Source organism: Chenopodium quinoa, unplaced genomic scaffold (assembly GCF_001683475.1).
Source record: "Chenopodium quinoa cultivar QQ74 unplaced genomic scaffold, ASM168347v1, whole genome shotgun sequence".
NCBI lineage: Eukaryota > Viridiplantae > Streptophyta > Magnoliopsida > Caryophyllales > Amaranthaceae > Chenopodium > Chenopodium quinoa.
This window is the reverse complement of record NW_018745448.1, coordinates 9,971,851-10,116,029: the sequence shown is the minus strand read 5'-3', so window position 1 is coordinate 10,116,029 and position 144,179 is coordinate 9,971,851. Positions and strand designations below refer to the sequence as shown.

The 144,179-nt window shown below is 35.1% G+C and overlaps 8 protein-coding genes and 2 long non-coding RNA genes across 19 annotated transcripts; 3 read left to right on the top strand and 7 right to left on the bottom strand.

Annotated features, from left to right (window-relative positions):
• Positions 1–6,524: 6,524 nt before the first annotated feature.
• On the bottom strand, positions 6,525–15,031 carry LOC110713550 (cyclin-D1-1-like). Of its 2 annotated transcripts, none has more exons than XM_021892000.1 (6): positions 14,557–15,031; positions 12,231–12,317; positions 8,924–9,022; positions 8,577–8,778; positions 8,316–8,449; positions 6,525–7,840 (listed from the first exon to the last, which is right to left on the bottom strand). In XM_021892000.1, exons 1-6 carry the CDS (start codon positions 14,866–14,868, stop codon positions 7,607–7,609), a joined length of 1,068 nt encoding a protein of 355 aa, XP_021747692.1. In that variant the 5' UTR covers positions 14,869–15,031; the 3' UTR covers positions 6,525–7,606. The 2 variants fall into 2 exon arrangements, with proteins under 2 accessions (XP_021747692.1, XP_021747693.1); XM_021892001.1 differs by having other exon boundaries at positions 8,316–8,446; positions 14,557–15,029.
• Positions 15,032–34,955: 19,924 nt separating this feature from the next.
• Positions 34,956–43,311, top strand: LOC110713860. 2 transcript variants are annotated; one of them, XM_021892299.1, is made up of 11 exons: positions 34,970–35,491; positions 35,613–35,802; positions 36,992–37,150; positions 37,268–37,351; positions 40,508–40,576; positions 40,829–40,921; positions 41,007–41,150; positions 41,971–42,078; positions 42,700–42,751; positions 42,830–42,846; positions 42,974–43,311. In XM_021892299.1, the coding sequence occupies exons 2-11, from the start codon at positions 35,710–35,712 to the stop codon at positions 43,004–43,006; spliced, it is 852 nt and encodes a 283-aa protein (XP_021747991.1). In that variant the 5' UTR covers positions 34,970–35,491; positions 35,613–35,709; the 3' UTR covers positions 43,007–43,311. The 2 variants fall into 2 exon arrangements, with proteins under 2 accessions (XP_021747990.1, XP_021747991.1); XM_021892298.1 differs by having other exon boundaries at positions 34,956–35,802.
• A 1,134-nt stretch (positions 43,312–44,445) lies between these two features.
• On the bottom strand, positions 44,446–45,147 carry LOC110713786. Its single transcript, XM_021892229.1, has one exon. The coding sequence runs from the start codon at positions 45,145–45,147 to the stop codon at positions 44,446–44,448; it is 702 nt and encodes a 233-aa protein (XP_021747921.1).
• Positions 45,148–54,748: 9,601 nt separating this feature from the next.
• On the top strand, positions 54,749–57,504 carry LOC110713861 (uncharacterized protein YuxK-like). Its single transcript, XM_021892300.1, has 3 exons — positions 54,749–55,115; positions 56,120–56,287; positions 57,033–57,504. Exons 1-3 carry the CDS (start codon positions 54,821–54,823, stop codon positions 57,254–57,256), a joined length of 687 nt encoding a protein of 228 aa, XP_021747992.1. The 5' UTR covers positions 54,749–54,820; the 3' UTR covers positions 57,257–57,504.
• A 264-nt stretch (positions 57,505–57,768) lies between these two features.
• LOC110713814 (protein PLASTID REDOX INSENSITIVE 2-like) lies at positions 57,769–65,607 on the bottom strand. 2 transcript variants are annotated; one of them, XM_021892254.1, is made up of 3 exons: positions 65,264–65,607; positions 65,081–65,176; positions 57,769–58,176 (listed from the first exon to the last, which is right to left on the bottom strand). In XM_021892254.1, the coding sequence occupies exons 1-3, from the start codon at positions 65,519–65,521 to the stop codon at positions 57,982–57,984; spliced, it is 549 nt and encodes a 182-aa protein (XP_021747946.1). In that variant the 5' UTR covers positions 65,522–65,607; the 3' UTR covers positions 57,769–57,981. The 2 variants fall into 2 exon arrangements, with proteins under 2 accessions (XP_021747946.1, XP_021747947.1); XM_021892255.1 differs by having other exon boundaries at positions 65,276–65,600.
• Positions 65,608–65,899: 292 nt separating this feature from the next.
• Positions 65,900–83,490, bottom strand: LOC110713687 (DNA polymerase lambda-like). Its single transcript, XM_021892144.1, has 14 exons — positions 83,234–83,490; positions 82,968–83,105; positions 81,425–81,814; positions 81,015–81,090; positions 80,791–80,921; positions 80,168–80,230; positions 69,030–69,209; positions 68,868–68,921; positions 67,918–68,006; positions 67,578–67,668; positions 67,279–67,359; positions 66,986–67,053; positions 66,661–66,745; positions 65,900–66,564 (listed from the first exon to the last, which is right to left on the bottom strand). The coding sequence occupies exons 1-14, from the start codon at positions 83,342–83,344 to the stop codon at positions 66,466–66,468; spliced, it is 1,656 nt and encodes a 551-aa protein (XP_021747836.1). The 5' UTR covers positions 83,345–83,490; the 3' UTR covers positions 65,900–66,465.
• A 16,046-nt stretch (positions 83,491–99,536) lies between these two features.
• LOC110713852 lies at positions 99,537–110,179 on the bottom strand. Of its 5 annotated transcripts, XR_002510081.1 has the most exons (10): positions 109,795–110,177; positions 107,536–108,388; positions 107,385–107,468; positions 101,450–102,213; positions 100,834–101,025; positions 100,642–100,733; positions 100,413–100,545; positions 100,210–100,316; positions 100,022–100,094; positions 99,537–99,935 (listed from the first exon to the last, which is right to left on the bottom strand). It is a non-coding gene; the product is annotated as an uncharacterized LOC110713852 (long non-coding RNA). The 5 variants fall into 5 exon arrangements; XR_002510084.1 differs by having other exon boundaries at positions 100,834–100,939; positions 107,385–108,388; positions 109,795–110,179; XR_002510080.1 differs by having other exon boundaries at positions 107,385–108,388.
• Positions 110,180–114,586: 4,407 nt separating this feature from the next.
• On the bottom strand, positions 114,587–117,482 carry LOC110713664. The gene is made up of 3 exons (XR_002510024.1): positions 116,977–117,482; positions 115,361–115,906; positions 114,587–115,268 (listed from the first exon to the last, which is right to left on the bottom strand). It is a non-coding gene; the product is annotated as an uncharacterized LOC110713664 (long non-coding RNA).
• Positions 117,483–125,977: 8,495 nt separating this feature from the next.
• Positions 125,978–135,379, top strand: LOC110713617 (DEAD-box ATP-dependent RNA helicase 22-like). 3 transcript variants are annotated; one of them, XM_021892070.1, is made up of 9 exons: positions 125,978–126,604; positions 128,244–128,531; positions 128,779–128,901; positions 128,993–129,429; positions 129,657–129,984; positions 131,462–131,614; positions 132,534–132,585; positions 132,933–133,009; positions 134,627–135,379. In XM_021892070.1, the coding sequence occupies exons 1-8, from the start codon at positions 126,290–126,292 to the stop codon at positions 132,977–132,979; spliced, it is 1,743 nt and encodes a 580-aa protein (XP_021747762.1). In that variant the 5' UTR covers positions 125,978–126,289; the 3' UTR covers positions 132,980–133,009; positions 134,627–135,379. The 3 variants fall into 3 exon arrangements, with proteins under 3 accessions (XP_021747762.1, XP_021747761.1, XP_021747760.1); XM_021892069.1 differs by having other exon boundaries at positions 134,619–135,379; XM_021892068.1 differs by lacking the exon at positions 134,627–135,379 and having other exon boundaries at positions 125,979–126,604; positions 132,933–133,121.
• Positions 135,380–137,930: 2,551 nt separating this feature from the next.
• Positions 137,931–141,211, bottom strand: LOC110713811 (UDP-glycosyltransferase 74B1-like). Its single transcript, XM_021892251.1, is given in 3 exon segments — positions 137,931–138,803; positions 140,448–140,657; positions 140,659–141,211. Coding segments are annotated over 3 exon segments (1,425 nt in total). The 5' UTR covers positions 141,106–141,211; the 3' UTR covers positions 137,931–138,035.
• Positions 141,212–144,179: the final 2,968 nt, after the last annotated feature.

Sequence of the window (144,179 nt, the reverse complement as noted above, 5' to 3'; positions counted from 1 at the left end):
TTTTATAAACCCGCTTATTCATCATTAAAAAATTTTGACTTAATTAATTTATTTGATAAAAGAGGGCAAAAAAGAATTTTGGGGGACAAAATGATAAATATCATATATAATTGGTCCGCTAACCGTGGTTATATCGATGCTTTTTACGCAAAATTTTTAATTAAGGGTGTAAGAGGTTTGGCTGAACTAGTGTCATTTTTTGATAGACGAATAATTGATGGAATTCCGAATGGTTTTGGTGTTACAAGCTTTTTTCTAGGCGAGAGTATCAAATATGTAGGGGGCGGGCGAATCTCATCTTATCTTTTTTGGTATTTTTTTTATGTATCAATTTTATTTCTTTTTTTGCAAATATTCAATTTTCTTTTTAGTTTTATCATTGCATAATCTAGTTTTTTTATCGAGTACATCTATATAAAAAAGTCCTTTGTCTAGAACTGTAATTCTATTAGCAAATTCATTGCTTAAGTTGTTTTTTTTGTTCGTTCGTATAAATCCAATAATTGTATAGTTCATCATCATATAAGAATGTTTCTGTTGTAGCCAAAGAAATCTTTCTTTTTATCATTTCCCAGAAAATGGATAAACTAGGTGGATATGTAAAAGAAATTCTTTGTTTTCCATCATTTTGACATGTATAAAAAAAATATTGTGACATTTCATTTCTTACCGCATTTTCAAACCGATTGCTTTTTATATATCGCGTTGGACGATTCCAACGTTTATAGTCGAAAAGAAGAAAAAGAAGGGGTTTTTGAAACCAGAATAGGTTTTATTTTCTTCTTTAAGTATTTCGAACTTCGAAATATCTTGATTCCCAGAATAAGAAGTTGGGCTATTTTTATAGCATGCTTCTTTTAAGTGCAAGTGAAATTCATCCTTTGTTTTGTCCTTTCCATTCACTCGGATCTTTCCCATTTCATCCATTTTGATTTTGTCCGGATCCTTCTTTTCTTCCGAAAAAAGGGAAGGAGAAGGATCTTCTTCGGTGAATCCCTCTTCTTCCTGTTTAGTCTCCTTCGTTTCGGAAGTTTTTTCTATTTCTACATCTGTTTCTTCCTCACTTTCTTTCGTTTCTGGAGTTTCGTTCAGTTTCTTAGTAAAAATAGGTGACGACATTCTGCCTAAATAGTAGACACAGGTAATAAAGAAGAGAATACTAAAGATTCGAGCCATAGAATTTCTCAATTCTGACACAAGGTACTTATTAGATCTAATAGAATTATTTTGCTGTATCCAGACTAATACCAATCCAACCCATTTCATGAATAAAATGTGACCAATTAACCAACCAACAAAACTACTTGTTACAAATAGCATCTTGTTGTTGCATCGAAACATATAAATGTTGACTAATCGGGCTAACATTGAACTTGGTAAAATGAAATAGTTGAATAATTGAAAAATGAGATTATTCAGGAATACACATTGAATGTTGAGATTACGCATTGAATTTCTTCTAGTCGATCCATAATCAAAAAAGTGTTTGTGATTGTTCCAGAAGAAATGAAACAAAAGATAGGGTAGAGCTAGGACAATTATTGTATGAGGTCTACCCAATGCTAGATGCAGGGGCGTATAATAGATCGATATGAACATCATGAGCTGTCCCATAATAAAACCAGTTGTTATGGAAAATTCTATATATAGCCCTAAGGGCTACATATAAGCATTTAATTTACTCTTGAAAATTGTTTAAATTTAGAAAATCATGACATAAAAATAAAGAAATATAAAATAAAGAAATAATAATCTACTTTTAAATCTTTATTTTATTGTGGGAACCACATTATAAAAAATTGATGTGAACAACAAAACTATAAATTACTGAAAGAGTTGCTACAAAGAAGTAATATTCCATTGCAGTATTGAGTCTTTGTCATCATAGATTACAATTTTGTCTCTGCAACACTTTTTTGCCAATTCAGTGGTCCTCGAATAGTCAAATTAATTTTGAAATAAAAATAAAAAAAAACTTAGAATTTGTGGAAATATATACTAGGTAGTACAGACTACAGACTGCATAGTATTAGTGTTTAAAGAACGAATAAGACTAAAGAGTAGTGATATATGCAACCTTGCTTCTTTCGAACAATGCTATAAGTTCCAATATTTATGACAAAAATATGCATCAATCAATGTATCATATATAATTGATGATTACTTATGTCATTATTTTTTTTTTTTTATATATATGTAGCATTGTAGCTTACAACTGCATTTGTTATTTTCCAAAATTAAATTTCAAGCATTATTTTTTCTTCGTCAACTAGCTCTTATGTGCCACAACAATTGCATCACTTTGATTAGACATAAAACACATGCATGCTTGTCATTGTAAAATTTAGACTATTAAGTGTTAATATCTTACAAAATCAATTACTTAATTTGTACAAAAAAAAAAATTAAAAAAAAATGGTTTTGGGTATACATTGAATCCATCACCATCTTACAAACTACAATAACATTTTATTTTATTTCTTCTTAGTATTAGCAAAATAAATCCTACTCGTAGTAAGATATATAAGTGGTGTATAAATAGTGCAAATAATTAAAACTAATACGAGTTATATTATGAGGGAGAGTACTGGCTCGCAACTCGTATATGTTAGTATTATTAAATTGATTTATGTACTACAAAAGTAGCTAATTAAGAATTATAACTTTACAAGTATGATTTACTAATTAGTAGTTACTATGTATCTTGTGACATAAAAATTGCACAAAAAAAATAAAATAAAATAAAATAAAATTATTGTGACATAAAAGAGACGAATATTTGATGATATCTTTGATTACTAAGGATGCGAGATACCAGATTGCAAGGAGGATATCAAAAGCAAAATGATTTTATTGTTTAACGAACTTTTAACTTGATCCACTCACAAACCTGAAAAAGATTTTTGTACTAACACCAAATGGTGATTGCAAAGTTAACTATTCTAGCTTATAAAATGGTATTTTCTTTCACTTTTTTTCCAATGTGGAACAAGTCACGTGTTAATCTTCAACATGTACCTATAAAAGAATTCCATATTCCTTAGATCCATACGTACATACCCAAATTGCAATCCGTAATTGAGGACTTATTTGGTTGGACTTCCAGAGTTAAGGTGGAACGGAGTTATTAGGGCTCATTCAATCTATTTTATTATTTGATTATTAAGCTTTTAGCTATACAATTTTGATACAACAAGAGCTCTAATTTCCTCCCAACTTTAGACTAGTATGAAGTTTCTTTCACAGTAAGATGTAATAAAAACCATTTTAACAATAAATCAAACAACTTTAGACTAGTATGAAGTTTAGAACACATATTTCCCTAATATGATATTCCATACAAATCAAATTCAATTTATTAACAAACCAAACCACCCCGAGACTGTTTGTACCTTTAGTTTGTCCCTATTTAGTTTTTATATATTATCCGATTTAGTTTGGTTTATTTGATTTATGATGACTTGCACTTTTTCTAAGAAACTTGGGTCTTTGCTCTATTATGTTGTTATCTCAAATTTTATAGTTAAAAAGGAAACATATAGGGACCAATATAAGTGTTGCCATTAAATCGTTACAGAAATGAAGATCTATATACACCTTAATTACTTTAAATCAAATAATAATATCGAAAATGAACAACTCAAAAGTGAATGTTCCATATAAACCATCTAATTCCCAAACAAAAATGATACTGCTAATTGATTAATAATGTAATTAAAATGAAGGGTAGGGCTGGCCAAATCTGACACTCGATCTCCATATATATAGGGGAGGGATCCGGTGAGAATAGGTCCATATGTGAGAATTCATATATGTGTGTGTATACATAAAGGTTTAGCATTTAATCATGAAATTCTCAAAGATGATCTGGATCTTATTTTAAAAATTCCAAAACATCCATCTAACATATCCTCATATAGAAAATTTGGGTTTGATATCAGTTTATTGGTTAGTCTATTCTGTACACCCCGGTATACCATACACCCGCATTATTTCCTCATTAAATTTTGTTATTTTATAAATGAGCAAAAATTAATGAGCAAATTACCCGGATATACGGTACACCTGAGTGTATTTAACAAATTCTAGTTTTATTGAATCGAATCAACTGAAACATAGATCAAGTTAACTAGATTGAAAAGATGAAGTAGGACCCTTTATCATCCCTTGATTATCGTCGAATTTTGCATGCATTATTTGACGCTCCTTTTTTTTAAAAAAAAATACTAATTTTATTTGTCACTTAGCTTGGTATAATTATTGATAATAATATGAAATAGGAAGTTTCATGTAAAGTTGTAACACATTTATGTCTCTCAAACTATTGACAAGTTAAAAAGATATACCACTTGATCGTAAGATTACTAATAGATGGATGATATGATATTATATAACAAAATATATCTATAATTGTTCGTTGCATTGCTTGGACATTAACGATGTACGGCATTACATTGGCTTGGTCTATTATATTGTTGCTGGCTGGTAGGTGTATTATCAATATGCTAGCTAGCTTAGCTTCATGGTGCATTGGTTGCCTTGCTTCCTAGGGCATCTAAATTGTGGCTATTGGTTAATGTGGTACGTTGTTGTTCTGGCTTCGCCAAGCGAACATATAACGCTCTTCTATCTTATAGCTCGAATTCACGCATACATTCATGTACTTTGTCACTGGTGATGTAACGGTGTGGCGGCCCCTAGTAGTCTAGTACATAGCTTAAAAATAAAGGGATAAAAAAATATACTTCCTCCGTTTTATAATCTAGTGAAACTGGAAAAAAAATCTTATTTGGTATTGCATGTTTCCATAATTACGTTCGTGAATGTTTTGAATCCTTAAAAATAAAGGGATAAAAAATATCGTACTAATGATATATGATATATGCCCTAGATTTAATTTACATCTTTAGTCAACCAATTGTTAATATTTTGTTAATTGCACCATTTTTCTCTTTAAAAACATAGCTTTAAAATCTTTGACTAAGGGTCTGTTCACATTTACTTAATTTCAGTCCAGTTCAATTCATTTCAGCTCTAATCAGTTCAATTCAGCTCCCAAATTCCCTCTCTCATAAAATATTCATTTCAGCTCAATTCAGTTCAGTTCAATAAATGTGATCAGGCCCTAAAATGTAAAATGATATATACCAAGTATAAATTAAAGTCAATCTGATCTATATTTTATTAAAATTATCCCAACAATAAAACAATTAACTTTTTACCAAGTATAATATTTACCAATTTACAATTATTGAATGTCATTATTTTTTATTTATTTCAGGTCAATGCTTGAGAGTAGAGGGGGGAGGTAAAGGAATCCCCCTACTCCTAGGTATTTTGTAGTTGATGGGGCTCGAACTCGTGACCTCAAAGTTACAAGGTGAGTTCTCCACCAACTCCACCAAACTTTACTTGGTAATTTAATATTTTAATTGAAACTCTCGATTATAACACTAGATAAAAGGTGTATGTATTATTGTCTTGTAGTCTGAATTATGGAGTACTTTTTCAAAAGACATTTAATGATTTGAGAAGGGGGATGGAGGTCATGCACCAAAACCTAACTAACAATCCAAATTGGACTATGTTCAATCCGTTAGTCACCTCTCCAATAATCTCAAAACATTATAAGAATCACAAATTAATTAATTAAGATATGGACATTAATTAGCCCGTTAGGTAGAGTTCATAATGATGAAATTAAAGTCATGAATTGAAGCTTACGATGACCATGTTATATCATTAAATTGATCAACTTTTAGACAGACGAGTTGTAAATCACCATCATAAAAATATAAATCATCCAACCTATTCATGCCAACTACATACATTATTATTATTATGCATGTATATGGGGCAGTCCATAGTTGATGTAATGTAATTAACGTGGCCTACAAACTACAATGCATGTGCCATAACAAGTCATACTGATATTGTAACTTGTGTACGTGTTTGTTGATGGGTTATACATACTTGCAATTAGGGATTTAGTCGGCGTCGAGGAAACAAATTTAAAAATATTACTCAGGCCAGTTTTGATAGGTCTTGAACACAAATTTGAGATATTATTCAGACCAGTTTTGATAGGTCTTAAACACATGTTTTATATTTAGAGATTAAGTTAGGTGGTTATTTTTTAACATTGTTGCCTTATCTCAAAACGATTTTGATAGGAGGTCTGAAACACGAGTTTTATGCTTAGTGATCGGAGGTAACTCCAACCGAGTAGGCCTCGCTTGCAGGAGAGGAGACATGGTTACGTGAGTAGTCATTCGTCACGAGAAGGCATGTATTCTCTCAAGCAATGTTAAAATTCTATTTCATCCTTTATTGTATGAGGGACCAAAATATGAAGCAGTTCCTACCAAAGAATTTACTGTAGAAGAAGTCGTCAGGTCACAAAATCAATAGCAAACAATTGACAAAGCTACAAAAATTGCCATTGGGAGTTCACATGCATTGCAGGCTAAACGCAGAAAAGATAGTAAAAATCTAAAGAGATAATTGAAATTAAAGAAAAATGATGAACCAAAAACAAATATATACGTCATATTGATGATTCCAAATACAAACATATTAGTAGTACATTAAAGGTCCCCTCCCTCTAGGACCTTTACATGCATTATGGTTTGTTGGCCACATTTTTTTGGGGCCATATTACATAAGGAGTACATAACAAATTGTTTCTTCCTTAACCAAAAAACAAAGGAGTTAATTTTTTTTATTAAAAAAAAAAAAAAATTAAGTTGAATGTACACGTGTGACCGTCACACGCTTCACAATTACATCTCTAAATAAAAAAGGAAAAAAAAATCAAAATTTATGGTTGCTTTACGCAATTTTTTCCCGCCAAAAAAACACAACATACACACGCGTCACACTGCTCCATCTACAGATTTGTGTAACACATCACTCTAACGAAGTTTTAGGTGATTTTTTTTTTTCCTAATGTAACAATTCTGATATAATAATTGACAACCCATCTTATTCATTCTTGCATATCTCCTTTCTTTTCAACTTTTCCCTCTTCTTTTTCTTGATTGGATTATTGGCATTTATTGCAACCTAGGTAGAGATTGAAATTGAGATTGAGAAAGACTAGGCTTATTTCTCCCAAAATAAAATAAAAATATATCTTTAAAAAATCAACCATTTTGAAATTTATGGAATTTGCCCCTCACAAACCTCATTTTTCATCACCTATACAATGAAAAGGACCCCACATTTTTCTCCCAAAAGAAAAATCTTCATCTCATTCATTCAATAATCAATGCAACCTTTGAATTTGCAATATCAACACCCCCACTTCCATGACTCCCACTATCAAAACTCCTCCACCTCTTTTTTTAAATTATTATTATTATTTTTCTCTCCTAATCTCATCCACCACTATATTGTTTATTTGTTTTGTCACACAAAATCATGTACACATATACATTGTACTAGACAATCTCCCAACACCCTTGGGAGTGTGCAAAAGCCATTTTTTCTTGATTAAATAAATGGCAATGCCCAAAAAAAAAAAATATTTTTTTTGGCTAATTGAAAATTTAACTAAAAACCCATCCAATGGAGAAAGAAAAAAAAAAGTTTTTTTGTAGGATTTTTAGAGATCATGATCATCATCCATCCATGAATGATTATTGTTTAATCTTCTCCTTTTAATAGAGAAGGGTGATGGTGATGAGGTGGAAGATGAAGATGGAGATGAGTCATTAAATGACCTGATTTTTGTAATTTTTGCTGTAACTCTGAGTTGTGGTATCACTTTGATGGATTTCCTTCTCCTATGATCAACCACAAATTGTTGCATTAATTTGTAGCAATCCATTATCTTTTCCTGCAACAATATTGAAAAATTAATCAATTTATTGTCAAGTTTTTCATCATACTTTGCTACCGTCTCAATTTAATACAATAACGACGCATAATGTACTTTTTTTGTCCCAATTTAAGCTATCTTATCACGAAGAAAAATACAGCATTTTTAAAATATCAACTTTTTATATTGTTACAGTATTGTAATTACGTAAGCAATGATACTGACACCGTGGAGAATCATAAAAGACACATAGATTGGGACACAATCAGTACAAAATTTAGAGGAGTAATATGTATTATTGAATTGAGAGCTAATGAGGAATAGAATGTGTGGGACATAAGAGGGAGAATTAGGGACACTAATGCATAGTATCATGTAAGCAAAAATTATTTATTTTGAAAAGATGTAAAAAATTATTTATTTTGAAAAGATGTAACCAAAAATTATTAATATTGAGAAAAATTTTAAAATAAAAACATGTGAATATGCTTACTTTACAAAGCCCATCGCACCATGACTCAGCATGCTCAGGTGTGACAAAGGACAAACTTGGTATTTCACTTGCTGCACAAAGTATGGCAGCTGCTGCTATGCTTGATGGCCAGTATTCCACTAAGCTGCCCTCTGCTACACCCATAAGCCCAAAAAAAAAAAAAAAGTAAAAAGTTTAGCTAATTAAGTTTATAATCACTTTTTAAGCTTCATACAAATAAATTGTGACATTGTAACATAAAGTACGTAATTACGTACGTACCACGTATATTAGAGAGAATAAGATCGGTTGATTGTGAGATTAAAAGGCCAATGTACGATCCTGTAACATCAACCTTGTACGCGAAGAAACTAATGAAGGTAAAGGGTGTGACAAGTCGTAATCTCCAATTCAAAACCGTAAGCACGAGGAGTTCCATACGTTGGATCGTCTTAGGCTCGAAAACGAATTTCTTACTTTCAACCTAATTAAAATAATCCAATCATGATTAATTAGTTAATTAATTAGCTAGGTTGTTAATAATAGAGATTCTTGAAAAGGATGGTTTTGAGGTTACAGAATTTGCTGGAAAAAAATGGAAATATATGCTTGAAAAAATTGATAGTGACCTGAATATCCAATAAGGAAGGAACAAGAGGTTCCTCCATCTTGGCAGCTAGTGACAAGCATGCAACTGATAAAAGTTGTAATGGCCACCCACCTGTTTGCTGCATTTCAAAAAAGCTTCGATCATCTCAATAATTCAACTTAATTTTAAGATTATGTAGATATAATTATGTATACATTATACTTAATCATCCATAAATTATTAGGTGCATCCATGGAAGACACCGGTCTTAAATAATGCTAATCAATAATTAATCTTTACGACAACTAATAAGAAAAATTGGAAGATCAGGTAAGTTATTCCTTTCGTGAATTCACATGCAGATTATTAGATACATTTGAAAGTATGATGCTTCAATAGCGTTTAGGGCGGGGATGGCCCTAGGCATTAAACAAACACATGCATGCAGTACTGTCAAAACGGTTTGACAGTTCGGTTTCGGTTCGGTTTGAAATCGGTTCGGTTTAAAATTGGGTCGGTTTGAAATCGGTTCAAATGTCTTACGGGTCGGTTTCAGTTCAGTTTAAATAATTATCGGTTCGATTCGGTTTCGGTTTATTCTTGAACGGTTTAAATTCGGTTCGGGTTGTAAACGGTTCGGGTAGTAAACGGTCCGGTGCAAACGGGTTGCGGTTTGTTAACAGTTCGGTGTAAACGGTTTTTATCCTGGTTTAAATTCGGTCCGGGTTGTAAACGGTTCGGGTAGTAAACGGTACAGGTTGCGGTTTGTTAACGGTTTTTGTCCGGTTACAACACTTTGGTTCTTTTTTGGTTCAGTTTTATTTTAGTTCGGTTTATAACTGGTTCGGTTCGTTAACGGGTACGGTTCTTCTACGATTTAACATTATTTGTATCGGTTTTATTTCAGGTTTACTAAATTACGGTTCGGGTCTGTTTTTTATTTCAAAAAATCGGTTTTTTATCGAGTCGTTCAAAAAACCCCTTATAGGAAGTGGTTTGTAACGGTTCGAATTATAAGCGATTCAGTTCATAAACGGTTCGGTTTATAAGCGGTTCAGTTTATAATCAGTTCGGTTTATAAACGGTTTGGTGCAAACGGGTTGCAGTTTGTTAACGGTTCGGTGTAAACGGTTTTTATGCCAGTTTAAACGGTTTCGAGTTAGAAACGGTTCGGTTCATTTTCGGTTCGGTTTTCCTTTCAGTTCGGTTTAGATTTGGTTCGGTTCTTAAACGGTTTAACGTTTACTCGGATCGGTTCGGTTTCGGTTTTACTAACATGCTGTTCGGGTCGGTTTTCGGTTTCATAAAATCGGTTTTTAATCGGTTCGGTTCTCATTCGGATCGGTTGAAACGGTTCGGTTTCACCAGTTCGATTCGGTTTTTGACAGTGCTACATGCATGCATATACATATTGAAATGCAAAACTAAGGGTAGATTTACGAATTTTTTTTTTAATTTTTTTTTTTATTTTAAGGTAAGATAAAAGATCCTATTGAACCAACACCTCTCACCAGTTTAGTCATTCTAGTTCTGCAGATCACCGCTTAAGAGTAAATGGGGAAGTAAGGAAATCCCCCTACTCCCATGAATTTTTGTAGTTGTTGGGGGTTTAAACTTGTCACCTTAAAGTCACAAGGTGAGTTGCCCACCAACTCCACGAGACATATATAATGTACTACTTCCGTTAATTGTTATCTGCAATTTGAGGTATTATTTGAGAGATATAAAATATTCCAAAGTTGCAGATAACAATTAACGGAGGTAGTAGTTCATTAGTTAAGGAGTATATACCGTTAGAGTAGTAATTGTACACTTGTACAGTTGTACTGAAGGAATTGGACGTACGACTATATTCTTTAAAAAGTTGCTTTATTTGGTTAATTTGCATCAAATAAAATGCCACGTTTCATTCTAAAATTCTTAATTAGAAGTGCATGACTTTTATTTTTTTTATTTTATTTTTTAATTATTATTTTTTAATGCAATTGAGAAGTCCATTTTCTAGTCAATAGTTATCAACTCATCACCCACCATTAGTTCTTACGCAAATTATTTACTACGACTGCATTTTTAGCAATGATTACCTTCATCATTTATATATTAAATAATTCAATAAATTGCTACTTTAAGAAAAAAAGAAATCAAGTTTGAAGAACGTTTTGATCATATCCCTTGTTTAATTTCCACAGATCATATGAAACGTTATAAGAATAAAGTAGTAATTTATATCACACGATATCCATGTGAATTCTAAAGTTCATCACTTCTTCAACCCTCAAAAGTCTTAAAGTTTATGTACATTAGCAAAGGTTGGGTATATACTTCATGTATAACAACTAATATAGATCGTAAAGTTTAGGGAGGTGATGATTATTAGGCCAACACTCTTTTGATCAGATGTTGTGAACTCTATCATTGAACTCTCACTTGATCCAAGAGTGTGTGACCACTTAAGCATGTATAAATTTGATTTTTTTTTTTTTCAAGGTACACAGGGTGCCCCTCCTATCACAGGAGGGGGGATGAGATTCGAACCTCCGAGGAGAGATGGAGGGACTAACTATCCCTCCATCTCCTAGATCCTCGTTTGGATCTGATAATAGTCAAGTGATGTGTTTTTACTTTTTTTTTTTTTTTTTTCTAAGAATCACTATATTGTATACTAGTTGTAGTCCCTAATGTAATAATGGAAATTGACATGTAGGGCAAAAAGACCAGAAATATTTAAAAAGGGTCGGTGAGTAGCTAGCTCTTTTTCCATGAATACTCTGGTCATCCACTTAAATTCATTGCAGAGATTGGTATAATTGAGACAGATAATATTGGAGCGGGGGGGATTTAATTCAGGAGGAAGAAATGAAAGGGAAGTACTTCAATTATGACCTAAGGTCCCATTTTCCGATAACAAATACAAACTTACTACGTCTAAAAATAGTATCATGACAATACTAATATGTGATATCCGATCTATATACTCTCTCCATCTCAAAATATTTCGTGATCTCGATCTAATATATGTATTATTTTGACCGCTACTACAAATGTGAATCAATTAATGGTCAAAGTTAATGAAATTTGACCAAGAGATAAATCATATAGGACGTCGTATTGGTTTTGGAACTAGAGAGGTACTTGCTTGAACTAGTTCCGTAACAAGTGACAATGAAAATAGGACGAAGCAAATATATATATACAGTGACAATAAATAAAAGTAAAATATAGATTAAGTGGTTAGAGTTTTCCTCTCAATTTCAAAAGATTTTAAGCTCGATTCTCAGCACCGTAATATTGTGACAATAAATACTTAGTTATATACGTTTGAAAATTTCAATGACAAAATAACTTACTGGTATATGATGGCAACTTAGAAAGCGATCTAAGTAGTTGACAGCGAGGTATGCTGTCTCTGCCTGAAATCCATAGAACGCTCTCACCTGTTTATATTATCAATAAAGAATAAAAACAAAATCAAACCAAAGTCAATTTAATTTTGAATTATATTAATAAGTTCCTTAAAAACAGAAATGAAATTTTTTTGATTTAAAGAGAAAATAGCTTGGCCACCAACAAATCCATTTTTATATTTGGTCATTTACGTAATATTTTCAATATTATAAATAATAAACTTTCTTTAAATAAAATAAAATAAATAAATAAACTACGAGTATCCTTTTTTTATTTTCGCATTTGTTCTATGTTACTCCGTACTTTACTGAGCAAATAAATATACCCGTTATAAGTCATAAGTAAAACATTATAAAAAAGTATTAGTCCATATTAATTGGTTACTTTACCATAATAATTTATTTTTTTTTTCATTATAAAACAGATTAAAGTATTACGATAATAGATTTTAAATTAAAACTAAAATACTCGCATATTCAAAGTATACTCCATGAATCCATGATTAGTTAAATATACTCCATAATACGGAGTATCCACTTATCTAGCTTTGTTTTATAAGTGCCACATAATTAGTAATTAACTCTCTAGTGTAAGCATTTTAGTCTATCCTCTTCATTTCTAGTCAACCTTTTCAAGTAAAAAATACTACCCCGTTTCTTTTTAGTTGACACGTATTTTTTTTTAGGAAATTTTTATTAGTTTATGTTTCCTTTTGGGGCAAACTTTTTATCTTGCATTTACAAAGTACCCCACTTACTTTTTCATTCTTTCTCACTCTCTCTCTTCTCCTTAATATATGTGTCTAAATTAAATACGTTAACTAAACAGAAATAGAGGAAGTATGTGTTTTTATTCATATTCATCAAAATTTATCACGGAGTACATTTTAATGTACGCAGCAGTGTAGTACGAAAAATACGGAGTATAATTGTAGCTATAACTAAGAAAAACTTTTTCAAACTTTGACTATAATGTTTGTTTTAAAGCTACGTGTTAAAATATACTGACAGCTACTCCGTAGTATTAAGAAATATGAAGAATACTAACTACAATTTTCAAAATAATATTTGCTCCGTACAACCTTTAATTTAAATAGACACTAGAAAATAAATCTTGTAAAATTAATTTTAATATAAAGATGAAAATTAAACTTTTATAGTTTATACTGTACTATAATATCGATGATATTAGAGATCAGATAATACATTGTAGACCTTACAATGAAAAAGTGAAAACATAACGTAGCGAAAGTGTAATCTTTATTACTTCGTATTAGTAGTAAATTTTTTTATAATAAAACATTTTTTTACAAGTATTGCTATTTATAAAGTCATAAAACAATAGGAATAATAATAGGATTAATATCCCTTAAAGTATTAATTTAACAATAAGTTAAACACTTTGAAAAAAAAAAAAAGTTTATCATAGAATAACATCATGGATAAACAAAAAAGTATTCAAAATACTTTACATGTTAACTTAATAGAGTTTATACCCATTAATCCATTATTATAACTAAAATTTGTCCTTTAATAATTCTAGTTATTGTAAATAAATACTTTGAACGAATATAAATATCTTAGGAAAGCTTAAAAAGTACATAAGTGACAAATTATACGTATCAAACACTTAAATTAAACAAATGTAGATTTAATAAAAAGAATAGTATACTTAAGACATTTAAATAAGAAATTAAAAGTGGATCACTTCACTTTAATTAAATGTTAAATAAGTTGAGATCCATATAAATTTTACGATTTAAAAAGTTATTGTGTAACAAGTTTAATTAGATCAACTCGTTTTAGAAATCATGGTTTGACACCAATTAAAAGGTTACTTTTTTTTTTTGAAGAAAAATTAAAAGGCTACTTAGTTAAAAGTTTAGTTTGATTAACCCGTTGAATAATTCATGGATTAACACGGAAAATAAAATTAAAAAATAAAAATTAATCCATCTTTTTAGGAAAAAATTATGCATAAGTAATTATCATTAAATAAAAACAAAATATAAAAGCGAAAGTGTACTAAGGCGCGCCGCCACTTTCTCCATAATCATTTTTTATACGCACGGCTCAACATAACAGATCCACCTTTTTCCACCTATTTTAACTTTTTTTTTATTTAAACAAAATAAATTACGGTGCAATACCATTAATATGACGTGGCCATTACAACAGTAATCTGCCATAGCCGCCACCAATTCACTAGCGCATGCGTTATACACGTCGATTTAACACGATCAAAGGCGATTATATATTGTTATCGTACCTTGAAAATCCATGCTACTGATCGAGAGCGAGCGGAAGAATCCAAGAGGGGTGAGGAGTTAGACACGGCGGTGGTGGTGGTGGTGGTGGAGGGAGAAAGAGAGCCAGGATCGCTATCGCCGGAGGCGATAAAACTAGTGAATGAGTTCCGTTCTTCTTCGATGAACCCGGCGATTATCGATTCGTCGTCATCGATAATCACCGGAGATTCGCATTCCGATGAGATCTCAGGGGAATCTCCGGCGGAGATAACTTCGCCGGATTCCTCGGAACAAAGTAAGTCGGATAAACAATCAGCATATGATATTGACATGGCGGAGAGGTGGCGGCGATGGTGGCGGAGAATCTATTTAACAGTGGTTTTTCATGGCGGAGAGGAGAGAGAGGTGGTGGTTTTGGGTGGTTGGGGAGAAGTGAGAGTGGGAGAGTGAGGGTGAAGTTTGTAAGTGAATCTGATAGTCTATATATATGGAGAATATTGGTCTCCTTTTACCTTGAAATTTTAAAATTAAATAATAAGAAATTAAATTAAATTAAATTATAAAATTAGGTATGTATTTCCCGTAATATTGTTGGACATTGGTCCCCTTCTAATAATTTTTTGTTGGTGAATATAGTAGTCAATTTCCAATTTGTATTCTAAATTGAAAATGAATAAATAATAAACCTCAAATGTCTTCTCTATATGGGATGATATTGGTACCATATAATATAAAAAGCAACGGATTTAGACAAATTTTTAAATCATGTTCTATATCGGTATGAATATCATATCGGCATACTCTCATCAGCCATGTGGAGAGTTACTTGTGACCATATGGATATTCACCGACCACTTCTCATGCCAACTATGTGGATCGATACATGGCACTAGCTTGGTTATCTTCCTATAAATTTTCAAATATAATTCACTTTAAAGGTACGATTTTTATATCTCAAAATCTCTCTCTCTAAAAACTCTCTCTCTAAAAACTCTCTCACACCTCCTTTCTTACTCATATCAACCTGTCACATTCTAACTTTAGTATCGGAGCAATTATCCCCGGATAAACCTCGAGTTGGTTAATCCACGTAAACTATGCAGGTATTCAATTGGACGATAAACCTTTTACCGACTCCATGTAACAGTTATCGTAGCTCACCCAAAATAGTGTCATACCAAGCTTAATCCAATAATTCATACCCAAATTCGTTATGTTGTGTCAGAGTCATATCATTCGGAGGCTGTGAGCGACTGAGCCTAAGCGTGCCTGTGAGATGCTCAAGGTTTAAAAAACATATTTTAGACTGTCTAAGTTAAACTTACACTATTTTAATTAAAGCCATTGATGACTCATAGCAACTACGCCTTCCCATTTTAATTTGTTGAATGCCCTCAATACAGAGTATTATATAACTAATATACAATACAAAGTATTAACTAACTAATTTAAGTACATGCGCCCTTCGTTTCTTTTTAGTTGACACGTTTGTTTAGTCACGTTTGCCAATACACAAATTCAACCTTTAATATCTTTAATTACCGATAAGCAAAAATTATAAAGAGTTGATATTTTATAAATATATATCGTGACGAGTCTAACAAGATCCCAAATGACTATATTGTTCATTATCTATAAAACATAAAACACGGTCAAAGGGAAGTATGTGAATAATGCTAAAGTCAAAACGTGTTAATTAAAAAAAAAAAAAAAAAAAAGTAGTATAAGCTATGGTTTCAAAGGCAGACAGACAGTGGTTAGAAATTTTGACAATATATATGAGGCTTTCGACCATTATGAGACTACTTAAAATACACCATAAATCAATTTGATGTGATTTATGTTTCAAATTGTAAGTCATATTAACATATTAGACCATAAATTATTTTTAACATTATGTTCTATTTTATAAGATTTAAAAGGTCAAAAGATAACTTTAAAGTTAATTACTACCTATTTTATACATTGGTTTGGTCCATGACCATTTAGATATCGTTACAACACAATTGTTAATGAGAAGCATTAGTAAGGTCCTTTATTAGTTTAGATCATCGGACAACTAAATTTAAGCATTATAGAGAAAACAATGTATTAGTTTAACAAGTTTTGTTGTTTCTTATAGGTCTTCACAAATTAATTGTTGTTTTTCTTCCCTAAATAATTTGGATGTCTCGTTAAATTAAAAAGAAAAGTAGGTGATTTTCGTAGTGGTAGGGTCTTCACCTTTGCAAGTCTAATAATATATCACTACTAATTTGCGCAAACTCTCATGCCATTTTGTCTTTTGGATCAAACCAAACAAAAATGATTATAAATTCCATAGAATTGGAGTGATTGATATTTTAACTAATCACTTCATGTAAGGGATTGAGGTTGAGGGAGAAGAAATATGGGAGACGAGAGGACGTATGAAAGTATATGATCATTCATTTCAAAAAATTTCTATACCGTGATTGATTTCATATTGACGCCTTTCAGTATTTGGGATATATGATTTGTTTCTTGTACCAAACATAACTTAGAATTAACCGATTACTTCGCAGTTATCAATTAGAAGTTTTTTATTTTTTTTTATTTTTTGAGGGAACGAAATTACAAAAGACAATGTGTTTATTATTGATTGTTTGGAAACCGATGATGAATGTCAAGAATTTATGTGTGTATAAAATTTTGGCTCATGTAATAGCTGACTTTACTTATGGGATTAAGAATTTAATTGATTTATTGATTGATTGTGTATATTTTTATTCACACAACAAATACTTAATTGCATTGTTACTTTTTAACACTTTTTTCTTTAATTCATGCTTACAATCTCTTAGACAATTTTGTTTTTGTTTTTGTTTTTTGCTTTTTCTCATATTTTCCTCCGTTTTTTTTTTAGTTGACACTGTTTGACTTTTACACTATTCACATATTACACTTTGACTCGCTTTTGTGATTTACAGATACGATAAAATATGGTCATGTGGGATCGAATCGTCTATATGTATATTTTATTTATATCCATTTTTTTATATAATTTTACAATCTAATATATATATATATAGGGGAGTTTTTTCCCGAGTTTTTAGAGAGCCACATAAGATAATAAATTTTAGTGGTAGCCAATTAAATACGAGATTAATAATTTCTTTTAGAATTAAATAAATTAAATGACACGTAAGCAAATTGGCGAATGAGATTTTCCAGTTTAAATTAATAAAATATAAAATATTATCTTATGATATCAGAAATTTTATCTAAATATATATGCACCACGTAGGATTATAAATTTTAAGAGATTATCAATTTTTTTGTAGAATTAATTAATTCAAATGCCACGTAAAAAAAATTGGCGAATGATATTTTTAAGTTTAAATTAATTAAATATAAAATATAATTTTGGTATTAGAAATTTTATCTAAATATGTAACAAATTAGCACATAAATACAAAAAAAAAATTATAAAATTCAAACAAACCGTGCATGGCACGGGCTTAATCTAGTGTTGATAATTGAAGTTATTAAGCGTTAAAAACATGCGTTGGCAAGTGTGATAATAGATGTCAACTAAAAAAAGCAGAGGAAATTTTTTTTTCTCACTGCCCAAAAAAAATGATTTTCTTGGTGCAATAACAATGAGCGAAGGAAGTATGGTAGCTATAACTAATAACTAATTCTAGACCAAAATTTTCAATCTTAATTAACTCGAAGAGGTTGTTCTCTTCAGCTTTAGTTCAGTTCAATTCAGCTCTAATCAGCTCAGTGTAGTTCCTAATTTCCTTCTCTCGTAAACAATTCATTTCAGCTCTATTCAATTCAGTTTAGTTCAATTCAGCTTCAATCAATTTAATTCAGTTTAGCTCAGTAAATTAGAATAGGCCCTAAATCAGAAAGGTACGTGCCACCCTCATCAATGAGAATGAGGGGTTGGGTCATTTAGAAGTCCAAAGAAAATATCATTTCAACTCACGTGGTTTCGTTTCAGTATTGATATACAAAAATACAAAAAGTATTAATGTACTTCGTATATAATTTTTAGCTAAACTAGAACATTTCAGGGATAAAAGTCTCACAAAGAGTTACAAATAATGGGTAATCAAACAAGAGACGAAATTGCATTGCTAATTAATCCTTAATTAAAAATGAAAATCAATCACTTTTTGCCTCAACGAAAGGTGGAGGAAATTGCAGAGTAGCTAATAATCACATTCACATAATCACATTGATAAAAAAAACCAATAAATATTACTATTAGATTAGCAATAAGGATTACTGTTATTACTTGTAATTAGAAAAAAAGACAACCAACTTGGTCTAGATTTTTTTTCAACCAATATATATTGATGGCACGTTGTGATTACAACATTGTCAACGGAAAATCACTTGATTAAATTCCAAAAATCATATGCTAAACACCTCACAAGCAAAATCTAAGAAAATACAACAAAATTTGTCATTTAGAAAATCAATGAATAATACCATGGTTAGAAATATCAATGCTACATTACTTATTTTTCTTGAAGTTTCAAATTATAACTATTTTCATTTTTTTTTACACATTTGTACACATCTAAGCTTACATTTTATTTTAAATGTTTGGTCTTTTGACATGGCTTCAAATTAATTAGACAAAAAAGGTCATGAGTTCAAACTCATTCATCTGATACGTCTACATATAATACATTTCACGACTGAAAAATTCTAATATAAGGGTGTGTGGTAGAGCATAGAACCAATTTGAGAAACTAATCATCATCAGCTAGCCCTATAATTTGTTTTATATTCTATCATTCCATATAATTAAGAGATGGAGGAAATACGACGGAGGTGCCGGGGTGGGCTTAAAATTCTTTTGGCTTTATGTAGTGTCATATCTTTAGTTTCACACTAAAGTGCAAAGAATAAGCAGTGATTGCCAACTTTTGCCCGCTAAATTTGGTTGGCTTTTTTCATTGCTCCTGCTTTTTGGTGCTAGAGCCAAACGTAGGACGCTCCTCTCACCCCTTTTTTTGCTTACTCACTTCCTATTATAAATATACTCTACTTGTGTTGTGTGGCTCAATTTCTTGACCATTTCATGGGTGTTTTTCTCAATTTCTTGGCCCCTCTTCTACTACTAATCAAATGACTATGTTCTAGTTTAATTACCTTGTATTAATTAATTTATTTTATATTAATTAGATAGACTATTAGACTAATATGGTAATATATTATATTGTAGTGATAGTGATCGCCATCACAAACAATTATCCAAGCTATACATTTATTATTTATGTAGTGCTTAATTTGGTTGCTTAAAGCCATCGGAACATGCTTAGTTTAGGTAAAAATTTGCCTAAACATATATTTAATTTGCGGTCATTTTTTAATTATTTTCCCTAAGCATAAATCTAATTAGCTTTTGGCATTCATTGCATGATAAGGAGTTAAACCAAGAAATCGGAATCCAACATCTAACATCCAATGGGACTTCTCATTGTCTATAAGTAAAGAGTCATATGAATCATCGAGATAAGATTAATCAAAGAATATTCTTTTATTGGATTTATATTCACCCTTTTCTATTATTTCAAAAGTTTCCTCTTGTGATGCTCTTTTGCATCATAATTGAACACATTCCCTCTATAGCTAGATTGCCTCTTAACCTTTTCCTCCTACTTGACCTCACCACCAAGTTATTAACGTTATATTCTCTGTATTATTAGACGCGCCTATTAATTTCCAAAACGCTTTAATGAACTAAGTTTTTGTTATCCAAATTAATTTCAATTTTGCTTTTCAATTTTTACCTGGAAGCTACTAATGGTAAATAATCTCAAACAAATATATCCTATGAGCGTATAATTTAGCCGTCAAGCAATTAAACAAAACATCTATTCAATTAAGTTACTTTCAATAATGGTTCTTACCTTTGTTTTAAAATATACATTAGAGATATATGCACAACAATTTCTACATAGTTACAAATAGTAAAAACTTGAAAGCAAATTGTTCTTTACAAGAAGGTGCTTTGCATTGGATGCTTCAATATGATGATCACTATAGAAATTTGGAAAAAAACAGTCACTTTGAGCAACCCATGTTTTACACAACTAACGTCGTGGCTTTTGCTATCCAAATAAAGTAGAGCAAAAAAAGGATGGAATAACATGGTTGAGTCATATAACTTGTGCTTCTTTGTGCAGCATTTTTTTTGTCCAAGTACTTCCGCGTCTTTCTTCTTTGCTTTTGGTACATATACTTGGTTATGTTATGCATATGATCATTGAACCTTTAGAACTTTAGAAAGGCTGTTAACAGTTTATGACCTATAACCGAGGCTAATAATCATTCTCACTTTCTCAACATAATTTTAATTATCCGTGAAGTAATATAAATGTTGGGAGGAACAGCTCCCAGTTTGGCTCAATCGGTATTACATGCAGAGATGAATGCTTGTTTTGAAAAAGTCTTTGGTGGGGAGCAAAGCGTTTATTGTAAGGTATCACAATTTACACGGACTCTGTGTCAATTCTCTGGTAAAGATGCTCGGTTACTGATGTCAGTTTTAGATGAACGGTGGATGATATTCGCCGAATTAGTAAGAACTTTACATGGTGTAGCATCCACAAGGTTCTGAGGGAACAACCTCACAAGACACATATCTATCCTTGTTATCATAACTAATACTCCGTAATAGTTTATCTTTCTTTAATAATACATCTTAGTTTGTTTGTTTAAGCTCATGTAAAAAAAATAAAAAAATAAAAAACTCTGTGGTAGTCACATTTCACACTTTCACACTTGAAACTTGATTTTTTGAGTTTGAACCTCCCCACGCTCCCCCAATGAATTAACTTTCGTTCTCATAAATAAAATTTGTTTATAGTTGGTTTATACACTTAAGTGGGGTCCAATATTGATTCAATTTTGTTTTATTATTTAATAAGGAATATACATACTCGTACATAACATAATGTGTTAATTAAGTGTGTTGACTATTTTGAGTCAAGAGAAAGTACAACTGTACAAAAAGTCAAGAAGTGGTGCATATTCGAAAATCCTGCATGCATGTTGATGAGAGAATAACAATGAAGGACGGGTTAGTTTAATGACGAGGCACATGCCTTCCGTTATTCTATCGTAAATTCTTAACCATTTTTTTTTTTTGTTTATACGAACTATAGTACCCTTTGATCTTAAATTCTTAATAGAGGGTGTCAGTACCAAGGTCTAGTGTTTGGGACTTGCTTCCGGCCATTTCCCCCACCGTCTTGGGTGATCCGCCTTACTAACATTCTTGTCATAGGACTCAAATAAAATTCAAGCCAAACTGTCGTATACTTAAAAAGGAAATATCGATTGTATCTAAGCCCTATTGAAAAAATTTACCTTAAAAATGGTCGAGGCAGGATGATCAAAATATATAGGATATTCACACTTTAATGAGGATATCGAGCAAATAGTTAAAAATACATTAGAAGCGAGGATTGTGATTAGGTTTTCATAATCTTCAAATCGAGCTAAATATCTATATTGATCTCAATTCAGCTTCACGTTTAAGAACTAAGATTGAAAAACTAAAATTAGGCTAAACTTTCTATCTAGTTAATTGTACATACATGAGGATAAAGATGGTATTTTAGTACGTGATTCTTCTCCACCAGGTTTACTCATGCCTTTATTTATACTCTCAATCTTATACTATGATCTATAAGTCTATAACGTGTTACTTAAATTATGATGTCGAGAAAGAAAGTAAGCAAAAACTTTACACATGCATTGATATATTACATAGCATATAGTAGTATGAAGTATTGATTATATCGATCACTCTCATAGTCTCATGTACTACCTCCGTTAATAGTTATCTGCAACTTTGGGGTATTATTTGTGAGAGATAAAATATTCCAAAGTTATAGATAACTATTAACGGGGGTAGTATATGGTATGTCTATGTGTGGCAATTCAATTGAAACGCCCAAGGCCCGAGGTTAGGTTTTAAACAAAACAATTTATTAGGTTTTAAGGTACCGAAACAAGATATATACTTGCATTGCATTATATTGTGGTTTTTCCAGTAGATTAAATTTCTATCTGCTGACCCCTGCGACGTAGGTCCGAAGTATACTACTTTCACTCTTTCAGTTGCTGTCACCTAATCACTTATGAGCTATCATGCAGTCAAATGGGCCACTTTCATTCAATACCATTTCTAAATATACTACTACTTCATGATGAATTGTGAACCATATAGGTAAATAAACTTAATGAATTTTAACCATCAGCTTAAACTTTTGATATTTCGTACTATGTTAAAGAACCAACTCAACTTAAGGTTTCGATTGTGTTGGTTCTTTATATATATAACTTAAGCTAATGGTTGAAGTCAAAGATTGGTTTATACATTACATCATGAACAAATGTTAGTTAATTTTGATGATTTAACAAATCAATTATCTTAAGTTACATGGAAACACGGCCATGTTTTTTTGTTCAACACACCTCAACAATTGAATGCTTAGCTTAGTTGAGAAAACCAGCAAACAAGGCTATAAAGCTAAGCCTATAATGTTGTACGACCAGCAAGTCAACAAAGAATAGCCTAAGTTAATATTGTGGCTTAACAAAACATTATATTAAGTTCTAAAGTTAATGATCATAAATGTTTTGTCACCAAACACTTAGAATTAATTAGGTCAAGTTATCGATCTTCAATTCATTTCAAACTCTTAAATGCTTAGATGAATAGATGAGATGGTCAAACAAGCTAAGCATGCTAATGCATATAGTTTTACCACAGATCGATCCTAGGTACTATGTATATACTTAAGATTTTAGATATTTAGAGTATATACTTATTTCAATGTTATTATCTCATAATGGGCATAAGATAGACTGATTGTACAAAGACAATAAATAAATATCAATATATCTTACTACGCATTGAATACTACGTAGTACTATAAGTGTGATTCATCTGATCTTTTATAAAACCCAAATGCAAGTGAGTTGGATTAGCCCGAGCCACAAGTTATGGCTTAACAATCTTATGATTAGCTTAATTAGTAGGCAAAGTACTACTTAAAATAAACCTTAGATTAAGGGTCTTTTCTCTTACGTTGAAATTCAATTCAGTTCGGTTCAGTTCAGTTCAGTTCAATTCAATTCAGCTCAGTTCAGTTCAGTTCAGTTCAGTTCAGCTCAGTTTAATTCAGCTCCTAATTTCCTTCTCTTATAAAATATTCATTTCAATTCAGTTCAGTTCAGCTCAGTTCAGCTGAGTTCAGTCAATGAGAACAGACCCTAATTGTCAATTGTTTTTATACCACTTTAGAAACAATACAAAGTATCGATTTATCCCCCAACTAACTATACATTATAAAATCACCCTTGACATGTTTGAAAAGTCGATAGAGACTATTTTACTTCGCATCAATCAATTGATGATATATTAGATCCCAAATACTCAGCAGGTAGATACACATACACTATAAGTCTATATTCGTACAAAACATATGAAATTGATAAGTAGGTAAATTAATAACTAGAAATGCAGCTTTTACGCAAGTCAATGTTGCAAAACAGTAGACAGTAGGTATATATCAATATATGCAATTAATTTGGGTTTATATACATGAATAAATTATTATTTCATGGCTCTAATAAACAGTCAAACTTTACTATCACTACTACTTTTGACTTATTAGCATCTAATTCTTTATTTCTTCACCATCCAGCTAGCCAACAAGACTACAACAGTACGTACAAATTTCCTATTGAATGTCACAATTTCTAAACATGAGGCAATTTGTGTTTTTTTTTTTTGGCAATAGTCTCCATTGTTTGTTATCAATAGCTAACTTAATTTAGCTTGTTCTCTTTACTACAAAAAAAAAAAAAAAAAAAAAAAAAGGGTGTTACAATTTGATTTTATTAAAGTATAGTACGGAGTATTGTTTGATCTAAACTTTATAGCTTTAATCTGGTATGATCTAATATATTCCAACTTAATTGTGTACCCTGATTAAACATTAGGTATTTTTTCACTAAGGGTATGTTCTTTTCATCTTAATTTCAGTTCAATTTAGCTTCAATCAGTTTAGTTCATTTCTTAATTTCCTGAGCATGTTCCATTGATATCAAGTATTTACAAAAACATGTTAATATCATCAATTTTTCTCTCTCCTCCATTCCCATGGCCACTACTTCCTTCTCTCTCCTCCATTCCCGTAAGTATGCCCAAGATCGACCACCTTCGCAGATCAAAAGCGGCCCACTTCCTTCTCTCTCCTCCATTCCCATGGCTATGCCTAAGATCGACCACCTTCGCGGATCAAAAGCGGTCATTCGGCCGACCGGCTAAACAATAGACACCCTAATAGCAAATTATGAAAATTGGGCCTATACAAACCCCTTAGGGAAGGGATTAGCTCGTACTTGTGGTGTTGCAAGGGTCAAATGGTGGTGCTCGGTCGGCTGGTGGTGGTAGAGAATGTGCGGTGGTTGACTGGTGAAGGTAAAGGGAGGTGGTGCGGTGGTCGGCTGGGGTCAACTAGTGAAGCTAAAGGTTGTCGGTGGTCGGTTGGTGAATCGGCAAGTGGTGTGGCAGGCTGTACGGTGGTGATAAAAGGGAGATAAAGGGGGTGTGGCTGCTAAACAAAATCACCCTTAGTGTGCTGCTAAATTTACAAAATTAGTCTTGATATTTACAAGTTTTGTTGATATCTGACATCAACTTGTATTTTCTCTAATTTCCTTCTCTCATAATCAATTCAGTTCTGTTCAGCTCCAATCAGTTCAGTTCAGCTCAGTTCAGTAAATTAGAACATGCCCTAAATATATAAGGAAAAAAATATAATATCAAGTGTGATATTGTTATACTCTTTTTAATGTTTCTAAATACTAAAACTTGTGGTGTGAACGTGTGGTTGATTTGATCTAATCTAGTCCGGTTTTGACAAAATAAAGAAATAAGTTAAAGAGATTTTATTTATTTATTGTTTTTTAGTTTCAGACATTAATGGTAATTCAATTATCTATGGTCCTATAATCATATAATTATGTATAAACATTTTGACAATGATAGGGAATAAGACAATTTACTCCAATAATTATTTAATTATACACATTTGACACTAATAGGGATTTAAGACAATTATACTCCTATAATTATACAATCATAGACATTTTGACACTAGTTGTTTCTTGGATTGACTACCTCTTGTAAGAAAAAAGGATGTATTTTTTGGAATGTGGTTGGTTATGTCATTCACTTCACTTGATTTATAATTTATATAATGTATGTATGCAACTAACACAGTACGAATGTGATTAAATTTTATGAAGTTAAGTGCATCAAATCAAAATCAACTTATAAGCTAGCTCAAATGATCGAAAGTCTGAAATGGAGAAGCTTTTCCTTAGAAGCTAAATTTGCATAATAATATCATCTAAATGATTGTTGTTGTTTAATTTAACAAACTAGAATGTACCTGTACTAATGCACGGAATATATTATTCACGAAGAAAACAACAAAAAGTAAGAGAATTTAAGAAATTAGTGGGATAAGTAGTTATTGGCAGTTTTTTTATTTAATTAAAAAAAAAAAATTCAAATGCATAAGTTTTGAGTATTGGGGTTTTGTGGTGAAGTATTGCAAAAATGACTCTACAATTATATAGTAGATTACACGGTAATTCTTGTACACTCTATACTTATATTATCAGAACTTAATTTCAATATATATAATGGAATATTATGAGTGTTTGAAATTTATATTATTGAGTACGTAGCTAAACATATTTTGTCTGAAATTGTTTATTTATGAACTCATTTTGTATGAATTAACTTTAAGTTAGACAAAAATGACCTACTTTGTGGAAACATTATTCTAACGATGGAATTATAGAATGATATAAAAATTTGTGGTGATGAAAGCAATATGATTACAATGATTTTCAACTATAATAGTTTGGAAATTGACTTAATTGGCCAGATGAATAATAATTGAAAGATGATGCTTAAATCTAGACGTACATAGTATAAAAGATGAGATGTCATTCACAATACTATTATGCTTCATCTCATTCATTTCGAGTTTTCGACTTATTAAAACTCAGCAAAAATTAAAAATATTGGCTACCTATTATGACAACAACTATCAATTCAAATTGAATGTAGTTTCAATGTAGTTCTTCCTAAGTAAGAAATATGAATTTTCACAATCAATGTACCTTCAATTGCAATTGTGAAAAGGACCAAAGATATTGATAGCTAAACTCTTAATTAAAAATGAATTGTTTAACTCATTTGATTTTGATAGAAAATGTATGTAGCTACGCTCCTTAAATCACATCTCTATATTTATTGCCCCACATTAGACTACAAAATAGTGAGAAACATATATCAATTTTTAAATCCGTCCATACATACATGTAAATAGTCACAATTATGCAATTATGATCTCAATGCCTCCAAAATATCCCATCGCCAAAATAATAAGTTGCGGACGTATATATATATAATAATAATAATAATAATAATAATAATAATAATAATAGTAATAATAATAATAATAATAATAATAATATGGAGTACTCCATAAGTATAAGTATAGTAATAATAGTAATAATAATAATGGTCATCCTTTGCCTATAAAAAAAATAATAACAATAACAATAACCATTGCATAGTCATTTCTTTGGCCATACATATAGTCCTATACTCCTATACCCTTACCCTGAGGATGAGGGATGGGGTTGTGTTCAACCAATAATATGCATTCATCTTTAATTGTTGAATAACTCAAACCTACTTAATTATTAAAAAAAATAATAATAATTAAAAAATAAATAAATAAACAGAAGAAGAAAAAAAAAAGACATTTTTTTTAAAAAAAAATATTAACCTATTTTATTTTAATTTTAGTTATACTTTTATGTGTCACATGGACTAGCTAGCTTAGTTAAGGTCTTTGGCAGAGCAATAATTTTTCATATACCATGATTAGGAAAACTATACTATACATAAGTAGTATTATATTTTGGAACATCATTTTCAGCAAGTATAAATAACTCTACATTATTAATTTCCTATTGAAAAAAGGCTTCTAATTTCAACACTCAAAAAATACAAAAATGATTGAATGACTGGTGGAGGGTGATTGAAGGTGGCTGAATTGCATCTTTTATTTCTTGTTTACTGTTTCAATACTTTTTCTAATTGTAGTAGGTAAAGTAAAGCCACTCAATTTAATTTTTAGACGCTCCGATTGTGAAATAAGTAGACATTTTTCGTTGAATTTTGTTTTGTTAAACATTCAGTTAAATATATAACTTCATATAAGGGCCCAATAAGTATATAACTTTTTCGACTTATTGGGCAGCGTACGGCTGTATACAATAGTTTGACGAGTGAGATGTCAACTATCTTAGAAATTTTCATATCATTAATCACTATCAAACTCTGAATCCGATCCTCTACCTTTACTGATGAAAGAGTAGATAGGGAAATCACGATGAGGGAACAAAGGAGATTAGGACGTTATTACTATGGCAGAATTTAGTAGTGGGTAAATGCATTGTATACAACGAGTTTAGTTATTCAAGTTGCATAAAAGATAAATTCATAAAGTGTTACATAATCGATATCCTGTATAATTGTGTGGTCTACATTTGCTACTACAAGCTAGAACTATTGTGTAGTTAATAACATCAATACATATTTGCCTACTCAACTTCAATAATCTTATTTTCTAGAATTATGATACAAGTAACTATTTAGGAAATATCTAGTTTTATATTAACATCAGTTTGTTGGTAGAGCACTCAAAATAATTCCTCGTTGCTTAAGAATACTTTGAAATAATACTAAATAACTAAATTTGCATTGAAAAAACAAAAAAGTGTTTAACTTAGATATGTTAACATAAAGATAATTGGTGCAAGCTACTGCAATGTCAAAAAGTTACACGAGATTGATTCATGCATACTAGCAAATTAAATTAAAAGATTATCTAATATTTATTTTATATTTTTTTGGTAATGCAAGTGGTCATATGGTTTACTTTAATTTGTTGATTTTATGATCATAATAAGTCTAAAAAAATGAGCCAAATCATGCCATTTTTTAGGCTATAGCTTTTAATTTATAGTATGAAATAGTGTAAATAATCATAAGTCTAGAAGAAAAGCTAAATAATGCAATGTGTTCTTCATCACCATGTACTACACATGTAGCTAGGAGAAAGTAAATGGAGAGCCTAGCTATTAAGTTCCTTTAGGAGCTTCCCATGAAGAGATAAAAATTAGTTTTAAGTGAAGAGTTAACGTATGATGTTTTAATTATTAGCTACAAAATCCCCTTAATTTTTATTAATTACGGAATAATACATTAAATATTGATATTGTACAATATTTAAGGCTTATTTTTTTTACGAAACAGTAAATGATTCAGACATTTAATCTAAAGCCAAAATCGAATGATCTTCTCAACTTAGACATCATTTCTTCATTTTGTTACAGCACAAGCGAATCTTTTTTGTTTTGTATTGCATATCTGAAATTAGCTTATTTACGCATACTTGCAAGATGTCCTGAGGAGGCTAGAAAATTGAATTTTAGGATTGATCATGGATATAAATAAGCTACAATTAAAACACATTTGCACAAGTATTAATCCATATAAAATTAGTGTGGACTATCTAGTTCTAGCTAAATTAAACCATATACAAAAAAGTTTAAATTGTCTATTCAAATCAAACCCACAAATAGATAAAAACCCAACCAATAAGGCCCAAACCCCAAAGTCTATTTTGTACTCGTCTTAAATAAAAATCAAATTTCTTGAGTGAAAATTAGAAATTATTACCGGTCACATTATTGTATACTCAAATTATTTCGCTAGTTTCCGTAGTCATGCACTCATGCATGTTGAATGATTGTCGTTGGAGTTTAGGATTAAGCACCATATTATACCTACATATAATTATCATGAATACTTGCAGAGTTGAAAGCCAAGTTAATTAGGCAAATCTAATCTAATGATTTATAACATATCAAAAAGATGGTTGTAGTTTTCTTACACTAGTGATGATCTAGTAGTGTCTACATACTATAATGACATCTAAGTAGGCTAAGTTGGACCAATAGCTTAAAGTTCGTGCCATGATAAAAGCCTTGAAAGCACTTACGTTGTGATATTTTTTTTTTGGATAGGTTATAATTTTGCCGATGACCATAAGCTTAGCTTAAGTTACATTACTATGTAAGTTGATTGCTTTAATTTGTACCGCAACATATGTTTCACGGATACATTACAAGAATTACGTCCATTTCTGATGGAACACTTTCGACAGACACGAAAATCCGTGGAAAATACGAAATTTCCGACAGAGTTAATTTCCGTAGGAAATTTCCGATGAATTAGAAATTTCTGTCAAAAATCCGTCGGGAATTCCCGACGGAATTTATATTCCGTCGGAAAATACTTAATTTTCGACGGATTTTATTCCGTAGGAAATTCCTTCGGATTAATCCGCCGGAAAATAAGTAATTTCCGACAAAAATTAATTATGTCGGAAATTTCCGACAGAATTGTATGTGTTTCCAACGGAATTTTAGAATTTAAAAGTTGAAAAAATTAACAACCTTAATTAAAACACTAGTCAGCCGCCCTTACCCCTTCATTTCTCTTTCCTCTCTTTTTCTCTCTTCCCCTCATTCTTCCTGATCTCCTTCTTCAATTCGCCCCTTCTTCTTCTCCGCCCCTTCTTCTTTCCCCTCATTCTTTCCATTTCTCCTTCTGCCTCTTCCTCTTCTTCTTCGCCCCTTCTTCTTCTCCCTTTACCCTTTCTCTTTTTCGTTTCTTCTTCTCCCTCCTCTTCTTCTTCGCTTCTTGTTCTTCTTCTCCCTCCTCCTCGTTTTCTCCGCCCCTGCTTTTCCATTTCTCCTTCTTCTCTGGTCGAATTTATTTGTATGAAAACAAAGGTTTTTTTTTTGGTGAAATTCAACATGAAAACTCTAGATCTAGAGTTTTCATGGTTGAATTTCTCCTTATAAACCCGATTTTGAAGTTTTATGGTGGAATTAAGGTAAGTATCTCTTTTTAATTTTATTTAATTTTTATTTTATCTGGATTCTTGTTTTTTTTTCATGGTGGTGGGCGGCAATTAGGGTTAGGGTTGTGGTGGTGGGCTTTGCAGGCAGATCTGAGTTGGAGGTGACGTGGTGAGTGGTGGTGGTGGTAGAAGGTGGACAGGGGTGGAAGGATATGTTTTATTTGAGGGTTTTATATTTTTTGCGGTGGGTTAGGTGGCGGTGGTGTGGTTCGGTGGTTGGGTAGGGGTATGGTGGTGTGGTTCGGTTAGTTGGGTAGGGGTGGGGTGGGGTTGACAATAGGTTTTTAGGTACGGTGGTGTCGGTGGTGGTGTGTGGTGGTGGGATAGAGGTGAATTTGTGGTTGTCTAATGTTGGGGTTAGGATTAGTTAGGGGTTGGAATTGGTGATATGCCATGCCGGTGGTGGTACGACGTATTTTTTTAAAAAAATTTCTGAAAGCATTTTCCAACGGAATTTCCGTCAGAGATTTCCAACGGAGTTGTATCCGTCGGAATTTTTCGACGGATTTTTGCGGTGCTGGAAAATGTCTTCTGACGGAAAATTCCGTTGGAAAAGTTAAATTTTCCTACAAAGTGTCTTCCGACAAATAGTTCCGACGAAATTCCGTCGGCAACTGGTTTTCCGACGGATTTCAGGGTGTTTTCGACGAAATTTTTCCGTCGGAAATGGCCTATTTTCTTGTAGTGATAACTTATTATTTATCTTTAATAGAGACGAATTAAATGAAACCATATCATCTTATAAGTGTTTCTTATTAGATAAGGTATTGCGTGCGTACGGACGCACGAACTGTTTAGTGCGGGAGGCTTGGGTGATATGTTTCTTGTGTTAGCTGATATGTTTCGTGTGTTAGCTGATATGTTTCGTGTGTTGGCTAATATCCTCCTTTTGTGAACTGATATTTTTTTTTTTTTTTGCTGAACTGATATCAAACATAATAATTTGGCTTATGTGTTTCTTTAGTTGGTTGACATATTTATTTTGTTAGTTGATATGTATATTTTAATTATTGGTTTATATGTTTCATTTTGTTAGCTGAAATGTTTATTTTGTTGGTTTACCTGTTGCTTTTTTTGGCTGATATACTTCATTTGTTGGCTAATATGTTCCTTCTATTGGCTGATAAATACCTTTTGTTGGCTAATATACTTCTCTTGTTGGCTTATATGTATCTTTTGTTGGATGATATACTCCTCTTGTTGGCTTATATGTATCTTTTGTTGACTGATATGTTCTCTCTATTGGCTTATATACTCTTCTTGTTGGATCATATGTATCTTTTGTTGGCTAATAAGTACTTTTTGTTAGCTGATGTATTTATCTTGTTGGCTGATATATATCTTTTGTTAGCTGATATGTTGGCTGATATGTTCCTTCTGTTGGCTGATAAGTACCTTTTGTTGGTTGATATACTCCTCTTGTTGGCTTATATGTATCTTTTGTTGGATGATATACTCCTCTTGTTGGCTTATATGTATCTTTTGTTGGCTAATATGTTCTCTCTATTGGCATGATATACTCTTCTTGTTGGATCATATGTATCTTTTGTTGGCTAATAAGTACTTTTAGTTAGCTGATGTATCTATCTTGTTGGCTGATATATATCTTTTATTGGTTGATACATTTTATTAATGTCTGATATGTCCCTTAATGTTAATTGATATCAGACATTAATTGGCTAATATATTACTTTTATTGGCTTATATACAAAGTATATATAAGTATATTTCTTTCTCTCTCCTTTTTCCCCCTCTTCCTCTCTTCCTTTCTATCTCCTGTTAGCGTATTCTCTGTTCTCACGCCATCCTCGCCACCCAATCCTTCTTGTGGAGCATTTAGATTTTAGGATTCCAAACACTACCTTAGCCACCCAGGTAGAGAACACCACGGGCAGTCCGCAGCGCCCCCCCAGCCACGACCAGACTGTGGTAGGGACTGCCAGCAGCACTGATGATGTGCTCGCTGGGTTGCCTACCGGCGCTGGTGTGGGGGAGCAGCACGCAGACCCTCACTCGCCTCCAGCGGACCGTGGTGCAGCAGCCACGGCTCCCGAACAACAGCAACATCGACAACCCCAGTTGGGCGGTTTTGTCGAAGACATTGAGTAGGGTGAGACTACTTGTGACATGGGTAAAGGGAAGCGACCAAAGATCCCTTTAGTTAAACTCAGAGGTTATGTGACTCACGTACACCAGTCGAAATAATAGTGCATTCACACATCAACATTCATCCGTGACATCTTCCTCAAGCACTATTTATCCCATAACACACTTTGTTGATTCTCACAAATTTTCGGTGAAACATAGAAAATATATTGCAACAATTACAGGCAGTCATGAGCCAAAAAAATTTCAAGGAAACCATGCGGCATGAAGGTTGGAGAAAGGCAATGGCCGATGAGAATCAAGCTCTTGAAGAGCAAGGCACATGGGTGTTAGAAAATTTACCACCTGCCAAGAAGGCGCTCGGGAGTAAATGGGTTACAAAGAGAAGTATGATGAGCACGGGAATCTTTAGATATTGAAGGCAAGACTTTTCATATTTGGTCATCATCAAGTTGAACGTCTAGAATATAATGAGACATTTGCATCGGTGGCAAAGATGGTGACAGTTCGAATTTTTCTTACAGTTGCAGTAGTAAAGAACTGGGAAGTCCATTAAATGGACGTCCACAATGCCTTCTTACATGGTGACTTGGATGAAGAGGTAAACATGAAAATTCCCCTTGGTTTTAATAAAAGTAATATTGGGAAAATGTGCAGGATGAAGAAGTCATTATATGGCTTGAAGCAAGCTCCTAGATGTTGGTTTGCAAAATTGACAACGGCGTTGAAAAATTATGGCTTTAAGCAGTCATACTATGACTATTCTCTTTTTATTCTGACAAGAGGGAAAATGCAACTTAATGTGCTAGTATATGTTGATGATTTAATTGTTGCAGGGAATGATAAGTTTTCCATGTTGTCATTCAAAGCATGTTTGGGGAATTGTTTTAAGGTGAAAGACTTAGGAGTTCTAAAATATTTTTTTAAGGCTAGAGATAGCCCGAACTAAGCAGGGAATTTTCATGTGTCAGAGGAAGTATGCCTTGGAAATTATTACAGAAGCAGGGTTGCTTGATGCAAAACTCGTAGATTTTTCAATGGAGCAAAACCACATGCTAGCTCTGACGGATGGGGAATTTTTTCATGATGTAGAGAGGTATAGACGTCTTATAGGTCGTTTGATCTATTTATCTGTCACTAGGCCAGACTTGGCCTATTCTGTCCATATTTTATCTCAATTTATGCAGATCCCAAGGGTAGAGCACTAGGATGCTGCCTTGCGAGTTGTGAGATATCTGAAGAAAAGTCCAAGTCAGGGTATCCTGCTGAGATTTGATAGTGCTCTACAGTTGGAAGGACGGTGTGATTCGGATTGGGCGAGTTGTCCGTTATCTCAGCGTTCCTTGACAGGTTGGTTTGTGTTCCTTGATCTATCTCCTGTGTCATGGATGACCAAGAAGTAACCCACGATAGCTAAAAGCTCAGCCGAAGCAGAGTATAGATCAATGTCCGCAGTGAGCTGTGAGTTGAAGTGGCTAAACGGCTTTTGGGTGATTTAGGTGTGCGACATAAGAGTGGCATGCACCTGTATTGTGACAGTCAATCGGCTTTATACATTGCGCAAAACCTAGTGTTTCACGAGCGAACGAAACATATTGGAGCTGATTGTCATTTTGTGAGAGATGCTATTATAGATGGTCTCATCAAACTGTCATATGTGCCTACAACGCTTTAATTGCTGACATTTTTACAAAGGCTTTGGGAAAAGTCAAGTTTGAATTTTTACTCCGCAAGTTAGGCATCTATGATCCGTATGCTCCAACTTGAGGGGGGTATTTGAGATATTCTAGATAATCTAGGATATTATTGTGATATATTTAGGTAGCATATCTTATGAAAAGATATGATAGAATATTGTGGAAAGTTTAGGTTGTTATCCTAGCTTTATATATACTTGTATATTGTAGCCATGAAGTTGAATGTGATTATAGAGAATATTTTCTTTATTTGTCTCTAATTTAACAAAAGTATTTGTAAAAGTGGAGTTAATGAAAGAGAGAAATTCCACAATATAAAATAATGATAGATCCTTTTTAAATATAGAAGTATTGTAATTAATATAAAACAAATATAAAAGAAAAGTGTTGCGATTAATGCGAAAAAGAGGGAGTAATTTGTTTTCCCAAATTACTGCTTCTATTCTACTCAAATCAACTCATTCCTTGCAAGCAGTAGCATATGCCATATGTGATATGTCCAGTCTTCTCTCTAGCTTAGAGTCTGTTCACATTTATTAAACTAAGTTGAATTGAACTGATTGGAGCTGAACTGTCTGAACTGAGCTGAAATGAATATTTTATGAGAGAAGGGGAAATTGGGAGCTGAATTAAATGAAGCTGAACAGAACTGATTAAAGCTGAACTGAACTGATTATAGCTGAACTGAAGTGAACTGAATTGAAATTAAGAAGCCCTTAGATAGTCTAATCCAAAATATTTGCATCAATTCAAATACCAAGCATTGCAATTAGCAGCTTCTTCTGGGTTATCTTTTTCAGTCGCCTAAATATACAATTGCCCCTTCACAAAACCCTTAATAAACCCAAAAAAATCCAACATCATCGCTGTTCCTCCTCCGCCGCTGGCAACCGGATTCGCCGGAAACCCATCTACGCCGCCACCCCACCCTTCTTCCCTTGGTGGGTTATGCTCATTTCTGTCAAAAAAACCACCCATTTTTTGGTGGGTATAATACATTGTAATGAATAGCTTGTTATCCCATATTACTGCTTCAATTCTTCTCAAATCAGCTCGTTCTATTCTGGGTACTACTTCTTCTACATTTTGTGGGAGTTGTTCTTCTTCCAATTTGTCTTTGAAAAGGAGTTTCAATCACCCACTTGTTAATTCTATCTGTTTGAGTTCTTCATCGTCTGTTTTCTCAAGGTTTGGTGCAATTCACTGTTATTCTTCTAAGAGGAAGTCTCCCACGAAGCGTAAATCGAAGCCGGAACCGGAACCGGTAGTGGAGGACGGTAAGGAGATGGAAAAGGATGCGTTTTTTGTTGTTAGAAAGGGGGATGTTGTTGGTGTTTATAAGACTTTGAGTGAATGCCAAGCTCAAGTTAGCTCTTCGGTGATTTTTCTTACTTTGTCTTGTTTTCAATTTTCAATATTATCAGTAATGTTTTGAAGGATTTATACTAGTTTGTGTTTTATGCTCCGTTTTTTATTTGGGGAATGATTATTTGTGTTGTAATGCAATTTGTTGGACTCTATGCATCTGATTATGGTCCAAATTTGTATTCTTTGGCCATTTCATATATATAATTAGATTGCATTGGTGGTCTGGTTTTGTAAATTGGCATGGGTCATTGTTTTAGTATTATGAAATGGCCTATAACGTTGTATTGATGACATTTATTGATACAATGTTACATGTTTAGTAATTAAACATACATGAAGTCCCATATCAAGAGAGAGAGAGGGGGGGGGGGGGGGCGTAGGGGTGAGTGGGTTTAAGAGCCTTTAGTTCGCAATTGGGATTTGCGAGGCAATGGTATCCTCCATTCCTATTCAATGCTGTATTGATATTGATACATTAAACTCTCTTGTATGAAATGTGTGATACAATGAGCTGACAGAATATAGCTTGCATTGTTGACTATGAGTTATGTCTTAGAGAAAGCTGCTGTACTTGCTTGTTTGTTCATACTATTGATTGTTCCTGTTATGCATTTGCATCAGAAGTTCACTTTACTAAGGGTTTAGTTTCATGATAAAGCTGGTTTGGGGAATTGGGGGTTTTTACTTGTATTGGATTTCTTAATTGGGCTTAGTGCTTAGTGCAGATAGCTTTTGGGATTTGTAAACCTTTATTTGGACTATACCATGGAATCTTAATAATGATAGAGCGTACTAAGAAATGTGCATAATGATGGATACATTGCTCATATATCTTAAGTAGGGCTATCCACAGTCCACACTTTATTTTTGACATATTGATAAGGTATTTGTAGCTTACCTTCTGGAGATGCGGGATTATGCTTTACAAAGGAGTTATAGATAATCTAACCTTGATGGGGGTATGCTTGCTAGTTGCCAATTAAGTTTTTTCTACGGAGTATTTCTGAAGTTGCGATGTCTTATTGTATTCCCTTGAACTGTCTTCACTTAATTAAGTTTTGTTTTTAAGGAGTACCCTTTGTTTTGACATGGACAAAGTTTACATTTTCATATTTTATCTTTAGCTTTGCTAAATTCTTTTGTGACATCTCAAAGGAGAGTGTAATAATGTCAATATACTGTTCTTTTTAATGGCGCAGATATCAGATCCTCCAGTAAGTGTATATAAAGGATATTCTTTGCCTAAGGATGATGAAGAATATCTTGCCTCCCGCGGGCTTCACAATGCTCTCTATACCATCAAAGCTTCTGATCTGAAAGATGATCTCTTTGGCACACTTGTTCCTTGCCCTTTTCTGGTTAGATCTGTTTTCACTCAAAAGTGCTTGTGGTTGATGTATAATAAATTCTTTGTGTTTTATTCATGCAAATCTATTTAGCTTTGTAACTATGGTGTTATTTTCATTGCTATTTAGGAACCAACATCTTCCAAAGGTGAGACATCCAGCGTTGATTTGCCACAGAAGAGGCCTCATGACGTGCTAGGAACTGGAAATGTGGTTAGTTTTAGCTTTTATTAAGCCGCATTGATCAGTGGCTGCTTTAAAGCGTTTTGTCTCACATTACTGGCATATCATTAACATTTGCTTTGTGGTCTGATACAAATCATGTCATATAGACTTATCATGATTCTCTGTGTAATATGGCTGTCGATAGAAATATTTCTTCTTGTTTATTTCCATGGATGAATCTTGCTTGTACTACAGCGTGTTTGTTTGAAGGGATAAAAAGGGAGTGTGGGGATTTAATTAATTTTTTGTTTGTTTAAGGGGTTAGGGATTATGAAGCACTAGGAAAAAAAGATAAATGGGCACCGGTTCAAAACCGGCTCTGGGCAACGTTTTTGAACTGCTGCCCTTTAAGGGGTTGCCCATTATAGAGGTTATGGGCACCGGTTCTGAACCAGTGCCCTTTTTAATGAGCACTAATTCAAGGGCCAAACCGGGAGCATAGCATGGGCGGAAACCCGGATGGTGGAAGAATCGGGAGAGGCGAGGTCATTGGAGCAACCAGCCCCCTTCAACTTCCCTCATAATGTGTTCTACACTGTTGAAAGCTAGATCCACATGAGGTGTATACTCTATAATGCATGGCTATAAAAACTCCAGTCACTGTTTGACTGACTAACCAGTGCCTTTTAATGCCCAAAAAAATTATTTCTAATTTTTTTGGGTGCTTTTTTCACCTGAATTGGTACACAAACACATGCATAAATATAAACATGGATTTTTCAATAATAAATGATTGTTATATTACAATTTTACTCCCAAAAAAAAAAAAAAAAAAAAAAATCAAAATTGTTCAAAGCTGGGAGTTGGCAGGCAACAGCAGCTGTCCAGTAGGTAGCACATATAGGCAGTATGCAGCAGGCAAGCAGCACAAGCAGGCAACATGCAGCAGTGGATCTAGCCTGGTTTATGTTTTTGCCTTGAGTTTGATCCAGCCAATTCAATATGCAGAACTGATCCAGCTTGTGGGTCAAACTTGACACACTGAACATTGGAAAGATAATGTATACAGATTATTGTCCCAAAAGGAAAAGAGATAAGCATTGCTAAATCCTATAACAGCAAAGTTTTTATAACCTACATTTACCCTACAAGTATGCCAAAATGAGTTAGTGACTGGTTAGCCATAGATCAGACCAAATTCAAAAAAACTTCTAGCCTCTTTTATCCAAGAAGTTAATATCTAACAGCTAAATATGAGTGGTGATACTGATCAGAACAATAGTGAAGATGGCATGGGGCACACAGATGAGCTACATACATTTTATTAAAATTTGAAGGGCAAAATTTTCATTCACAAGTTGCTACAATAACTTGTAACTATTCATCTGTCTCACCATACCTTAAGCAGCATCAATGCCAATTTTAAGTCTCCAAACCCAGTTCAGGGTGAATTTCTTACTGTTTGAACCTGATCATGGCCAAGTGAAAGAGTTGGTAATTCAAAGACCAATGAAAAAATAAATTTTGCGTACCCTTAGCTTTTTGATGTTGCTACCTTACCATATAGGCTGTCAGCTAGTGATCCACCACGCTTATGTTTTTTAAACCAGTATCTGCTGCTTTGATTCGTGACAGAACCCTTCCAAAGATACCAAGTTCTGATGTCTAATTTGTGATAGTAGATGAACCTAAAACAAATACAAACCTTTTATAAGGAACTCTACTGTTACTCTGCTAGTAGTTAGAATATTGTATATGCAGCAAGTACGAATGTAATAATTCTGTCTGTTCACCTTAGAAATTGAACCTCGTTACCAAAGGAATCAGCTCCAACTCCCCAAGTTGAGTCTTATCAGATCGAACTTTCACTGCTACCATCTTTCCATCAGGAAGCTTCCCAATGTTAACAGACCTAAAACTCCCTTGCCCAATTACATCCTTAAAGTTATTTGTCGGTTTTTTAATTTCTTTGTAATAAAAGACTCTATCTGCATTCCAATCTCTGATTTCAGCTTCTTCCTCTGAGCATTACAGTATAATACCCATGTTAGGGTGAAGGCATGATGTTCATAATAGAATCAGTACCGAAGTACTGAAATAGGGGCTCAGAAACAAGTTGAGCTTACTTGATATGTTATTCAACATTGGGGTTTTCTTTATCACATATGAGAAGATTGAGAACACCGACAAACCAATCAAAATAACCACACATATGCTTCCAATAACTGCACCAAGTATGATGGCTTTATGTGTGTGGCCTCTGTGCTTCCTTTCAGGGATTAAAGTAAATTGAGGTGCCTCGATTGGAGCTTCTCCTGAACTGCTACAAGCAGATGTAGAGAAAGACAGGCACAATTTCCTGTATCCTGAGCCAAAATTACATTATTACAATCAAGGTTAATGGTTTGTTTTCAACCAGCTGCTGAACTAGAGAACTAATTGGGTCAAAAAAAAAAAAAAAAGAACTAGAGAACTAAGGCTTTGTTCAATCTTACTTGAGAATCACATCCTCTTTCTTCAAAGAGTGCGAAAGAGGCCCTCTTAATTTATTTTTCCAGGTTACTGAAGATAGCCTCTTTTTTAGTAGAGTATACACACAAAGATGGAATTCTTGGGGGAATATTACGACATTGTATGCAAGATTTAATCTCTTACAGTAGATGGAGCTTCTTTAAAGCGCTTAACTTGTCAGGAACTGTTCCCTGTAAGCTGTTGTTTTGCAAGTCCCTACAGAAAGAAACCAAATAACAAGTTTTAGATGAGTACAGTTACTGAGGCGGTAAGTTTTTATAGTTCAGGACTAACATATGATGACTCACAGAATTTGAAGATTCGCCTTGCAATGAATAATATAGTTGAATAGAAATGGTCATATTATAAGGGTTTTTCTACCTACTGATTGCTTTGGAGACTATAAAAATCCAGCTTTCTTGTGATCATCTGCAGCAGGGGTTGTTAAGCATTATATGAGAAAGATGTATCAAAATGGGGTTGATTGTACTCTACATCGCTTTTCTCTCACTCAATTACTGGCTGTGAGCCCTAATACATCAATAATTTTCTTTTTTACACATCCTTCTTCCCGGGAGAATTCTGTTGTGTTGAAGCACAAATGGCTGCTTTGATGTGTTTCTGAATTTGAAAAGAAATCTAATTTCTTGATATTGCCAGTGCGAAAAATCACAAGCGTTTTTCATTTTGCAGGGAGATGTTGGAACCTCTACAGATCCATTGAGCAAGCTTCAAAAGTTGGATAGTGTGCCTTCTGATACTGTGAGTATGTTTGAATTGCTCTGAACTCTGACATTTGTTTATTTGTTTGTTCTTATGTTTGCTTTTTTTTTTTTTTTTCTTTGTATGAAACAATAACCATGTTTATGACTCTTTGGTGACGTATGTGTCCACTTTTGCTTCTAAAAGCTCAAGAGTTTTTTATCATCCAGGAATGGAATATTTGATGGTGCTTTATTGATTAGATGTTGCAGTGATTCCAGTAAAACCTGATCCCTTGTTTGTGATTTACAGCAATCTTGTATTCTTCATTTTGATGGTGCTTCTAAAGGAAATCCTGGACAAGCTGGTGCTGGAGCTGTGCTTCGTACTTTAAATGGAAGCTTGGTATAAAATTAATATCATTAATAATATATTTGAGTTTCTGGTTATCAGATTTTACTTTTTCTAACTGATTTGAGTATCCATCTAGATTTGTAGAATACGTCAAGGCTTGGGAACTGCCACCTGTAATGCGGCTGAATATCGAGCTGTTATTTTAGGATTAAAGAAAGCTCTTGAGATGGGTTATACAAATATTCAAGCGCAAGGTGACAGCAAACTTGTCTGCATGCAGGTTTTACCTTCTCTTTTTCTTATGGGGAACAAGTTTTTTCATGTTGTTATTCCTCGAGGAGAGTGATATTCTGTCAACCTTGATATCTTTTATTTGCTCTTTCTTGTTTGAGTAGAGGAAGAAGGGCTATTAGTCTGTCTTTTGTGATATCATTTTCCTAACCTTCAGAAATAGTAAATTACTTTACTAGGCACCATGTGATCTTTTGAATCCTAGCTATATAATTAAGGCTAGACTTTTTGTATTTGCCTGGTGTAGTCATACACCAAGGTTAGACTTTTTGTTCTGATTTACAAATGAGAAAAATAAGAACCATAATCTATTATGGTCTTCAATATTGGTTTATGTTCTGCATTGTAAAATCTGTCCTACATAAAATACTAAGCGTTTTTACCAACACACTGATGCTCTACGCACAATCTTGAAACTTGTTGGTTGTCTACTTTGTCATAATGAACATGCTGAACTTGCATGCAATTTCCTTTTTCTTAGGAAAATTTGCCAAAATTCACCTTATAAAACACTCTTTTTTGTGGGAAACCACCTTATAAATAAAACTTTTAAGAATAAACATTAAATTAATTTATATTTGTGATACACCACCTTAAATTAAACACATTTTTTTTTATTTTATTTATTTATTTTCATTTTTATAAGGTGATTTCCCACAATTTTTTTAAATTTATTTATTAGGTGTTTTCTGGCAAATATGCCTTTTTCTTACATATAGAAACTTTATTTGCTGAGACTTCTTGATGCATATTCTTGCCTTTTTGTGTACTTAATTTGTTTAGGATTTGACATTGCCTCTAAAATGCAGCTTCAGGGTTTATGGAAAGTCAAGAATGAAAATATGTCTACCTTGCATGCAGAGGCAAAGCTTCTGATCAACAAGTTCACATCTTTTAAGATCAGTCATGTTTTAAGGGTGAGTATGCTGCCACAAGCTGGTCTTAAAACATACGACTTGATTTACATCTATTACTTTTGCTCTTGCTTGTACCTTTTGCATTCACTCATTTGGTTTCATCTTCCTTTGAGTATTTGCTACTAAAGCAGCCATTAGCTAAGTGGTAGAATTTGGTCTTGAAGGCACACTAGTGTGCTGTCTATTCCTTTTCTTTTTCTTTTTTTTTTGCGCTTGGGGTGGGGGGTGGTGTTTATCTTGAATGTGTCTTAACTTCTTTCAGGATCATCAAAATTATCTTAGAACTCACAATTTATCACCTTTTTTGTTTTTGGATAGGAATTACCTTCTTGTATTTGGGTTGCTTAGATGTGGGTGGTCCTTTGGCTCATCTTAGAGATGTGTTTACTTAATTTTCAGTTTATAAATGTTTCGCAGCCTGTATTTCTCAACTGGTTAAGGTTTAACATTGCAAATCTTGACTGATCAACCCTATCCCTTGGGGCATATACTTGTGGGATCTTTTATGGCTTGTACTGATATGTGGATGAGATGAGAAATAAACCATTTGTTTGAATACTTTACCAAATTGTACAATGAATTTTATCGTATGTCTGTGTCATGACCAAGGATTACTTGCAGGAATTCAACTCTGATGCAGATGCACAAGCGAATTTTGCTGTTAGTCTTGCTGGTGAGTTGCACTCTTTACTAATTTATTACATATAAAACCTTCCTACTCTCTGGCTGACCAGTTTCTATACTATAACAGATGGTCAAGTTCAGGAGGTGTTTTCTTAGCTCAAATCTTGTAAAGTCGGGTTTTGGAACCTCAATAGCAGAATCAGTTAGCTGCTGCATACCTTTTTGGCTTTCCATCTTTTATTTATCAACTTTCAAATAATATTGCATACAGGTGAATAAGAAATTGCACCTGCTTTTGGGCTGAACATACTCAACAAAAATCATCAACATTAAGACCCTGTGACATTAAACTTGTAGCTTTACATGTCTAGCAACAATTGACACCATGAAAGCAACAAAAGTGAGAAACAAATCCTGATACTGAAAAGGTATTTCAGGTAGCATTAACAAGATCTCAGTAATCAGTATACTATACTCTCTGTCCGTTTTGTAGGAGGTTTGAAAAAAGTCGTCATATGTACTGAATCACTGATATGGTGGATTGGTTGTGGTTGATTTTATCATGATCCTAAGAATGAAATATTTATATAGGTTTTTTTATTTGACATTGGCATTAATGGCATGCTTAATTATGCGACTTATTTTTGGACGAAAGGAGTATTTTTTTGATCTTTTTGAGCTTACAAGGCTGATTGACAAATTGTCAAAAAATTATTGCTTATTATAGTAATAGTTTCATGGACAATTATGTATTTGACGCTCTATAACTAGGGATGTCAATGGGGCGGGGCGGGGCGGATGTTGGCATTCCCATTCCCATCCCCATCCCCACCTAACATTTTAATCCCCATCCCCATCCCCGCGGCGGGTCTAAAATTCATCCCCATCCCCGCCCCGGTGAGTAAAATTTCAAAACCATCTCCGCCCCACCCTCCACTTGGATATCCACCCTTGCCAAAGACCCGCCTAATCCCCCCCAAGACCCACCTTTCAAATACACAATCCTACATAATTAATATAGATTATATTAAAAAAAAATCATTCTAAATATTACACATCTTTTTGTTTATAATATAAGTGTATTACAAAGTATTATAATTAATATTTTATAAAATAGTATAAAAGTATAGAATTTGTTTTAAAAGATATATAAATGTGGGTATAAGGTGGGAATAGGGCGGGTACGAAGTGGGGCGGATGGGCTGGGGCGGGGATTGGGCAGGTACAACCTAAAATCCACCCCCGCCCCACCTATGGCGGGTATGGTTTTTATCCCCATCCCCGCCCCACTACCCGCCAAACCAAGACCCATCCCCGCCCCACTGGGGCGGGATGGGGCGGGTCTCCTACTTGACCCGCTCCACTGACATCCCTATCTATAACTCCTGAGGCAATTATGTATCATTTCTCACAATACGTAGCAAACATGGACAAATTGACTTCTCACACTTAGTAGCAAATGGCATGGTAGGGGTGCTTATGATGCGAGCCGAGTTCGAGTTTGGGGTAGCTGGACTTGCCTCGTTAACATATTGAGTTGAAGTTAATCGAGTCGAGGTTTGACCGAGTCGATCTCGAGTAGCTTGCAACTTGATCCGTGTTAGTATATTCCTATTTAGTGTGACATTTCTTCATTCTCTTTAATTTCGTCATTTGAGAAGTACATGTATGATCATACATATGAGTATATAAATAATTGTTATTTATTAATTTTTTTTTTTGAAGTAAAGCCCCAAAGGCTAATCATTCATTAGTAGGGAGATCAAAATCCAAAAGAGGAACAATACAACTAGGAAAATTAGACAACCAAACTCTACTACCCGGCTCCCACGGAAAGCAATGAGCTAACTCGTGTGCCACTTTATTCCCCTCCCTATGAGTAAAACTCCACGAAACAAAATCAAAAGACCGAATTTCATGATAAATATCATCGAAAATTAAATGTAGACTACTGTCACCTCTCACTTGTGCCTTAATTGCGTTCAAAACCCCTAAGCAATCACTCTCCACCTCGATGTTTCTCGCACCAAAATCAGCAGCAGCTTGCACACCTAGAAGTATGGCCTTAGCTTCAACAATACTTGGCTCCCATCTATCCTCGAACATCCAAGACGCAGCCAGAACAACAACGCCATTAGCATCCCGCAGCACCACACCAACAGACGAACCCAACCCTTCTCTCACACCACCATCAACATTTAATTTCAGCCGTCCCGCAGAAGGAGGCTTCCAACTTTGCTGACCACGACTGCCCCCAGAACTAGCCCCTACCTCATCCTTAGCTAGCTCACCAATAACCTTCTTCACATGCTCCATCGACTTCTTCGGATCACATTGCTCACCTTCATAAATCCATCGATTTCTCGCATTCCAGATAGCCCAACATGTCGTAATAAACAAGGCATGATCAACAGCAGGGAGGCTATCAAGACATGACATAGCCATGTCTATGAAATTCTGAAACGCCCCACCTATCATATCCTTCAGCTCGCATTCCTCCCAAATGGATTTGGCAATCACACAATCTGCCGTACAATGCAGCTCGGTTTCCTCTAATGCTCAACAACGCTGCACACTTCAACACGATCTCGAATTCTCTTGCTCAACCCGTGTGAGGTGGGAAGAATTCCCCTGCAAGCCCTCCAAAAGAAAATCTTTACTCTCGGAAGAACATTCGAATGCCATATTTTATTCCAGATTTTTGTAGGCAGCGATGAAGAAACCACATTTTCACAATTAAGATCACCAAATATTGCCTTGTATGCTGAACGAACAGAATAATTGCCATCTTTCTCTAAATCCCAACAGATTATATCCTCGGGAAGACGAAAACTCAAAGGGATGCTAAGCACTCTTTCTCTTTCAAAAGGGAGTAAGAGCTCATTAATCAAAGGGACATTCCAAGAAGTAGTGGGAAAATGAATAAGATCACACACCCTTAAATCCCTTCTATCATCCAAAATGGGAGAGATCACCTTTCTAGTTTGAGTACCAGGAATCCATGGACAATGCCAAACTGGGATGCTAAGTCCATACTGCTAGGTGTGCAAGCTGCTGCTGATAATCCCCATGAGCAAAATATTTCGCCTTCAATACTCTCGCAACCGAGCTATTCGGTTCTTGCATAATCCTCCAAGCCTACTTTGCCAACAAAGCCAAGTTAAACAATTTAAAATCCCTAAAGCCAAGACCCCTGCAGCCTTCGGTGCACATAACTTCCTCCATGACAACCAATGAATTTTCCTCTCTCCTTTTTTCTGACCCCACCAAAAATTCGACACCATCAAACGCAATTCATCACAAAAAGAAGAGGGGAATTTGAACACACTCATCGCGTAGGTTGGGATAGATTGGGCCACGACCTTAATCAACACCTCCCGATCCGCCTTGGATAGCATTTCCCCCTTCCACCCTTGTAGTCTTTCCCATAATTTTTCCCTAACACCCTTCGTTATAACTCTCTTAGACCTCCCAACAACCGTGGGAAGGCCAATATATTTATCATGAATATCCACCAACTTAACTCCCATCAAGTCCGCCAACTCCCTTCTCTTATCCTCCGATACACCCTTACTAAACGACACTGTCGTTTTATCAAGATTTACCTTTTGCCCCGACGCCAATTCATAAATATTGAGAATATTATGAACTGTATTCACCTCCTCAACATTCGCACCTGAAAAAATAATACTATCATCTGCAAATAATAAATGCGAAATAGAAGGAGCCGACGATGCCACCTTGATCCCATGAAGACTACTATTCAAAACAGCTCTATTTAACAACCCAGATAAAGCTTCCGCACATAAAATAAATAAATATGGGGAAATAGGATCACCTTGTCGAAACCCCTAGATGGAGTAAACTCCCCCGAAGGTGCCCCATTTATAAGGACAGAAAAAGTAACTGTGGACACACAATGCATAACACGATCCACCCAACTCTCAGCAAAACCCAACTTCATCATGACTGCCCTTAAAAATCCCCACTCCACACGGTCGTAAGCTTTTGCCATGTCTAACTTCAGAGCCATAGTCCCATTACTACTATTCGAATTTTTATATGATGGAAAACCTCAAAAGCCACCAAATTATTGTCCGTAATGAGTCTCCCTGGGGTAAAAGCACTCTGATTCAAAGAAGTAATATCCGAAAGAAAGACCTTTAATCTATTAGCTAGCACTTTAGTAATCAACTTATACACCACATTGCAAAGACTAATAGGTCTAAACTCGGTCATTTTATCAGGGGATTTTGTTTTCGAAATTAAAACAATAAAGGTCTTATTAATATCTTCCAGAATCATTGCACCATTAAGCACATCAAGCACAAGGGTAGTAACCGCAGGATCAACAATATGCCAGTAAGTTTGGAAAAAAAGGGGACATATACCATCCGGACCTGGAGCCTTGATCGGATGCAATTGCTTCAGAGCCGCAAGCACCTCATCCGCTGTATACTCGGCACAAAGACCCTCATTCATTTCACTAGTAACACGGGAGTTAATTCCACTTAGTGCCTCATCCAAATTCGACCCCATAGAAGAAGTGAAAAGGGATTGAAAATAGTCAACTGCCACTTTGCTAATACCATTCTCATCATTATGTCTGACTCCATCCTCTGCTACAAGGCAATTGATATTATTTTTTTTGGCGACGTTGCGAAGCTTTCCTATGGAAAAAGCTTGAATTACGATCACCAACAGTAAGCCAAATTGCCCTTGATCTTTGTCTTCAATATAACTCTTCATGGAGTAAGTCATTGATTTCTTTGACTACCTTTATTCGCTCCCGAACCTGACTTTCAGTACTACTCCCCTTATTAAGTGTAGCTAGCTAGTCTCTTCCTTCTTTTTCTTATCTCCTTAAAAATCTTCCCAAACTCACTGTCACTCCACATCTTCAACTCAGCCGCACAAGAAGCCAGCCGCCCCTCAACCGTACCACCCCCTAGCTGCCAACCGTTCCTCACAACACCTTCACACCTATCATTCTCCACCCAAACTTGCTCAAATCGGAATGGCTTTTCCTTGTTGCAAGTATTACCCAACTCCTCATCAAGAAACAATTTAATTGGTGCATGATCTGACCATTCACGTTCAAGATTGAAGACCTTTGCTTTCGGAAAATAAGTCATCCATTGTTGATCCGCTAATGCCCTATCAAGACGGCATTGGACATTATCTTCACCCAATTGCCCATTATTGTAGGTAAAAGCATACCCCGTATATGCAATGTCACACAAATGGCACGTATCAACAACCTAACGGAAGCTTTCCATCTGCCAAAGAGCCCGGTCTCTACCTCCAATCTTCCCTGAATCAAGTAATATTTCGTTAAAAATCTCCTATGCAAACCCACGGCTCCCCACCACCATTTGCTAATTCAGTAAGAAGCTTCCAAGAAAGATGACGGTTTTGCACCTCCAGCCACCCGTAAAATTCAGAGAGCCTCCAAATCCCCTCCCCTGCCCCTTTTTTTTAACCAAAACACTCACATGATGAACAGACATAGAGATTAACTCCACCTCCATACTACACAACCAAAACATAGCAACCCCACCTGATCTACCTTGACTATCAACCGCAACCCTTCATAACCCACCAATTTATCTCGAATTTTACGCATTTCACCACACTAAGTTTCGTCTCCATCAGAAAAAAAAAGAGACGGGGCCTCCCTCCGAACTAAATTTCGGAGATTATTAACTGCAGAGGAGTTGCCCAATCCTCTACAGTTAATGCTTAACACACTCATTGAGCTCGGCGGGACTACCTTGCAACAGTCTCCGCCACCCGCAATCCAGAAGAAGTATCCGTCTCATTATTAGTCCCTACCACCGTCCCCTCCTCCAAGCCTAACCCCACCTCTCTTCCCCTCTTTCCAAGAACAACTCGATCCTCCCCCATCATATGACTATCAAATAAATCCTTATCTCTAATAATTTTTCTCCACGTCCTACCACTACCCGAACTTCCAGTTTTAATTTTCACATGCTCTCCCTGCCCACTCTCCACACTCACCCCCTGCTTCTCTCCCTCCCCCTTCTCCACACTCTCCGAACCCCGAGTAATTGCACCACCCACATCACTTACCTCTTCACTCCTTACAATAATAGGCTACTGCCCCTCATTACTCACTACCGTCTCCAGTTCTCTCGCCTCTTTCTCATGATCAGAAACTAATTTCGCACACTCCTTAGTAACAAAGAGCTGATTCAGCACTCCCAAAACAGCCTCTAACTCTTCATCCTCCTTCACCTTCCCTTTTCTTGGCGAGGCACGCAACCACCTCCCCCATCCCAGCTTTACTTGCTTGCTCTCCTCCGACACAAGGCAACAATCTTTCTCTGAATGACCTATAATGCCACACGCAAAACAGAAATATGGTAGCCTTTCATACGCAAATTCCAGAGTGATCACATTACCCCCTTTGTCTCTGATTCGCTGCACCCTTCTCAAAGGTTTAGTAATATTGATCATTACCTTCACACGCCGGAACCTATCAAGCCCCAAAAGATATTTCTCTACCTCTAAAATATCTCCCCAACCTGCCACAATTTCCTTCACATCTTCATCTGATCTACAATTAAAAGGAAGATGCTTTATACGCACCCAAACGGAGCATGAACCAGCGACTCCTACTCAGGTTGCTCGTCACCATCAACTTCCCTCAAGACTAGCAATTTATTATCAAAGCACCATGGTCAATCTTTAAGAACCCTTTCCTTGTCCCTCCAATGAAAAAATTGAAAGGCATAAAGATTAGGTCCTAAGACCCTAATTACAATCTTATTAGTTAATCCCCAAACCTTAGTCATACTGTTCTTGAAGGCCTTAACATTATATGGTCTTTCCGTCACTACCCGTCCGATCAAAAGCAAATGGAATTTATCTATCGAAGGCTGAGAATTAACAGCCCCTAAGTCAACAACTCCACTATCTTCTTCCTCCAATCTCAAATTAGCATATTTTTCCAGAATATCGTCAGCCATAGTTCAAAGAAAACGAGAACAAAATCAATGAAAGCCGTCGAGAACGGCAGCCAAACCCCACTTTCTAGAGAGAAAACCCTTTCTTTCGAGGGAGAATTAGATATGTTATTTATTAATTATTAATGGAACATAAAGTTTTTTTTTACCAAAATGTTTTAATTGTTAGTAAATATAATATTATATACAGGAATTCTAGCTTTTTATGAGCTTTTGAGTTGAGTAATGAGCTACTCGATTCGTTAACATTTTGAGTCAATCTCGAGCTCGAGACGAGTCGAATTTTGACCGAGTCGAACTCAAGTAGCTTGCGAGTTATCTCGTCTCATAAGCACCCTTAGGCGATTAGATGGGTTGTCACGGTAAAAACAATGACTACCATGACCATAGAGGTGTAAATGAACCAAGCCGATCAATAAACTACTCGGATTTGAGCTCGGTTGAAGCTCGTTCAGGTTCATTTAGTTGAAGCTCGTTCAGGTTCATTTATTTAATAAATGAGCCGAGCTTGAACAAATTTTAAAGCTCGTTTAATAAATGAACTTGAATACGAACATAAGTATGTTCATTTAGATAAGTTGAGGAGTTAGGGGTCGTGCCAGCGGGGGAAGGAGGGGCTAGTTTGCCAACATTGATCTTAATTATACACTTTTTATTATTATGGGCTACATTTTGCCGCATAGGATAGTTTATGGTGGTTATTTTTTACTTGATCACTTTAGAATTTTCAATACTAAAAGAATTTGATTTATTTCTCGACTCTTGTGGACACATATGCATGATTCAAATTTAAAGTCACCTGATTAGCTGACTTTACTCAACTTAATCCGCTCTAATTAAACCCGACTCACTAACCCAAATTGACATAGTGTCGAGTTGTCGACCAATGTCTAGCCTAGCCCTCTAGGTGAGTAATAGAACCTTATTGCTGTACTTGGAGACAAAGCAAAGCAATCCAAATAAATCCTTCTAACAAAAATAATGAAAAGGAAAATTTGTGTAGAATTACCCGGAAGATAGGGTGTTTTATTAACAACTACCCATTTTTTTTTATTTGTTTACAACTACCCGGAAGATGGAAAACGTTTGGGTAGCACTACCCAATAACGTTTTCCGTCCATTTTAGACGTTAGTGGGGCCCAACAGTTCACTTTTCCCACCTAAATTACTTCCCCCTAACAACCTTTTCTCTCTCCTCTTCAATTGCTTCTTAAGTTTCCCTCCCTTCTCAATTTAAAAAATTAGATTCAAGAATTCAAGCAATTGAACGAAAAATCAGGTAATCTTTCACACATATTTTCTATATTATTGTTTTTCGCATTTGTCTACAAGTTTAATTGAATGCAATTTAAAGAATAAGGGTTTCAAATTCTGATTGTAATTAGGGTTTATGGGTTCAATCGAATTTGGGGGTTTCGATTTCTAGGGTTTAGCGATTCAATTAAGTCCATGGTTTAGGTCCCTTAGGATTAAAGATTGAATTGTGAAGCATTTTTGACTACTTTTTATAACTAATTGACATTGTTAATGGTAGGATGTCGAGTTCATCATACCACTCATGTATGCAATATCATCCCAACAAGTGCAGTTGTGGCATTCCACCAAAATTGGAGGCATCGTGGACTACTAAAAACCCTGGTAGAAGATTTTTGGCCTGTAAATTCTATGATGCTGCATATGGTAGAAGAGGATACAAATTCTTCAAATGGATTGATGAAGAAATACTTGAGTGGTAGAGGGTTGTTACAAATCAACTAGTGTTGGACAAAAAGCTAATGCAAAATGAGATTGGTTTACTGAAACAACAAGTTTGCATGCTTCAAGATCAAAAGGCAAGGGTGGAGAGTGAAAAATAGAGACTGACCAAGAAATGCAAGACACTCTGTGCTGCTATGAAGAAAGCAAAGGCAGGTGACTGTGGTGGCATTTCAGGACTAATGCAGCTGGTGGTAGTTGTTGTAATTGGAATGATGTTAGGTTATTTAGGGAAGACTATGATGTAGTAGGCAATTTAGTAATGATTGGTACTACATTTGCACTTTATGAGTGGCATATGTCACAGATTTTGGAATGTAAGCAAAGTGCAAATGCTAACCTTTATACATGTAGGTTGTATTATTGTTATTACCACGAAATGAAATTATGCTTTGAACACTTCCTTTTGCATTGCCTAAATTTGGCATAATTTGTGCACAATTATAAAAAATAAGCCTTGCATTTCAAGTTCCAAAATAATTACAAAGGCTAAGTGGATTTGTTCATCATCACTTAATAAAAAACAGGCTACATCAATCTAATTCAAGGTTGAAGTACATGTAGCCCCACAAAATATAGAAAGATTGTTCATAAAAACAGAAAATAACTAACACAAAATCCAGAACATAACCAAAGCATATAAATCTAATCTAGGGCTTCCACACTGGCTGATTCTTCAATTTTGACTTAATTGGTAGCTTGGCTGTTGAAGGTGTTGCCTTGGACTTCATTGTGGCACTCCTTTGAGGCTGAGATTGGGTGGGCTGGGTTGCTTGACTTGGTTGTGGTGGAGCTACACCCTGTGAGCTTGCCTGACCAGGAGCAGTTTGGGATGTGGAAGCCCCAGTTTCAGGGTTATTCTTGCCCTGACACACAAAGCAACAACACAAACCTTATTAGAGCATGTCATAATAAGTAACTAAATAATGCAAAAACCAACTTTTTTCACAGCTCTGTCCCAATTTTTCTTTCTTTGAAGTACATTCCAAGGCTCCATTGATGGAGGTCTGCCACCTTTATCAACATCTCTGGGTGGTGCTGTGTTCTTGCACTTGTTCTTGTAATGGCCTGGGACTCCACAGTTAGAGCACTTTGGTGCTTTCTTAGGCTTTTGGGATGACTCAGCTCCTTCCCTTTCACCCTGTTCTTGTTTCCTTTTCTTAAGGGAAGGTATTCCTGGCATTTTTCTCATGACAGGGGGTGTAGGTTGCATCAAATCAGTCCTCTTTTCCCATTGTTTCATACTAGGCCATGTTCAATAGGCTGGACTGGGTTTGAGCTCTCAACTAAGGCCCAAACTATAACTCTATCATTCAGATCCCTACTGTTGACCAAGTTAATAATGTCATCAAATGTCTCCACCTTCCTCCTTCCATTTGTCAAGTTTCTGCCATGTAATCTGTACCACACACTGAAATGTTGGGGTACCCTACTACACACTAAATCATATGCATATATTACCCACTTCCTCAAATTCATAACATTCATTTCCTTCAACCAACAACTCATCCTCATAAACATTCCTCCCCTAACATAGGTTGTCCTACCCTTGCTGTATTCAAATCCCCCCAACCCAGATATTCATATCAACATATTCTGGAAGCTCCCTACATCATACATGAAAGAACTTATTTCAATACCAACACCAAGAAACAGATATAATATAAATTCTGTAAGCTCAACACCCATTCAGTCAAACAACATGCACAAGAATAAAAAAAAGCAGGGCAAAGCAACCAAGCAACAGTTGCACAATTATCTAAGCTCAACAACAACCTAAATAAAGTTTGTAGTTTATTGTTAATTAATTATATGATAAAGCATTTCAATTGTTTAATTGTCCAACCAATTTTATCAATTAAAAAATTAGGGTTCCATATCCGAGTATTAAAATAATTAGGGCTTTCTAATTTTCTTCATTATTTATGGAAAAGGACAGAAATTTATGGTGAAAACACCAATGTACCTTGAAGGTCCTCCCTTTGCTGCAGTCAATTGATCGAGTATTTACTTCGATTTCCCCTTTGTCCATTTCTGTAGATTACCTCAGTTAAACCAACTTACCCAAAAAAGCTAAAACATGAGTTGGAAGAGAGAGATAAAGCAAAGACAAGGATGGTAGGGCTACGAATTTCTGAAAAAGGGACGAAGATGATGTTGAATATTCGCTGCTTAGGTCAGAATTGGTTGAAGGTCAATGAAGAGAGTGAAAGGGTAGAGTGGAGTGATAATGGAGGGAAATTGAAGAGGAGAGAGAAAAGGTAGTTGGGGGAATTAATTTTGGAGGGTTAAGTTAACTGTTGGGCCCCACTAACGTCTAAAATGGACGGAAAACGTTTAACGTTATTGGGTAGTGCTACCCAAACGTTTTCCATCTTACGGGTAGTTATAAACAAATCTATATTATAATTGTAGAGTCACTTAATGAGAGCCCTCCAAATCCCCAATCCTCAACTCTCATGCATTTGAGATTTTTTTTTTTTTTTTTTTTTATATCATTTAAAAAAAAAAAAATCAACAACTACCCATTCACTCTTTTTTTTTTTTTTTTTTTTTTTTTTTTTTTTTTTTTTTTATGGGACTACTACTAACCTTTCAATTTATGTGTGTATGTTTTCTTGGGTACGTAGTATAACATATCAAAAAAAATAAAAATGTGCTCTAAATCCCCAACCCTTCAATTATAGTACTCTAAATCCCCAACCCTTCAATTATTGCATTTTTAGGGACTACCCTCCAACATTTTCCATTTCTTTAAAAACAAAAAAATGAACAACACATTTTTGTGCAACTAGCCTCAGCGAATAACTACTTGCAACAGAACAAAGTATGTAACTCCTATAGCAAGACACTAATCCATATGACACTAACCGAGTAACACGAGTAACTCCTATAACACTGAACGGGTAACCTCTATAACTTTGAAAAAGTAAACCCCATAATAGCATTGTGTGCCCACCGACATAAAAGAGTAAGACCTTGATTTTTGAGGAATATCATATTTCATCATAGCACATCAGGTGTCAGCACATTAATTATCAATACGATTATTATTAATACTCAATACAACAGAGCTAATTAGGGTTCAACAAAACCGACCAGTCCAAAACCGACCATTACAGCTGAAGTCTAAATTAGAACATCAAAATCAACTTTTCACATTTGAAATATATTTTTTCTTATATATTCCCGTACAGTTTGCACGGGTACACTCTAGTAAAAAAAAATGGATAGTTGTTAACAAAATCACCCTATCTTCCGGGTAGTTCTACACACATTTTCCTAATGAAAATTAAACATTCCAATAAATTTCCCCTCATTTCTGTTTTCTCCCTCCATTTTCTCAGTTTTTCCAAAATCAAGGGTATGACCACATGACCTTTGTTCAAATGCGTAACCTTCTACTTCGATCTCGCACCCTCAAATCCAATCCACCGCCGATACCTTCGCCGGAGTCGGCGCCGGCAATTTTCTTCGCTTCGTCACCATCGCCTCCGCCGCCGCAGTCATCATACCCCGCCGGAGCAGTAGCTGATCTCGTCGCCGACGATGACGATGATGAAGACCTCCATATTTCTCCAGTTAGCGTTGTTAAACCTGCTGTCATGCCCACTCTTCTTCAACCTCGTGTCGTCGTCTTTGACGGCGTTTGTCGTCTCTGTCACACCGGTATTTCTCTCTCATATATCTCTTGCTCGCCTGAAAAAGTTGTTTTCTTCAATTTTTGGTATTCTTTTTTATGTTTTCGTTAAACAAAATTGTAGTTTGATTCATAAGTTTTGAATGATTTGAATTAGTTTTGAATTGAAATTGACACAATTGCTTGTTCGATTAATTTCTGTTTGATTATTTTTGGATGTTGGTCCTATTTTTCCCTAGAATTTTCCTTAATTGGTGTTTGAAGAGATGAAATTTAATGGTCATTTGTTTAATATCACATTTTCCTGTGTTTACCCCAATATACTCTTTCTTTATTGCAAAATTAGGTTCTTGTTTTACCTTTTACAAGTGATAAGGAGCTGTTATATGTTTTCTGGTATAAGACTAAGCAATGCCTGTCAATTAGCAGAATAATACATAGTGGCTATTTGCGAGTTGTATTAGCTGGTTTGATTGTCGAATTAAAATGTACTCCCTCCGTCCCTTTATTAGATTCCTACTTCTCTTTGTTATGTGAGGAATAAATGCTAGAAGTAGGAATGTAATTAAGGGACGGAGGGAGTACTTGTATTATTTAGACAAATGGACTGTAGCACTGTACTTGATAGAATTGCATAATGTGATGTTACATCACATAGACTAAGCATCAATGTGTACATTTTAGAACCAAGTAAATTTCTTGGTGACCGAAATTAATATCATTTCCTATTGAATTATTGACTGTTCTTCTATGCATACATGGGCATAAGGCTTGCTAGAGGGTGACTCGATCCGTAAATTAAACTCAACCCGAGTTCAACAACAAAAATCTTCTAACCTTCAAAATAGAATTTGTGAGAATTATTGCTAAAGATGACCTAAAATCACTTGAACATGGACTTGCCTCAGAAGGTGACCTAAACCTATCTGATTGGACTTGTTACCGTACATTTGTTTTAGGTACAAGCAATGTGACTTGTCTATTTTAGGTGAATTACATAACAGGATTAATTTTCTTTTTCATTTGTTTGCAGGTGTGAAATTGATTATCAAAGCTGATAAGTACGAGAAGATTAAGTTCTGTTGCCTTCAGTCTAAGACTGCTGAGCCATATATGGAAATTTGTGGTGTGGAAAGAAAGGATGTGCTTCGCCGCTTTATATTTGTTGAAGGTTTAGGCCAATACCATCAAGCTTCCACAGGTTAGGACCCTCATCTTCCTGTAGTATGTAGCATTAACTTATAAGATATGAACTATTGATTTATTATTTGTTTAACTAGCCAAGTATTTGTCACTTTAATCTCAATTTCGATACGTAGAATTCTTCTTAGTGTTGTATGTATACCATCTGTTTGCTGTTCACGCGTTCTCTCCAGATGTGGCTTATTATTGAAATTGTTTTCCAACTTATTTATTAAATTTCTGCGCTAGGTTGAAACAGATTTATGTAATTGTAAAAGGATGAACACATATGACTAGTATATATTGCAGCCTTTGACAGTTGTCAGTTTTTCGGACAGGATTGTGTTATCCCTTTTGGTCATTGCTTGTTTGATATAGTCGATCAGGTAAACAAACCAATTAGGTTCACGACTCATTTGGTCTGTGGCAACTAGCTTTATGACTTCGAAACAAAGTCTCAAATTTCAATAGGTCTGCGAAACTAGTATAAAAGTAGTCTTCAGAATTGGGGGTTTTAGAACACAAAAGCATGCTTGAAGGTAGACCTTGTGTTGTGATGCTATCAGCCTATCAGGTTCTTGTGATTTGTATGGTGACCAGTTAAATTTTTTTTAATGTGTCACTTTGGAGGTAATATTTGGTGGTGGTCTTTGGTTAAATTTGTGTCTTAATCGCTTTCTGGTCATGGTGTTTAATTTAAATTTATCTGCCACTGTTTGCCATGTCAAATAGTGTTCTAACATCGGGGCTTGAATATGTTGCAGCTGCATTGAAAGTTATGTCATACTTGCCATTTCCCTATTCAGCGCTGAGCTCTCTCTTGGTAATTCCCACTCCAGTAAGGGATGCTGTCTATGATTACATTGCTAAACGGCGCTATGACTGGTGCGGAAAGGAGAAGGAATGTCTTGTTTTGAAGGAACCGGAGTTGCTTAAGCGATTTATTGACAGGGAAGAACTTCTGGAGCGACCTCAGTCAGATATCTAGTTGGGTTTGCATAATGTAGTTGTGCCTTATCACTGCATCTTTACACAGTTGTCCATTTTCATCTCTTGTTTTAGTTGATTGACTTGTATAAGTTGTAAATAGTAGAATGAATGAAAGGTAGGCCGGCCTACACCACGGCAGAGTTTTTTTGTTTGTAAATAAGGTAAAATATCTGAAAGTAACCTAGTGTAAAATGAAATTCTGTTTTTCAAGTTGTTGATTTTCTGCCTGATTGGGGCAAAATACTATCTCCGGCTTATTAATTTGGTCTAACTCGACTATCAACACCACTCCAAAGTTTCACATGGCTTTTTAATATTCATTTACCAATGTTGAATCAACTGTTAAATGTTGCAGGAGAACATCCAAATCGCAATCCTGCATTTAGTTGGTTCATTCTCAAATTGAACAGAGTTATATGATCACTCCTTTAAAACTTTAAGCATGCAATTATGTGAGGGGATTGGACAGCATTCTTTGTACTATGTAAAAAATAATTATAGAAGAGAACATCAGCTAATGATTCTAGCTATTGCTAAACGTCATTAAATGTAATTATGAAGTACTTAACAGCAACAGAAGCTACATTTGCTAGCTCTACATTCCTAAGAACAGTATCATATTTCAAATATTCTGATAGCAAAGCTATATCAAAATTTCCTGCCTATAACTATCTCAAATTACTTTTACTCAGGTCCCAGAGGTCACTTTAGTCACTACTCGCATTACTTGCTATTCCCGCTTGTCCATTCCTCCCAGTCTTTGTCTATATTTTTTTGAGCCCACTTAACAGCTATCCGTGCAGCTTGAGGTCCTCCAGGCAGTCCGCGTTCATTCAGAGTATCAGCCATATCAATGAAAGGAATCACTAGCAAAGTGCCCGGTCCCCCATATTCTGAGTGCAAGAAGTTATCCAAGATCTGTTGACATTATAAGAAAGCAGTTACTTGCCTGATTACATCATAACTTAAATGAAACTAAAAACACATCATAGGAAACTGTCAAACGAGTATTGAAAGTACACAATGTCAGAAACATATAATCCTTCAGAGTCAGGATACATGTGAAACAGGGATTAACAGAAAGAACTTCTAAGCAAATCCAGTGATGGAATTCCAGATTGATGTTTACTAGGTGTTCATTGCGTATAGCAGGATAACCTTGAGTCATTTTAACCCCATCTCAGAGGTGAACAAAATCATCCAAACTCATGGATTTTTCTTTGAAACATACATTAATTCTCTAAGTAACCTGAACACCCCAAAACACCACTACGTATGCTACAGATATCTATAAAAGCCCGAGATTGGATCTTTTAAATTTTAACCTATCTTTGAGAAGTATATATCATCTCTCGGATAACCAAAGAATTCAGGGATATTTCAGCATCTTCTGCCATAGTCTTTCGATAACACTCTACAAGGCATTTGGCCAGATGAACTGAGCAGTCAGACCTTGTTCCTAGATTATATATTGTTATCTCATACTTTCTGTCTCCATGTGGTGCACATCTGGGGAAGAATACAGAAGTACTAACTCGACATTCCCCTACCATTCTTCCTCTCTTTTAACTATACATATATATTACATCTTGCAGTAGAACCATGTAAAATCTGTAGCAACTGAATCAGATTATTGTTGAAATAGCCACTGAAACGACGTCTAACAGTAAAGTATACAAGCATAAATTACACATTTACACAATGACTAATGCCTACGATTCATCCAAAATCTTTCACCAACTTCAAATCCTACATATTTTACACTTTATGTGTAGCATACAAATTTGAATATAATGAAAAAAACTTATTGATTAGAATACTATAAGAAGCTTCAATCCGCTTAGAAGTTTTGATTTATTCACACAGCATGCCTTCACAACTACAAAACCCCCTTAAAAAAAAAAAAAAAAAAAAAAAAACAAATTATTCTTTCATCCAACTTGAGAGGCTGAGGCAGGGTATATAACTAGAGCATGCTGATAAGTTTCCAAGAATATGTATGTAATCTACAACAATGCCATAAATTATCTATCAAACTTTGAAATAACCCGAAAATTTTCAGACAGTCACCTAAATTGTTGATAAGTATATTAGGTGACTCGTACTTCGTAGCTTTGTCCGCCCGATCGGGCGGACATTGCCCGGTCTGACCGGGCGGAAGAAGAAGAGGTGCCTGGCAAATTCGTTGAAGAAGCTGCTCTCGCGCCCGACCGGGCGAGCCTTCGCCCGACCGGGCGAGCCTTCGCCCGATCGGGCAGACCTTGCCCGGTCTGACCGGGCGGTGGGGGTTGGATACGTTGAAGCATTCGTATGGAGTTTTCTTCTCGCGCCCGATCGGGCAGACCTTGCCCGGTCTGACCGGGCGGAGAAGGAAAAATGCGGAGACGCGGATTTTACGATTTAAAGTTATCTTTTATGTTATCTTTTTGCCCAAGTATCTTTTATTTTAGGGATTAATATAAAACCTCCCTAATATTAGTATAAGGGTTAAAAAAGAGAGACAGAGTGAGAGCCGTTCTTGAGAAATACAAGAATCATCTTTGTAATCTTTGCAGTTTATAGTGAAATCATTCGATCTCGGTGCCCGTGGACGTAGCTATCACATCGATAGTGAACCACGTAAATTCTTGGTGTTGTTCTTATTGTTTGCATTGAATTTCTTTATTGTTTTCTTGTTTGTTTTCGACCTTTGCTTCCGCTGTCGCACAACAATTGGTATCAGAGCTCAGGTTCAATCCTTGGAGAGTTTCTTGAAGATAACAATGGCAGGAGATTCAACAATAAGAATTGAGAAGTTTACCGGGAAAAATAGTTTCGGGCTATGGCAAATTAAGATGAAGGCTCTGTTAAAACAACAGCAGATATGGCGTCCGTTGGCTCCAAAGAGTACTACTTCGGAGTCAGGAGACGGACCGACTGACTCGCAGTTAGAAGTTATGGAAGAGAAGGCACACTCTACCATATTACTTAGTCTTGATGATCAAATCATCACGGAGGTTGCTGATCAGGAAACGGCGGCTGGATTGTGGCTGAAGCTGGAGTCATTGTATATGACTAAGTCGTTGACCAACAAATTATTACTGAAACAGCGGTTGTTTAGCCTCCGGATGCAGTCAGGTACTTCCTTACGGGAACATCTAGAAAAACTTAACTCTATTTTGCTTGATTTACGTAATTTAGATGTTAAAATTGATGATGAGGATGCTGCGTTGATTTTACTTGTATCTCTACCGTCTAGCTTTGAGAATTTTGTAGAGTCTTTAGTTGTTGGTAAGGATTCTATAACCTTAGAAGAAGTGAAGGCAGCACTTCATACTAGGGAACTCAGAATGAAAGCTACGAGTGATAATGGGGATAATGGTAGTGGGTTGTTTGTTAAGTCCGGAAAGTCTAAAAAGAATAAGGGGTTTAACAAGGGGAACAATGCTGGGTCGGGTGCTGGAAACGGCAAGGATGGATCTAGTAAAACTACTACTAAAACATGTTATTACTGTAAAGAACCGGGTCACTTTAGGAATAATTGTCCGGTGAGGAAAAACAAGTCCCAGGCTGCTGTAGTTGAAGAGAAACCGAATGAGAGCTATAATTCAGAGGAAGATTTAGCATTAGTCAGTTCTGCTAGGTCTGATGATTTATCTGATAACTGGGTTCTAGATTCAGGGTGTTCGTTCCATATGTGTCCACGTCGAGATTGGTTTGATACATATGAACCTCGCAATGGGGGTATGGTTATAGTCGGTAACAATGCTCCATGTAAGGTCACAGGTATTGGTTCCATGAGGTTGAGGACTGTTGATGGGCGGAGGTTAACTTTGACTAATGTACGGCATGTTCCTGCTTTAGGAAAGAATCTGATTTCATTGGGTACCCTGGATGAATTGGGGTACAATGGTGTGTTTTCAGATGGGGAGTTGTGTATTTTCAGAGGTTCTGAGTTGGTACTTAAGGGTATCAAAAGGAACACCCTCTATGTTTTTGAGGGTGTTACACTGCCTAGTTCTGCGGTTTGCGCATCTGTATCTCACCAGGAGATGAATAAGATTTGGCACATGAGGCTTGGTCATATGGGGGAGAAGGGGATGCAGCTATTGTCCAAGAGGGGTCTTCTATCCGGGGTCAAGGTTGCCAACCTTGAATTTTGTGAGCATTGTGTGTTTGGTAAGAAACACAGGTCAAAGTTCAGCAAGGGTGCTCACATTACTGATGCAGTGCTCGATTACATCCATTCAGATTGCTGGGGTCCATCTAGAGTTGAAGGTATGGGAGGTTACCACTATTTTGTGTCATTTGTTGATGACAAGTCCCGATACACATGGCTTAGGTTGCTTAAGTCAAAGGATGAGGCCTTCAAAGTTTTCAAGCAATGGAAAGCTTTGGTGGAAAATCGACAAGGAAGGAAGATCAAGAAGCTACGAACGGACAATGGGCTAGAGTTTTGCAAAGACGAGTTTAATCAGTTCTGTGCAGATGAGGGTATAGGTCGGCATCATACTGTCAGGAAGACACCACAGCAGAACGGTGTAGCAGAACGGGTTAATCAGACACTGCTAGAGAGAGTTCGATGCATGCTCTCTAATGCAGGGCTTGGGAGGAGGTACTGGAGTGAAGCTGTGTTAACAGCTTGTTATGTCATTAATAGGGGTCCTCATTCTGGAATTGATTCCAAGATTCCGTTTGAGATCTGGAGTGGTAAGTTGCCTAATTTTTCGAATTTGAAGATTTTTGGTTGTGTTGCTTATTATCATGTTATTGAGGGTAAGCTGGATCCACGAGCCAAGAAGGGGTGTTTTGTTGGGTACGGGGATGGTGTGAAGGGGTTTAGAATTTTTTCACCTTCGGAGGGTCGGGTCATTCTTAGTAGGGATGTTACTTTCGATGAAAACACCATGTATTCAATTAAAAATGCAGAGATTTCAGATTTGAGAAGGGAAGGAGACAATTTATTACAGACAGATGGGGTACTTGAGGTACATCAGTCTACCATTGCTGATTTACCTCGGGTACAATATATTGATGATGATGCTGATGTTCCAGTGCCGGGTACTCCTGAACCTGAGATTACTCCTACTCATTCTAACTCTGGGGATGAGGTGGAGCAATCTAATCAGGGGTCATCTAGTCAACCTGACACCATTCTTGAGATGCCTAAACGAGTTATCAAGAAGCCTGTTAGATTGATTGAAGAGATGGAGGGAAGAAATTGCTGTGTTGATGCGATGACAGGTTATGCATTGAGTGTAGCTGATGATGTAGAGTCATTTGAACCTGCCACATATAAACAAGCAATTAGTTGTAGTGAGTCTGCGCAATGGCTTGCCGCAATGGGTGAAGAGATGCAGTCTCTTTACAAGAACAGAGTGTGGGAACTGGTAAAGGTACCGGAAGGGAGGAAGCTTGTGGGTTGTAAATGGATTTACAAGAAGAAAGAAGGGTTGTCGGAAACTGAGCAAATACGTTTTAAGGCTAGGCTAGTTGCTAAGGGGTTCAGTCAGGTAGAAGGGGTTGACTTTGTTGAGATATTCTCACCTGTGGTTCGACATACTTCTATCCGTGTGTTATTGTCAATTGTAGCACATTTTGATCTTGAGCTGGAGCAGTTGGATGTTAAAACGGCTTTCCTTCATGGCGATTTGGAGGAGGAGATTCTGATGAAGCAGCCCGAAGGATTCGAAGTTCCTGGAAAGGAACACTATGCCTGCAGATTGCTAAAGTCATTGTATGGACTTAAGCAATCCCCCCGACAGTGGTACAAAAGGTTTGATTCTTTTATGGTTTCACAAGGTTTTGACAGGAATTCATATGATTGCTGTGTGTATCATAGTAAGCTGGATAATGGTTCCATGATTTATCTTTTGTTATATGTTGATGACATGTTGGTTGCCACAAAGAATAAATCTGATATTGCTAGATTAAAGGAGATGCTTAACTCGGAGTTTGACATGAAAGACTTGGGTGCAGCTAGGAAGATTTTGGGTATGGAGATCTACAGGGATCGGGCTAGAGGTAAGCTTTTCTTGACTCAGAAAAGCTACATTGAAAAGATTTTGTCTCGTTTTGGGATGGAAAAATCGAAGCCTATAAGTACGCCAACTACTGTTAGTTGTAAGTTGTCTTTGTCTATGTCACCTCAATCAGAGGAGGAGTTGTCTTATATGTCTAGAGTTCCATATGCAAACGCGGTTGGTTGTTTGATGTATGCTATGGTCTGTACTAGGCCGGATATTGCGCATGCTGTTAGTGTTGTAAGCAGGTTTATGGCTCGACCTGGGAGGGAACACTGGCAAGGGGTGAAAAGGATTTTTCGCTACCTGAGAGGGACAGCTGATATTGGTCTTGTGTACGGGAATGATAAGGAATGCTTGGTCACTGGGTACAGTGATTCTGATTATGCAGCTGATGTGGATACCAGGAGGTCTGTGACTGGTTATGTGTTCACTTTGGGTGGTTCTGTGGTTAGTTGGAAGTCTACATTGCAGTCATCAGTTACGTTGTCAACTACTGAAGCTGAGTATATGGCTTTAACTTCTGCAGCTAAGGAGTCTATTTGGCTCAAAGGCCTAGTAGGTGAACTGGGTATTGCACAGGATTTTGCTACAGTGTATTGTGATAGTCTAAGTGCGATTTGCTTAGCTAAAGATCAAGTACACCATGATCGGACGAAGCACATTGATGTCAGGTATCATTTCTTGCGTACTGACAAGAGGATTAAGGTGAAGAAGATTGGGACTGCTGACAACCCGGCTGATTTCTTCACTAAGCCTGTTCCGTTTAGCAAGTTTAAACATTGCTTAGACTTGCTAAATATTGATTACTACGTGATGTAGTAGGCCCTGAGGGGCGAAGTTGGGGAGCTCCTGGTGTAGGTGTGTTGGCATTAAGGTGGAGCTTGCCCGGGGCTTGTGATGCAGGTGGAGCATTATGAGTTGTTATACTTGGAGACGAGTATGTGATGGGTCTTGGTTGAAGACTTATCGGGATGTATGGCTTATGCATGAGTCCTGCATCGGGTTTGGCTTGAGATGTTTTTTCACTATGTCTTGATGGGGTCGTTTGCTGACTACGAGTTCTCGTCAAGGTGGAGATTGTTGATAAGTATATTAGGTGACTCGTACTTCGTAGCTTTGTCCGCCCGATCGGGCGGACATTGCCCGGTCTGACCGGGCGGAAGAAGAAGAGGTGCCTGGCAAATTCGTTGAAGAAGCTGCTCTCGCGCCCGACCGGGCGAGCCTTCGCCCGACCGGGCGAGCCTTCGCCCGATCGGGCAGACCTTGCCCGGTCTGACCGGGCGGTGGGGGTTGGATACGTTGAAGCATTCGTATGGAGTTTTCTTCTCGCGCCCGATCGGGCAGACCTTGCCCGGTCTGACCGGGCGGAGAAGGAAAAATGCGGAGACGCGGATTTTACGATTTAAAGTTATCTTTTATGTTATCTTTTTGCCCAAGTATCTTTTATTTTAGGGATTAATATAAAACCTCCCTAATATTAGTATAAGGGTTAAAAAAGAGAGACAGAGTGAGAGCCGTTCTTGAGAAATACAAGAATCATCTTTGTAATCTTTGCAGTTTATAGTGAAATCATTCGATCTCGGTGCCCGTGGACGTAGCTATCACATCGATAGTGAACCACGTAAATTCTTGGTGTTGTTCTTATTGTTTGCATTGAATTTCTTTATTGTTTTCTTGTTTGTTTTCGACCTTTGCTTCCGCTGTCGCACAACATAAATTACCCAGAAAAATTTTCAATTAATGAACATTCATAATCAATTGCACAAAATTCAACCTTTTAATTCAAAAAATAACAGTTTGTTAATTGGGTTAATTACCTCAGTGCAGATTTCTACAACTTCATCCACTTTATCTCCAAAAATATCTTTGTTTGACAACTTCCTCTGTAAATGGGTCTTGAATTTCTCTATCTCCTGTATACCCCCAATTTAATTTAATTTAAATAAGACAACAATTAACATAAAAATGGCACATAAAATGAACAAGATAAAAGAAAATACACAAATATTTACAGATTCAGCAAATTCAGGAATTGGGTCTGGGAATTTGTACTCAGCTGCCTTGCAAATTAGTTGTGTAGAGGAATAAAGTTGTTTGTGTATGGGAAAATTCCATTGTTGCTTTAAATTGGGTGTACAATTTTTAGAGAAATTAAGAGTTTTGGGTAAGTTTGAAGGATTAAAAGTAGAAGAAGTAATGAAGAATGAGGAATTTTCTATTGCAAATGTTGAAAGAGTAGGAGCAAGGCTCCAAGCCATTTTTATTGGTTTTGCGCCTTATCTTTTAACTCTCCTTCATAGAATACAAATATGAAATATACAATATTAGCATGACATGCTATTATGAATAGATGAACTTCTAACATAAGCTATTCAGCTCCCTAAGGTCCTTAACCAACGAGTCCTTTCGGAAGTCGCAGTACACTATTCTCTCTGTTTAAAAATAATTTTATACCGTGTTTTTTGTGGAACATAGGATAAAAATATAGGATAAATTGTAGAAAATTACTTTCAATAAGTCTTAGGGCCTGTTATGTTCAGATTATTTTTCTGTTCAATTCAGTTCCAATAAGTTAAGTTAAATTCAATTTAGTATTTAATTTTATTCTCTCATAAAATATTCAGTTTAGTTCAACTCCAATCAGTTCAGTTCAGTTCAGTCAATCAGAACAGGCCGCATTTCTTTTGGCTATATCATCTTATTTGCTCCTCCCTACACAAATTTTTGTCTTCCTGGCCCTTGGTTAGCATTTAATTTGACAAGAATTTAGTGAATGGATTGCCAAAACACAATTTAACACGACAATATAACAAACACCGCACTCAAAATAAAAAGGCAAAAGAAAATTTGACCCGTATATATAAACTACGCCAATTACTAAAAACAGTTCCAAATTTTCAAAAATTTCTCCTGGGAAAAGAAATGTAGAGAAGGAAGAAATTCTATCGTATCTTTTGCTTGAACAAGCGTGTATATGCTATGCTGAGGAAAACAAAATATGGAGTACATACATTTACAGCTTCAAAGTACAATTGTGAAGATTCTCCTGTACATTTATCTAGCAAAAACAAAAGATGTATATAGTATATACATACCAACTAAATTTCATCTCTTGGATGCTTATAACTAACATAACAACCAAATTTCCCAAGCTACAAAATTACACATGTACAAATAGCAATAGTACAACAGTTGTTGCATATCAAAGGTTTCTCTCATGTGGTTCCAGCCAGGGAAATTCTAGGAAATCAAACACTTCCTTTTCTGTATCAAAGTGCAAACTCGTCGTTCCTTTTGAACCCTGGAACAACAGTTAATTCACAACATACATAAATATACAGGAAGAAACAGATAATTAACATGAAAGTTTCAAACAAAGTAACAATTTAATCCTTACTCGCTGGCCACCTGAACTTTGGGTGGCAAAAAATAACCCCGTATCATCAAGTCGATACCCTTTTGACGATGCCAGTATTCTCAGCCTAAACAGAAATGTCACACAATGACAAAAATACTCTATTTTTTTTTTCTTTTTTTTTTTGAAAAATCTCCTTTACATGAAACATCCCACTCCTTGTGGACAAGTGTTAATACAAGTAAAACTTCTAACATTGATACCAGTCAAATTGAGTACAGAAGATGAAGATGAAGATGAAATCGAGAGAAAGATGACATTAAAGATTGAGAACCTGAACACTGCATTTATGCACAGCAGCACATACCTTCTATTCAATGTATCATTGCCTGTCCAATGTATCAGCCCAAATGGGTATATGCTTTTAGGAAACACCTAACCAGAGAGGACAAAAAAAAAAAAAACAAAACAAAACAAAACAAAAAAACTACCAACATTATCCACAACATCATGTATCAAACCAATTTATAAGCTTGTATCAAAGATTAACATTAACTTTTAGTGAAAAGTTGCTCATTTTCCGTGGCAATGTATGACGAGGACCCTAAAATCAGCACCACATAGAGAGAAAGGGATAACAGGAAACTACGCTATATATACCTTCAAATCTATCCGATGGCGTAGCTCTCGGCCAGGATAAGTGCACAACCCAAAATACGTGTCTACTCCAGAATCCTTACCCTGCATATGTTATGACAGACGCATAATTAGAAGTAATGTACAGCAACAAAGCCATGTAGTCCAAAACAACATTTCTTAACCTGGTCTTAGTGTCTTACTAAGTAAACCTCAAGCTTTATACATCAGATACTATCACAAGAGACATCAGAAGTTTTAATTGCTTGTTAAGCAAGAAAGATTTACGGTCAAGGTACTTGTCAAAAGACAAAAAGGTTTACCTCTTCACTGTGATAACTTACAGCCAAGTCTTCTCTCAGAAAATTCATATCTTTCAAACGCCTAACAAACTTTGCTAGAAAACCTTTGTGACTGAAAAAGTGGTGCACATTTCGCAGTACCAAAATGTTAGCTAAAACAAAGAAAACAAACTAGGTATTTTGCAAACTAAAATTTCTTCTGAACTATTGCTGTTATTTATACGCTGGTGTATTTTAGTACAACCAGTATACAGTTGAACTTGGCTAACATTTTCTTTAATTGATTATATTTATTTTATTTTCCAATAACTTATGCAGCTATGTAGTATACTGATGGGCCGTACAAAAAACTACCAATTACCTCTGTCCATCAGGATGAGTAATTATGATATCCATATCTCCACATGAAGATTTTCCACGTCTATAGGATCCACCGCACACAATAACCACCTTCCAGAATCCAAACAGTAGTTATCAGGGCAACATTAGTGTGAGACATAAATATTAATACAAGAAATAAAAATAAAGGACTAATGGCTAGCTGATACAATGTAGTGGATTAGACTCTACCAACTAATGGCTAATAGCAAATTAATGAATTAATCTAAAGATCAGGTCACAGAACACGTTTAATTGTACTTGTACCCAAAATACAATTATACCATCAAGGAAAATTTACCACAAACCACCTTTTCAAGTTTGCATATTGAAAAAAAATAACCTTTGTATAAAATTATTGTCTAAAAAAACCATCATTTAACTAATTATTTCAGTTAACACCACCTTGTGCCAGAATTCGGCCAATCTTCAGTCAAGAGATCCCTTTTATTTTCTGGCCTATGATTATTGAATATTTATTATACTACCAGAAACAAAAATTAACTAAACAACAATCCACTTAACATCAATCATTAGATCAACAAATAAATAAAAAAAGACATGTCCTATTTAAAAACACACAAAATTTTAAAGAGAAAATACAAGTTTATAAGCATACTGTTTATCAGAGGGCAAAAATGGCATAATTTGGGGGATAAAAAGGGTAAAACTGCTAACATGGGTAAAACTGCTACGGGTAAAATTATTACTGCCTGCTGGTGATAACCATATTTTTCCCCCTGATAAATAATAGTATCCACAAGAGGCAGGCCAGCAGATTCTCAAGAGGGCATTAACCATTAAATCAACTCCTCACTTGCCCGCCCACCCACCCACTAGTCCAATAAAAGGGCAAGGGGTGTAACACAAGTACATAGCCAAGTAAGTAAACAGTAAATTCATGGTATCCCAAGAGAAGATCAACAGACATACTCCTGGCAGAATTTCTTCTCCAATTTTCTGAAGCATTTTCTCCATTTCTGAAACCTGTCAATTCATTAATGTGTAAAATATTTATGAAACAGCGTAATAGCAATCTCAGAGACAGAAGCTAATTCTTGAGCATAGAAAAATCCACAAAGTACAAGATGGAACCTCATGCCGTGGAATTCTTGTCTTGATATCATCAAAATATTGTAAACCTAACTTTTGAGCTTTGGTCAAAGATGGGTCGTTTTTCAAATCTTCCAAAGTACGGTGTCCTTTGTCATATAGTTTTTGAGCCGTAGTAGGACCAACACCCCAAACATCCCCAAACAAAGAGATTGTTTTCACCTACAAGGATTCATCAAATAAGGTCAAAGAGATAACACACACACGCGCGCGCGCGAACGCGCGCGCACACACACACACACACACACAATTCAAGATATCTCAATATAAAATAAGTTTTCTCAAAATGATGCCCAGAATGGCTATATTACCAATAAGTCAATAACACACTTTAAAATGGAATCATAGGACCCCAAACAAATTGATGTGTGACTTCTCTCCCATCCTCAGCCTAGCAGAGGAGTGAACAAGAGAGAATTCAAGCATAAGAAAATTATAATTACAAACGAAACCAGCAAAACAGACAAGAAAATAAGTGGAAATCATAATCCAACCTTCCCCCACCCCTCTCCCCTCTTACAGAATGGATGACACTAGTGGGCCAGTGGCTGAACACCTTGCAGCAAAGCCTAACATCATGGTTTAGTCAGCATTAAATGCAATCCAACAACTAGGTAATCCAAGAAACTGAATAGGTAAAGCAAACAATAAGCCCTTTTTAATAGCTTTATGAATTATCTATCACTGTTAGATACATAAATAATTTCAAACCAAACACTTCTACTAGGAAACCAGCATAGCGTATTATCTTAAAACCATATATTTTCTAACTTTTTTCTTTAGTCGTAATCAAGACTGGTTTTAAACCATAAAATAAAGCATCACAAACACTGTAGAGATGTAGTTTGATGTACCTAATGAAATAAATTATATAAAAAGATTAAAACAGTTTTTTTATTTTTTTATTTTTTTTATTTTTTATTTTTTTATTTTTTTTTTCAGTTTTAATCTCTTTAACTAAGCATATACATTTATATTATCACTTTGATTTAATGTTAAAAGATATACAAGGAATTAGCAATAGGTAGTAAACATTATAATATAGTTTGAAGAAAGAATAAGTAGATCTTATTTTTGTAAAAAACTAAAGAAAATCTCATTGTTTTTTTTTCCTTGGTATAGAGATACATTACCTCACTATTTATTTATTTTACAAGACACTTTAGGAATTAGCAGATTCTTATACCCACATTTGGTATTGTATAATAACATATAAGTTCAAACATGGCTACAAAAAACAAATTCGAACTACATCTTCCAAGTCGAACTCAAATATTATGTACTACTAGTTCATCCATCTAAATAAATTTTTTCACACTAAAGACTAATGAAATTTGGTGGAAATATACTTATGTCAAATACTCTACAACATTAAAGTCTCAACAAGGAGAATAAAGATTCCCTATTGGATACACAGAAGAAAGATCATAATACATTGTATTCCCTTTTTCAAGCTATATGGAGGAATAGATATCACATTATATCTATAGCAAAGACGTCACATATAGTGGGATATTATGCAAAATATCTTCAAAGATGACATCGTCACCAGATTTCTTCAAAATCTCTTATACTTAATGCAACATCTATGCCATTAATATATGTGAGTTTTTGTCACTCTACAGCTACAAATCCAATATAGACTGTTCATCCTCCTTGCCAAGAAACTCAAGTGTGAGTCACTAGCGTGATTCTACCAGTCCATACATCTTAAGCATGAAAAACAATTTAGTCGGACAGACCAATCAGAATATTTCTTCAGTCTATCTTTGGAAGTTGTAATTGAAATGTATTACTAGTAGTTTGTATCCATGCTTGAACTCAAATGCTATTTATATAAGCAATGAATTGCAAAGAATATATATTTTTCATGTTTAGGATAAAGAGACCAAAATAACAAGAACACTTTCTTTTTCGAAAAATCTATTCCCTTTCTTTCATCAAATTATTTCTTTCCTAGCATTAGACGCCATAATTAGTGATGATTTCAAATGTGATAATATAAAAAGACCATTGGTCTTAAAAGACCAACTCAACCAAAGGCTTAAGCTATGGAGGAAACCAAGATTTTATACTCTATCACACTACCTTACATGAGAGCTCGCTAGGTTTGCAATGTAGATGCAACATAGGCCTCCTAATACCTAGAGTTAATTATTCCACTTGAAAAGAAGGGTGGATGAAATTTAAACTCGTAACCTTCTTATCACGCTCGCTCTTAATACCATGTTAAATGGCTAATTCAACCCAAAAGCATAAGCTAATGCTTAAAGCCCATGATTGGTTTTTATACTCTATTACGCCTCCTTACATGATCGATGAACAGTGAATGCATCATGGACCTCCTTATACCCATCGCTATGTATTCCACTAAGATAGATGAGACTTAAACTTGTAACCTTCTGTGATTCTGGTTTTGGTACTATGTTATAAGATCACTCTATCAAAAGCTTAAGTTGATTGAAGTCCAAAATTGGTTTATATACTCTTATCATTTATAACATTTTTTTCCTCCCAAACTAAAGGAATTTGGTTTCCTTCCAAAAATCTTAGCTTCATGACATTGAGATAAAGAGAAAAATAAAAGTTATAAACTAAATTTCCTTTCTCTCCACTTCATTTCCTTTCATTAACCAAACATTAGTAAATAAAATCCCTTCATTTCCCTTCTCTTCCCTTCATTTCCTTTCATTAACTAAACATTAGAAAATAAAATCCCTTCCTTTCCCTCCTCTTCCTTTCTTTTTCCCTCATTTCCTTTCTCTTATTTTTCTTTACTAATAATCTAATATTGAACCAAATAAAGCCTTAAGAGTAAGTAGGGTATAAGAGTCCTCCATTGCATTCTATTTACACCTTTATGAATTCTACAATTCTACTATTTGATTGTGACTTGATTTGATCTTACAAACAACCCATGGTCTCAAATCCTCCCTGTATGCTTACCTATGGGTACATTCTATCCTTGTTGACCTTGTTATCTTGATTTATCAACCCACTACACTAATGTATGACAATGACTAATTGTGCCACTTATTGTACGGTTAATCCAGTATAGAATGATCATAGCAAGTACATTAAAATCAATTATCACTTATTCATAAGTGTGTTGCTCATGGAGATCTTTTAAATAAATATATACCTACTTAACTTGACTTAGCTGACACGATTACTTAAGCACTTTCTAGTCCTTATATAGATTGAAGGTACAATAAAAGAGCCAAGTGTAATATGCAATTGTGTAACACAATAGAGGACCTAAACGTAAATATGTGATTGTATAACAATTTATTTACTAACTATCTAAAGGGTGGATTCAAATTTACGCACAAAATATTGTAAGTAGCATATTAGTGTACATATAAAGTGAGACAAGTAATTTTGTTTTCTTTCATCATACTCTACTTAATCTAACAGCACAAAGTTTGCTGTATAAACATCTAAAGATACCGATGTAGACATTATGTTCAAAAGTGTTTTTTTTTGGTTGTTGTTGGAAGGAAAGTTTTAAAAATCCTATTAGGTTTACCTTTCTCAAAGCCAAACATGAGCTCTATATTAATATATTTTGAATTGAATGAGTCTAAATTGAATTAGTTCAGCTGAATTAAACTTCATGAAATAATGAAGAGGAAACTAGGTTCTGAATTGAGCGGAACAAAACTTGAAACATAAATCCAAAAGAACAGAGCCATACTCCTTTCCCCATACCCCTGCTTAGAAATGAGGATTTCATCCTACTTTTAGATCTTAGAAGTATGAATGCCAACCAATTGGCTATATATATATATTAAGTGTAGATTTAAAAAAAGGAACTTGATAAATTGATAGGTTGTTAATTTGTTTTCTTTCATCATACTTTAGGTTGTATGTTTATAAAATAACCTCTCTTACTTTTTTTCTCTGTTTTTTTCAAACCTTAGAGCATCATTAGTCCAGGGCCATAAAGAGTGAAAGTTAACTTGCAGACTATGCAAATATCAAGTGTCACCTTCTGAGAGGTTTTATAAAAAAAAAAAGATAGCAAACAACATTTTATCTCAATACAACAATGACATACATAGCATAAAATTCCTTCCATGTAATGCCAATATCAAGTGTCACCTTCTGAGAGGTTTTATAAAAAGATAGATAGCAAACAACATTTTATCTCTTGCCATCAATACAACAATGACATACATAGCATAAAATTCCTTCCATGTTAGTAAAAGCATAATAATCCTTTAGAAATCTAAGCAGCTAAGCCCAAATTTGTAAGGTTGTTACCTTATGCATTTTTTATGGCAGATTATTAACTTTAGCCCATGAAACAAGGGGAAGCATCCTCTTCTTGATGGCTGACCAATCATTCGCCGCCAATCAAGGGTTAGCCAAAGGAGAGTACACTTCCCAAAAGGCTACAAATACCCCCCATCCTTTGACAAAATTGACACATTCTCCAACCTTTCACTCCAAAAAATCCAAGCATTCTTCTCTCTCTCTCTCTCTCTCTCTCTAAGTGGTTCTTAATTCTAAGATACCTATCCCAGGAAAAACCACCCCACCTGAACCTAGGATGTGCTACCCTGAAAATCCATTACATTTTAATCAGTGAGTCAACAAGTACGCTTTCTGTTTAACCGCCCACACACCTTTAATTTCAATTATTATTATTATTATTATTATTTTTTTAACATTGGAGCATAATATTTTAGATGGACAAAATCAAAATTAAGAAATCAACAATGGTATGTCCGAGTGAGGAGACCCCAAAAGGTAGTCTTTGGCTATCAAAGCTAGACATGATGATACGCACTCCATACTCGCATTCTAAAGTTCTTTTCGTCTATACTCCACCTTCAAATTTTTTTGACACCAACACTATGAAAGAGGCTCTTAGTAGAGCCTTAGTGCCTTTCTATCCGATGGCAGGAAGGTTAATATTAAACAACGAGACAGGTCGATATGAGATCGATTGCAATGCGAAAGGGGCCTTGTTTATCGACGCGGAATCAATACATGCTCTTGTTGATTTTGGGGATTACTTGAGGCTAGATTTTCAACTAAAGGAAGTGGTGTTCCCGGTTTGTGACTACACAGGAGGGCTTTCGTCATTCCCTCTTCTATTAGTGCAAGCCACCCACTTCAGCTGTGGGAGTGTATGCCTAGGCTTTGCACAACATCAACATGTAGGAGACGGGACATCCCAATTACACTTTATCAACTCATGGGCTAGACTAGCCAAGGGGCTTGACCTTAGTGTTCAACCCATTCATGACAGAGTTAATTACCTAATTTCCCGTGACCCGCCCCAAGTTAAGTTTCGTCACCTAGAGTATGAGCCATCCTTGCCGTCCTTGCCACCGAAGGGCTTGTCAGGTGAGTAAACTAACCACATATATATATCTTGTATATTATAGAATTGTTAGTAGTGAGTAAGACTAAATATATTAAACACAATCTACCTTTAAAAATATCAAAAGTAAGAAAAAAAGAACATTTATAATGCGTTATTGTTTCTGTTTAAAATATGGCTTTATTAGGATTAGATAATTTAAATATACGAGTAATTTTGATGAAAGCTTTTCAAAATTCAAACCATACATGTTGGTGTGTTGAAATTCATATTAACCACTAGCTTTGTTGAAAAAACTATAATAATAAAGATATATATAAGGCATTATTTTCCTCCTTGAAATATGGCTTTTCTTCACATGTAAAAATATAACGTTTACGAATTTCTTTTGATGAGAGCTCTTCAAAATGAAAACCATACGTTTTGGTGTGTGGTCAAATATAGATCTCAATTTCCACACTTTCCCTCATTGAAATTCAAATCAAACACTAGCTTTATTGAAATAATTAATAATACTAAAATAAAGAAATCAACAATGAAACGATAAAGATGTAAGAGTTCAAATTGATTCCTTTAAAACATTATTATAATATAATATCCTTAATTATAAGTTAAGGATATAAAGGAAACAAATCAATAATGAAAGGCAACAAATCAACAATGAAAGGAAACAAATCAATAATGAAAGGAAACAGATCAACAATACATTGATTTTTCTACAACATGCTATTATACTAATTAAAATTAAATTAAAAAAAAAATTAAGGCAACGAATCAACAATGAAAGGACGTATAGTTTTTGTTTTTGGTTTTTTTTTTGGGAAAGATAGAGATGTTATTTTATTAAGTTAAGTCCAAATCCGCCAAATTAAAAATACTTGGAAGAAAGGAACCCACATTAATCAACGGTGACAAGTGGCACACCTTGCTACTAGATGCGCAATCGTTTGAGATATATTACTGTGTATTTTACTAATTAAAACTTAATAGGTAAGGAATCAAATGTAATATTCAATAAGAAAAGGAAACTAATACTTCTTCTATGTTCGTTTAAATGCAACACTTTGACTTTTTCAGTATTTATATACTCCATTTTGACTACCTTTAATGATTTATACTTCGTAGTAAACGAAATACTCATGTGAGATCTTGTTTGCTTCTTCTCAGTTTATGCTATATTAATATCACATTTTTATAATTTTTACATATTAGTAATAGAAAATATAAATGGTCATAATAACGCGTTAGCAAGCACATAATAAGAAGTGTTGTAAATAAAATTAAATATAGAGGAAGTACAATTTTACATTAATTTTATTTGCTTTTATACTAATTATATGAGCCACCCTTGCCACCATTACCCTCCAGGCCTTTGTCATGGGATTAAGAAATAGGAAAAATTGAAACTAATAATCCCACCTTTGCCCCACCTTTTCAAAACAATCTCACCTTTTTGAAATCTCAAAACAATCCACCTTATACCCCCATCTTCTCAAAACGATCCTTTTACCGGTTTGAGAAATTGGTATTGGTTATAGAAGGTGACTGCCTACTTTTTTTAATAGTTTTTTTGTAAAAAGTAAAGAATTATAAAAAATAAACCTTTCCCTTTCCTTCCCTGCCCCCTCTCCCTGCGAAACCAATAGCCCGCCAGAATCAACTGCCCTCCCCACTAGCCGCCCTCTCCTCTTCCCCGATTCCCTCCCCTGCCGAATATGGCAGCCCCCCTCCCCCTTCCCTCTTCCTCGTTTCCCTTTCCTCCCCCCTTCCCTCTTCCTACCCACCTTCGCCACCGAACATCAACTTGACCACCCCTTCCACAGTCGTCGCTGCCCCTTCGAACACTTCAATCACCAACCTAATATCCACCTCTCTTTCCTCATCACTATGTAATCATGTGCCATTGCTAAGATAAACCCAATTGCTTATGCGTGTTTGTTAATGGCAGCAATTTTTGGCATTGGAAATGAGATTAGTTCGGCAATTAGGGCTTGTAATTTGGAATCCATGAATTTTTCGGAGAGTTTAGGATTTAAAGAGGAATTAACCGGGGCGACAAGGGGTGGGGTTCGTTATGGGGTGGGATTGAGTGGGGGTGGTGGTTATGGAAGTGTGCTGGTGGTGATCATGGTGATTGCTTGGTGGAGACTAGAGAGTGGTGAGGAGGGAAGAGAGAGATTGAAAGATTTAATTTTTTTAAAAAGAAAAGGAAAAAAAAAAAACCCTTTTAATCTGGTTATAGGTAAAAATGATCGTTTTAAGAAGCTAAGGTGGGATTGTTTCCAGATTTCGAGAAAGTGAGATAGTTTCCGAGTTTCAAAAACGTGCGATTGTTTTGAGCAAGTGAGGCAAAGGTGGGATTATTTATTTTAATTTTTCCTAAAAAAATTCACTTCTAAATAATGTAATTCTTAAAGAGTTAAGTGTTACACGTACTAAATGCGGTCATGTTTCACAAAAATTACACTCCCTTTTTTTTGGTAACAAGCTAAATTTTATTATTATATCTTTCTCCTTTCATGGTCTCCACCCAAACATACTATTATTTTTTTTGTTATTTACTTCCTCTCATATTCATTACTTTTCAATTTTTTACAATTTTTTAATACTTCAACTGCCCCAATTACCTCTTATTTTATTTAAGTAAATTAATTGTCTAAAACTATGTGTCAGTCAAAGTGTAACACTTATTAAAACACGAAGGAAGTATTAATTCGGATTTTACAAAATCATATGAGATTTGAACTAACATTTTTGAAAAATTGATTTTCAAATAAGATTGTTTGGGTTCAGTCAAAGTGATTGAATCGGAATTAGTTTGGGCTTTTTTTTTTAGAATGAAATATGCCAAACTAAGGCAACAATGAATCCTATAATGTGAATTTTTATAAATTGTATAGGGTAATGTTGGTTTTGAAGACTCCTGTCAAAGCTTGTGGGTTAAAGTTTGAGCTTATAAAAAAATAAATTTTAAATTGTTTTTTAACTTATTATAAGATAAATTGGACCATAAGTCATTAGGCACCCATAAGTCTTGAGTGTTCGTAAATATCTATTAGCAACCAATTCTGTTACAACATCACATCAACAATATTGTCGGTCCATTGCAATAGGAGATATATTCTATGCAAAATGGCAAAAATTTAAGGGAATGTATCCAAACAAACTTCCTAACCAAGTTATAGAAATAAAATAGAAGATTATTCTTTCTCCACGATTTATACCCATGTCCCTATTTATAAATTTATAGTATTCATTTCCTTAGGGTAGGGCCTCTTTCAACACCGCAACTTTGGTGCTACACTTTGGTGCTACAAGTATCTTTTAACATAGCGGGGAGTCGGGGACGCTTACAAAAGAATTTGTACCATTACACAATGTTGTATTTTATTGTCTAAATATTTAACATTGCCTAAATATTGAACATATAACATCATCTATTTTTATGTTGACAATACGTACTCCCAAGAGTCCCGGCAATCTAATTGAAATAAGGGAAGCAATTAATGATCCACAATAAAATGATATTATATTAGTTGCAAGCTATTTTCAGTTTTTATATTCCCATAATTTATAATATTACAAAGTAATAATTTGGTTCCACAATTTCACTATCTAGAATAAAGCCTTGTACCTTCCCACAATCAACAAATCAGACCTTTTTTTAATGATAATGAAAATAATATGATATTCTATTCAAATCATGGATCTGATATGACTTATGTCCATAACATTATCTGTCGACTGTCAGGTGAGATGGTCACAGAAACAGAGTGTATCTTCAAGCTCACTAAAGAGCAAGTGAATGGCCTAAAACTAAATGCAACATCTCAAGACGAAACAACTTACAAGCTGAGTACATTTGAAGTGCAATCTGGGCACGTGTGGCGTAGTGTATGCTTGGCACGTGGATTAGCAGATGATCAAGATGTTAAGCTTTACATACCAGTTGAAGGACGGTCAAGATTAAATGATATGGAAGTGCCACCGGGTTATTGTGGGAACATCCTCTTTTATGCAGCTTGTGTAGAAAAGGCAGGAGATGTCGCAAGCAAACCACTATGGTATGCTGCGAGTAAGATTCATGAGGCAATTAAGAAAATGGACAATGTAGAGTACTTGAGATCAGCTATTGATTTTGTGGAATCACACCAAGATTTGATGGCTATTGTTCGAGGGCCACAAACTCCAACATGTCCAAACCTCACAATAAACTCATGGGCCAGATTGCCATGTTATGAAGCAGATTTTGGATGGGGTAGACCTAAATTTATTGGCGTAAATGGAATAAAACATGACGGCAACGTATACATAACAACAAGCTCAAATGGGGATGGTAGTTTTTTAGTAGCTATCAAGCTTTTCACCCCTCATATGACGCTTTTCAAACACTATTTTTACAACATCTAGGTAATTTATCATTCCTTCGGTCAAAAAGCTTGCTTTGGATGGACTTAGAATTAAGGGTAAAACAATGATGTGGAATTCATGGGTAATGATGGGTCAAGGAGTTTAAGTTATAGTTTAATTACTTTAATATTATTAAATAATTGTGAGCCAAATTATAAGGAACTTGAAATTATATTTCATGGCGAGGAAAGTAATATAGTTTTTAGGAATGTTGCATGGTTTTACTTATTCCTTAAGAATAAGGTTTTACATGTGACAAAAAAAATGTATTTCATTGCAATTAGGAAACCTAGTTAACATAGGACTTTATAAGCCTGTATAAAAGGCCTAAGATTGTAATGTTTAATTTAAAGTGGACAATTGAGTAAATTGAGTTTTCCTAAATAATTTATAAATAAAAAAACACTTGTGCTGTTGTGCAACTTTGTAAGATACGTGTTCATGAGATAAGGAGAGATACTTATTCACCCAAATTTGAAGAGCAAGTAATATGGCTACCTAGTTTACTTAATTCCATGACATGAATTACAAAGCTAAATTTTGGATTTAAAATGTGAAAGCTAAATTTGGATTTAAAATGTGAGCTAAGTTTAAATGGTAATGTAATTGTAAAACAAAGTTCAAAGGCATTGTTGAAAATTAATAAATATTATAGTCGTTTCCGTCATTTGAGTTATTATAATTTAAGAAGTACTATACTTCTTCAATTCCATTACTTTCTTTATGGTTTTTTTTCACGCATTAATATATATACCAAGTATTGTTAAGTATTACCTACTATATGTACTTAAGTTATAGGTAGGAAACCTTCAGATTATATGACAATACCAACCACAAAAGTACTCTCATTCTTCATTAGCTTGTGTATAAATCATCTTATTATTATTATTATTATTAGTTGACATGTTTCTTATATCACATTTACTAATGCACAAGTTCAATGATTAATATGTCAAATAATCGATAAGTGAAATTTCTAAAAAGTTGATGAGACAAACCTAATAAGATCATATGGTTTTTATTATTATTATTATTATTATTATTATTATTATTATTATTATTATTATTATTATTATTATTATTATTATAACTATAAATTACAAAGGGTAGTTTGAAGTAGAATTTGTAACTAGTGTCAAAAGTCAAAACATGTCAACCAAACAAAGAATTGGAGGAAGTAGTACTTTGCAAGTCCTTTTTTGATCCAATTACCTAGGTCTGAATACATGCACCGAAAACCAAGCCATGTCGATTTAAGAAGATAAACTACTTAATTATATATTTATATTTAAAACAGATTATGCAGGGTAAAGAAAACTTCACATTATAAGGAGGGTAAAGAAGCATAAATTAAGGTACTAAAACAATAACTTACCTTTTCATTATTCTCAAAGTGCTCTAACTTAGACAATTTCCCAGTTGACACTATCTCCTGTATCTGAAACAGAAAAATAAAATAATAAATAAATAAATAAAGAAAAGAAAAATTAAACTTGCATGCGTGACTTTTAGTCTAAAACCACAAGAAGTAAAAGAATAAAAGCATAAAATATCCTCCAAAAAATCTGAGGATTGAAAAAATCACTAGATGTTACACATCATAACCCACAATGGTTCCCACCTGAGCTCAACATAAATGAAGAGTAACTCTTTGAAAACACAAAATCAAGGGGGAAACTGGTCCAGAAGGATTACCAGAGAAGGGGGGGGGGAGGGTGCGGGGGGGTGTTAGTGCAGACAGCAGAGTAATGTGCTCTAATAAAGAAGAAAAACAATAACGCTATCAGATGTCAAATAATAGATGTCTAGATGATTACTTATATATGAACATGAAACAGCTACTTGTATATAATAAGCAAAATAACTATTTCAAAATCGAAAATGCTCAGTAAAAATACAAAATCCAGTAAGGCTGCACAACTTACAGTCAGTGTAGAACAGCAGTCAATAGTCCATACAATTGAAAACCAAAAATTGTTCATGTTTCAGATCACTTACATGATCACGCAATGACTTTCCAATATTAGGCAAGCCCTTGACTTGATCAGCACTCTCAATTTTAAAAGGCAACTTCTCAATCACAGGAATGGCCTTATAATAACTAAATGACCTTCGATCTTCACCTAGTGCTGTTACATTCAAACAACCAAATATTAGCAACAGTATATTAGAAATGTCTAAGGAAAAATACTTTTATAAACAAATCATTAAGTCTAATTTACCTCTATACATGTCTATAAGCTTCTTGAAGATATTAGTGATATCCTTGTTTAAATCAGGAGGGTTATATGTGCTAACCTGAAATGGGTAGAAATGTATATCATAAATTCCATTAGACAACTTCTTGAGTTTGATTGATACAGCACTTTCTCTCAGACACTCGATGCTTCTAATTTTTAATCTCATGCACTTAACCATGAACAATAATAGAAATCTTTGATCATGCCAAGAGAGAAAAGGAGAAGCAAAATGAAAGAAAGATGAATTGAAAAAAGAAATTCGTAAAATTCATGATTAGAGGCATCCACCTGAACAAACACAAGAACAGCATATACATCTATGTACATGCATGTCTGCAATGTACAAATACCATCATAACATCAGGTTAATTATATAAACGATAGAGATTTACTTTTTTATCTGTAAGACCAGCTGCAGCATTGGAATTGGCAGTCTGTGAATCCATGGTGTTGCACGACCCGTCATAGCTCTTAGAGGTATATGATTCCTCATGTAGTTCATCACTTGTTCCGGTGCCCTTGCTCTCAGCACTCAAATCTCTTGAATCTTTAGGCAAAGATCGGGTTGAATCATTTGAATTTTGGGGGGAAGAAGATCTTGGCTTCTTGTGTTGTGGAAGCTCTTCACTACCTGAAGAGTTTCCATTTGTATTACCAGAAACCTCACCTGAGGGTTTACGGGGAACATTTTCACTAGGTTCCTCTTTGAGAAGGTAGAAATTCTCTGATACCTTTTCTCCTGATCTCAAACTATCTTCCAACCACTGGTACGCTAATATACTCTGTGTATGGAAGTAAAATCTATCATGAGCGAAAACATATTAACACTGATGCAGCACCTAATAAAGCCTGTTGATTGTACTCCTGCACAAAGGGCTATGTCGACTTGGAGATGCATGATGGCAAAAGGAGTCAATGATTCTTAATTTATTATAAAAGAAACTGGAATACAAATGCATTATGTATTGTTATTGTCAGCACATTATTCTTTAATGTCAAGGAGGAAAAGAGAAACTGTAATATAAAAGTGTTACTTTGTGACTCAACTAGGATTAACACAATGTTTAATCAAACTTCTCATTTGTAACCAAGGGAATGTCCATCAAATTCTCACACAAGCATATGATGAGAAAGCGAGTTCAAATTAGACGACAAAATAGATGGAACTCACAGAATTTAGATGGATCCAATCTAGCATCTACATTCCACAATACTACCTGATCAGAAGATCCTTAATCAGATTTTGGGTGTGAGTAACATACGATGAACTCACTCACTGTCTATAAAGTATCATTTCAAAATTTTGCAAGCTACACCATGGTACAATATTAGAAAATCCTTGCTACCAAGCTCTCTCGACATAAAGTTCTCAACAAAGAAGAAACAGAAGCCTCTTGATTGTACTAAAATCTACATTGAAGTATTCACTTAGGCCTAGTCTTTTTCCTATCTGCATTGCCCAATCCTCCAATAACACTCCACCTTTCTAAAATTACAGTGCAATTGTCTATGCCATACAGTTCTAAAGCTAAAACTGAGCTGATAACCATTGTTGACAAAGTAGACCTTTAATTGCTATTAACTATGGACATGCATTGCACATTTTTAAACAAACCAAGATAGTCATTGAGAATCAAATCTCATCATCATACCAACATTTTCTTCAACTTTTTTGTTTGTAACCTTAATTTTACATTTAAACACAATCACAAACAACTCCAATCTACAAAAGAGAAAAGAAAAGCCGTGTCCTTAGAAATCAACACACACACAATGACGCAACACCAAAAATAAAATCAAATAAATTGTTGGAGCAACTAAATAGCTTAATTGGTACCCAAGAGAACAAGACCTCGGATCAAATTCCGTCTACATCATTGCCCAAAATAGCTCTCTATACACCAAAAAAAGAGGGAGAGAGATGATCAAACTTACTCCTTTAAAGGTAGACAAGCGCTCAGAATCAATTTTCTGTTTAAGGGCATTCAAATTCATGGCAAAAATATGGGTTACTCTCTTTGACAGATACCCTTCAATTTTAGCACCCATTTGCTCCAATCTCTGCTTCCATATCTAACACCCACAATCATAAAAATGGAAACTTTAATCAATTAGTCATATATAATCATAAATTAGAAAGCTAAAGTTAGTTTTTATTTTATTTTTTTCTTTTTCTGGGAAATATAGAGAGAGTAGAGGACCTGCAATCGGCGAGGTTGAACAGCAGCATCAAGTAAGAAAACGAACATCCCAGAAAACATGCCATCTGAAGAAGATGGTGGGGAGGTTTCTTTCTTCTTCTTTGGCGCCATTTTTAATGATTTATTAGTTACTGGTTCTAAGGGTTCTACGGCAAGGGAAGAAATTGAAGGCGGGTAAAGTAAATTGGGGGGCTATTTAGTTTGGTTCTACAAGAGTGGTAGAACTTCTGCAGTTGTTGCAGCAGTAATAAAGATTCAGGTTTTACCAAGGCAGGCCAAGGGCAATTTGATATTCTTGATGTTACAAGTAACGATGTTGGAGACCCGCCCCAATGGGACGGGAATGGGTCTTGGTTTAGCCAATGGTGGGGTAGAGCCGTAGAGATAGGGATAAAAATCATACCCGCCATGGCTCATGGGTGATGGGTGGGGGTGGATTTAAAGTTGTATCCGCCCCACTTTGTATCCGCCTTATGCCCTCATTTCCCAGAAATTCTTAACCTCAACTAAGTTAGGGCCAAGAGGACTCAACTAAGTTACGGAGTAAAAAAAAAATTCCTCTAAAAGTAAAGGACTTGCATAATAATGTAAGAAAGGGGGAATTCACTATGTCATTAAGAAATCCACCTCCATGTAAAAGAAGACCAAAATTCATGGCGGAGACATTTTTTCCCCCAAAATTTTCCCCAATTTTTTTCCTAACAATCTCCCCAATTTTTTCCCTCCCAATTTTTGCGCCATTAAATAATGGAATTAGTAATCTATTCCCCAATTTTGTTCCAAAAAAAATAAGCGAAGAGCATACACACACTGATTAGTAAGCTGAAATCAACAATTTAGACCACCACCCAGATTTTTTTCCCAAAAAAATAATTGAAGGTGATTGCTGGCTATTGGGAGTGCAGTTTGGAGTTTGATTGGTGTTGCAGCTGAAGGAGACGAGTTGGTTGGGAGCTTAGTAGGCTGTTGACAATGGATTATGGTGGTGATTTTGTGAATAGTGAAATTGAAATAATTGAGGTAAATTAATGTTATTTCAGAATTTTTAATAATTAAGGTAATTGTAATGTTAATTCATAAATTAATAATTGAAGTTGAATTATGGAATGTGAGAGGAAAATGGGCATGCAATTGTTCTATTTTAATTGATTATTTACATTTGCTGGAACTTGTTTATGTTTTTGGGACAATTGAATTGAATGTTGAAATATTGTTTAGTGTAAATTGTGTTGTTGTTTGTAATTGAAGATGGAAGATGAATTATGGAATGTGATTGGAAAATGTTGATGGCTGAAATATGAAATATGCCTTCTAATCTTGGTTGGAGGCTGTAATTCTCCTAATCGAATGTTGCTTACAGATGTGTTTATTTGGATCTCATAATGTGTTGGTTCATGCTCGTTTTATTGATTCATTGATCTTGTAATTAGCTTGAGTGTTGTTCATGTAGTTGTTGTTAGTTGTTGTTGTGACAATTCCCTCCATCTCCCTAATTGTTGTTGTTCTGTTCCCACATCAAGCAGATTGAGTGTGAGTTCCAGGAAATGGACAGGGAAATGGACCAGGAAATGGAGGGAGACTCTGTAGGTTGTAGTTCACATAGTAGCACATATACAGACAGTGATGAATTTACACATAGGGTTGTTAACGACGATGGATGGGAGGCTTTTGACTTGAATAAGGAGCCTCCGGCAAAGGGTTGTCACTCATATATCGTGCGTGTCAATAGGGACAGTGAGTTTATTGACTTGAATGAAGACTGTATTGTGGGTTCAGAGAGGAAGTTAGAAAGATGTACAGGTACTGTATTACCTCAACCAGAAGTGGGAATGGTGTTCGACACCTAGGATGAAATGAATAAGTTTTATCGTGATTATGGTAGGCAAGAAGGGTTTGGTGTTGTGCATATAGGTGGTAGGAAGCTAGCCTCAAAAAAACGCGAGAAAGCCAAATTCATTTCACACTTATGTATGGAAGTGTGAGTGCTATGGGAAGACAGCAATCAGAAAGAGGGTTAATAGTAACATTAGTAAGAGGTTTGTGGTTAAGGAAGAACCATCGGTGAGGAAGAAGACTAAAAAATGCGATTGTCCAGTTATGATGTACATGCAAGGTAATGATGAAGGTGGTTGGATGATTGATGTACACGTTCTATACCATATTTTACCCTCATTTATAGTTATTTTCGTATGGTTTTTGAGCTCTACAGAGCTATTTCTTGCTAATATTCTCTTCTCTAGTGTGGCTTGGTCTATTTAATTGATTTTGTAGGCACATGAAGATTTTCGGATGATTTGGACCTGTTTTGGATGGCCACGATAGCTTATTAAGATAAAGAAGCATTTTCCCGTGTCCGCCCTAGAGGGCAACATTGCCCTGGCAGCCAGGGTGAAGGTAAAAGAATAGAAGAGCATTGTGCGGAGAGTTAAACTTCATCCGCCCGGACCGGGCAGCATTGCCCTGGCAGCCCGGGCAGACAAGGTACTGCACAAGAAAGTCTACGTGAAAATGCACAAGGTCGAGTTGCTTCTCGCGCCCTACCGGGAGGAGATGCCCTGGCTGCCTGGGCACAGCTTCGCGAGACGCGTTTTCATCATTTTCGGGATTTCTTAAATAAGGGATATAACTACCCTTTGTAAAGCCCGACTAAAACATGTAGGATTTTATAGGTACATATTGCAGAAACATAAATCACATTCATATAAGCACCTAAACCCAAGATCATGCATAATACATAAAGAATTAGAATTAATACCTTTGAAGCGTGATTCCACATATGATTGAGCAAGAGCAATAAGGAGAATAAGAACCCCACATGTGATTCCTCTACTAAGTCCACGAGCGCGGATCAAACCTCCACTAATGCTAGTTAGTTATGATCGAACACTTCAATCAACCTTTGACGGAGATGTGAGTCACGAGCACACCACGAACTACCCACGAAACCACCACACGCGCCACCCAAGGAGGAGAGTCGTACGGACAGGGAGGAGAGAGAGAGGGCCCAGTGGAGAGAGAGAGAATTAGGGTTTTGGGAGTTTGTTGCTTGATTCACAATTAACTGTTAATTGTTATTTCTAATTACTAATTACTTTCTCCTTTTGTTTAATTTTTTTTTTTAGGAAAAACAACAAGCCTTAACGTGATGTGTTTGCTGCCAGGGCCAATATCCAATTGCAAGAAATGGGAGTGGCCCCTCAGCGTTCAACCACTACTAGAAAAAGGCTGATTTCTGACGGACACGAAAAAACCGTCGAAAAAAATACTCTTTCTGACCGAAAATTTCGTCGGAAAGTTAAATTTTCGACGGAATATTCCGTCGGAATATATAATTATATATATATATAAAACACGGGTCATCTATTCTCTTAAGACCCTAATGTCCCTAAATGCTTTCCACCCCTATTCTCTTTCTCTCTTATCCGCCCTTCTCCCCTTCTCTTTCTCTCTCTTTCTGCCTCTTTCTCCTCCGCTTCTCTCTCCTCCGCCCCTTCTTGTTCTTCTTCTCTTCCTCTCTCCTCATCCATCTTCTCCTTCTTTCATCTCTTTCCTCATATTCTGTCTTGGTGTTTTGCTTGGTTGAATTTAATGGTTTCTTTGGTTAAATTCGACCATGAAAAGTGTATATCTAGACTTTTCATGGTCGAATTTGGCCTATTTAAACCAAATTCAAGAATTAAAAGCCAAATTCAGGTAATAAGGTATGTTTTACGACTTTTTAATTTAAAAAAAAAAAAACGGTTGTTGGCTGGTCGTTTGGGTGGTTTGGGTGTGTGGTTGGGTGTGTTCGGGTGGTTTGGGTGTGTGATTTTGGGTCGATTTAGTTGGTTTGGTCGATTAGGGTAGATCTGGGTTTAGGTTTGGGTGTGGGTTAGGTGAAGTGGGGTAGTGGGTTTGGTGGGGGTGTAGGGGCTAGTGGGGTTACAAGCTAGTGGGGTGGGGGATTAGGGTGGAGGGACTGGTCGGGTGGGGGATTAGGGTGGAGGGGCTGGTGGGGTGGGGGATTAGCATTGAGGGACTGGTGGGGTGGGGGATTAGGGTGAAGGGGCTGGTGGAGTGGAGGGGCTGGGGGTGGTGGAGGTGGTGATACGCAGCGCCGGTGGTGGCGCGACATTTTTTTTAATTCCAGAAAATTACTTTCCGACGGATTTTACTATTCCGTCGGAAATTTCCGACGGATTTTTTCGGTGCATGAGAACCTCATATGACGAAAAATTCCGTCGCAAACACTTTTCTAATGGAATTTTGGTGGAAAAGGTGGTTTTCCTACCAAGCGGTTTCCGACAACCACTTCCGACGAAATTCCGTCGGAAACCCCTTTTCTGACAGATTTCAAGGTGTTTCCGATGGAAATTTTCCGTCGGAGATGAGTTGTTTTCTAGTAGTGAACGAAAGGATTTTAGCAGGTGGAATTCACATGAACAACGAGCACAGTGATGCCGTAAGGTATTTCGCCAACAACGCGTACCAGGGGCAACTACATTTCCCTCCTCAAGGCCATGTATTCAGCAACGAGTTTCCCACTAGCCTGTCCATACATCATTTGCAACAGGATTTAAATCATTCAATAATTAACTGATTTGTACAACTAACTCATTGTGTTATGGCACATACAATTAATTCAATAATTAACTAAGTATATAATTCATGTAGTGAGATGCAGACTAACATATGAATATGTGTCATAATGGTATCATTGTGTTATGGCACATACCAGTGGATCAGAATGGTACTACATTTTTATATCAATATCAATCAGAATGGTATCCTATGTTCATACCATTAAGAGTCCGGACGGTACCATTTGCCGAAATGGTTTCTACCAATATCAGTCATAATGGTACCCTAAGCTACTTAACATACCTATAAGAGTGTAAATGGTGCAATGTGACTTATTATAATCCAAAAAAAAAGTGTACTATGGATAATGTAATCCAATAATATTCTCTTCACATATCCACCTAAAGATATGTTATAAATATGGTATGCATATACATTATTGACCTTATTCCACTGAAGAATATAGGTTTCCACTCAAGATTGTAGTTTTACAAACATGGTGAAACAAAAATGTCGAACTAAATGTGAAAAAACCGACATGATGCTTGATGGCGGAATTTAACTGGTGAAGTGACAGAAATATTCGATGAATCTGGGGTGGGAAAAACCTAGATATGTCTGCAGATGTTGATGACGTGTCTTTTGTATCGGGGGATGGTGGTCTCTATGGGTCATCGATATACATCCAAGCATGTGCGGTTTTCCCGGCTCAACGACTACACAATCTTAGTGTGCATTTGTGCCCTTCCCAATGTATTGATGAGGACCCACTGAGCTTGGTTCATGTTAAAAAAATTGATAATGTCGAACAGATGTTTCTGGTTCTAAACCAAGTTGAGTTGATGGTGGTAAACTCCCATGAAAGATGCAGGCACACACGTGTTGTTGTTCTTAATTCAATAGCGTATATGTTCAGGCTGTAGCAAGGAAAATGAAAGAAATAGCAAGTAAATATAATCTTGCGTTTATTGTGGTTAATGAGGTTATTGATTTTTTTTGACAACCAGGCTACCGGAGTGGCCGTAAGCATTTAAGTTCAGGCCGAGAAATAAAGGCCTCACTTGGCACATCGTGGGAAAGTTTGATTCCGAACAAGATGTTTATTTCCAACCAGTACGACAATAGCACTAAAGCATGGTACTGTGAATGGATGGTCTTAAAGAGCACAAATGTGTCATCTCAAGGGCGGCGTTGTCCATTCCGTATCACAAGTATGGGCTTGGAATCTTGAACGACAGTTGAACATCATATTTTATTAATCTACATTACATGTGTTTGGTTTATACCACCTTGATAGTTTGTTGGTATCCAAAATGTCATAAAATACTGTTGTAGTTGTTAATTGGGTTAGTTGTTATTTAAGATAGTATTGCAGCTTTTTATGGGAAAGCACTGTATTATATTAATTTACAAAATGCATAAATTAATTTGTAAAACATACATACTACGTACCTACGGAGGATTAATTTTCCATGCTTATTAATCTAAGTTTTTAGAGTGTTTGTTGTGGTACAAGTTGTAGGGAATAATTTCAAGCCTTTAAAAATCCCACTAGCTTGAACCCCACTGTGATCATACACTAAAGTACGGTGGCGTCCAAAAAGGAAGAAGATAGAGCAAAAGAGTCGCCAACAAGTTTTTAAGGAACTTGTAAACCGTTCACGAGGTGAAGGTTACACCCCTTAACGATCCAAGAGATCGTCAACTCCATAAGGTCATGAACCAAATAAGGGTTCGGGGATGATGGTACAAATCCAACCTAAAAGAGAATAACATACAATCAATAGGATTAACCCTAAACCTGTTTAAACTATGTTGGTTGAATTTAATGCACAAGTAAACTATTATTGGCGATCACTTGAATTATAATCACAATTAACCCTAACAAGATTATTAAATATCTTATTAAGCGTGGTTGCAAGTACCAATTCCCTTTAAACATGCAATAAAAGGTGTGATCAAGCAATAAATAATGAGCATCAAGCAACATAATAAATAATAAATATCATTAATAATAATCAATCATAATCATAATCATGTTAAAGCATAGCAAGATCCTAGGCATGATACTAACAAGATTAATAACAAACCCTAGCATGTCACTAAGCAATAAAAATCAAATCTTTAGCCCTAACATGATACTAACATGAATTAACATTAGGAAGAATATAGGAAGCATCGTACTTTTAATCATACTTAATATTAAAAGTTATCCTAGACATGATACTAGGAATCAAAATAACAATCTAAGCATGATATCTACATCATAATATCAATTAATCAATTAAGGCACTTACTTGGATGCCTCGTACCTCTTTCTAATAACAAAATACACACGTTAGTAACTTCAAGGAAAATAATAATCAAAACAATTAAATTAAATAATTGAAAGAGAGATTTGGGACCAAACCCTCAGAAATTAAAACCTTTCACGTCTAGGGCGAAGACAACTTCGAATATGGCTAGGTGTTTCAAGACCTTGTGAATGCGGAATTTTGTATTAAAGAAAGAAAGAAAAGAAAGAAGAGAATGTTGATGAAAGTTGATGAAAAGAGATGAATGAAAAGAATTATTTGACTGTAGATAAATGCTAATTGGTGAATGATGAAGATAGTTGATGAAGACTTAAGAATAAAGAGAATTGGTGGATGATAGATGTAGACGATCCATGAAAACGGAGTTTTTGATACGATATTTATAGAGAAAATCATCCAAAAAAGATAATTTATCAAAACAGATTCTGAAGACCGCAAAAACACATTGGCGCCAGCCCTGGTTCATTGAGTGGCTAGCGCCAGGCGCCAATGGCTGGCGTCTGACGCCAATTTTGATTCCAAGCGCCAAGGCCTGGAGTTGGACGCCAAATTGGATTTCAACGCGTTTTCGAAAATCCGATAAATTTCCCGTACTGGAAGATAAAATAATATAATTTCAGTCGAAAATGCTATTCGATCTTGATTAAAACTCTGAAGAATCCTAATTGAATTAAGAATGATAAAAACCTTCTAGAATGTTCTAGAAGACCAAAACCATTCCTCATTGCATTAGGAATGATAAATCATATTAGGCCCTCCCCTAGATCATTGGGCCGTACTTAAAGCTCAAACCGGGCCCAGTTTAGTAAATTGGCCATAAATTCCTCAATATTCATCGGAATTGGGCTTATAATATATCGTTGGAAAGGTCTTTGCTAGCCCCATCCAACTACACCACTATTGGACCCATATCATGGACCAACCAAACTGGATTAGCTGTTTTCTTAAAATAAAGTTTTCAAAAACAGAAAAAAGAGAAAAGAAATAAAACTTTCCGCAACACTAGACCTTTCCACACTTTCGTTTCATTCGATTATGATTCGACGTGAAAGACACTCATCACTGGGTTTGGTTTTGGGGAGACACAAATGGGTGTCTACAGAAGCCCCCACTTTGACTGAGTTTGGAGAAACGCAAGTTTCGAAAACGAAAGCCAAAGTATCGGTAGGGACGGAGAATGATTCAGAACGTTCTGCGATCCTAAATCACTCTTGTAACGCCGATACCTGCAAAACAATGTTAGTTAAACAGATAAAAGAGTTAAGAAACGCGTATCTTGCACCGTCGAGTACACGTCTCTAAAAGTAACCGATTGTTGCTGCTTTATTGTTTTTGATGACCTCCTGCAAGCTAGAGAATGCCATCCCGCTTGAAAACCGCTACGCCCGTAACTGCTTCCAAATTAGAAGATTGCTTCGCCCGAAACTATCCCCCTCTGCATTGATAATATTCCACGTCCAAGGGAATACCATCAAAGATTATTTCTCTTGAAACAATCCTCAGTTTTTTTGTGACAACCCTCCACAATCTAGGGAACGCCATCTTGCTGTTTGTTTTGACGATCTTCCACAATCTAGGGAACGCCGTCAATCAATGTTGCTACATCTTGAGCCTTTTCTTGAATCATAGTGACAACCTTTCCAATGATAGCAAAAGTCGTCGAAGACTGCCCATCTCGTGCTATCTTCTCAAATCTTGGGTGACAACCTCCACAATCTTAGCGAATGCCGTCGAAGACCGCCCATCTCGTGCTATCTTCTCAAATCTTTGGTGACAACCTCCACAATCTTAGCGAATGCCGTCGAAAATAACTTTACTTGAAGTCATCCTCAATTGTTGCGATAATATTCCAAAGAAAATTACCGAAGGCCAACACTTGTCGATCTTTAAAGCTTGCTCGAACTTTGCTTCCGCTATGCCTGTACGTCGGCGCTTTCGTTGCTTTGAACCTATACGTCGGTGCCTTTTCTGCTTTTGAGCCAATGCCTAGGCGCTTTAAGCTAAGTGAGATGATCTTTCATCAAGTCGATCACTTATTTACTTTTGGAGAGGCTTCGAACTCTGTCGCTGCTGAAATATCTCTGGCGCCAAGAATTGACTCTGTCGCCGAACGCTGTGATAGGGTCTTCCCTGTTCTGCTGCACCTGTGTTTATTTTGACCATAGAACTTTGCCAATCTCTTTAATCATCTTAGGGTTGACCTAAGGCTTAACGTTGCTTGACTCATTGACTAGACACGACTCAAGGTATAAACTTGATTCATGTGATTGACTGACTCGAGGTTGACTCGACTCGAAGTGTAATGACACATGTGTTAGACTCAAATCAAAGTGATATGGCACGACATGACTCAATGTGTACATGACTTGTGTGTGCATTGTGTTGACTCGAAAATGCAGAAAAGCAAAAATTTTCCGTCATTTTTGTGGAGGGTACCGACTTTCTCCCGAAAAAGAAAGACGCGAAAAATAAAATCAAAAGTTTGAAGATGCATGTTGAATGAGCTTAGTCAAATTTCATTTGATACTATCTCTCAAGGTTCAAGGATTAATCCATCCTAGGCCATCTCAACTGTTGACTCCATGATGAAAGTATTTGGGTAACTTAGGCACGGAGGCTAAGCACTTCGTACTTTGTGATGCAATGATGATTATGATTGATGAGTGATTTTGACGAAGCATGCTTCAGCGTTAAGATTTCATGACAAAGGGTCCCTAAGGAAAATATATTCGGTCATGTATGTGTGTAGTGTGTGAAAGTGACACTAAAGCTAGGCCGCAAGAGCTAAGTGTGTGGAAAAACATATTATTGAAAAGAGTCAAATGGTGGTGACTCTTAGGCTAGGTAATCTAATAATGTAGGGATCAAGCCCCCAAGTCTAGCTCTAAACGAATAGGAAATTCCTTGATATGATCATGGTGCAAGTGTGTGAATGTGAATATGAATGCATGTTTATTACGGCCGCACCTCGATGTGAGGTTGCCTACGTATCCGTTAGGAATCAGGCCGAACGTAGCTCTAGCCAAACCTCGCACAAGTGTGTGTATACCTCAAAAAGGTCCTTTAAGGGTTGTAAAGTGGTTAGGCTAAAGGCTAAAGAAGAAGGGGATAAAGGCTCAAGACCCTAGATAAGCCCCCAAGGTGTGCAACCTTGCTTTTGAATCTTTGTATTTATGCTTGATTTTCTACTCTTTTTAGCTCTTTTTGCTTTAGCATTTATTTTATTTTTATAAGTGTGGGCAATCCCGATCATGCGGTCTATCACTCACTTGGCATTCATGTTTCTCAGGCACGGTACCGAGCACTCGATAAGAGACGCAATCTGAGACGTGTTCTTATCGAAGATATTTTCATATCAAAGACATTGGAACACTTACCCTTTTGTACACTTGTTTTGGTTTTTTTTATTATTGCTTATTTTTTGCTATTGCTTTCTTTTGAATTTGCTCAAGCTCTCTTTAGAATTGCATAAGTTGCACGCCATCCCATCCCAAGGTTAGGTAGATGTAGGTTGAAAAAAGAAGGGTCTATCGTTAGACGAGGCTCAAAGTGGTTTATGAAGAAAGGATATGTAAATTGAAAGGCGAAAGGAGATATGATGTGGCTACAAAGGGTGCCTCAAATCATTGGTATACCTTGTGCTTAGCTCGACATGGATTTTTTTTTTTTTTTTTGAATGCAATGTAATGAAATGATCATATGCAAGGAATTAAATGCTCGTTTTATTAAGGGAAAAAGGAAAAATCTACAAAATTAATCTAAAGGAAAAGAAAAGGTGCCTATGCTAGACTTATTGGGGAAAGAAAAGATGAAAAAGAAATAGAAAAAGAGGCCATGAAATCTTGTCGTTGAAGCTCGCCTCTTGTCTTGTGTTGTTTGCTTTATCATCACTCGCTCTTCTTGTTAACTGGAGGCATGAGAAGCTTGTTATTATCAATCAAATGTTGGATAGCCTCCTTTAGCTTCCAACAGCTCTCAGTAGTATGACCCCTACCTTGATGGTACTTGCAGTGTTCGTCTGGATTCCAACTAGGCAATCTCTTTTCAGGTGCGGGATCTTGAATAGGTCCAATGGGAGTAATGAGTCCTTTGGCATGGAGTCGATCGAAGGCAGTATCGTAGCTCATCCCAATGGGGGTGAAGTCTTTCCTTAGTTGCTTCTTAGATCCTTGGTTATCCATGGCTAAAACTTCACTGAGATCAAAGGTACTAACATTGTTACTAGAGTGGGCGTTTTCGGAAGAAGAAGGATTGTCGTTCTTCTTTCCTTTCCAGCCACCGTGGTTACTATTGTTAGTAGCTTTTTGCTTTGCAAGGTCATCTTCGATTTCAATTCCGATGTCATAAACGGCCTTGAAAGTATTCAAATTGTGTTGATATTTTAGGTGCTTCGAATACTTTTCTTGGAGATTCTTGATAAACATCCTCACAGATTCCTTTTCGGTGGGGACCTCAATCATCTTGGCGGAAGTTTCCCTCCATTTATTAAAGAAAGAAGTAAAGCCTTCATTTTCTTTTTGTCTTAGCATCTCAAGTTGTCTATGATCGGTTTCAACTTGGATATTGCACTTGTACCTATCAACGAAAGCGTTTGCTATCGATTCACAGGTAGAGGTTTTCTCCTTGTCAAGGGAGAAGAACCATTGTTGGCAAACGGTTTCAAGAGATAGTGGGAACAGAGAGGGGAAAACCTTCTTATCGATACCCTTAATGGTCATTATAGTTTCAAAAGCTCTTAGATGGAAGTAAGGATTATCTGTTGCCTTGAATTTTGGGATGTCGTTGGCATTGAACTTCTGCAGAAGAAGTTCCTTGTCCAGCGAGACCCCTTGCGAAATCATGCCCTGAAATTTATAGTCACTAGATAGCTTGCTTAGACTCTCTTGCATGAGATCCATCCGTTGTTGCTTCACGGGATCATCGACCTTAAGTGTGAGGAGCTTCAATGTTTCAGTCATGGTAACCAATTGGTTCCTAAGCTCATTGACTTCTTCTTGAGTTGCCATTATCTTCTTAGCCTTCCTCTTTTGACGAATCGGTTTATCAAAAAGCGAGACTTGAATAAAGAGGTTGTCCTTGATTAATCGCCCTTCTCTCCTCGACCAAGTACTGTGGAAAAGGAATTTGGGGATACTTATTGTTAATTATTTGACTCAAACTTTATTCAACATGTAATGGATGGAGGAGGTGAAGAAAGATGGAAGAATGTGAAGAAAGATTTAGATGGAGGGATATGAAGAATTAGGAGTAGAATGTACCCTAACTCAAATGACGGAAAAGACCGACTTATGCATGAACCTAAGACATGGCCATGGTGATGTGTACTCAAAGTGTGTGCTAAGACTAGTGAGTGTAGGTGACATGTTAAGACTCGTGTCATGACCATGTGGCTAGACTATGTGACCAAGACTCGATTAATGACCTCACAAGGTGTTATTGACAGCGGAAATAACCGAATTAATTAGCAAACTGGTTAATTAGACATTAGGTGATGACTCGACAAATAATCCGAACTGTCGGCCAAGCGATAAGACTGGCGTCACAATATGGTGATTGGTGCCAGACTTTTTAGTAAATGTCTGGCGCTACACACCATACAGTGGCGCTACAGCTCAGATTTTGGCACCAATATTGGAGCCTCGGTTTGGGACTGTTTTCGGTATTATTAGTCAACTGGGGTATGCCTAAAGTCGTACTAGGTCGATTCCGATTAAAAGAAGAAAAAACTTTATTGACTCAAATTAAATAATTAATTAATTAATTAGGAAAAGTTCTTTAAGTCATTAATTATAATCTCAACACAAATCAACAAACGGTTAAGAGGAACATAGAATATTTATGCACAACAAATAATGCACAATTAGTCAAGTAGGCACAATATGATGCAATGAGTTCGCAACCTAACCATGGCTCTAGTTCTCTAAAGTTCAGGATATGGTTTGGTCAAATAGGGTCCATGGTTAATTGTCCAGATGCACCGCGTAGAAGCCTAACCGTGAAGGGTTAACGCGTGTGGATAGGACACCGCGAGTTTTTAGAAAAAACTCGCTTCCATGGTTTGGTGAATTCAACCTCTCAGATGTACCCTTTGTTGCCAGGAGCGTTCAATCGGGTAGATAGAGCATGAATTCCCAGAGGGTTATGTCCATATGTAGAACACATATGGGTTTCAGAAAAGTGAGAAAAAATTCAATCAGGAAGTAGGATCGAGCAAACAATATGAAAAACCGGTCGAAATTAGAACGCATATTTCTGGCTCGGTATTGGGGGAAATTGGCGCCAGCAAACAGAGACTGGCGCCAACTTTTAGCTGTAACGCCTAGCGCCAATACTGGCATCTGGCGCTACGACTAAAATGTTGGCGCCAAGCTCTGGCCCCTGACGCTACTTCCCACATGCCTTAGCAGCTTTCTGTGCTCAATAAAATCATCCAGTTTCGCGCGGTGTTATTTCAGTCCTAGATGTGAAAAACATTTCTCAAATTTCCTACGTGTAAAATCCTATGTTTTTTACTCATTACGGATGGTCTTTCCAATGAGAACCTTTTTATGCATATGACAATAATGTTAATCAAAATTACGCACATGAAATACTTAGAACTTTTCGAGTCTCATCCACTCATTCTAAATCATTGCCGAAACAAATTCAGGAATTAAAATAGAAATCCTCCCCAGTGGAGTCGCCAAAAACTGTAGGGAATAATTTCAAGCCTTTAAAAATCCCACTAGCTTGAACTCCACTGTGATCATACACTAAAGTACGGTGGCGTCCAAAAGGGAAGAAGATAGAGCAAAAGAGTCGCCAACAAGTTTTTAAGGAACTTGTAAACCGTTCACGAGGTGAAGGTTACACCCCTTAACGATCCAAGAGATCGTCAACTCCATAAGGTCATGAACCAAATAAGAGTTCGGGGATGATGGTACAAACCCAACCTAAAAGAGATTGAGCCTGCCCTAATAATAGGCCTCTACTTTATTCTGCTCGTATTCATGTGCGCTTTCTAATTAACATACAATCAGTAGGATTAACCCTAAACCTGTTTAAACTATGTTGGTTGAATTTAATGCACAAATAAACTATTATTGGCGATCACTTGAATTATAATCACAATTAACCCTAACAAGATTATTAAATATCTTATTAAGCGTGGTTGCAAGTACCAATTCCCTTTAAACATGCAATAAAAGGTGTGATCAAGCAATAAATAATGAGCATCAAGCAACATAATAAATAATAAATATCATTAATAATAATCAATCATAATCATAATCATGTTAAAGCATAGCAAGATCCTAGGCATGATACTAACAAGATTAATAACAAACCCTAGCATGTCACTAAGCAATAAAAATCAAATCTTTAGCCCTAACATGATACTAACATGAATTAACATTAGGAAGAATATAGGAAGCATCGTACTTTTAATCATACTTAATATTAAAAGTTATCCTAGACATGATACTAGGAATCAAAATAACAATCTAAGCATGATATCTACATCATAATATCAATTAATCAATTAAGGCACTTACTTGGATGCCTCGTACCTCTTTCTAATAACAAAATACACACGTTAGTAACTTCAAGGAAAATAATAATCAAAACAATTAAATTAAATAATTGAAAGAGAGATTTGGGACCAAACCCTCAGAAATTAAAACCTTTCACGTCTAGGGCGAAGACAACTTCGAATATGGCTAGGTGTTTCAAGACCTTGTGAATGCGGAATTTTGTATTAAAGCAAGAAAGAAAAGAAAGAAGAGAATGTTGATGAAAGTTGATGAAAAGAGATGAATGAAAAGAATTATTTGACTGTAGATAAATGCTAATTGGTGAATGATGAAGATAGTTGATGAAGACTTAAGAATAAAGAGAATTGGTGGATGATAGATGTAGACGATCCATGAAAACGGAGTTTTTGATACGATATTTATAGAGAAAATCATCCAAAAAAGATAATTTATCAAAACAGAGTCTGAAGACCGCAAAAACACATTGGCGCCAGCCCTGGTTCATTGAGTGGCTAGCGCCAGGCGCCAATGGCTGGCGTCTGACGCCAATTTTGATTCCAAGCGCCAAGGCCTGGAGTTGGACGCCAAATTGGATTTCAACGCGTTTTCGAAAATCCGATAAATTTCCCGTACTGGAAGATAAAATAATATAATTTCAGTCGAAAATGCTATTCGATCTTGATTAAAACTCTGAAGAATCCTAATTGAATTAAGAATGATAAAAACCTTCTAGAATGTTCTAGAAGACCAAAACCATTCCTCATTGCATTAGGAATGATAAATCATATTAGGCCCTCCCCTAGATCATTGGGCCGTACTTAAAGCTCAAACCGGGCCCAGTTTAGTAAATTGGCCATAAATTCCTCAATATTCATCGGAATTGGGCTTATAATATATCGTTGGAAAGGTCTTTGCTAGCCCCATCCAACTACACCACTATTGGACCCATATCATGGACCAACCAAACTGGATTGGCTGTTTTCTTAAAATAAAGTTTTCAAAAACAGAAAAAAGAGAAAAGAAATAAAACTTTCCGCAACACTAGACCTTTCCACACTTTCGTTTCATTCGATTATGATTCGACGTGAAAGACACTCATCACTGGGTTTGGTTTTGGGGAGACACAAATGGGTGTCTACACAAGTACAATTTAAGGGGACGGTAAATAATAGTTTTAAACATAAGATAAATTAGTTAGCCTAAACGATTAAAAGCAATTACAATTTTACATAAAGTAAATAAAGGTTTTTATAAGTACAAAATGTAGGTTTTTGTGTACTCAGTGTTAGTAATTCTCCATGATAAATCAGTTCACTTAAAAGGAATAAAAGCAAGTATACTTGTAAATTAATATACTGATAGTCATGGTATAGTTTTTGGAATGGCCTATGAGGAGATTGAGTTCCTACTTACATGAATGACTCATGACGTGTCATGTAATTGTTGTGCTTTTGACATGAACTAATTTCAATGCATGAATTAATGCGAATTACAATTACTTATTACTATACCTCCTTCAAGGCATTAGGCTCAGAGGCTCGTTATGAAATAACAACTATATGGATCATATATGTCGTAATCTAAATTTTTCAAATTGTTGTACTTACACAAACTTACGTTGAAGAGTCGAATAAATAATCCATTATAAAACATTACTAAACTTTTCCAAAAATTTGTTCATACAAACACATCAGTTATTACTTCATACAAACACATCAGTTATTACTTAAATCCTCATTCTGTTGTTGGTATACCATTATACCATAAGATGGTAGAGGATTGTATACCATCCCTTTCATTTGATATGTTTGATGATATACCATCCCTTTCATTTGACATGTCTGATGGTACCATCCCTTTCATTTCACATGTTAGATGGTATACCATCCATTTCATTTGAGTGAGTGTACACAGAACTAAACATGAAGCATGTTAAACCATGATCTACAAATGTACATTGCAAAAAAGCATGCTAAATCATAATAATAAGCATGATAAGCATTGCAAAAGCATCTAGTCATCTTGGTATGCCACCGATACCAAGTAAGTTAGTCTAATGTAACATCAATGCCTTAAACCAACCCACCACTTTAGTGTTTCCACTCCTTCCCCGCCACTATATTAACTTACTGTTTAGCACAAAGTAATTCAAAACAAGATAATATACAAAATATTTCAACAACCCATACAATAAGCCACATACAACACAACTAAGCCATCAAGAAAGTCCCGTCTTTCATTGTAAACTGAACGGAGATCCTCAATAAGAAACTATGTCCGACCAAATTCCATGTCCTGTGAATCAACTCCTCCTTCCTGTCAATCAAAGGATATGATATAAAATATCATAATTTTTCAACTCATAATCCAAACAATTAAACAGTACAAAACAAAGTACTGACCATTTGATACTTTGTTTGAAAACCATCCGTGCTAGCCCTAATGCAAGCTAGCATGATAACTCCACAACTAACACTAAACAAAGAGGACGAGTAATAAGATTAGTGACTAAACAACAATAAGATTAGTGAAAACATAAGTTGTGTACACACACAGAAGGTAAGTTTTTAAAAAGTAGTTTTGGACTCACATATCTAGTTGGTGGACAATTTCGACGCTTTCAACAGGCCACCCTCCAAAGGTACCCTGTACCCATCTACTGTCATGGGTGTTTATCAACACCTCCATTGCATTTATCTGTAATGATTCATTTCAATACATAATTCAGTAAAATCAATTGTTTACCAAAATTCAAGTTTTACGTGTTTTGGTACAAAGCAAACAAGTTTTTACCAATTTTGATATGAATGCTTCATGTTTTTTAATATGGTTAGAGTACATCGAGTCGATCAACCATATCTTCAGTTCTTTGAAGGAGAAGGCAACACACCACCAAATGTTCATCCATTAGTATAGGGACAAATATCTGCAATGCACAACAGCAAATTAACACAACACTAGATTAATTACTCCCCAAAGCATAACCGACAATCAATTTAGCAAATGCATAATTAGCTCTCACCACAGAAACTTGGGTACAAGCCACACCGCGCAAATGATGCCCATTTTTTTGGCAAGAGTGGGAGCGTCATCCATGTCAGTAACTTGCTTAATCTGTAAAGTGGACCAAAAAAAAGAACAAAAAAAATTAGGAAGAACTGTTCACTTACTTGGAAGTACCAAATCAGTTCAAACATAAGGCCAATTAACGTACCGCAAGTGCAGGATGCAGCATTATCCTTTTGTTGTGCCCCTCATACTTGATGCCCCATTCCTTAGTATACAACTTAGACTCCACAGATACATACTCCGTACCAACCCTTTGGCGACAATGAAGAACATTATAGCAACATTCCTTATTATTAGCATATTCCCCTTCACATTCAATTCCAACAGCACAGGACCACTAAAATAATAGAAAACACTCCTGTTACTCATATTATAAACCAACTAATACCATCTTTATCTAGATTGTATCAGGATGGTATAGTACTGAGTACCATCTTAGAGTAGATGTTACCAGGATGGTATAGTGATCAGTACCATCTAAGTCTAAATTTTGCAAGGATGGTATACTAAAGAATACCATCTAAATCTATACTTTAACAGGATGGTATAGTATCTGGTGACTTTATGATTTAACAAAATGTGATTAAGTGTAACAACTTTGGATACTGTATGAATGACTTCTCTAATGAAATCTTTAATCAAATAAAAATGATTGAACATTTATTGTGTAAAGTCCACAAGCTAATCACCCATTGAAACATATTAAAAAAAAATTAAAATTTATGTAATCATCGAAAGTACAAGTTACAGATTGGACTCACCTGCCAGTCCCGGAAAATCCCATCTTAATCCACTTCACAAGATTCAAATCAGGTGTCTTAAGCTTAGACACCTAACCCCTACAATTTCCGACAAAGTCTCTAGAAAGCACCTTAGAAGACGGCTTTAGAGTCCGCTTACTTTCACTCCGGTTGCGGTTCTTTTCTCCATCTTCACCTTCCTTTGATACATGGGTTGTCACAGGTTCATGTGTTGTCTCAGGAGGCTGCAACCCTTCACCATCACCATCACCATCATTGCCCTTCCCAATTCGTTCTTCCCTGCTTTCACCATTGCCCTCATCAACCCCTCCTCCAGCAGCAACCCCTCCAACCCCTTCTCAAGCAGCAACCCCTACAACCCCTCCTCCAGCACGTCCTTCAACCACACCTTACACCTCTTTCATGTCCCAAAAATCATAACACACCTTTTATGTGACTCCCTCAATCACATCTACAACTTTCATCGTTGTATCCCCAACATCGATAACATCATCTATCTTCATGAAAGTATCAGACAGAGATTTCCTATTCACATTATGTGATTCGAACTCCCGCTCCTTGATTGAAGAGCTACCAGTACTCACATCACCCTTACTTACAACAGGGGACTTGTGAACAAGTGACCTTTCCTTCGGTGCATTCCTCAAAGTAGGTATGATGTGGTTATGAGCTTTCAGCATCTACTCCATCTTTTGCTCCATGTTCTCAACCATAGGCTTCATTAATGTAGGTATGCTTTGGTTGCAGGCTTTCAGCATCCTCTTCTACATATTCTCAAACATAGGAATGATCATTTCCATTACTGTAGACACCAAATTTTGATCTTACCTTTGTAATTATCATTATTAATTATCTTTTATTTATAGTTATCGTTTTCTTTGCAAATAATTATTATTATTTTGCTAATTATTTTTATAAACTTAATGACGCTCGTTTTATTATTTAAAACAAAGAAAACGAGTAATAATAATGATTTTTATTCATAATTCCCAAGATACATGTTATAATTTGTACTTCTAAACTACTAAATTACAAAATATTAAAGTACAACTAACACTACATGCATTTCTACCCTGCTCCACCGAAGTAATTTTCGTTTTTTTACTTATGGATTAACAAGTAAATTAATACGGCCATTAGGAGGACCACTAGCCCCACAATGTACATGAAGTACACCCTTATCATCCTCATGTCTTCCTCAAAGGTGAAGACAGGCTGATTTTCCTGGTTTTCTTGAAACATGGTGGTTGAGTTTAATGGTGGTTTTTGTTTGATTTTTTCGGGTAAGGAGGAAGATGGAAGAAGATAAGAATTAAGTGGTGAGTGGAGATTTTGGATAAGGGTAATTTCTTTTTATAGTAAAAAGTAGGCTAGGTATTTTAGACCGTATTTCTATACGTATATGTATAATAATATAGTATAAAGTATAATTTTTTTTGTTTGGCTAGGGGAGTATGTCATTTTCTCTATAAATAAGCATTATTTACTCCTTTAGAGTATATTAAGTATATTAGTATGTTCACTTAGATTGTTAGAGTATTTTTTTTATCTAGTGAATTTTGCGATTTGTGCAATACCCTATTATATGACCAGTTTACCTATAAATTCCACCAGACTAAAGACTCATGCCCAACCAAAGGGAAGTTACAAACATTCCCACACCTAAATGAGTACTACATGTTGTAGTGCTAAAGGAACCTCCTTTTATATACACTTGTTAAAATGTCATTGTCATTTCAATCCACAGTTAATACTTGTTCTGATAAATACAAGTTCGGAGCAAACCCGTCGATATTTAAAGAGGGGGATACGTATGGATAAAAATATATTTTTTTTTTGGTCAAGAATGTGTGGTTGTTTTGTATAATTATTATGTTGAATAGTAGGTGAATAGTGTTAGCAGGGTGAGTATCCGGAGTTAAACTAGGATCCGTTTTCTCATTTCGATTAAGTATTAATATTGTAACAGCATGGATAAGGGTCGGATGGAGTATTATGATGAAAGAAAGCCATTTTTTTTGCTGCTAAAATCATGTCTAAGAATGTGGATACTGACTTTCTTTTGTAATTTGTTCTTTTCTTCTTGTTTTACTTTTTTTCTTATTTACTTTGTATAACTTGTTTATTTCAGTCTAATTTTTGTATCCTTTAGTCAATTTTGATGAACAATTGTCAATAGTGAAATAACGTTACCTTTTTTTTATCCCCCACGGTTAATATTGGATCCAATAGATATCAATTCGGATCAATGATCATATATCGATAGGAAGCGTGTATGTGGACAGTAGTAAAACAGGCTGATAATGGCTGAATCAACAGCTTTATGCTTGTAGCAATTAGATAGGATACGTATGCCTGAATCTACAGTGGTACTTTAAGCTTCTAGAAATTAGTTAGGATATGAATGCATGAATCCATAATGGTAATGTGACTGAGTAGTAGTTAGTTACGAGCTCATCATGATGATGAAGCCCTTTTCATGCATCTTGTTCCCTTGTTTTTTTTTTTTTCTCTTCGTTTCTTTAGTTTGCTTTGATCCAATTTTTGTATCTCTTGTCATCGTCAATTGTGAAATAATACGACTATGATAAATATAAACTTGTGTTTTAGTAGATTAAGGAAAGATAAGAGTTCACCTTTTTTTTAAGGGTCATTCAGTTAAGGGAATATATTTTACTCTTGACTATCTTAAATTTATCTCGTATGAATTAATATTGTATGATTTTATATGGTATATTTTCACTTTGACCACGTCAATTTTATGACTTTATATGGATTACTTTATTTTGTACTTTTAGTAGGGGTCGTTGTTTGTAATGCTCGTATGTATACGATTTTGTCATATGATTAGATGTTCCTGGGTAAATTTATATGTACTATCTAATAAGCACAGGGGTTATTCTTCTTTTTTAATTTTTCATAAACTCTGAAATGTTTTGTCCAACCCTATTAGTATGGTAACCTGATGTCTTTGTGTAACTTTCAGAGCTGACATCTCAGAGCTGATGTTTAATTTATAAGTGTTGTTTTAGTACCTTGGTGAGTATAATAGTCACTAAATAAATTTAGGTACTCTGTTATTGTATACCATGTGAGTATTATTTTGAGTTGTGACATGACTTGGTCATATATTTTCTTTTTGTAATACCATGGCATTTTAGAACCTTTTTATTATATGAATATTAGAGTTGATTTTATTACGGTTTTCTTTATTTTATCAGTTTAAGTGTTGTAAAACGGATTAAGTAGTTTGTTACATATAAAACGAAAGAATTTAATATCAAGATTCTCATTATTACCAAAATCTTGATATTTACCAAAATAATCCTTGAATTTTAATTTATTTACTTTTCTATTTACAAATTAACCCCTTTATTTTTCCTATAAATACCCCCCTAATTTTCAAGTTAAAAACACATCAAAAAATTCTTACAACTTCTCTCTCTAAAAATTCTCTCTAAAAATTTCTCTTCTAATCTTTGTTTTAGTCAAAATCTCTCTAATTTAGCTTTATTTTTAAGTTATTAGCTTATTAAAAGCATCTTATAATTAAGTTGCGATTTCTATTTTTTTTTATTTAAATATTGTTATTATCTTTAATTCCTATAAAAAAAACACAAAAAATATTTCAAGTTCAAGTATTGTTGTTATTATTATCTTTGTTAAAAATATTAGTTTAATTGCTCAAGTATCCTAGTCTATATTAAAAAAAAAAAACTAAAAAAATTTTCTCTCTTAAGATTTAGTTTTATTTTTCAAGATTATTTTCTATAATTAAAAAATCAAAAAAAGTTCTTTAGCTTTATTTTGCATTAATTTCTTTTAATATCTCAAAATTCCAAAAAAAAAAAATCACTTAGTCTCTTTATTACACTTTAACTAAGGAGTAATCATCTTTTCATTCTGGATAAGTAAGAAGGGTTATCCAAAAATATTGCTACATCTAGTTCAAGGTATTATCTTTATTCCTTTCTTAATTTCATTAATTATTATTATTATGCTAACTAATGTGTTTGTTTTCATGTGGTGTTACCAATAGGGGTAATGACGATATTAGGTGCTAAATTAGCCCTAAATCTTTCATTACTCCACATTAGAAAGTCAAGCCTATTGGTGAGGTGATAGGTTACAAAGTGGGGGGGGGGGGGGGGTTAATTGCATTTTGCATTGTATCTCTTTATAATGCATTTTAAATATGAAAGGTTAATGCATTCACGTGACTACCTAATATTTTTTTTTAAAAGAATGATGTATTTCTTAATGTGAACTTAAAGACCTAAGGAATTAAGAGTTTAAGCAAAGGTTGTTCAAGAGTAAAGAACTACTTACCACGTCCCAAAGATGGCCTATTAAATAACTTTTGCGACCATAATCAGTTCCAGTTCTTTAGCTCAAGTGATAGAACTTTTCAATATCTTTCCAACCATATCTCACATTAATTTTTTTCGATTTTTCTATGTTTTTTAATGATTTTTTTAGTTCAAGCTATCAAAGAGGTGAAATATGCACGTTTTTCTCGTAATTGCTTTTTTAAAATGGTATTAATTTATTTTTAAGAAACTAATGGTGATATGACACCTATTACACTATATTATATATATACTTTTAAACTTATGGAATTTTAAATAAAATGTTTTAATCTTTTTTTTTAAAAGGTGATTTTAGAAATAAGAATTTTAACAAGCTTTAATTCTAAGTATTATTTAGAGAAACTTTAATCTTACCTTAAAGATGACTTCAGAAATAAGAGTCTTTAATTCTAAATGTCGTTGTTTTAAAAATCTTTAATTTTATTTTAAGATGACTTTTGTGACACAAGAATGAATCATAACTTTGCTTGTTTGTTTTTAATAAGTAATGATAGTTAATATGAGGTTATGGCCTCATTTCCAAACATGAGGTTAAGATTAATTATTTAGTTGTATAAGGTTGTAACAATTATCCATCTCCATGGAAATAAACTTATATCTCATCATAATTACCCGATGGATTAATTGACAATCGGATATGATTAAATAGTTTATTGTTCCCTTTTATTTGGATGTAAGGCCTTGACAGGTGTCGTGCTTTATTTGGCCAATTCCATTAAGCCTAAACACATAACCCATAAAACCTTATAAAATTACCCTTGAGTGAATTTAAACCCAAAGTGAGATTATATAGTGAACCCTTACAATTTCACTCCAAAAAATACCTTGACCCACTTAAAATTCGTCAATCGGGACGCATTTGTTGAATTGTCTTGTTCAAAAGACATTTTTGGTGATCACTAATCGGGGTGATTTTCCTCCACCAAGGTGGTTCATTTTACTTTTATGAGTGAATCCGTCAAAGATCACTAAAATCCCACTTACAAAAATGACGTTTATGTCAACAACCCAAATTAAAAACCCAATGGAATTGGTTATTTAAAACATGGCATTTGTCCGAACTACGAAGGTTTTGATCCGTGAGTGAATTCAAAATCTCACTATGATCGGTACGTAGTGCAACTTTGGTGCTCAAACCTACCTTGTATTAATTTTTTGTTTTTTGTGGTTAATATGTCTTAAAACTTGATTTTGACAACGCAATAGTAAGAGCCCGTTCTATAGAACGGAAGAGAAGACGACCAGATGTTCGATTCTCTTAACCTAAACCCCGAACCCTGTGCCTTATTTCCTATTACGGAGTTAGCAGTTGATTTTTATTAAGTTTTAATTTCTTAAAATTGGTTGTTCTAAAATCCGTCCTTATTCGGATAAAAATAAGGTGGCGACTCTACGTTTTATTTATAAGTCTTATCAGACACTTAAGTGGAACCTTTTATAGACTAATTTCCGTCCACTAAAAACTAGATACCACAATTACCTACCACACAAAAAGAAAAATAAAAAACAGAATTAGTTTTTTATTTTCATAAACACAAAACACGTCAAATACCAATACACTTTACCTCATTTGCAATGTTGACTTCTAACGATTCGAATGAATCCCTTCCAATCAAAGGATGTCGTTCCTCGTACGCAACATCAACCGTCTAAATTGATTTTAAGGGAATTTAAAAAGGATCCAAAATATTGTATATAACAAAATAACACATTCACCTTCTGTTTCCCATAGTTTAGGGAAGGGAGCAAATCAGCTTGAATAGCAGCTGGCAGTTTCTTCTCAGTCCACACCACCGATCTTGGCATAACCCCCGCAGCTCAAAGGAGGCATTGCTAGGTGGTCCAAGTAAAATATCTACACAACAAATGCATAAAGAAAACAAAAAACGAAAAAAAAGGTTTAGTAAAAAGACCTAAAGTGCATCCCCACTACAAAAGATTCTCATATGTCTTTCAATTAAAACCAAGTGCATCACCACCTTAAAGCACAGTCTACCTACTCTATACATCTAACATGATATGCAAATATGCAATTTCATAAGCAAAACTAATATGGACTACAACCTTTATTTCAATCATATGCAAATCAACAAACCAAAAATGATACCAAGACTGCCATAAACCCAATCTCACATTTCAAGACATATATTGCTTTCATAATAATTGTAATTAACATATAGAGGAAAACAAGACCTGAAGGAATAGGACACATCCACCACCAGCAGCCGAGTACCCTTTGTTGTGTAGCCTCTTCCTAAAATCTCTGACACAAGTCATCGGCCAACTATGTGCATATGTACACCAATCGAAATCCGGTGCAGCAGCCCCTATTGAAACAGAATGCAATAACGTAGTTGCCAAGCTCTGACCATTTGTAGTGGGACATATCAGCAGTCCCAACATCATTAGTAAGAAGTCCCAATATCATTAGTAAGAAGGCCTTCATAAACACAGTTACAATCGGCATCAAAGGAAGCTTATCAACTGCTTGCTGAATCTTGATGTGACAAACATTGTGTAACACCCCAATAATTCTCTCTTAAAAACCTGTGAGAAACCTGTATATAACCTGAACAATTTCAAGAGAATTACTGGTGTTCTACCGCCACGTGTTCAAACGTTAAGGCTATCTCAGAAATTAGCAGCGGAAAACCAAAACAGTTTTAAAGAAACCTCAAAACAAAGGAATTAAATCAAAATAAGTATTACAAGTTGGAACCATTAAGGCCCTTATTCAAAACCCAATAAAAGTAGTAAGTGATTAAATTCAGAGTCCTAATAACTTCAAACTCAAAAGAATTAGCGTCAACTAAAAACAAATTAAATTAAATTCAAACTTTGCAAAATAAATAATATGGAAACAACCAACTCTCTACTCAAGATCCCACAACCCTGATGAATGCTGCATGTGTAAGAACTTGTGGTTATTCTGCTCCCCAATATTACAAGTGTAAAAATTGGATCGTCACAGGGTCATTGAAAGGCGAAGGCCATGACCAAAGAAAAACACACACAAAAGCACGCAGTCAGCAAAGCTGAGTACATACAAGCTGCGAAAACGAATTGAGAAAATACCTAACATGCTACTAATATTCAAGCACAAGCATCATTAAATATAGACTCAATTCACAACTCGATTCACGAATTTATTAAGACCTCACTATTTAATATTAACTGGCTCGTTTATTTATTTCATTGGATTTAGCAATAGACAAGGTTGTCCAACCCATGTCCCATTTGGAACATCAATAAAGAAAACCCCATGCCTCCTTTCGGAAACATCAATAAACATCCAACGACCACGGGCGCGACTCCGTGACCGTAGTTAGTATGAGATCTCACCTAACTCCTAGTTTTAGAAAAATAATATTTGAAAGAAGAGACTCGTAGATCAGAAGGCCTCGAGAAAAGTACACGGCTAATACCCCATATACCCCAACCCCTGATTGTCATTACTCCAGAAGTGCACCAATCCAGAGTTTTATTGCTCATCCATCTTGCACTTTACGTGATTTACAGGTTTAAACTTGGTGATGACTCATATGCATAACAATACAATCAATCCAATATCAATTCAATCAAATAAAACAACTTTTCAATTTCAATTCTTGATTTATTAGTGGCAAGCAACATTTATTATTTATTCCATTACTACCTCGGTGTATAAACACCTTGAGTGCATAAGGCACCCCAAAACCTTAACCTCGTCTTACAAGACTTGAATTCCTCCTTTACTCATCCTGTTTACATAATCCTGAACGAGTAATAATTTGATCTTTACACCAATCACATACCTTTGTCTTTAAGCGTACCTTGCATAAATAAAGCACAAATAATACTTGCATTATAAACTAGTGCACGTCATTTGAAATTCACAATGTATAACCAGACAATTTAACTCCTATACATGATACTAAGTTCTCGATCCGTCCTTAAACATGCACCTACAAGCAAGGTTTCGTATCTTGTACGTACCTTGTGTAAACAATCCGGTTGGCCACTTTAAAACTAGAAGTCGCCTTCTACGAAGTCCTCTCCTAAACCAAACAATTAGGAATAAATCAATACCAAAGCAATCAAAATTACAGCAATACTAAACTACTTTAAAACCTCTTAAATTACCAAAACAAAGTCTTTAGATTGTCCCCAAAAATCAAAGTTAGTAATATAACATCCCAACTTTAAGTTTACATGTTAGAATTATGAAAATATAGTGTTTTATATCAAATTACAGCAACTTTGAAATAGGTAATTAAATCTGGAATTTTGTTTTAAATATATAAAATAACCCCATAAGCATAATTGCTTGAAATAGTCATTATATAGCAAGTTAGTGTGTTAAAAACCCAAGAATATATCAATTCAACGCAATTAGAGTAGGGGTGGGACTTCGGTCTGGCAGTTCGGTTTGACCTCAGTTTGAAACGGTTTCGGTTTGAAACGGTTCGGGTTAAAACGGTTTCATTTAGACGGCGGGTCGGTTCAGTTCGGTTTTGATTAGTCACAGGTCGGTTCGGTTTCGGTTTATTTTTGTACGATTTAAATTCGGTTCGGGTCATAAACGGTTCGGTTTATAAACAGTTCGGGTCATAATCAGATCGGTTAGAAACGGGTCGCTTCAGGGGCGGATTTACTCGGGTCAATGCCGGTTCGGTTTTTAAACGGTTCGGTTAATAATCGGGTCGGTTTGAAACAGGTCGGTTCAGGGGCGGGTTTACCCGGGTCAATGCCCGTTCGGTTTATAAACGGTTCGGGTCATGATCTGACCGGTTTGAAACGGATCGGTTCAGGGGCGGTTTTACCGGGTCAACGTCGGTCCGGGTTCATATCGGTTCGGGTCATGAACGGATTATTTTGAAATGGGTCGGTTCAGGGGCGGGTTTACCCGGGTTAATGCTAGTTCGATTCATATCGGTTCGGTTTATACTCGGTTTGGTGCTAAAATCGTTCGGGTTAGTTTGGTAATCGGTTAAATTGGATCGGGTTGAAATCGAGTTCTAAAAAGTGGTTTTGACCAGTTAGCGTGTTTTGTTTTATATCAAGTTGGGACTAGTATTTCCATTTAATTAGCGGGTCGGCATAGGTTGGTGAAAAAAATAATGGATCGAGTAGAAATTGGGTTTTAAGAGATTTTTGACCGGTTAGCTATTTTCGTTTTATATAAAGTTGGGACTTCGTCACTTTATTTTCAGACATCAGATTATATACAATTACACAAATCTTCATTTATTCAATTATTCTATATCATGTTAATATGTTATGTTTCAAGTTTGGTTATACTCTTGTTGTTGTTTATTCGATATTATCATATTAGTCTAACAAATTTATAATGTATTATTGTTTCATTATTAAATATATATTATTAGGTTATCAGTTTCTTGTTGGATTGTTTTAGATATCGTGTCATGACCATGTTTTGATGAGTTGCTACTTTGAATACGATAAATCGATTCAGATATCAGATTATATAGAATTACAGAAATTCTCATTCATTCTATATCATGTTAATGTGTTATGTTTCAAATTTGGTTATAGTCTTGTTGTTGTTTATTAAATATTAGTCTATTACAAATTTATAAGGTATTAATGTATTATTGTTTCATTATCAAATATTATCAGGCTATCATCTTCTTGTTTTAATTGTTTTAAAGATCGCGTCATAACCATGATTTGATGAATTGGTACTTTGAATACGATAAATCGATAATTGATATTGTAATAAACTAATAATTTAATGTTACGGAACTATATTTGGATGTTTAATTAAAATCACGATTATTCAATTTCCCATTAGTCTAATAAAGTAATAATTGACAATTGTTTGTAACTATTCCATAATTTTGGTGTTAAAGTTATATTGCTGAATTACTTTGTTGTCTTACCCTCTCTAATCACCTTTTAAGATTACGTGCCTACAAGGCTGCAACATATATATGTTGCAACTTGCAAGTTAAAGAAAACGGGTGAGGAAGTAGAAGTATTCAATTAGATCGATCATCAACTGTTTTAAGTTTTAATAATCAGATACATTTATCGATTATCTATACATACCAATGATAGTATGATACCAATCGTACCATACATTATTATTTATTACATATACTGATATACATATAACTAATATACATTAAATATGTTATATTGAATCAATTCCAATTTCCAAACATTTGTGTTTCTTACAATTTATAAGTTACATAAAGTTAAGAGTACAGTAGTGTTTTTATTAGTACGTAGCTATGAATAAAAAAAAACATACTATCCAAATCCATTATCCCATGATCCGTGTCACCGTCTTATATTAAATATCAGCCATTGATTTGCATGTCATCTAACGGCCTATCATCGCACACATTCCAATTCACGATCTGTGTGTTTTCTTTTCCACCAATCAGATCACTCTTACCATCGTCTCTTTAGTACTCTTTTTGATTTCTCTCTCGTTTTCTTAATCCTCTTCTGTAATATTATCAATTTTTTGAAGCCATGGCTGCTAATATGCTCACTGCTCTCTCGTTTTCTCTCTCATCTCCTCTTCCTTCTTCCTTTCTTCTTCTTCCTTCTTCTCCCTTCTTCCGTCTATGTTCTCCTTTCTTCCATCTCGTTTCTCCGTCTCCGTCCACCGGCACCACGCACGACGGTTTTTATGGTCAAATTCGACCACGAAACTCTAGATCTAGTTGCTTCATGATCGAATTTGGCCTTTTAAAACCAAATTCGAGGCCAAATTCAGGATTAATATATAAGGTGTTTTCGTTCTTCCTTTTTTTAATTTTTTGTTTTTCTTTTTAATTTTTTTTCAAGTTGTGGGCAACGGAGGGGGCCGAGTTAGGGTGGGTGCGGCGGCGGTTAGACTGGGTTCGGGTGGGTTGGGAGGGAGGATTTTTCGAGGAAGGGAGGGAGTTTTATGGTGGGTGAGCAATTAAAGTGAGTTGGGGGGTTTCGAGGATGTTGGGTTTCGTGGGGGTAGGTGGGGTGTGGTTACGGTGGGTTTGGGTTTTTTTTTCGATTTTTTTGTATGGGGTGGGGTGGGGTGTGTTACGGTGACGGTGGTGGGTGTGGTTGGGGTTGGGTCTGTTTTTTTTTTTTTTTTTTTTTTTTTTTTTTTTTTTTTTTTTTTTTTTACAGTGACGGTGGTGGGTAGGGTGGGGTGGGGTTTGTTAAGGGGGGTGGGGTGGGGTGGGGTGGGGTACGTTACGGTGATGGTGGTAGGTGGGGTGGGATATGGGTCTGGGTCTGGGTTTTTATTATTTACGGTGACGGTGGTGGATGGGGTGGGGTAAGGTTTGGGTCTGGGTTTTTTTATTTACGGTGGGTGGTGGGGTGGGTTACGGTAATTATGGTGGGTGCGGGGGTGGTGTTAGGGTGGGTCTGGGTTGACGTTGGTGGGGTGGGGGTGGGTTACGGTAACGGTGGTGGGGTGGGGGTGGGTTACGGTAACGGTGGTGGGTGGGGGTAGTGTTAGGGTGGGTCTGGGGTGACGGCGGGGGTGGTGTTAGGGTGGGTTACGGTGGTGGGTGGGTGGCCAAATTTTTTCATTTTTTTATTTAATTTATAACTCCTAATTTAGTTATACAAGAATATAATTTTAATTTTATAATAGCAAAAAAAATTACAAATTTAAATCAATAATTATATGTAAAAAAAATTGTACTGTTAAATTACATTAAACATCAAATATATTTCGTGGAATTCTAACAAATTGTTAAAGGCTGTAAATAGTTCAATTTGAATGGAACGGGTTGTAAACGGTTCGGTTTAAATAGTTTGTAATCGGATTGGTTTAAACGGGTTGCGGTTTGAAAATAGTTCGGTTTAAACGGTTTAATGGGTTATAACAGTTCGGTTTAAACGGTTAGCGGGTTGTAAATGGTTCGATTTAAACGGTTTTTCCTACGGTTTAAACGGTTTCGGTTTATAAACGATTCGGTTTAAACAGTTAGCGGGTTAAGATTAATCGGTTCAAACGGTTTCGATTTATAAACGGTTTGGTTTGTTATTGGTTTACGGTTCGTAACGGGTTAACATTAATTGGTTCGGTTCGGTTTCGGTTTGACATTATACGGTTCAGTTCGGTTTTCGGTTTAAAATTAGCGGGTTATAAACTGTTCGGTCCGTGATGGTTCGGTTCGGTAACAGACGGTTTCACGGTTCGGTTTGAAAAGTCCCACCCCTAAATTAGAGGCTTCAAAATAAAAGGTATGAAATCTGAAAATTATAATTAAGATTAGAATATAAGGTTCAAAGCTTTTTCAATCACAAAATACCCACAATAAATATTTTATAGGTTTAGAAGCATAAAAACATGAAATTAACACTACTAATCCATAAAAATTGAAACTTTATTAAATCTGAAAATTTATATACAACCAAAATAATCATACTTTGACATACTTTGAACATAGAATAATTAAGTAACTTGTTTAGTACATAATTAAGCCTTTAAACATGAAAAATCAACACTTTAATACCCTAAATTCACACATAACCAAATCTGAAAATTAATATAATACTTTAAACATGTTAAAACCCATAAATTTATAATCTTTTGTAATTTATACATACTATTAAAGCCTAATAACAATAATTTTATAATTGAAATCAAATAAAAATTGAATCTTTAAATCAAAATAACAAGAATAAAGGAAGAGAAATAAGAGGAAGGAGAAAGGGAGGAGTCGAACTACTGGGCTGCTGGCGGCGCGCGGTGGCTGCTGGGCGGCAGGGGCGGTGGCTGCTGGGCGGCAGCAGTTAGCAGGTTTTTTTTTTTTTTTTTTTTTTTCTCTTCTCTTCGTGAAAACAGTAGGAAAGGAGGAGAAAAAAAATATGAAGGTTTTTCCCTTTTTTTTTTTTTACGTGAGAAGGAGGAGGAAAGTGAGGGTTTTTGAGGGTTTTATTTGGGCTTTGGGTTTCCTAATTAGATTAGGAGTAGTATTTGGGTTTTGGGCTATGTTAGAATTACTTGTAAATTAATAAAAATACACTAGTTTATTTTAAATCCTTTCATAAAAATAATTTATTTAATGAAATTGCCATAAATATAATTGTAAGAATAATATATAAATAAATTATAATTAAATTAAAATATGGGGGATTACACATTGTCTTTTGTAATCTCCCCATACTGATGAACAATACGATCGACCCTTGCTTGCATGGATGCATTAAGAAATTTAACAGGCACAGGGTTTGGACTCCGGGAAGGCCAAATATGCACCACATTGTTCAGGGCATAAAGGTAGCTCTCTTCCATCTCCTCCAATTAACACCTTCTTCTTCGAATCAATCCTTGTCATAAGGCAGTAAAAAAACCTACAATCAATCTTTATTAAAGGCAACTTCAACAACCCTCCAAACCCACTTCCCTCCAACAACTATTTTTTGTTCTCATCTATGCACATCGCCTTCACAACATCGATAAATGCACCAATCCGACAATTGAAGTTCGCTTGCTGAAATAAAATGACAAAACAAACCTTCAAAGTCAACAAATAAACATGAAGAAAATATAGTCCAGAACAAAGCTTTTATCGACAAACTTTACCTTCCAACTACAATTCCTCAACTGTGTCGCAACTATCACACCTCTTTTTTTAACTTGCTCACCCAAAGTTATATTCGGTTGTCCAACATAACTCAAAATCATCTACCCAACATTACAAATCATCAACAAAAGAACAATAACATAAGGAACTACTTGCTTCAGATTACAATGCTTTTATACCTCATTAAAGTCCTGTTCAATTACTAGTGGACGTTGTGCTCTTCTGAACCTTCGGCTGTGGGGGTTGTGAGGGTCTGATATGTTTTGGTGGTGGGGGAACAATTTTACGCTTCTTGTCGATGTGCCGAGTCACAAGGTACTCTGACTCCACCTTGTAATCACCTTGAATAATATCACCTTCACCATAGTCTTCTTCTTCTTCTTACACCACATAGTCAGCATCGTTAAAATTGTGATCATCCCATCATAGTTATTATCTTCATCTCCATCCTCAACAACTGCTTGTTTCATTTTCTTGTTGGCCTGTTGTTTGCTAGATGAACCAGTTGGAGCGTTTCTAGTCTTCAATATATGTTTAAGGTTACACTGCGAAAGGTATCAAAAAAAATTAATCAATGTATACATATACCAAATCATAACTAGAAAGCAACTGCGCTCAACACTGTACTAGGTGTTTTTTTTTAAATTCTTTCGTCACATACCCCCATTTACATCGACAGCCTATTGAAGAATCATTGTACTGCTCCGACATCATGACTAAAACATTAGAACAACACACGCAAAAAAAAGGAAACCATATCAATAATTATTTGGACAAGCACCTACACCACCACCCAAACAAGTTCCTATATACCATTAAGACACAAATCAAATACCAACCATCAAATCAATTCTACCAACCAATACCACTACACCAAAGAAGAGAGTACCAACAACCAAGATGGTGGTATCACCATATGTAACATTATGGGATCACCAACTAGAACATTATGGTATCAAAACCATGCAACATTATTTGATCATCTAATTTCAGTAACTCAACACAATCATACACATAACACCTCTTCAAATTGCATTCAAAATTCACATTAATTAATTAAACTAAAATACAATTCACCTAATTTAAAGCAGAGATTCACGACAGGAATTAACACAGCAACAACATTAATTTCTCATTCAAATCAAAGCTCATAACAGGAATCAACATACCACATTAGGACATCAACTTAGCAAATCCATTTCTCATTCAAATCGAAAACACAAACCAAATAATTTTTGTCACTGTTACCCAGAATTTACATTCTTCATCACCCATAAAAAATCATCACATACTTGCATTCAATTCCCACACCCTACACACATAATTCGAACAAAGAGGTGCAATAATTATTTGGACAAGCGAATTAGAACATCCGGCAAAGTAAAAACACTTAATTCCACAAATACTTAAATTCAATTCACATAATTAAATTCAATTCACACATAATTCAAAGTAAAAACCCTTACTTTTTCACACATACTTAACTAATTAACCCTAACACACGTAAATTCACATTTAACCAAATAATTTGATAAATTCTTCGACATTCACACAAATGATACAAGAACACGCAAATTTATGGGAAAAAAATTAATTAATAATGGTTGAAACTTACATCCCACGAAGAGCGATACTCCGGCGTTTTCCTTCCGAAATTGGCGGCAACCAAAATTCGGCAAACACCCACGGTACTCCAATGCTACTGTTACACTTCAAATTACTACTAAAGGATGAGAATTTGGCTTCCAAAATGCTTTTGAAAACTGCCTCTCTCTTTCTAGGTTTTGAATTTGCGCTGTTTGTTCTTTATCAAATGTGTTATGAGTTTTTTTCTCTCTCCTCCTTTTCTTTTTTTAAAAGCTTCAACCCTTTTTACGTTTTTTTTTGTTTGATTAATGAATAACTAACAAATTGTGGGGACCAACTGGCTTCAACTTCTCCTTACTTTATTCAATATTGTGAATTTCCCATTTTACCCCTAAGTTAAGTCTAAGAGGACTCAACTTAGGATAATTTTCCAATTACTACCGCAAGTTAATACCACGTTGTAAAGTACTACCGCAAATTAAAAAAGTTGTGAATTACTACCGCAAAAATTTTTAAGATGTTGCGATTACTACCAAACCCCCATTAAACCCAACTATGACGTCATTATATCCCTTTAACCCGTGTTTGACCATGGTTAAGGGCTTTAACCAGCCCCTCCCCCCCCCCCCCAAAAAAAAAAGAAAAAGAAAATGGGTTAGGGATATAATGACGTCATGGTTAAGGGCTTTAACCATGGGTTGAAGTGATATAATGATGTCATAGTTGGGTTAAATGGGGGTTTGGTAGTAATCGCAACATCTTAAAAAAATTTACGGTAGTAATTCACAACTTTTTTAATTTACGGTAGTAATTTACAAAGTAGTATTAACTTGCGGTAGTAATTGGAAAATTTTCCCTCAACTTATTTGAGTCTGAGAAATGTTGCTCATTCCCCACCACACACCTAAATCTATATATTTTTTAAAACAAAATTATATACTACGTACTTTTATACTACTTTGTAAAAAAAAATTACGCAAAATAAAAATAGTAGATATAATACTTTGTAAATACAATAATATTATAACTAAAAAATTTGTAATATTAACAATATTATTTTTGTGCGTGTAATCTACGATAATTACTTCCTTCGTTTGTTTTTAGTTGACACCGTTTGACTTTTACACTATTCACAAACTACTCTTTGACTTGTTTTTGTGATTTATAATACGATAAAATATAGTCATGTGGAATCTTCTTTAAATCGTCTATATGTATATTTTATTAATATCCACTTTTTATAATTTACAATGTTGATAATTGAAGTTATTAAGCATTGAAAACATGCGTTGGCAAGCATGATAATGGAAATGTGTCAAATTAAAAAACAGAGGAAGTATATTAGATTGTGTATGAAAGGTGGGGATTAGGTGGGGAATAAGTGGGGGTGGATATCCAAGTGGCGGAAGGGAGGGTAGGGATGGTTTTGGAATTGTACCTATTGGAGCAAGGATGTGGACAAATTTTGGACCTGCCATGCAATGGGGATGAAAATTTTAGGTGGAGATGGGGATGAGAAGGCCAACATCTGCTCCACCCATTGACATCCCTAGTTACAAGGTCGAATAGTTGCACTTGACTTTGTTAGGTAAAGAACTTTTCGGAAAGCTTTAAGCTTACTAAGTATTAGAGGTTTGACTATTATAAAAGCTAATTTGGATGTTTGGACTCAAAAAGTTTTTTTTTCTTTTCTTATCAAACCTCTTTATAAGAGCTTTTGGAAATTAGCTCATTGAATAATTAGCTTTTTAGGTAATAAGTACATTGAAAACATCTAATATTCAACAGTGATTTACCAAACACTTTTATACAATCAGTTATTTACCACCAGCTAGTTAAATCTGCTAATATAACCATCTAGTCAAATCGGTTTATACAATCAATTACTCCCTCCGTTCCACAATGATTTTTTGTTTGGAATCCTTGACTTTTTTTTTAAAAAACAAAAAAAAAAGAGAATCTTCTAAATTTCTCTTAATCTATAAGAACAAATATATTCATGTAGGATCTAGTTTGATTCGTCTTGGTGAGTAGATTATTAATATCTAACTTTTATAGTTTTGCTAGTGTGAGATTAAAGATATTTGCAGTCAAATATAGGTAAAAATTTGCATCGATTTACAAAACAGGAACATCATTATGAAACGGAGGCTAGGGAGTAATAGTTAATTATCAACACAAGGTTTTAGACTTTTAGGGTCTTGCCATCTTAGATGTTGGGCCTTCTTGATGTTTTAGGAATGAAAAGCTAAACATCTTGCACTCTAAAAGGTAGTAAATCTTTAGGTATTTTTAATTGTTCTTTATTTGACGAGTTGAGATTCATTACTTTAATGATACCTGAAAGAGGACCAACTCATTCAAAAGCTTAAGCTGATGGTTAAGGTCCGGGAATATGTTTTTATACTCTATCACTCCTAATTATATATACATACACTCTAGTGTAGGTAGCACTACCTACACCCCCAGTCCCTCACTATCCATTTTCCCAAAAAAATACACTAGTACATTTTACTTTCTACCCCCCAAAAAAATAGGAAATTTTGTGAAAAACCACCCACTTAAAACACATTTTTGTGATAAACCACCCACAATAAAAAATATTGTAAAAAACCACCCAAACTAAAAAAAATGTTGCAAAAATCCACTTACTGCCAGAAATAGGTTGTTGACTATATTTTCCGGCATTTATCGCCCTCCCTTAGTGTTGGCCACCCGTCCCATCCCCTTAAAAACCTCTAGAATTCACCGAAAAACGTTCGATCGCCCTTCTCCCTTCCCCCTCCCCCTTGAAAACCTTTAAAAATCACTTAAAATAATGAAAAACCCTGAACCACCATCGGAAAATGTGGTCGGAGTGATTTTTGAGGTGGAAGGGGAGTGAATATTAGGGGTTTTCAAGGGGGGTGAATGTTAGGGGTTTCGAGGGGGACGGGCGGCCAAACTTTTCCGGTGAATTCTAGGGTTTTCTAGGGGTAGGGAGTGTGGTCAACGCCAAAGGAGGACGGTCAACGATCTGTTTTCAACAATGGGTAGCTTTTTGCAATATTTTTTTAGTTTGGGTGGTGTTTTATAACATTTTTTATTGTAGGTGGTTTTTCACAAAAAAAAATATCTTTAGTGGGTGGTTTTTGACAAAATTTCCAAAAAAAATATAAGGTAAAAGCATTGTTTTCTCTCTCCTAAAATTAGTATACACTTATAATCTTCTCTCTCCATTATCTCTTATCAAAATCTGCAAAAGCATTTACTAAAAAAGTCAAAATTTTCTATAGAAATCAAGCACAAAGTTTGATATAAGAGATGAAGTCACACAATTGCAAGGATATAAAATCAAATTGTAAATTATTTTTGGAAGAAAAGAAGTACAAACCCCAAATTTCTCCCTTTTATTCAATTATTTCCTTTAAATATATGAAAATTTCGACAGTAGTTCTTGAATTCTTATACTTTTTTTTTATCATAAAAGTGATTTAGTGTTGAATTAACTTATGGTGTGTTGTTTGATTACAACATTGTTGGACATTAAAAATTGAAAATAGAGTTTAATTGTTCTTACTTTATGGATAATTTGATGTATTTCGTAGGATTATATAAATGTAAATTTAGTTCGTAGTGAAAATTACTTTTTATGAATGTTCATTTTTATATTAGTAAGCGGTCATTAACATATTAATACACAGTGTTTAGAATTCTAATAATGTGTATTTTTGGCTGGTTTCTTCACATATTTTCTATAGGTATAATTAATTTAGTTCATAGTGAAAATTATTTTTAATGCTCGTTTAACTTTTAACACTTGTTCATGTTCATATTAAGATATGTTCATTAATAATTTAATAATAGTTCATTTTCATATTGAATTGTACATTGATCATTTTTTTTAATAATGGGTTCATAATTGTATGTGTAGATGTTGATTAATGTTGTAAATATTTGATCTCTTATTACACAAGATAATTATATAAGATAGTAAAAGCCATAGATGTATATATTGAGAAAAGATATGTATCAAAAACACCACACAATAAGCTATCATAAGGCTAGAAAAGAGTATAACATATTTTATATATTTGTTATTTATACGAAAGGTATTAAATGGCAATGTCATTTTGTAAAATGCATATGTACATTTCATAAGTTTAAGATGCATATATAGAAATGGTAATTGAAGTTCATTTTTATTTTTATATTATGTTTATATTTACAATAATATATGTTCATTTACATATTGGTAAATGTTCATTCACATATATATGCACATAAGTAATTATTGTTATAGACGTTTATTTAAATTATTTTAAATGTTCAATTGCACATTAAAGCATATTCATTCAAGTTTAATACTTGTTCATTTTTTATATCGTAAAATGTTCTTTGAATAATAGTGTCACAAATTAAATATAAGAGACGATGTTCATTTTAATAGACAAATTTTGACATTTTGGAAGCTAAATAAATGCTTATTTCTAATTTATGAATTTCATTCTAATATTAGTAGCTAGATGATACAATACATATTGAGAAGCCTGCGCTATCGGTTTTTAGTGATTGTCTAGTTGCTAAAAAAAAGTTTAAATGACTACAAATATAAATTTACAAAAAAATTGATAATTTTGAAAACTGACAACTAAAAAGTAAAAAAAAAAAAAAAAATCATTTCCTCTTTTTGGTTTTTAGTTTTTTTTTTTTTTTTTAAAAAAAAGGCAAATGTTATATATAGCCCTTAGGGCTATATATAAGAATTAATGTTGTCTAGATTCTTTTATATTTTAAATATAAAAAGAATGCTATTAAAAACATAAGGAGCATTACAAGGCAATTATTACCCTTGTAATTAATTAACAGTTGCATCCTTTCCCATCAGTTACCAATGCTAGCTAATGGCGCTATTCTATTTTATCTTTACATTTTTGCCGCCTAAAATTTGCACGACTTTTTCATCTTCCTTCAGTTTCCTTCCATGGAAACATAAAAGTAGATTGGAGACACAATCTCATTCAATTATCCATGCCCATCAAACAATAGCTTTCTATCAATTACTTGTGAAGGAAAAAACAATTGATCAAGAGGTTGAACATTGAAGTTGGTAAGTCTTCTTGTCTTACATTGGATTAATATCTGAGTTTCAATAAGAAATTAACCGTCATAGTTTATATTTTGGAATTAATTGAGAAAATTTTATGATAGTATAATTGCCCACAATCTATTCGATGAATTGTCTAATATTTTTCCCAGGAGGTCACCCATCCCAAGACTACTCCCAGCCAAGCACGCTTAACTGTGGAGTATCTTAACAAATGGGCTCCCTAAAAGGAAGATGCACCTTGTTTGAATGAGTAGTATATCAAATCTTTGTAAAGCAATCATGAGGGGTATTACATACACCCCCACTTGAGAACGGCAACGCCCTCGTTGTGCCTGGAAAGCTAGCGACTCCAATATTACGCCTAATGGCAACTGGGTAGCCAAAGTGTTACATCCAGTCTGGCTATGGCCATATGGCCCCAGACGACTGACTTAGGATTAATTATCCACGGTCAGCACGCTGTCGCAGGGTTGCTCTGATACCATTTGTAACACCCCGACTCCAAACAAATTAGGGAGGGGCCTATTGCCACGAAATGCGCATCAAGGGCCAACAGTACAACTGTCCTTACAAACCAACACAAGTCCTTTCGGCACATTTTGTCCTCACTCATGCGAGCCCTAGGAAAATTTCCCAGGAGATCACCCATCCTAAGACTACTTCCAGCCTAGCTCGCTTAACTGTAGAGTATCTTAGAAAATGGGCTTCCTAAAAGGAAGATGCACCTTGTTGATATGAGTAGTATATCAAATCCTTGTAAAGCAATCATGAGGGGTATTACATAAACTTTTGTGTACAGTTAGTGCAAATGTTACACTTTAACTTGAATGTTCTTGCTATTGAGGAGGATGAAAATGAACCTTTTATTGGCCAAACTTTTGAGAGTCAAGAAGAGGCTTATATGTACTATAACAACTATGCTAAACGACATGGGTATGTTGTTCGCAAAGATCGCTCGGACACTAAACATGGAAGGGTTGTGAGACGTGACTTTTATTGTCGTCGCGGAGGGAAAAAACCTTTGAAAGTGGTTGATATGTCGAAACCTCAAAGACAAAAGGAGTCTTGTAGATGTGATTTTAAGGCACATATGTGTATAGTACTGAAAAGGTGTTTTGATATATTTTCCGAAGAATGGCATGTCACAAAGTTTGTGAAAGAGCGTAATCACGAGCTATTGTCATATGATGAAATGCATCTTCTGGCAGCTAATCGTTTATATTAGTCAAGAGGATGAAAAAAAATTTACTCTACAAAGAAGCCAGACTTTCGGTAAGACAAATCATTCGAGTCATGGAGCTTGAAAAAAATATTAGACATGCTGAGCTATCATTTATTGAAAGAGATGTTCGTAATCTTTTTGCTAGAATTAAGAGAGTGCTTGGAGATGATGATATTAAGAGCCTTTTAGAGTATATTCAATCTTCAAGACAACATAATGAATTGTTTCGATATGCATACACAATTACACAGTGGATGATAGTAGGAGGCTTGAACATTTGTTTTGGTGTCAAGGTCAAAATTTTGAACTTTATCAAAAGTATGGTGATGTGATTGTGTTTGATACCACATACAAAGTGAATGCGTATGACATGCCTTGTGCAATTTTTGTTGGTGTCGATAATCATGGAAAGACTATCTTATTCGGTTGTGCTCTCCTTCTTGATGAAAAAAAATCTACTTTCAAGTGGTTGATGAAGGTAAGACTACTAAACATTTAAGTTTATCTATTTGTAAGATTATATTACTTAGCTGACTAGAAATTATCTCTATTATTTGGACAAAAACAGACTTTTGTTAACATAATGAAAATGCCACAAAAGACGATTAAAACTGATCAAGACCCTTGGATGTCAGAAGCAATTGCATCTATTTTGCCAACTACGAAGCATAGCTTTTGTATATGGCATATTACCTCAAATTTTAGTTGTTGGTTTGCATCACTTCTCAGTACGGCCTATCAAGATTGGTGTGCTGATTTTTACAACATATATAGGACCACTATATCAGAAGAGTTTGAATGTAAGTGGAATATTATGGTTCATAAGTACAACTTGCAAGAGAATAATCACATTCAAGGCTTATACAATGTCAAACTTTTTTGGGTGTCGGCTTATCTCGGTGATCATTTTTTTGGAGGGATGATTACCACGGGTAGATCAGAGTGTATTAATGGATTTATTAAGAAGTTTGTTTCCTCTAATGTGAGCTTAACATATTTTGTGAAACAGGTATGTCATACCTGAATATCCTTCTAATTTTTTATGTCTAATTGAATGTTGTTCGATATTTATGTTGATTGCTTTACAATTGGAAGTATTAGGATTGTGTATTACTCTTTGCATTGGGTTTATTTCATAAATAGCCTAACTTTGTACTTGGTTGACTTTATACTATACATAGCTTTTTATATGGCATAACAACATAATTTATATGGCTACTTGTAATTAATATTTACAAGTTGATATTGTTGTTCTAGAAATTGCCCAATGACGATTGTATAATAATTTGACTACCAATCTTAGACCAATTCTCGTAAAATCAAAATCGCCATTGGAAGAACAAGCTTTTGGAGTTCTTGCACCATTTGCTTTTAAAAAGTTTCAAGATGAATTTCTTAGAGCGAGTCAATGTTCAATCATTCATGATCAAGGTAATACATTTATAGTGTGATATTTTGAAGGGGAAACTCCAAAAAATCATAATGTTTTTTTGGGATGGAGTAACAACTTGTAGTTGCAAGAATTTTGAATTTTGAATTTTGGGGTATTCTTTGTCGTCATATTCTTCGAGTCTTCTTCCATAAAGACTGTTTTAAGATACCCTCATTTTACTTACCTTTATAATGGCGTCGTAATGCCTTGCAAACTAATACTGTTGGTCAAGGAGGGGTCTTGAATTCTAGTAACGTTGTTGAAGGTGGTACTTGTGGTGTTGACGGAGGAGAAGATGAAATTTTGACAGAAGGAGAATCTGATTTTGATGGATGATGAAATTACACATGAAATTAATGTGTATTTGCTCCCTAACTCTAAGACAAAAAGGCGTAAAAAAAAACGACGTGAGAAAGGTGGAAAAGAATTGGGGAAGAAGAATAAATCTTGTTCCATATGCAAACAACCCGGGCACACTAAGCCTACTTGTCCTCACAAAGAGAATATATTTGGCTTCAATGGAATGGAAGAGGGTGCTCCATCTGCTTCCCAAAAAAAAAAAACTCAAAAAAGCAGCTCACGATTTGGGATTAATCCTGTATTCACTTTGAAGTTTTAGGTAATACTTGATAATACTCAAAGCTAAATTCCATATTTTCACATTGTTTATTGAGTATATTTGACAGGTGGTTGAAAAAAAAAATGAAAATGGGAGTAGTGGAGCAATAATGGAGTACTTCAATTTTTTTTTTCTATTTTGGAGTTAATGGAAAATTTTTAAAAAAATTGAAAATGTTCAACGTGGGTTTTGATTTACAGTGGTTAAATTGTAGTAGTGAAGTCAAATGAGTTTGTTTTGGTTAACAACTCATCATATTTATTGCTTAGTTAAAGGCCATGTTTGGTAATTGGCTTTTTAATGGCTTTTTGGTTAGCTTTTGGCTGTTTTATATGGTCAAACAGCCAAAAAATGTGTTTGGTAATTGGCTTTTTAGTCAGCGAAAAAGCTGGCTTTTAAGCCAAAATGAAAAAGCTGCTTTGAGTAGCTTTTTTGTTGGCTTTTGGCTCACAAATTATCTAATAAACAGCCAACAACCAACAATTAATTTACCAAACACTTTTATAAATAGTCAGCTTAAACAACCAATTTCAAAAGCCATTATAAACAGCCAAACATTTCAGCTGGTCAAACAAGCCAAGTGAACCAGCCAACCGCCAACCGCCAACAACCATTTGCCAAACAAGGCCAAAGACCATTTTTTATCTAGATTCCATTGAAAACTTAAATTTACAATTATGATATGAATTCTTTATTTTTTATACATAACCCTAAAAGCTATGTATTACAAAATCCTAAAAAAAAAAAAAAACAGAAAATTGAAAATTAAAAACGATGCCAAAGTTTTCCAAAATTTAGCATATGCTGAAAGCTGTTCAATTTATCCATCTAAGGTCACAAAATTTACAAAGAGGGTTTAAGCAAGTTGCTCAATTCAACCCCATCAAACCTAAAACCCTCTTATCATCAATCACTCAAACTCTGAAGTCTGAATGAAAGATTTCATTCAAAACCCTAATTAAATTAAAACCCCAGAAAAATGCAACAAGTTTGCAAATTCTACAGACAACCTTCAATTCTGTCTCCCTTCTTTCTCTCTCCTCCACCGCCATTTTTGTCCTCCATTAAGCTTGTTTCTTTGAGACCTCTTCATCAAAAGCACACCACAATCACCATTAGAGCTTTTGCTACTGCTACTGCAGCTTCTGAAGCTGTTAACAATGGCGGCAGCAACAGTAGCAGTGATGAAACCTTCTTTGCTAACGACGCCGTTTCGTGGGCTTCTCTTGGTGTTTCTGAAAAGCTCTCTCATTCTCTCTCTAATGCTGGCTTTTCCAAACCCTCTTTAATTCAGGTTTTTCTGCTTTACTCTGTTTTTTTTTTTTTAATTTAAATTTTGATTTGCGCATTTGATAATTTGGGTAGTTTGAAAATTGTTAGTGTATTTTAAGATTTTTGGTAATTGGTGATGGAATTTATGTTACTCGGGCTATTCGTTTTATCTAAAAAGTACTCGTGTTGGATCCTCGACACTCTAACATGGGGTATGGACACTTGGACACCTCATTTAAACCAAGAACATTAAATTTTTCATTATAAGTGCTACAGGAGAGGGAATTATATCATGTTTGAATCTTTGTTTATACAAGTTTATAATCTTAGCAGAATATAAATGATAGATTTTTGAGTATTGGACCTCTGTTGATAAATATGCATAGTGAATTAACTGATTATTTTGTTGAAGCCTCTTCGATCAATGCATTTTCGGGTTATGTTTTTCAAGTGATGGAGTTTTCAACAAAATTTTAGTAAGAACTGAATCACGAGGAAATGCCCCATAAAAGTTTAGGAATGAAGAGTGATTGTTGACAACCACTTATTGATTATGAGATAGGGCGAGGGTCCAAGCTTTCTCGAGCTGGAAGCCCCTATATTAATCTTAGTTCTTGCAATATTCGATGGTTATTAACTAGTAGATCATGTGTTTTTTTTGTTAATGCAATATTCGATGGTTATGTTATCAGGCTTGAAAAAATTTCTATTAATTTTTTGCCACTTTATTTAGACACACATCATAGAGTGGGGTTCTTTTAAATTCATTGTACTCACTTTTGAGAAAAATCAAGCTTTGCATTAGAATGGACTAAATATGATGTCTCTCACTTTCTCTGGCTATCCTCTGCCCTATTTGTTTTGAAAATTTGAAGTCACAAATTGCAATCTAGCCCAGTTATAGGTTTTGCAACGAATTGCAATTGTTGGGGTAATACATTTTACAACCTATTACCTATATGGCTAAATGCCATTAGTTGGAGCCCTGTGATTCTGTAATTGTAGTTTACACTAAGACCCTGTTTGGTTTGATGTAAAAGGTTTTCATGGAAAATGAATTTTCCATTTTTTTCCCATTTTCCTTTGTTTGGTTTGTTAAGGAGTGGAAAACAATTTTTCAAGGGTGGAAAATTCCATCCTTAATGATAGAAAACATTTTCCTTCCAAAAACAAGGGAAGCCACATTTTCCTCTCTCCTCCTTACCTCTTTTTTTACTTCCCTCTCATTCATCCTTACATTTCCACTCTTATTTTTTTATTTTTCTTGGACTTTTCTTGTATGCAACCAAATAAAGGAAAACTAATTTGCAATTGTGTTTTTCCTTGAAAATATGTTTTCCAAGAAAACTAATTTTCCATTGAAAATGTTTTACATTAAACCAAACGGGCCCTACGATACACTTGACAAATAAAGACACTTTAGGTTAAACCAATGTTGTTCTTTAATAAGCATGCTAAATTGGTTAAAATCTAGATCATTAGATTGGGTTTGAAAGTTCCTCTCATACTATATCCATATATATTTAATTGTCATTCTTATTCCGGGGTAGAGACACTTTATGTGAGTTAAGTGAAAAAGGGAAAGTTCGTCTTCAGTTGTTGAACCGGCCAAATACTATATGATGTATTCTATGTTAACCGGAATTTATATTGTTATTCAGGCTGCTTGCATACCATCCATACTGTCAGGAAAAGACACAGTTGTTGCTGCAGAGACAGGAAGTGGTAAAACACATGGTTATCTTGTCCCACTGGCTGAGAAGCTTCTTCATGCACGCAGTGACCCTGGGCTAGGAGCTCCTGTTCTTGGAAAAAATCATCTCTCGCAGCTTTCTCTTGTTCTCTGCCCTAATGTTATGCTTTGTGAGCAAGTGGTTCGCATGGCCAACTCTCTCTGTGGTGACAATGGTGAACCCCTCCTCAGAGCAGCTGCAGTGTGTGGGAAGCAGGTAATACTCTTGTATACTTGTGTGTGGTTTTCTTCAGTATCTTGGTTGTCTGATGATTATGAAAAATTTTATACTTTGCTAGAATCTTAATAAATAGAGATCCCTTTGGTGTCTTGGTGATTTTAGGCTCACACTGTTGTGGTTGTCTTAATCTTAGAAAATGGGGTGCAATATTAAGCAAGGTTTCCTGGTTTGTGGAAAAGGTTATTCTGGGGATACCTCTCACGTGTGAGAATTTCTCTTGTAGGGATGGCCTCATAAGAAACCGGACATTATTGTTTCTACACCTGTTGCTCTTTTGAATTATCTCTATGATGTTGATCGAGAAAGAAATCGTCAGTTTAACTTTGTGCGTGGGGTGAAACATGTGGTAAGTTAACTGGTAGCTTTACTCTATCCTATCAAAAGTCTATAAAAAGCACTAAATATATCATTCTTACTTTTGGTGCACTAAATGGCAGGTGTTTGATGAAGCTGATTTGTTACTTTGTGGTAGCTTCCAAAATCAAGTTGTTCGTCTCATAAACATGCTTCGTTTTGATGAGAAGCTGTTGTCACGATCAAAGAATAGTGCATCCGAGGAAACAAAAGAGTTGAATTCCGACCTCCAGTTATCATTTGATTGTGAAGATGAAGATGATAAGGACATCGATATTTCCATGGAAGAAGAAATTGTTGAGGATGGTACATCGGTAGATTTGGTAGAAGAGGTACCTGTCTCTGGTGTGAGAAAGGGCTGGAGAAGAAGTCGTGAATATTATGAACGTAGTAAGCAGTATATCTTTGTCGCGGCAACTCTTCCAGTAAATGGAAAGCAAACAGCAGGTGGAATCTTGAAACGGATGTTTCCAGGCGTTAGCTGGGTCAGTGGAAATTATCTTCATTACCACAACCCTAGGTAACACCTGTACAATTGACTCTATTGTGTGTTTCCATCTTAATTTCCTTATTAATTTCCATTTTCTGCTTGTTATTTATGCTTCTTCCTATTTGATTGGTTCAATTATGTCCTGTGTGTAATTCTAGAATGTGATCGTTTGTCAATATTTAAGAGTGCCTAGTGTAGACTATGTTTTCTTTAGGACTTGTTAAAGTTTATCATATGGTTGCCTTTTGGTGCTTCAGGTTAGAGCAGAAGTGGGTAGAAGTTTCTATCGATACTCAAGTTGATGCTCTTATAAATGCAGTAAATCAAGGTGTCAACTACAGTTCGCAGGCTTCTGATTCTGCTATAAATAGGACAATGGTGTTTGCAAATACTGTTGAGGCAGTAGAATCAGTCGCTAAGATATTGCAGACTGCTGGCATCCAATGTTTCTGCTACCATAGGAACAGCTCCCTTGAAGAGTCTACAAAGAATTTAGTTGAATTCAGAGAAAGGGGTGGTGTGCTAGTGTGTACGGATGCCGCAGCTCGTGGTCTTGACATCCCCAAGATATCACACGTTATTCAGGTATTTGCTACCCCCCCCCCCCCCCAAAAAAAAAAAAAAAAAAAAAGGAAAAATTTCATCATCACTTGATAGTAAGGGCAAATCTGTGACTGTTGTCCTTAAATCTTTTTTTGTTTTTAATTGATTTTCCCTCTTAACTTTGACTTCATGCTGCTATTGTTATCACTTAGTTTTTATCAAATTCTAGATAAATTGTTATCATACTTGAATGATTTTGGACTTACTATAAAGAAGGAAGTGTGCATCTCTGATGTTTTGTGCTGAAAATCCATCTTAAATAAGTAGCAATATAAAATACGGGATTTCTCTGTGTTCTTCCTCTCCAAATAAGCCCACAAAAATACCTGTTTAACTAGTACCTTTGTATTTGTTGTTTGCTATGTAGAAGTAATTCATACTAGTATTTAACAAGGGTGGAAAATTTTTCGTTTTCTGTTTTGATGATACGCTGATGCTGTTTCTTTCAAGTTATTGATATTCGTGGAATTGTAGCTAAGATTGAATTGATCTGGAGGTTTCCCTTTCAAAGTTTTATAGTAGTGGAAAGTGATAGATTGATAAGTTAAAAATGAGGTTCCTGGTGTAGAACTTCCAACTTTGGTGCTCAGTTCAAAATCTCTTGAAGTTAATGATCTGATATAGCATTGATTCATTGAGGTCATGCTCTAGAAATCAGATTATCTTTTGCCTAGACCTCAATTTTGATAGTCTTGTGATAACACATTTCCATACCAGCTCCAATACGCATATTTTGAGTTGGCATGGAAATGTGATTCCCGTTAGCTGAATAAGAACATTTGCTTAAACCTCCAAACATAAGGGACTAAAGGTACGCATCCATTTGACTTCCATCAAATTCTGCATTTGGGTCCTTCATTAACAAATGTATTAGAAAATTTTGTACCCTTTAATTAAATGGTTTGAAACACCAGTTCATACAGAACAATCCTACATCAAATAGTCTTTATTGAACCTTTCAAAACTATGCTATTCAAACTTTTTGTTCCATTATGAGGTATGAGCACATGACCCTTGGTCGATATAACAGATACCATAGTGATTAATTACGTCAAATTTCCTCTTTAAGACCCATGTCTGATTCCACTTAGATCCATACACTATCCCATTGTATGAGGTGTGACCTTTGGACAATATAACTTGGATACTTCAGTGACTGAGAACGTCAAAAATCCTCTGTGAGACCCCCTGTCTGATTTCACTCAGACCCATGTTCTGTCCATCAAATCCTTGCAAGTAAAGTTAGAATACTATCTTTGCAAAAAACAAGATTACAAATTCTGATTGTTTTACCTCTCTGTTTATTGTTTTCAGCACATCTCAATTCTTGGGTTGCCTTTCAAAAGCTGTCCAGTGCTGGTAGCTTAGTATGCCAATATAATGCAGATATATTCTTTTTGAGTGCCTTCTCCTTCTCTGTCTCTCTTTCTATCAAAATTGATTTGTATTTTTGTTCCAGGCGGAATTCGCTTCTTCTGCTGTGGATTTCCTGCATAGAGTTGGTCGTACAGCCAGAGCAGGTCAACATGGTCTTGTGACAAGCTTATATAGTGAACAGAATTGTGATCTTGTAGCTGCAGTCCGAGAAGCAGAAGAGCTTGGAAAGCCAGTGGTATTCCTCAAACCATATATATTATGCTAATATTACAAACCCCTCTTGTGACCTTTAAAAGAAGGGGAAAAAAAAGGAGGTTTTCCACGTGGATGTTTGAAAAATACAAGCCTGGCTGTGTGGACTGTGGAGTGTATCCATTACATCAACATGACCTACCAGACCTTGATGGCTTCATTTTCTGGTCAGATTTAGCAATTGTGACCATTTGGGATGACAAACCTAGGGCTGAGGTGGGCTTGAATATAGCTCTCTATTTCAGGCCTCAATTCTCTAGTGGGACATATCCTTACCACTAGGTTGACCGCCTTCAACCCCAACATCCCCCCTCCCCAACACACACACACACTAAGGCCCTGTTCACTTCAACTTAAAAAATAAAATAAAATAATATTTAGTAAAAATAATTTCAGTTCAGTAAAAATAAGTTTAGTTCAACAAAAATAATTTCAGTTCAGTAAAAATCAGTAAATGTAAAGAAGAAATATAATAGAAATTCAGTAAAAACAATTTCAGTTCAGCAAAAATAATTTCAGTTCAGCAAAATTAATTTCAGTTTAGTAAAAATAATTTAAGTTCAGCAAAAATAATTTCAGTTCAATAAAAATAATTTCAGTTCAACAAAAATAAGGTGAAGTGAATGGGGCCTAAAAAAATGTTTACACTTGTGAGGCATCTGCTAATGTGATGTCAGTGACTTAGTGTTGCCTTTTGTGTAGGAGGTTAGGGGTCAGGTCTTGTGGCTTCCTTATTCCACTATATACGGCATTTTGAAAGAAAGGGTTCTTGTTTCCTTGGGTCTGGGAATAGTGGGTAGTGGGTGTTATTATTTCCATGCAAGCCCCATGCATAATTCCTAAAATTTAAGGTTTCTTTCAGATACATCTGAGTTTGTTTTTTATTTTCCTTATTATTTCAGGAGACGGCATTTAGCAGGAAAAGAGGCTTTCGGAATAAGCTTAAGAAGAGAGGTGAGGTTTTCTTGCCTTGAGGCAGAGATTTTGATTTTATTAACAAACCACTGCTGCCCAGTTGTTATCATAATCTTGCTTAGGATAGAGTATTGAAAAAGGAAAATGAGGCCTACCATGTTTAACTTGTCGATAGCGTCATAAACTGGTTGAAATTGGAAATAGGTTGCAATTTTGAGTGTAGTAAGCCAAATTGGACAAGCTATAGCGTATACTGCTATACCCATAATCAGTTAACAACAACATTACAACTTATCACTTACCAATGCTATCAATCTATCTTATTACGCTTTAGCTTCTTATTCAATCAGTTTAAGCTGAAACTTCTATGTTTCCATTGGAAACAGGTCGGAACAAGGCTAGGGATGCATCCCCTGTTGCTGAAGTCCTGTAACATGATATCAAATTTTGGCATAATAGAGAGGTGAAATTATTTTACCTGACTTTTTAATGTAACTTATTCAATTCTCACTGTACATAATTTCTTTTCTGATAATATCAATGAAAAAGATGTTACATGATTGGGATCTCCTTTTTTTTTTCATCTAAATAGGCCCGACAGCAAAGCATAAAACAGCTTTTTTTTTTTTTTTTTTTGATTAAAAAACTTTACCAACAACTCAAACAACAGTATTGATTGCAACCCAAGCTTGGCCTATTGATGACAACTTTTGTGTGCGGCTGGCCATAATGTGTGGCCAGCTGACATACACCAAGTGACCCTTGATCGACGAGTAACCTCAAGTAACCCTTGACCGAGTGAGTAACCCCTATAGCACTAACATAGTAACCCCTATAGCACTAACAAAGTAAACCCGGTTGCCAGCCGCATATAAAAGTTTTTGTATTGATAAAGGTTGTACCTTTTAACTTTGAAGTTGGGGTTTTCCACCATTTAGAGGCATTTTGGGGATGGAAATTCCTTACCCTCACCCACTCCCACTCCCAAAGAGCCTAGGCATGCTAGAATGCTCGATTGCTAGCCAGCCTAGCCTAGATCAGGTGTTCCATGTGGGGTTTTCGCCTAGTATGGCAGTTTGCTCCCTCCAAAACTGCAGACTGACATCAGTGCTACGCAAGATCACTGCTTAATTTTACTCTTAGTTAACTATATTATCTCCAGAATTTTACCTATACCAACAAAGGAGGTTCCAGACTTCCAGAGACTGTAGATTTATTTATGTATTTTGAGGGGAAAAACAAACCTTTAATCTGTCTATATACTTAGCTTTATTTATAGTCCTTTGTCATCTGCTTTCCTTCACACTTAACCAACCACTCGAAAGAATGTGATGCTGTAGAGTGTTTTCAGCTTCTATGAACCTTTGTACCTGACATAAGGTTTTGTCAACAGATTTTTTTCACTTTGATATTAACCTTGAAATCATCTTGATTGTGGGTTTTCATGTACAAGCAAAGATATATGGTGCATGCACTGCATCTGGGAGTACTCAGAATGGTACTAAAATCCCGATGCATGCCAGGCGCGTGATGTGAATTTTAGATGTCACGACCGGGTGATGTCTATGGTCAGTAATTTGTCGTCACATTTATATTTTGCATTTTTGCAAAATTAAGTTCAACCACGACTTCAAAGCTTATTGTAAATGAATTGTGCAAGTGAAAAAAAAGGGGAAAAAAAACCTCTTTTAGCATACACCAATAATGCTAATTTAATAGCCAATTGCCCCATTTTATTAAAATGTCATAATTCACAATGATTACACTAAAACACGACAGATTTTTCCTGTTGTTTATATGTGATTATGTGACTATTAACTATTACTAGTATTTGCGGATGGAACTATCGAAGGAATATAGTAAATGTTTTCTTTTTCTCTTTAGTCTACCTTTTTCGAAAGTTAAGGAAGATGCACATATTGATATATGGTGAAAATGGAATGCATGTCATATCACATATCCGAAGGGGGTAATTAAGGGTTGTTCTGTCCATAACTTTGACATGAATGTGTTATAGCTGTGAGTCAGTGACCAATAATGCTTACTTTGCTAACTATAGACTCCTTATAAAGTTTAACAGGCACTTTACAGAGAAATTGGGTAAGCCAGATATTTTTCACGCCATTTTTAACAGCCAAACGTTCATAACGAGGGAATTGATGCTCCATTATTTCCTACCAAATTCATAGACAAAGGATCACAAGGGAGCAAACTCAGTGACCCACAGATCTTTCAAGGGAACCGGGTTAGACAATGATCATACTATAACTACCCAGCTTGATAATGCCAAATTCAAATCTGGCATGATGAACTTTCACATCATAATTTGAATGGTACTTGGCTCTGCAACATTGGCTAGTGCCGTACTATAGGCATTTTCTAGTGTTCGGATGGATGTGTATACGGTGTTTTGTTCGTATATACGTTCTTGTGCAGGTCTATAGCAACTTCAATGGTCCATTTGCATCGCTATTTAGCTATGTACTCCATTTGCTTCCCTTGGTATATCTAGTGAAAGCATAAGCAGGCATCTGATGCTGTTAAGAGTGTTTTCAGCGCCCTTTAATCCAATATTAGGCCTTGACAACAGATTTCACTTCGATATTCATCATGCATCTCGGAGTAGGTTAAGTGGTGGTGGGTAAATTATTTTGCTACTACTTAGCGGCTAATAATTACCTCCTGATTAATCAGTAGATGATTTTAAATTACATAGCGCTAATGCAGTAGCTTATTCATATCTTTTTTTATTAGTACATTATTCTCAAGTTCTCTTCAGTCTTACTTTTTTCATAGCACATTGAAGATGGTGCCCCATTTATATGGACAAATATGGTGAAATGTATGGCATATACCGCATATCAATAACTTGGAATATTGCATGTTTTAGCACTGAGCAACGCACTGATTAATAATGCTAAACTTTTTTTAGCTGTAAAGACCTTGCAAAGTTATTAGATTTGCAAGAGAAAGAACGTTTGTAAAGGGTATCGACAAAGGATGACTAGGGGGCGACCCATGGATCGACCAGGGGGGGCCGGGTTGGAAAAACGATCACTCTAGAACTTCCTAGATTGATCAGAGTCAATTTAAAATCTCTAAGGGGGTGTTTGGTTCAAGCATATTAGGTATAAGGTATGAGTTTGGAATGACCAAAACCCATACCTTGTGTTTGTTTCTAAAAATTTCATTTTTCAAACCCATACCTCAAACCTCTAAGGGGGCGTTTGGTTCACATAATTAAGGTATAAGGTATGGGTTTAGAATGGTTTAAACCCATACCTTGTGTTTGTTTTATGATTTTAAGAGTTTCAAACCCATACCTTAAACTCCCAAGGTATGGGGTTTAGAAACCTTGGGAGGGAGGTGAGTTTGGCTCATTCTCATACTTTTAGCTATCAAATAAAAGAAAAAAATTGCATTCTATAAGCATACCAAACATTTAGTATTAAGAATGAAGTTCCAAACCCATACCACTATGGTTTCATTCCTGATTCTAACCTCATACCAGTTTGCGAACCAACGCCCCCTAAGTTATGAGTTTTTGAAACCCAAGGGGGGAGGTGGGTATGACTCATACCCATATCTTTAGTTTAAAATTAATAGGAAAACTATCATTCCTAGATAAAAACCAAACACATGAAATCAAGTATCAAGTTCCAACCTAATACCACCCAGGTTTCATTTCTCATTCCAAACCTATACCATTGTTTGAACCAAATGCCCCATAAGTTGATGAGCTTTTACAATGTCACCCGGTTGATAAGCTTTTTTTTTTTTTTTTTTTTTTTTGGTGTATAGAGAATAGCAAGGGCGAGGGTGAGAATCGATTCCAGGATTCCTAGAATCGGGAGAGAAGCTCTAACCACTTGAGCTATCCCTCACTCTCACCTGGTTGATAAGCTGGTGCTACGTTGGCAATCGAGCAACACCATTGGCGTTTGCGAGTGTTTGGATGCGAGTGTTTTTGTTCATATGTAATGTAGGTACTTGATAGCAACTTCAATGGCTAGCAAGTCAATTACTCCCCTGTAGGGTTGGGATGATTTGGCTGTTGAAACTATTGTCCCTATAACAAGATCTAACTGATGATTCTGATCCAACATACCAGCCTTGAGAAAAGTGTTGGCCATTTAGCCAATTTTGGCGCAGGTTGTGCAAACAGGTTTTGTTAACGGCTAGAATCTTAGAATACGTCTATTCGTTTAATTTTTAATCATCTGAATTAATTGTATCTTATTAGAACTTGTTTTAAAGGTAAAATATTTTTTTAAGATGGGGGCATTATATTAGCTATAATATGCGTTATACACTTCTACCCTCAGTTGGCCGACAACAAACTACCCACTTACATTACTCCCTCCATTTTTAAATACTTGCTTCATTTCTCCATGCGCGGAGTTTTAGGAGAAATTGAAGAAAGTAATAAAATATGGGGGGTAGTGGGATAGGTAGAAGAATAAAATATTGTAAAAAGCATAAGTAGAGGAGAGGGTTGGAGGAGAGAATATGAAATTAATGAAATATGATTTATGATGGATCCATTAGGTGAGAGAAATGAATTAAATATGATAAAAGCTTTCTAAATAAGGAAATAGAGCAAGTATTTAAAAACAACCAAAAAAAGAAAGTGGAGCAAGTATTTAAAAACGGAGGGAGTATTTCGTATTTTATTATGGGATCCCATCGCAACTTATGACTCACATTTTTGAGTGAGAAGTAGTCATTCATTTCTCCACTTGTTACCGGGGGAGCCCCAGTTTCTCTTCTTGAGAAACATTTGGCAAAAAAATGTAATAAAAGCAACTTTATCAATATATATTTTTTTAGGTACTGAATCACCCCTCTCTCTCCTTCCCTTCTTTTGCCTACCTCCTTCTTCTAGCTTCCCATAGCTTCTCAACGTGACAATGGTGAAATCTTTACCAAGATATTAGACAACAACCCAACACCACGGCTAGACCAACCCCAACCCACTTTTCTGGCGGTTTTTGACGGCGAAGCCGCCTAATTCTACGAAAACCCTAAGAAAAAGTGGAGAAATAAATGGCATTGTTAACCCTAGATTGCAGGTGTGTTTCGTTTTTTAATTTAACCTCAAAAGCTGCTTCAATGGTGGAGTGAAAGGTCCTTCAATGGAGGAGAGAAGGTGCTTCAATTGTATACAACCAGAAAGTACACTAAATTGTGCAAAAGAAAAAAAATAGTAAATTACATTTTTATCCTAGTTTTATTAGTTAAAAAGACAAATTTAACCCTATGAGATACATTCTATGTTTATCAAGAAGAGAAACAGGGAATACCCCTTGTTGCCCCCATCTTTACACACTCTCTTAGTGCATTAATTTCATACACCAATCAAAGTGTTTCTAATGAATCATAAATCACCAAAGAATTTATCATGCAGACTTTATTTCACACTTAAATCATAAAATACAGATATTAATCTCCAAAAACTAACTCATTACTTAAAAAGATCGACCTTAGTCTTAGCTAACTAAGCTACCATTTGGTTTTTTGGTACTAAAACTAGTACATTTCAAATGTTCAACAAAATCTTCAACATGATTATCTGAGCTCCCACCATCACTAACTGCTTTCTTAGACAACTCCTTCCATTTCAAAGCATTTTCCCTTATTTCTTCACTCCTTTCTCCTTCCATTACTTCCTTCAAACATTCACTAAGATGTTCCTTTCTTACCACTCCCTTATCATCCTCCTTTGCCCACACTCCCACCCCCCAAACCTCCTCAATAAACTTCGCGTCAGGCAATTGATCACTCCATTGAGGGACTCCCACCATCGGGACCCCAAGGCTAAGTCCCTCCAGTGTCGAGTTCCATCCACAATGTGTCACAAAACACGCAGTTGCTTCATGTGCCAATACCTCGAGTTGGTTGCACCACGTAACAACCATTCCTTTTTGTGTTATTTCAACATCCTCTAGGAATTCTTTAGGGAGTTTACTAGCTTGGGAATCCCTAACTACCCAAAGGAAGTAATAGTTGGATTGTTTTAAGGCCCATGCAATTTCCTCCATTTGTTCTTGTGTTAGTGAAACCATGCTACCAAATGAGATGTAAATTACTGATTTTTTTGGCTTATTTTGTAGCCATTCTTTGCACTTCTCGCTTAAGGGTTTCCACAAACTCGCTCCGTATCCAATGTCTCCTTCTATTCTTCCATCTAAGTAGGATGATGGAACCATCGGTCCAATTAATTTCGCAGGCCATTTCTCAAATATGCCTTCAGTAATCTGCAATATAGTGTTAGAGATACGAGATATAATCAATTTATGATAGAAATATATTGTACATGTAATATTAATCCTAATGTTCCTAATTTTATCTTGAACATTACTCCATTTTTTCATGTTGATGATTGCAATAATAAATTATTTGCAATCAATCATGTCGATATAAAATTTTAGTCAATGATTTTTTTGTCAAACTGTGAAAATGTGAAATAGAAAGATGTACAACGTTGAACTTATTTTGGCGTCATATTAAGGGGGCTAAACACGATGATTATTTTAATCTCAAAATATAATGTCGGCAAAAGTATGACAAACCTAACAAGTTGGGCTAATAAGTTAATAACTCATTTTAGCAGGTACACGATTTTTAATTATGATTTATTATTTTATACCTAAAATTCTACTCCCTCCGTCCAAAAAGAACGACCCATTTGACCAAAACTTTGTCCCAAAAAGAATGACTCATTTGCATTAAAACACCACCAATTTGCAACAATATTTGTGCAAAATTAACTTCCCCATATAAAAATTTCATTTTCCATGTTATATTATTACTTTCTCTCTCTATTTTTTTACAAACCCCATGTAAATTTATCTTTCCAATATACTTTTATTTCTCTTTACTTAACTTCCTTAATACCCGCGTAATCAACCCAAATGGATCGTTCTTTTTGGGACGGAGGAAGTACTATTGAGTACGTATTTTTTTATTGCCACATTAATATTAATAGACCACGACTTTTAATTATCAATCACTAGTTTTGTTCCCGTGTAATGCAAGGATTTATAAAGTATGATATAATAATAATCAATTGAAATAGAGTTAATTGAAATTAAATAACTTATGTAACACTTTTTTTTTCATAAAATCATGTCAAGTGTCCATCCGGTGATTACTTTAGTATATAGTATAGATAGATTTGATATACTCCGTATCAAATACTTTTTCTATTTCTTTTTAATTGACACATTTCTTTAGTTTTGTTTGTCAATGTACAATTTTAACCATTAGTATATTTAATTACCGATAAAAAATTATAAAAAGTTGATACTAACTGTATATCGTTACGAATCTAACAAGATTTCACATGACTATATATTTCATTACGAATAAATCACAAAACACACTCAAATACAAGTGTGTGAATAATGCTAAAGTCAAAACATGTCAACTAGATAGTACCTTTTAATTTCTACACTAATAATATTAAACGGCCGGCTGAATCTTTTTTTTTTTTTTTTGAGGATTTGAATATTTTATTTAGTACTTCATGTCTTCTATACAAGAATTTTTTAAAAGTAGAAAGCAACCATTTTTCAATTTTTGCCACAAATTCAAACATTTTACATACTTTATCTATACTTCCTTAGTTAATCACAACGTTTGAAATTCTGTACTATTTTAACATATATATTAGAGAGTGGGGGATAACTCAAGTGGTTAGAGCTTCCCTCTTGATTTCAGGAGATCTTGGGATCGATTCTCACCCCTGTCCATGCGGCTCTCTAAACACTATATATATATAATTTCTTTTATGATTAAGTGAAATTTGGGAAATATCTTCTCCATTAATTTTAAAGATTTTGCTAACAAAGATCCTAAAGCGTTGAATAAGTATTTAAAATAGATAAAAAAAAATTTACCTCTAGCTCCAAATCTTCGAAAGAATTGCAAAAAATCCAATCAGCCAAGTCAACATTTGAGAATTGTCTCAACTTCATAGCCAAGTAAGCCGGGTAACTTTCAGGCTTCCTTAAAAATGTAGGCAAATCATTACCCTTAAACAAGGGCATTTTAGGTAAAGCACACCCGACCTCGACCGGCCTAAGAGGCAGCTCAATTAAGCCATTCCCCCACACAACAAAAAATGGCGCAAACTGCAGCCGCGTTAGTAAAAAACGCGGCTCCAAGTAAGCCATAATCCTTGGCCACATCCAATGCCCACGGTAAAAAAGCGTCGTACACCACACACGTCACAGGAAACGTCGTGTTTTGATAGGATTCAATAATACGAGCAAGAGAACTCGAACCATTTGATTTAAATGAGTTGAGAAAAACGTCCTCGGACCCAACTTTAGGAGGGCCTTGATCATCAAACCCGTCCGATATCGCCTCGACAGCTACATCTCGGAGGGAAGATATAGAGCCCATGGTTTGTTTGGTGGTGGCTAATGTGGCTTTGACTCCTTTAGAGGCTAAACGTTTAGCAAATTGAAGAAGTGGGTTAATGTGACCTTGGCTAGGGTATGGTACCACAACTACATGAGGCTTTGAAATTTTATTTTCATTTAGCTCAATCATTTTTTTATTTTGGGAATTATATATGATTTCTCTCTATTTTTGAGTTTGATTTATATGAATGAAAATGATATGTGTTTATGAAGAGAATGTAGTGTTATATATACGGGAGAATAATTGAAGGACGTGTCTAAAAAAATTGAAGGACGTGCGTAAGATTAGTGAGCAAACTGATGACGCACCTAGGATTGCATAATTAGAAAATGAAAATATTCAATTATACAAGTAGTAGTCAATTTTAAAGCCTCTTTAATTTTTTATTGGTATTGGGCTACATGTTACTTTTGTACGGATGCGCCGCAAAAGAAATAATTTAAATTCAACTTCAATTAAACTACCGCTGTTTTTTAAGTTATTTACACATAATTTTCTCTATCTTATAATATAGTGTCTATTTATTTTACAATAAGGTTAAAATGAGGACGTTGCATCTGAAAAAGGTAGAATTGATGAGCATCTGAAAAAGGTAGAATTGATGAGCATAAAGTGGGAAATAACCTAAATATCAAATTTAAACGTGTCAATTATTATGAAATGAACTACTCCAAGTATTAAAATACGTACATATGTGGTTATGATAGTTAATTTAGTTTTGTAATTGCACACAATGGTAGTAAATATTAGGGGTGAGCAAATCGGGGACCCGGTGAAAATTTTAGGATCCGAACCCGAAATTGGTTGGGACCGGGTCCTAAAATTTGGAATCGGAATTGGAACCGGTATAACCGGGTCCTAAAATTTAGGAATTGGAATTGGTTCCACCGGGTACCGGTTCCGGTTTCGGATACCTACTTACATACATAGGTGTTAATATATACGACAAATCATACTCCCTCCGTGTTTTTTTAAGTGTTACAGGTTGACCGACACATAGTTTTAGGCAATTTAATTGACTTAAATAAAATAAGAGGTAAGTGGGGTAGTTGGAGTATTTAAAAATTGGCTTAAATAAAATAAGAGGTAAGGAAGTGTAACACTTAAAAAAAACAGGTCGAAAATGGGAAGTGTAACACTTAAAAAAAACACGGAGGGAGTAATTTTTGGTTTATTATCACTTTTAGCATTTAATACTTATATTTTTTATATGCATTAAGCTATTTTATTTATGTTAAATATTAATATTATTTATTTTTTATTTTACTAAAGGCATGTTCACATTTACTGAATTGAGCTGAAATGAACTGAACTGAATTGATTGAAGTTGAACTGAACTGAGCTATAATGAATATTTTATTAGAGAGGCAAATTAGGAGCTGAACTGAAATTAAGTAAACGTGAATAGGCCCTAATTAGTTACATTTAATATTTTTTTTTTAAAATATATTTAGTTCGATATGTGTTGGATAATCGGGTATCCAACTGGTTCCGATTCCAAAAAATTAAGAATTGAAATTGGAACCGATTGTAACCGAGTCCTTAAATTATTACCCAAAATTGAAACCATCGGTTCCAATTCCAATTTTGGACCCACCAATTCCTAACCGATTCCAATTCCAATTTCGGATATTCCGAATTTTTGCTTAACCCTAGTAAATACTAAATTGACACTATATTATGAGACGTATTGGTCAATATCAAATTATCATGTTTTGCCACCAACCAGCTAAAATTAGGTGATAAACAACACGTGGAGCATGCATGAGATATGAACCTCTAGTTTTGAGGAGTAATGATTTGCGGCAAACCATGGATGGAAACTTGTTCACACCTACACAACAAATTTAATTAGTATACGTGTAAATGTGTAATGCGTAATCAATTATTTAAATATTTGACGGTATTATCCTTGCTTACATCATTGTTGCTGAGGTCATTATGATTATGTCATCTTTCTTTCATCATCTTTTTGTGTACACGTACATCATTGCTCAATTGGGAGTATTATATCTTGAAAAGAATTATGTAGTAAATCAAACCAAATCATATCTATTGGTTCATTTTTTTAAAGTCAAAGCTTAATGAAGTCTACCATTTGTTGAGATTATAATTTACAATGTAAAATATTATTGGTGGATCTTTAAAAATCCTTTTCAATGAACTTAAATTTTTTTTTTAGATGATAAATACTAGGAGAAAATGACACAATAATAATTAGTTCTTAAACATCATGAAAACTTGAAAAGTCCAAAGAAAGGGCAAAGGGAGAAACATGAAGTTTTCTCAATGCTTTATATTTGGTATATGCTATTATACATTTATACTGTACATTTTAATATACAGCGCCTCTTCTGTGCAGCTGGCCACACCGTGTGGCCAGCGTCCAGCTCAGCAAAATAACGGAGCTTCCACGCGCGCGTCATCAAATTGCCAAAAATAACGGAATCCAAAAAACACGCTGATCTCCACGCGCGCGTCATTTCTTCTTAAAAGCGTCGTCATTCACACAAATCCCTAGAGCCGCAACTTTAACTTCTCGATTTCACCAAATTCTTCTCATAATCGCGAAAAAAAATTACCAACTACAATGACTGACGAATTACAAAACTTAGCAGAATCACAAGAATCAATGGAAATCGAAGAAATAGGTGATTCATTTTTGAATCTGGAGATTGAAGAGATCGAAAAAAATCCAGAAAATGATGAAATACAAGGTGTGCAAGGTAATAAATAAAACTTACTCAAATTTTATTAATGGTTATCCCTAAAATGTTATACTGGTAATCCTTATTATACAGTAAGTAACCAATATTACGCAATAAGTAACACTATTACTGTATATAATAAGTAACCTGCTATATAATAAGTAACCCTATCACAGTAGAAAAGTAATCACTATTACGGAATAAGTAAACCCTGTTAAACAATTAATAATCCCTATTGCGCAATAAGTAATCCCTATTACACTTTAAGGGTAACCCCTATAATGAAATAAGTAAACCCTGTTAAACATTTAGTAATCCCTATTGCGCAATAAGTAATTCCTAATACACTATAAGTAACCCGGTTTCACTTCAAGGGTAACCACTATAATGCAATAAGTAACCCTATAACAGTGTAAAGCCCCTAAAAAACAATAAGTAACCCTTTTAAAGTAGAGAGGTATTACAATGTGAAGGTAACCCCTATAATACAATAGG

What these genes read in the sequence shown, in the direction of transcription:
- LOC110713814 (XM_021892254.1), bottom strand. Translation starts at nt 65,521, where the DNA reads ATGGCTTGGAGCCTTGCTCCTACTCTTTCAACATTTGCAATAGAAAAT. An exon ending in CTGAATCTGTAAATATTTGT is followed by an intron (nt 65,177 to 65,263) that starts GTATTTTCTTTT and finishes GGGGGTATACAG; the next exon opens with GAGATAGAGAAATTCAAGAC. An exon ending in TTGTAGAAATCTGCACTGAG is followed by an intron (nt 58,177 to 65,080) that starts GTAATTAACCCA and finishes TAATGTCAACAG; the next exon opens with ATCTTGGATAACTTCTTGCA.
- LOC110713687 (XM_021892144.1), bottom strand. Translation starts at nt 83,344, where the DNA reads ATGGCGCCAAAGAAGAAGAAAGAAACCTCCCCACCATCTTCTTCAGAT. An exon ending in GAGAAGAAATTCTGCCAGGA is followed by an intron (nt 68,007 to 68,867) that starts GTATGTCTGTTG and finishes GGATTCTGGAAG; the next exon opens with GTGGTTATTGTGTGCGGTGG. An exon ending in GCCATCGGATAGATTTGAAG is followed by an intron (nt 67,054 to 67,278) that starts GTATATATAGCG and finishes CTCTCTGGTTAG; the next exon opens with GTGTTTCCTAAAAGCATATA.
- LOC110713861 (XM_021892300.1), top strand. Translation starts at nt 54,821, where the DNA reads ATGACCTTTGTTCAAATGCGTAACCTTCTACTTCGATCTCGCACCCTC. An exon ending in TTGTCGTCTCTGTCACACCG is followed by an intron (nt 55,116 to 56,119) that starts GTATTTCTCTCT and finishes ATTTGTTTGCAG; the next exon opens with GTGTGAAATTGATTATCAAA. An exon ending in ATACCATCAAGCTTCCACAG is followed by an intron (nt 56,288 to 57,032) that starts GTTAGGACCCTC and finishes AATATGTTGCAG; the next exon opens with CTGCATTGAAAGTTATGTCA.
- LOC110713860 (XM_021892298.1), top strand. Translation starts at nt 35,428, where the DNA reads ATGAATAGCTTGTTATCCCATATTACTGCTTCAATTCTTCTCAAATCA. An exon ending in TGCTAGGAACTGGAAATGTG is followed by an intron (nt 37,352 to 40,507) that starts GTTAGTTTTAGC and finishes TTCATTTTGCAG; the next exon opens with GGAGATGTTGGAACCTCTAC. An exon ending in GTACTTTAAATGGAAGCTTG is followed by an intron (nt 40,922 to 41,006) that starts GTATAAAATTAA and finishes GTATCCATCTAG; the next exon opens with ATTTGTAGAATACGTCAAGG.
- LOC110713617 (XM_021892070.1), top strand. Translation starts at nt 126,290, where the DNA reads ATGCAACAAGTTTGCAAATTCTACAGACAACCTTCAATTCTGTCTCCC. An exon ending in CTTCATTACCACAACCCTAG is followed by an intron (nt 129,430 to 129,656) that starts GTAACACCTGTA and finishes TTGGTGCTTCAG; the next exon opens with GTTAGAGCAGAAGTGGGTAG. An exon ending in AAGAGCTTGGAAAGCCAGTG is followed by an intron (nt 131,615 to 132,533) that starts GTATTCCTCAAA and finishes TTATTATTTCAG; the next exon opens with GAGACGGCATTTAGCAGGAA.
- LOC110713786 (XM_021892229.1), bottom strand. Translation starts at nt 45,147, where the DNA reads ATGGCTATGTCATGTCTTGATAGCCTCCCTGCTGTTGATCATGCCTTG.
- LOC110713550 (XM_021892000.1), bottom strand. Translation starts at nt 14,868, where the DNA reads ATGTCAATATCATATGCTGATTGTTTATCCGACTTACTTTGTTCCGAG. An exon ending in TAAGTTGCCATCATATACCA is followed by an intron (nt 9,023 to 12,230) that starts GTAAGTTATTTT and finishes TTTGAAATGCAG; the next exon opens with CAAACAGGTGGGTGGCCATT. An exon ending in GGTGCGATGGGCTTTGTAAA is followed by an intron (nt 7,841 to 8,315) that starts GTAAGCATATTC and finishes ATATTGTTGCAG; the next exon opens with GAAAAGATAATGGATTGCTA.